At 37.7% G+C, this 132,145-nt stretch overlaps 5 protein-coding genes and 1 non-coding gene across 7 annotated transcripts; 4 read left to right on the top strand and 2 right to left on the bottom strand.

The window, feature by feature from the left end:
• The first annotated feature begins 495 nt into the window (after nucleotides 1-495).
• LOC125239531 lies at nucleotides 496-25,742 on the top strand. The gene is given in 19 exon segments (XM_048147146.1): nucleotides 496-606; nucleotides 2,089-2,191; nucleotides 5,774-5,900; nucleotides 8,859-8,963; nucleotides 9,498-9,598; nucleotides 11,548-11,681; nucleotides 12,464-12,600; nucleotides 13,283-13,375; nucleotides 13,798-13,927; nucleotides 15,117-15,192; nucleotides 16,371-16,491; nucleotides 16,830-16,920; nucleotides 18,351-18,447; nucleotides 19,895-21,552; nucleotides 21,961-22,279; nucleotides 23,000-23,185; nucleotides 23,639-23,929; nucleotides 24,950-25,435; nucleotides 25,438-25,742. Coding segments are annotated over 19 exon segments (4,527 nt in total). The 3' UTR covers nucleotides 25,599-25,742.
• Nucleotides 25,743-28,039: 2,297 nt separating this feature from the next.
• On the bottom strand, nucleotides 28,040-29,190 carry LOC125239403 (partner of xrn-2 protein 1-like). The gene is made up of 2 exons (XM_048146974.1): nucleotides 28,936-29,190; nucleotides 28,040-28,381 (listed from the first exon to the last, which is right to left on the bottom strand). Exons 1-2 carry the CDS (start codon nucleotides 29,097-29,099, stop codon nucleotides 28,234-28,236), a joined length of 312 nt encoding a protein of 103 aa, XP_048002931.1. The 5' UTR covers nucleotides 29,100-29,190; the 3' UTR covers nucleotides 28,040-28,233.
• A 101-nt stretch (nucleotides 29,191-29,291) lies between these two features.
• On the top strand, nucleotides 29,292-33,229 carry LOC125239399. The gene is made up of 2 exons (XM_048146969.1): nucleotides 29,292-29,733; nucleotides 29,809-33,229. Exon 2 carries the CDS (start codon nucleotides 29,864-29,866, stop codon nucleotides 31,430-31,432), a length of 1,569 nt encoding a protein of 522 aa, XP_048002926.1. The 5' UTR covers nucleotides 29,292-29,733; nucleotides 29,809-29,863; the 3' UTR covers nucleotides 31,433-33,229.
• A 37,520-nt stretch (nucleotides 33,230-70,749) lies between these two features.
• Nucleotides 70,750-131,537, top strand: LOC125239397 (lysosomal alpha-mannosidase-like). The gene is given in 19 exon segments (XM_048146967.1): nucleotides 70,750-70,767; nucleotides 73,512-73,619; nucleotides 77,735-77,837; nucleotides 79,048-79,129; nucleotides 79,739-79,924; nucleotides 82,220-82,277; nucleotides 82,279-82,426; nucleotides 84,445-84,581; nucleotides 89,969-90,102; nucleotides 92,137-92,229; nucleotides 93,548-93,677; nucleotides 95,981-96,059; nucleotides 98,594-98,714; nucleotides 115,379-115,472; nucleotides 120,260-120,353; nucleotides 120,928-121,362; nucleotides 125,080-125,204; nucleotides 127,009-127,131; nucleotides 130,399-131,537. Coding segments are annotated over 19 exon segments (3,354 nt in total). The 5' UTR covers nucleotides 70,750-70,764; the 3' UTR covers nucleotides 131,500-131,537.
• Trnav-cac lies at nucleotides 81,272-81,344 on the top strand. Its single transcript has one exon. It is a non-coding gene; the product is annotated as a tRNA-Val (tRNA).
• On the bottom strand, nucleotides 100,395-108,378 carry LOC125239402 (cytosolic beta-glucosidase-like). Of its 2 annotated transcripts, XM_048146973.1 has the most exons (5): nucleotides 107,736-108,378; nucleotides 106,038-106,226; nucleotides 105,111-105,219; nucleotides 103,410-103,654; nucleotides 100,395-100,701 (listed from the first exon to the last, which is right to left on the bottom strand). In XM_048146973.1, the coding sequence occupies exons 2-5, from the start codon at nucleotides 106,046-106,048 to the stop codon at nucleotides 100,548-100,550; spliced, it is 519 nt and encodes a 172-aa protein (XP_048002930.1). In that variant the 5' UTR covers nucleotides 106,049-106,226; nucleotides 107,736-108,378; the 3' UTR covers nucleotides 100,395-100,547. The 2 variants fall into 2 exon arrangements, with proteins under 2 accessions (XP_048002930.1, XP_048002929.1); XM_048146972.1 differs by lacking the exons at nucleotides 105,111-105,219; nucleotides 106,038-106,226.
• Nucleotides 131,538-132,145: the final 608 nt, after the last annotated feature.

Raw genomic sequence — 132,145 nt, 5'->3', positions numbered from 1 at the left:
CGTCGGCTGCGTTCACTTTCAGCGTTACCACTGGTCGCGTTCACACTCGATGGTCTGTCCAAACACACTACACTCACAGTGTCGTTACGTTTACGACAAAAATCAAAAAGGTAATCACGGTCTATATCCCGGTCAATATAAGTCTAATGAAAATAACCGTGAATCATTCAAAACTCTTATTGTATGAAATTACTTTGCACTCTTGTGGATAAAATGCAATTTTGCTATCCGTTTTTTAATAATCAAGCTATTACCAGTTGGGGCGGTGGAAAAATGTTCAATCCATACTAATATTATAAATGAGAAAGTGTGTGTCTGTTTGTTTGTCCGTCTTTCACGGCAAAACGGAGCGACGAATTGACGTGATTTTTTAAGTGCAGATAGTTGAGGGGATGGAGAAGTGACATAGGCTACGTTTTGTGTTTCTAACTCGAGCGAAGCCGCGGGCAAAAGCTAGTATTTGAAATATTTGAATACTTAGTGTTCAACAGCAGTATGTTGCTGTTGTTGCTGCTAGCGGCGGCGCGTGCGCAGATCGAGCCGAGCCAAGAAGATGGCATCGACGTGCTGACCACGCCCATGCATGGCGAGGCCTGCGGATACGCGGTAAGCACATTTTACATTACAATATTACAATCACAATTTGGATTTCTTTCAACCCTTTTTTGCCAAGAGTGGCACTGAAACGTGAGTAGTTTCATGTGGTCTGCCTACCTCTTTATGGGATACAGGCGTGATTATATACACCGTGTTTCACTTAACACTAAAAACCTGAAAACAGTTTGCTCAGAATCGAGAGTAGAATCGATTGAGCTATATCTTGATAGGGGTAATATTTTTATTTAGGTAAATTAGTATTATTAGTTATTTTTTACGTGCCTATTCTATTGTACTCGTAATACAACATTGTGTATATCGCATTGCTAGAGGTTGTTTACCTTTTTCAGTATTTAGGGGTATTAATACTGGCTGGTTACTTGGGCGATTATTTTATTTTAGTTTGACGTTGTTTGTTAGTTTAATCTTAATGTTTATCATAAGTCATAACAAATTGAACTCGTACCTAATTACAACCTTGTAATTTTGAATATTGGGTTTAAATTTGCTTACTGCGATTACCTGTCCAATTTGTAGTTTACTATGACAAAGCTTTAAAGTGTTATACAGTGACATCTTAGCTGTCTATTGGTAAACCTTATGTCGTTGCAGTAACGTACACAAATAAATAGTCTTATGGTTTATGATGGTAGTTAGCAATTTTATTATTTTATTGAGTGTAGAGCTAAAAGTCAAGTACTTAGAGCTGTACAGAAAATTAAAAATTCAATTTAAAAGAAAGTAACCATCAGATTAAAGATGAATACTCTAGATGAGTTTAAAAAAATAAAAATCAGTTGGGGTGTCTGAGGTTTTGAGTGATACCGGAAACACGTTGTATATGTATGTATGTAATATTGCAATACAATACAAGTACTCTTTACTGCACACCTCAAAAAATACAGCAACACACAGGAAAGCAAACACATAAACAGGTAAACAACATGTGGTCTTATCGGCAAAGAGCGATCTCATCCAGACAACCTTAAGCGGAAATTGAAAAGATTTACATTGCCAGTAGTAGGTCAAGTAGGTGTCAGTAAAATCAAAGAGAGAAACTTATCAGAAATTAAAGTACGGCCCCGTAGTCGAATGGCATTTTCTCCGACGCGAAACGAAAACGAAACGCCGCGAAAGGTAGTCTGGCTCTGTCGCGGCAATACGCAAGAGCGATAGAGATAGATATCTACTAGCGTTTCGTTTCGTGAGAGTTTCGTAATCGTTTGTGCCTTTCGGCTACGCACCCGAACAGAAAACGACGGGGTAATAACACCCAATTATAACATGAAACTTTAAAAGTTTGATGTGTCTGTCTGTCTGTGTGCTGTCTGTCTGTAGCATCATAGCTCCCGAATGGATGAATCGATTTCGATTTCGTTTTTTTGTTTGAAAGCTTGTTCTTAGCGATATTTGATGAATATCGGTCCACTATGTCTAGGGTTTTTTCAGAACTTAAATTTTGCACCTTCTCATAAGAGGTTTATTTTTCAGAGCTGCCTTCCTGTCATACCAGGCTGGCTGAATGTTCACATCGTACCACAAACGCATAGCGAACTAGGACATGGATATAACTTCCACCAACATTTTACTGGAGGTCTGTATCATCATCATTGGTCACAGCATCTTGACTAGAGATGGGCCGAATATTCGGTAAATATTCGGTATTCGGCATATTCGGCAAGTTTTTCAATGTTCGTATTCGGCCGAATAGTTCGGTTATATTGCCGAATATTTATCGAATAAACAAAGTAAATAAATAGCGTAAGTTGTTTCGTTTTTCATCGGATAATGACATCCTATTTCAGCATTCTAAGGAACCACCAAAGGGAGATAAAATGCGTTAAGATATAAGTACCTACAATAATTATCTAAAAAGTGAAAATAACGTAGTTTAAGGAACAAAAACCAAAATTTTCTTCGGCACTACATTATAGGAATAATAAGAGCCTTAGTACCCGTTACCAATCATTGAAAAGTTTTTAACTCCAAGCCAGGATTCAAAATATGGCGGAACCGAATATTCGGCCGAATGTTCGGTTCGGTAGCAGCTCAACCGAATGTTCGGCCGAATATTCGTATTCGGCAAAGTCCGTATTCGGCCCATCTCTAATCTTGACAATAGTTATTTAGTGCCAAACCGAGCAAAAAAGGCACGGCCGTACCATCCTTTTCTCGAAACAATTCAGCCGAATAGCACAACCGCTCACGAAACGAAACTCGTAGATATCTATCTCTATCGCTCTTGCGCATTGGCGCGACAGAGCCAGACTACCTTTCGCGGCGTTTCGTTTTCGTTTCGCGTCGCAGAAATGCCATTCGGTTACGGCACCAAGCCATTTACCACCCCCTGTTACTTCGTTGTGGATGAGCTAGAAGCCTGAATTGTCAGCAACCAAGCAGGCGTTGTATAAACACGGTATATTTCAAATTGCAACTAATTTGAACCTGTAGCACAGTATAATAAAGAGTACTATCGTACAGTATGGCCACTCCCGCTCCCCGCTGAAAGTGCCGCCCACCCCCTCTCGGTTACCTCACAGTTACCGCCTGTCAAAAACGCGAACAGTCTACCTGTCATATTTCACTCATACAAGCGTAGTACTCGTTCACCTACACGGGCTTAGACTGTGTGCTAGGAACGCGCCTCTTTCATATATTTGATCGCCAGTGTCCGAGGTGTGCCTGTAGTTTAAGAATTGCATATTGTATGGAACTGTGCAAGTTCGACTAAGGTACAGGGGGTCAAATCTCGACTGGGGGACTCCATTTTTTCCATGTTTTACAATGTTTGCATTATTATGTATATGGTAAGCGTGTTCTTATAATGGAGAAAATGGATTAGTTACAATAGCCACCCCAGTCGAGATTTGCCCCGCTGTACTTTTTTTTACTTTTTGTCTTAAAATTATTTTTATTTGCCAGAGGATCCACCGCTACCTAAGAACACAATCAACATGAAGAGGATCCTAGACGCCATACTTACAGAGCTGTGGAGTGATAGCAATCGCAGGTTAGTAATAAATAGATTTTATTCACGTGATACGCTCACGCAGGGGAGAAATTGGACTGTGCGAAGCATGCTTTGTTATAGATCCATTATTTATTCATTATTTCGCCCAAATGAATTGTTTAATTTTCTTTTTGTTGTTCTCTTTTTTGTCTTTTTTAGGGTTTCGTAGTCAACTAAGTAGGAACCCTTAAAGTTTCGCCATGTCTGTCTGTCCGTCCGTCCGTCCGACCGCGGATAATCTCAGTAGGTAACCATTAGCACTAGAAAGCTGAAATTTGGTACCAATATGTATATGAATCACGCCGACAAAGTGCAAAAATAAAAAGTGGAAAAAAATGTTTTATTAGGGTACCTAGGGTACCCCCTACACGTAAAGTGGGGAGTGTTTTTTTTTTTTCATTTCCACCCTAATATGTGATATATTGTTGGATAGGTATTTAAAAATGAATAGGGGTTTACTAAAACCATTTTTGATAATGCTCATATTTTCGGAAATAATCGCTCCTAAAGTAAAAAAAATGTGTCCCCCCCCTCTAACTTTTAAACCATAAGTTTAAAAAATATGAAATAAATAACTAAAGTACTTAGATATTTATAAAAACGTTCTAGAAAATTTATTTTGAACTTGATAGGATGAACAGATTTTGAAAAAAATACGGGAAACTACGGAAGCCTACACTGAGCGTGGCCCGACACGCTCCTGGCCGGTTTCTCTCTTTATTTTTTAATTTTTAAAATTAAAATACCTATAGTATAGGTGCCGGCAACGATTTCCACCCCTTGGCATTGTTATTATTTAATCGTATGGCAATAAATATTGGCATTGTTACATATTGTTATTCAGTAAGCTTATATTAAGTCACGGCGGTCACTCAGCATCATGGGGCCAACCTTGTACAACTCACTACCCTCAGATAGAACAAATTTGAAAAGTGACCACATATTTAAAAACAAACTTAAACTGCTACTCACAGAAAAGGCATACTATAGCATCGATGAATGTATATTATCTAAGTTTTAACTTCTGATTAGCAGAAACGTCTGCAATCGATGCCACTAGGCTTAGAATAAATTTAAAAGTGGAAAACACAAGGCAGACATTTTCCACTTTTAAATTTATTATCTAAGTGTTAAATTAAAATGATAAATAACCGTTAACTGTTAATTATAACTTTAATATTCTATTTTTTTAACCCTCACTATAGCGAGGAAACTACAACGCAAAAAATGCATTTATCACTGCTTCCACAGGTGGTAAATCATCTTTATTACTATATTCACCTACTTTTATCAATTTTTAAGCAGTTATTTCGACTTTATTCAAGGTCAAATCACTTTACTCACTAGTGGATAAAATGCGTTTTTACCCGCTGATATTAAAGAACAAAACACGTGTTTCCGAGTTAGTGAGGGGAAAAATATTTTTTTACCAATAAAGATCTGTATTCTGTATTCTGTATGCGGTAGGTATCTATCGTAGTAATGGTGTTAGTAATGAAATTTTTCATTTATTTCTATAGATTCACGTTATCGGACACGGCATATCTATTTCATTGGTGGAAAAATCGTCATCCAGCCGGTGAGTTAAGGCCACAGTTAAAGTGTAATGTCCATGTGATTAACTGTACAATTCGGTGGAATTTAATTAAGTCTGAATAAGGATAAGTAAGTCTTGTTTTTTTTCACACATTTGCCCAGTACTTTAGTCCATCGCTTTCATCCAATAGCCAAGATCATTTTAGATTCCATCAATTTTCAAATAGACCTTACACCTTCCATCAAAGAGGATCGAGCATTATAGAGAGTTACTGTCGAAGTAAAATGTGTAATCACAGTGCATAGACTGCCATCTCTTGACACAGGCTTAAAACCTTTGAACCTCAGTTTTGACAGTTTGGCCCATATTCTTAGCTTGAAATGTTTTAAAATGTCAAATATTAATATTAACGCCATCATCTAGCTGAGCGTACCCCAAAGGTGTAATGCCATCTAGGCCACCGTACCTTTTTCTGTATAGTACTGAGGTACGTTTTTTTCTTAGACTTTATCTGCCTATACGGAGTTATATAAGTCTTTGCCTTCCATGACACGAGCAAGGGCAATCGGCTAGGTGTACTCCTTTAACGCTAGATGTCACTACAAATAACTAATGTAATTGTGTTTCAGTCCACCGAATGATGTACCAGCTAGTCCGCTCTGGCCGCCTGACCATTGTTGGCGGCGGGCTCGGAGTCAGCGACGAAGCTTCGACCAACTACCACGCTATCATCGACCAATTTACCTACTCACTCAGGTGAGAATAATAATTCGTTATTACCTATATTTTATTACTCATCATTTCTGACACACTCTCTCTCTCTATAAGTACTCAAATAATACATAACTAAGGCGAGTCATACAGTTGATAATATGTTGTTTTAGAGCTACCATTTTTATATAAATCGTCCAGTACCTTTATACACACAGGGGAGAATAATCTGGTAAATCGCACTGAGTAAAAAACTTCAAAAGTTCAAAAACTTGTCCTAATGGTGGAATTATGGTATTTGGTATCTCCCTAATTAATCATCCAACCAAACTAGTCAACCATTAGATCAAAGAGGCCAGTATTTAGTCATAAAGAGTGGTACATATGTACTAAAGTGAGTTAAGCTAGTCCGCTCTGGCCGCCTGACCATCGTGGGCGGCGGGCTCGGGGTCAGTGACGAAGCTTCGACTAATTACCACGCAATCATCGACCAGTTTACCTACTCACTCAGGTGAGAATGATTACTCATTTCATACACTCTTTTTCTCTAATACTCAAATAATACATTTTTGTACAGGCTAGCAATCTTGAACTTAATCATAAAAAAATAAAAACCGGTCAAGTGCGAGTCGGACTCGCTCACCGAGGGTTCCGTACAAACTTTCAATAGTTGAATCATCAAAATGTTATTCATAGAACTCTACAGATTTGACTAAATCCCTCAAGACTCAATTTCCCACATAACAAGTAATATTTTAATATACAATTTTATTGTTAGACAATGTCCAAATAAAATCAAGACTATTCGACTTCAATAGTTTACGACTTACGACATGTCGCAAGGACGCTCCTGAACCGACCTCATTATATCAGGAAAAAACGCGATGTAGGAAATGAGCGTTCAACGTACAGCGACATCTATCGGCAAATTGAGTAAACTAATGCGCGCGAGCTAGTATGGAAGATGATTTTTATGGAAAATTGTTTATTGCGTGAACCGATTTTAACCATTTTGCCTCTATTTGAAAGCAGGTAATTTAATTGTTATTTTGTTAATAAATACAGGTACAATAAACACCCGCAAGGGCGTTGAAATTGAAAATGTAAATCTGAAAGGTTTTTTATAAATAAAATAAAAAGTTTTCAAGATACGTGAACGATTTTATTTTTCCTGTAATATTCATTATAATAGCCATGTTTGGTGAAAATTTCATAAATTTATGTTGGTAAACTTCGGAGATAAGGGGGGGAACGGTATTTTTTTTTACATTTTCCTTCAAAAAACATTTTTTTTCAACAACCACAAAATTTAAAAAAATGGTTTTGATATGTACAATTTGAGCTCTTTCTAACGATACCCCACTTGACCTAGTTACTTGAAATTTTCAGTTTGCCCCCCTTTCATTTTGGCCATTTTCTATCATTTATATTGATTAATTTAAAATAAATATACTTTCAACTTGTAGAAGTTCACAATGTTTATAACTATTCCAAATTTCATATCGATAGCATAAGTAGTTCTCGAGATATTTAACAATGTGACAGACGGACAGACAGACGGACAGAGTCGCACCATAAGGGTTCCTGTTGTACCTTTTTGGTACGGAACCCTAAAAACATATTTTTTATTGAAAACAACATTACATCCAACAAATACTTAAAATTATCGATGATTTACATTTGCCCGAACTAGGGAAACCCTGTGTTTCAGGCGAGAGGTACGGCAAAACAAGGTTCAAACTTAATTTAATTTAATTTTAATGTTCACTTACAAAATGTATTTATTTCAATAAGGCGAATCATATAGTTGATACATAATATAAGTCGTTTTAGAGCTACCATTTTCACATAAATCGTCAACTACTCCAATACACACAGGGGAGAATAAATCTGGTAACCTCAGTAGGAGAGTTATTTATTTAGTTAAACTTTATTACATACTAGCTTTTGCCCGCGGCTTCGCTCGCGTTAAATTCGAAAATTGCTGAATGCTCAGGCCCCGTAGCCGAATGGCATTTCTCCGACGCCAAACGAAAACGAAACGTAGTCCGGCTCTGTCGCGCCAATACGCAAGAGCGATAGGGATAGATATCTACTAGCGCTTCGTTTCGTGAGCGTTTCGTGAGCATTTGTGCCATTCGGCTACGCACCCAGTGGAGCGCAGAGCCAGGAGGATGATTGGCGACAAGAAGCTAACGGCCAAGCTACAGTCTTTGGCCCATCGGCGGAAAGTCGCTAGTCTGTCGGTGTTTTACAGGTTGCACTTCGGGGAGTGTGCTCAAGAGCTACACGAGCTTATTCCACCGTCCCCATTCTACGGACTCTTAGACGCACGGCCGGTCTCCAGCCTTACTTGGTGGATATTCCACGAATCCGCACGAAGCGCTTTGCTTCTTCTTTTCTTATGCGCACTGCCAAGGAGTGGAATTCCTTGCCGGCGGCTATATTTCCGAGCTCATATAACCCGGCAACCTTCAAATCAAGAGTGAACAGGCATCTTCTGGGCGATCTCACTCCATCGTAGGCCACGTCTTTGCCTTTGGCTAGTCTATGGTCAAGAGTAAGCCCATTTATAATTAAAAAAAAAAATGCTCCATGCAAACTTCCACCCCCTGTTTTAAGGAAGTGGGGGGTCAAAAAGAGACGAAATGTAGCCTATGTCACTCTGCATCACTTCAAGTATTTCCACTTAAAAAATCACTTCAATTCGTCGCTCCGTTTTGCCGTGAAAAACGGACAAACAAACAGACACACACACTTTCCCATTTATAATATTAGTATGGATTAAACATGTAAAATCGAAGTATATATGTATTGTCGAAAATCGCTCGACATGTTTCGCTCCGTAACGAGGAGCATTTTCATTGAGCTCGCGCGATGCCGATGGTATCCCGAGATCCCGACGCAAAGTGCGGGCCGCGCATACCTCCTATGCAGAATTCTGCATTTCTATCTGTCAATCTAATCACACAGGGACTTCCTTAACTGTATTGTCTCATACAGGAAGCTGAATTCTACTTTTCGTGCCTGCGCGCGCCCTCTGGTGGCGTGGGCGGCAGACGTGTACGGCCATTCGAGAGAGTTTACCTCGCTCATGGCACAGATGGGGTGAGTGATTCGCGATCTACAGAACCTTCCGAACGAAAATTAGGAACTGATAAGTTCAAAAATGTTTGTCCTTTCTCACAAATACATAACATAAGTCAACATGACAGAAAGAGACAAAACAATTTTTAACTAATCAGTTCAGTAACTTTTTTATTTATGAATAATTAAGGAGGTATGTCTTTGTTTCTAATCCACCAATAAAACGAAGTAAAAAATGACAGACAGACGGACAGAGCGTCGCCATAAGGGTTCCTTTTGTACCCTATTTTTGGTACGGAACCCTAATAACAGTAATAAAACGTTATTTTTTGTAAAAAAAATCAACTGGTTGGTTAACCAAACGACTGATAAACCTATGTAACAGATTTGTTAGCATAAGTACTTAGAATTAAGAGAATGACATGTAAAATATATTTTATCAATAAATGATCGTATCGTATCCTATCGATATAGACCGCGATTACCTTTTTGATTCTTATTGAGGTCCCGATATTCCATCATTTCCATTTTCATTTTTTTTACACTTTCTTGCAGATACGACGCTCTATTCATAAACCCGATCAGCTATGACGAACAGGTGGCGCGTATGGGGCGGAAATCAATGGAGTTCCTGTGGCGTGGCAGCGATGACCTTGGTAATCATCTTCTAGCTGTACGATTATGTCGAACTACCCGCTCTTGTACAGTCAAGTGGAAAAATACATACATACATACATACAATCACGCCTGTATCCCATAAAGGGGTAGGCAGAACACATGAAACTACTAAAGCTTCAGTGCCACTCTTGGCAAATAAGGGGTTGAAAGCAAACGAAACTGTGACATTGCAGTGACAGGTTGCCAGCCTCTCGCCTACGCCACAATTTAACCCATATCCAATACTACAATTTAAGAAAGGGGGTGGTGCAAAAATACGTATCGAAATAATCGTCTCATAAATATGGTACTACGCTCTTATTACACCGGCCTAAGATGCTATAGGACACATTTTTGAGTAAGATGTGTACACCCATATTTTTACACTTGACTGTACTGACTACACGCTGTGTATTGGCACCTATACCGGTGTGCCTATCGCTTCACATTTCCAAAACGATCTATCTCAAATTTGCTGCTGCACAGATTTGAACCTTACAATTATCAGGATACAGTTGCTTTTTAAACTAACTTGTTGCCTTAGCACGTGCCTAAACAGAAGCTCCCGCTCAACACAAAAGGAACAATATCTTTGTTTAGAACCGATCCTTTCAAAAAATTCATACTATACGATTTGCTCCCTAGGGATGTCAACTTGTCGACCCAACACTCACAATATTTTTTTAAATATATTTAATGGGCTTACTCTTGGCATATATCCATACTAATATTATACCTAAATGTGAAAGTGTGTGTGTCTGTTTGTTTGTCCGTCCTTCACGGCAAAACAGAGCGACTAACTGTCGTGATTTTTGAAGTGGAGATAGTTGAAGGAATTGAGAGTGACATAGCCTATATTTTGTCTCTTTCTAACGCGAGCGAAGCCGCAGGCAAAAGCTAGTTAAGAATAAGAAGATCATACCATCGCATACATTAAAACGTGACCGCCTAAGAACGCGTATACACTACACCACACATAGATGGCGCCACAAAAAAATGCCTTGTTGCCATCGATTATTTGTAGATTGGCGTTAAGTGTCACTTTCGAGCCATAAATCCATGTTAAGAGGATACGGTAGCGAAAATGCTAAAATGGAAAGGAGCCCCCCTTTCAACTTGGGAATTTTAGTTAAATATACAAGTGTTATTAACTAGATTTATCGAAAAAAAATTGTCCATTAAGAACAACTCAGTCAAAAGATATTTCAAAAAAATCTTTAAAATCGAGGTTCCGCTCTCGACTCTTTCCTCCTTCAAAACTTAATCAATCGGAACGAAATTTGAGAATCTGAATAACAATGAAATAATCTATGTCGGACCGTTTAGCTTTTTTGGTTAATTGTTACCAATCTTGAATATCACACAAAAAGGCCGTTTTTGGAAATTTTTGATTGGCTCTAGAATCTTTAAAAAGCAGAATATCAAAAAAATCAAAACGGTCCGACACAGATAAAAATAATAACAATCTGTGTTGAAAAAATCATTGCTCTATCTTCAAAAACCAGGGAGGAAATAGTCGAAAGCGTTTGTATGGAGAATTGACCCCTACAGTATCGTCTTAAAAGTGACACTTAACGCTATCTACAAGTATAATCGAAAGCTACAAGACATTTTTTCTGTGGCGCCATCTATGTGTGGTGTAGTGTATGCGCGTTCTTAGGCGGTCGCATTTTAATGTATGGGATGGATTACCTTCTTATATTTAATCTATGTTCTTGGCAACAGACTAGCCAAAGACAAAGACGTGGCCTACGATCGCGACATCTCTCGACAAGTAGTAGTACTGATAATTTACGCTAGTAGACGCGTGGATGACGCTAGATGTCACTACAAATAACTTGCATTTATTGATGTATGGAGTTAACTCTTCCCTTACTTATTCCTCTATGGTTTGTAATGACCAACTGACCACTCTTGTATCATAATGTACTTTTCACTTTTCCCACAGGTGCGTATTCGGACATGTTCACGCACAACTTGTTCGACGGGTACTGGGCGCCCCCTGGCTTCTGCTTCAGTAAACTCTGCTCAGACCCACTGCTCGTCACCTCCAGCCATCTCTTCTCCGACATACAGGACCGGGTTGGTATATCCGTATAGACGGATATAGTCTAAGAAACAAACGTACCTCAAAGCCCTAGAGAAAAAGGTACGGTGGCCTAGATGGCGTCACACCTTTGGGGAACGCTCGGCTAGATGGCGCTAATATTAATATTTGACATATTAACACATATCAAGCTAACAATATGGGCCAAATTGTCAAAACTGAGGTTCAAAAGTGTCAAGCCTGTGTCGAGAGATGTTCTCATAAAACAAGTATTTGTGTCCGATATGCCTTAATATTCATGAACTGAATATAGCTGTTTTTGGCGCAACGTATAAATTTTATCTTCTCAAAAACTCATTTTTTTGGCGTAACGTACATCTATCTCTGTTATTAATCCACTTAGTGTAATACTTATTATTTAGTGAAAAAAATCTCAAAGAGATATGAAAAATTCAAAAACAAGCACCAACATTCATAAGGAAATAAATAACAGTTATGATTTTTTTTCTCAAAAATAAATAGTTTTTTGGCTCTCCTGAAAAATCGTGTTTTGTCCCTTAGGTAAGCCCTTACCGATATATTGTTGATTCGAATGCCGAGTAACTTGTAGAATGTACTAGTTATACTTAACAAAATCAATACGTAACTTGTTGTTTGAACCAAAGAGCACGTAAGCGCTATTTTAATCAAAAAACTTGTTGAACGAACATGAAAACTGGTTGTTTTTTCTCTCAATGTACGATGGAGTGAGCTCGCCCAGAAGATGAAGTACTCGGTCTACTCCCTATTTCAACATTTAGCTCTGTTTGACCCACAGGCAGACAAGTTCATCGAAACCGTGCTGTACCGACAAGCGCCCAACTTCGAAACTCGGAATGTGATGGTCATCATGGGGCATCGGAAGGCATACTCCGACGCCAAAGTCTGGTTCACCAACATAGACAAACTTATTGGGTACGTACGGTAAAGCATAGATAAAATATGACGACCGGTCTGGCGCAGTCGGTAGTGACCCTGCCTGCTGCGCCGCGGTCCCGGGTTCGAGTCCCGGTAAGGACATTTATTTGTGTGATGAGCACAGATATTTGTTCCTGAGTCATGGATGTTTTCTATGTATATAAGTATTTATATATTATATATATCGTTGTCTGGGTACCCACAACACAAGCTTTCTTGAGCTTACCGTGGGCCTCAGTCAATCTGTGTAAGAATGTCCTTTAATAATATTTATTTATTTATTTATTTATTATTTATAAGAAGATCATACTATCCCATACATTAAAATGCGAGCGCCTAAGAACGTGCCACACACACATAGATGGCGCCACAGAAAAAATGTCTTGTAGCTTTCGATTATACTTGTAGATAGCGTTAAGTGTCACCTTTGACACAGATCTATGGCTCGAAAGTGACACTTAACGCCATCTACAAGTACCTATAATCGAAAGCTACAAGACATTTTTTGGCGCCATCTATGTGTGGTGTAGTGTATGCGCGTTCTTAGGCGGTCACATTTTAATGTATGGGATAGTATGATCTTCTTATATTTAATATATGATCGCCCCGTAAATTATTGCAGGTGATGCAATGAACACCCTGTATAGACTCGTTTTAATTATTTTATTCACTGTTTTAGCTACACAAACTGGAGAGCGAACCAGAAGCAACTGAATATAACTCTGTTCTACTCCAACCCGCCGTGTTATTTGGCCGCCGTACACGACGAAAAGTAAGTAATTTGTATTGTATTGTTTTTTTAAATAAATAAATATTATAGGACATTCTTACACAGATTGACTGAGGCCCACGGTAAGCTCAAGAAGGCTTGTGTTGTGGGTACTCAGAAAATGATATATATAATATATAAATACTTATTATACATAGAAAACAGATTGTATTATATTAGATAGAAAGCTATTGCTAATATAATCTATCACGTGCCTTCATAAACGTTGGCGAAATCATCGATGCGAGGAGGAGCCATAACACTTAAAAATTGATTGAAAATGTAGGCGGCATTTCCATAGAAAATTAAAATTTCGCGCCATTTTTGATGCCATTGTCCTACCGCTAATAAAAGTAGCTTTTTCTGTTCAAAAATACCACATTTTTCTATTTTATTTAATCATATTAAACCACATTGTGTTTCAGCCCAGAATTGGAAACGAAACAGGACGATTTCTTCCCGTACGTGCACGACAAGGACAGCTATACTGTGGGCATGTATACCTCTAGACCTACCTTCAAGTACATCATCAGAGAGGCCCACGTTTACTTACAGGTGAATAAATAACGATACAAGTGCGAAAAGTGGGAAATTAAAACATAAACTTAAATGCCAGCAACGCAGCTCCAACACTTCTGGTGCTTCGGTGATACTTCGACGCAGTTACATGCATGCATCATGATCACGGAAAACACACAAGAAATTATGAAATAAAACTATGGAAACGGGTGTCACCCGTTGACCACGGATACTGTAAAGTGTTCGAAACGTCGGGATATTTCAGATTCATACAAATCCTATAGTATATTAACCGAAGTTATACACGAAATTAGTTCAACTCGAGAATATTCAATAAAGTTAATCACGGTACTATGTTAATTGAATCCTACTATTCAATACATATAGATATTGGCCGAAGTCCAGGCTTATACATTATAGTACCTTTAATTTTCATGGTGTTTATTTTAAAAAAAGGAAGTGGTATTCGTAACCGCTATTCGATACCGGTTATGCTCTTAAATGGATCACCAGCATTAATGTTACATAGAATCCTTTGCTCGGTTCAGGGTCTAAACTTGGCTCCCTTGTTCACTATTGTCTTGCAGACTCTTTTTTCGCATATATTTGATTCGTATAGTAGTTCTTGGCAGAAGTCACGTTTGGCAGAAACACGTTACGCAGAATATGCTTTGGCATAAATCATTTCACAGATTTTTGTAATACCGAATCTTATCTTGTCATAACGTTGATGAGCATAATAGTCTTCTAGTCTAATACTACTTTCGCAGATAATATTTTTGCATAATATTTAGGCGGCATAAACTTGCAATTCGCTTAATCATAGCGAGTCGGTTGTGTTACGGATGTAAGATACCTAACACTCGTCCTCGCTTCGCTCGTCGTCGTACCTAAAGGTGCCACTGTTGGCCGGGACATTATTTCCTTTTTGATGGAGTGTCATAATTCTGCTTGTAATAGTATGCTTATATTATGCTACTTATACGATAATTATGGTTCATAAAATTATGCTAAATCAAAGTCGACCAAAGTCATGTTCTGTAAAACAATATTCTGCCAAATGTGTCGTATGCGTGGTAGTAATAATGCCAACTAAGTTTTCTGCAAAATTACCATTCGACCGAAAGTGAGAAACATGTTATGCGAAGATTGCGAAGGGTGTATCTGAGCAAAATTATTCTGCCAGATGAGGGTAACCCCCTTGTGACAAAATGTAATATTTCAGATAGCGAAGCAGATGCAAGTCACAGCCAATATGGGACCCTATGCGGACATTTTCGACAACTTCAACTGGGTTATGGGTGAGGCAGTTTAATGTATAAATATTATAGGACTTTCTATACTTTCTTACAAAGATTGACTGAGTCTCACGGTAAGCCCAAGAAGGCTTGTGGTGTGGGTAAGTATAACCAATTGTATAGTTCATCGCGACTATCGCGATGAACTACAACTCGTTCGGGCTATCATCGCGTCTCTTTTATTTATAGTTAGTTTTGGCATAATTTTACAATCAAGAATTCTCTTTGGCATAATGTATATTGGCATAATTCACCTTTCGCATAATCTGTTATGGTATAATATAGTTACGCATAATTTGTCTAGCCATATTTTTGTTTGTCCGAATATATTTCGTGCATAAAGGTTTTTCGCCGAATGGCTTTTATGCATAAATGATTTGTGCATAACATTGTTTAGTCTAGTAATACTACTAAGTATATTGATGTTGCAGTTCTAACCTATCCTAACCGAAATTCTTGACAAAATGTTTTATTTGTTGAGCTCGCAGTTCTAAAATAACCTAACCGACTCTCCTGACAGCATTTAGCATGGGTGGTTATTCTGATTTTAAGAAATATTTAATACAATTATGCCAATCAATTTTATTCATAAAAACAATCGGTGAAAACAGTATTATGGGAACTTATTTTCGGAAAAAGTAATATTCGTATTATTTTACATTACGACAAACAAGTTTTCTGCCAAATTAACATTCGTCGAAAATCGATTATGCGAAAATCGTTTCGGACAATTAAAGGTATGCCAAATAGAGGGAACCCTATCGCCGATAGCTCATCGCTTACTCGCGTTTGGTGGGACCGTGTCTGAGCAATTCTTTTTTTTTTGCCACTTTTATGAAGTGTTATATTTAAAAAAAAAATGCTATTTCTACTCAGAATTACTAGCTTTTTCAATCCTAGTAGTCAAATAAATTGTCCCATACGATTTTTTCTTATTTTGTTACCATTTTCCGTACATGTTGTATGGGGTAACAAAAGAGGAAAGTAAAAAAAATGTATGGAAATTCTGGGACACTTTTTGTCTCCCAGTGAGATTGAAAGTACTCGTGATTCTGAGTACAATTGACCTAAAATTCCCTAAAACAATAAAAAAAAATTTATTGGCAAAAAAAAAGAAATGCTCGTCTAATAAAGTCATGTGCAAGAATATTCTGTCTAAAATTAAACTCTGGTCATTGCAGGGGTGGTCCAGGACCACAGTGTGGCGTCAGGGGTGATCCGGGACCGGGTAAAGCAGTACTACACGGAAAGGATCGACGAGGCTATCACAAAATCCTTGGAGTTCGTTTCTAAAGCATTCACGTAAGTTGAGCATTTAATGAGTTTTTTTCTACTCCCGGAGTGTTATTCGTCGTTTACAGTGCATAGATCTTTAAACCCCTACAAAAAAAATCCCTAAAGCCAGCGTCTGCCAGCTTTCCGCGCATGCGCGCAGTAACGAAAAAACTGAAAACGCACTCTTTTGCTTTGTAACCATGGCAACGCATTGTTATAACGAGACTGCACGCGTGCGCGGGATGTCTTTGGGCAGCAGCACTGATAGTGCAAACCTTTTCGTCATAATTTTTAAGATAAAAACCGCCGCCTTTGGTGTTCTGGTGAAAGGTACTTGCGAATGTTGGATTATGTTTTGTTGGCAGAAAACTACGCTCAAGTCCACAGCACGTGTCGTACTTTAAATGCCAGTTCAACATATCGTCCTGTTTTGACTCACGGTTCATTAAATATAGTGTGAGTATTTATAACCCATACCTATTAACACTTACTGATATAAATAGGCTAGTTTCCTATATTTGAAAAAAAAATATGCAGTGCACGAAATAAAGCACCACATAATTAAAAGAAAACTGTAGTTCTGTTTAAACATTATTTCTATTTAATAAGTCAAAGAGAAAGATATAAAGTAAATGAATTCGTTTGAATGAAATATAAAGTAAATGAATTCATTTTTCGAATTGACCGTCACGTCACTTCTCAGTATTTCATAGTAATTCCATATTTCAAATCGTTTTGACAGTTCTTAAAAAGAAGCTGATTTGACAAAAGACCTTTACAGGGGACAGCTCAATCACATTTTTTGCCATACGAAATTAAACCTTATTACTGAAACAGAAAGTCGATCGTATCAGACTAGCGAAAACGGTCCACATGAGAGGGCATTGTTTGGGCTGGTGTCCCTCTCGCACGTGTTGCCAGTGTTAATGAGGTTCCCATATTAGTAGTATTTTTATCTGTATATTACCTGACTTTATAACTTCTTATTTTATTTTAATGTTATATTCAAACTAGGGTTTCGATATATTTCAAAAAATTTGAAAATAATTATAATGTAATTATTTTGATGCCAGTAAATCAAAGATTTGTATAATTAAAAAATACTTTCAATTGGGTGTTAGTAGATTTAGTAGTAACTTTGAAAATTGACTGGTATCCCCAATTTATGACAGTGATGACGTCACTGAATAATGTTGACATTGTCAGCAAGTGCGAGAGGGACACCAGCCCAAACAATTACCTCTCATGTGGACACACTTTTTGACCTAACTAAACAATCTAGTTTAATAATTCTAAATCTATGGATTTGACTAGTAGGAAACTAGCCTATGGTAAGCAAACCTTTTTTAGGGTTCCGTAGTCAACTAGGAACCCTTATAGTTTCGCCATGTCTATCCGTCCGTCCGTCCGCGGATAATCTCAGTAACCGTTAGCACTAGAAAGCTGAAATTTGGTACCAATATGTATATCAATCACGCCGACAAAGTGGTAAAATAAAAAGTGGAAAAAAAAAGTTTTGTTAGGGTACCCCCCCTACATGTAAAGTGGGGACTGATTTTTTTTTTCATTCCAACCCCAACGTGTGATATATTTTTAGATAGGTATTTAAAAATGAATAAGGGTTTACTAAAATTGTTTTTTGATAATATTAATATTTTCGGAAATAATCGCTCCTAAAGGAAAAAAAGTATGTCCCCCCCCTTTAACTTTTGAACCATACGTTTAAAAAATATGAAAAAAATCACATAACTAGAAGTTTATAAAGACTTTCTAGGAAAATTGTTTTGAACTTGATAGGTTCAGTAGTTTTTGAGAAAAATACGGAAAACTACGGAACCCTACACTGAGCGTGGCCCGACACGCTCTTGGCCGGTTTTTGCTTTTAGATCCAGGTATACAACCCGCTTGGTTGGGCCGTGACGACACCAGTGCGGCTGCCCATCTACCCCACTAACAGCGTATTCAAAGTCTACGACAAAGATGGTATCCTTGCATTCATTATAATAACACGGTGTATAACCCCTTGACTGTCAGTGGAGGAGGGTAAACAACGCCTCGGCGTGTTCCTACTTTTTACACGCTTTTTCATCACACCCGTACTTTAAATGTGCTATTGCACGCAGGCGGAGTGTGAGTTATAGAAAAATCGTTCTCCCAAGGGAATAATGAAATTTCTTGTACCGTACTTAACTTTTTTACATCTATTTACATATTTTTTACATTGCGAGTGTGATGAAAAACATTGTGTGTAACTCGGGGAGTATGAATATTACTAACTCGAGTCTTTAACTTTCTTCTCGTTAACAATATTCAACTTCCTCCCCTTGTTGCACAATGTACTATTATTTACTTTCACCTGTCCCGTGGTCTGTCTGTAATCAAATCTTGCAAGTTACATTTTGCACACATATGTAAATCACGTGACAATGCAATATTATGGTATCATGAAGCTGATCTGATGATGGAGCAGAAAGGTTGTCATAATAACTCTGTAATGGAACGTCGTATCCCAATCGAGTAAGGGGTTTTTAGAAACGTCTAGTAGAGCGGTAGATGACTGTTGAAAGAAAAGTATTGTGGGCGATAAAATCTAGTCTTGTGCCAAAAATGAAATAGTTGCGAAAAAATTGCTTTCTTTATGAGTACGGACTTTTTCATTCAATCAATTTAAATATTTATTCGTAATAAACTTAAAACTACACAATATGCAAAAAAAAAAAACAGTATTACTAAAACTACAAACGTATAATGGATTGATAAGTTTATCATGAAATGGTCCCGTCTCAGCATAATGCTGACCTGGAGGTCAGCGCTGATCTTCCGACGAGACCATTTGTGAGCATTCAAGCTTTTATTACTAAATTAAAACGGGACTTAATCGCGTAAAACTTACGTTTTATATTTAACCCGACGTTTCGGACATGACATTACGTCCGTGGTCACGGGTAGACTGGCTGGGAGTTGTATCAACATCTTCTAGCGATTGAAATCAGGAAACATCGTAATTTCAATCAAAATGAAGGGCAAGGGATTTCATCTTCGTGGAATCCAGTGATTAGCAAGTGTAAACGTGAGAAAACTTCCCGTCTCATACCATCGGATGTCGTGAGTGTTGTATGTAGGCAGAGTGGCAACCCTAGCGTAAAAGTGACTGATGACAATCAAGTGCGGGTAGTTCGAAAAACTCGTACAGCTAGAAGATGTTGATACAACTCCCAGCCAGTCTACCCGTGACCACGGACGTAATGTCATGTCCGAAACGTCGGGTTAAATATAAAACGTAAGTTTTACGCGATTAAGTCCCGTTTTAATTTAATAATATGAGTGAAGATCGTGTTAGTTTAAATCAATATATTCAAGCTTTTGTTTATGTTATGTTATTTAACATGACAAAAGTATCCACCTGTTCAATTAAAATAATTATTTGCAGGTGAAGAAGTAAAATCAGCGACCATAAAATTGCCAGACACAATATTAAACATTAATGATCGCGCGGACGCTGACTACGAGCTAGTTTTCATAGCGTCCAACATTCCACCTGTGGGATTCCGGTCTTATTATATAGAAGCACACTTCCATAAAGCCAGTGTACTTGTCCGAAGACACGGAGGAAAAAGCCGAGACTATGATGATGATGAAGACAAAACATTTACACCCAAGTGGAAACAGAAAGCAAAATCAAGAACAAATAAACATAAAACAAAAGGTACAAAAGCAAATAAACGAGAAAAGAAAATGATTACAACTAACACTGAATATGTAAACAATACCCAGAATATTACTAGCAACAATTTAGAGGACCTAAAAGATTCTGTTAGTAATTACATGAAGGATAGGTATCTTGTTGATGATATAGATAACGATGAAATATATAGTACTACAGAAGGAGAAACACTGCTTCCGATGCTAAAAGAATTGACTACAGAATCCGCAGTTATGCTTCCTATGCTAAGGGATTTTTTACAAAAATCTAAAGTTTTTCGTAAAGTGGATTTCGCTGAAAAAGAAAAAGCATTATTATCATCGTATGACTCGTTTGAGTCAAAATATCCTAGTACTGAGACACAGTTCGAGAGTACACATACAACTGAAGCGGATATAAAAATACCATTTAAGAAAAGCTTTACAAGGTTCAGTGATATAGTGGTGCCAGACATAAAAGTAAATATTAATCGCCCGATAAAGGGACCAATCATACAAAAACCACTACAATTAAAATCTATAGATCCTTACAGACCGTTGAATTCAACAACAGAACCAGATATAAGAGTATTTACGCCAGTCAAAAAAAGCTCAGATATAAAGATAGTAGTAGATACAGGTAAAAAAATATCAAGTAACAAAAGCATAATAAAATCTAAGGCAAAAGAGCAAGAATCTGTAGAATTTGATCAAGCTAGAACCGAAGCAGATAAACCCGAAGATTTAGCAATAGTGCCGGTTCAAGCTGCTTCATCAAAACGCACAGGTGGCTGGATTCAATGGTTTAGCACAACTGAGTCAGTATTAGTAGTGCCAGTTAGAAAAATGTGGGAAATGGTTACATCAAAACCTAAGTTGAAAGGCGAAATGGAACGTCAAGATGTGGAAGTGAAAAGTAATGAAGATATTCATATTCAAGAACATACAACTGAATCAGTAAATGTTCCAGTAGAGATTGAAATAAGACAAAAAAATAAAACACATGTTTTCAACTTAGATGTGAATAGGAATTCCGAATCAATTATAGACACTGATGTGGTAGTTGAAACAGGTGCCCAGAACGAAGACATTGAACACATCGAAAATCTCGAAAGGTTTAGAATTTACTCACAGACCACTGAAGAGCCAAACTTACCAGCTACGGGAGAGATCGCTCCGTATGAAGAGGTTGAATCAAGTACTGGCGAAGAAACTACTGATTTTACGACTGAGAAAATAGATTATACATACAGTTCCCCACGAAATATTAGATATACAGATGACGATAAAACATTGCATGTATCTCCAATTCGAACTAAGAGTAACACTTTTGACACATCGACAGTTGATTCTAATGAAAAATATTTCAAAGTAGATGATGGAAGCCGATTGTTTATTGGAAACAAGGTATTACATACACTTCTGCACCGATAGCATGGTCGCGCGATAAAACATCAGGCCGTCCTATGCGCACTTTGTAAGTGCGATAGGGACGACCTGATGTTTTATCATTTATCGCGCGACCATGCTTGCCTTCCTGGATTTTTCATATTGTTATTCTGAATATATTATTGCATCATCATTTTTACAAAATACACTGCGTGTCAACCATACATTCAACTTTCAAGACTTTTTCCCTGATTTTCATTTTTTTCGTATCAGTACTTAATGTTCCTTCTTGTTGTAGGTTTTCTCTCCTGTTCCCGATTTCAACAAACTCTCTCTATTCTTACACTTTACGTTAATAATTCTTCTCTTCTTAGATCTTCCTCTCTTTTCTTTGACATCTATTCTTAATTTTTTTCTTTATTTCAGTACGTCCGCGTAAACCTTAACGAAAAACGCCGCGTCTCCAGCATTTTTCTCCGGAACGGTGTCCGAATGAACCTTGAGATCCTCATGTTCCACTACGTCTCTGATGACCCCTCCAAATTCGACATCAGGACTTCACCGAGGAGAGACATCAAACCACCTGGCGCCTACATCTTCAGGCCTATAGACCCTTATATTGTTAGATCGGAGAATAACTATGATGTCGACATTGTCAAGACAGATATTGTTGAGGAAATGCGTATTACTTATAGCAATTGGACGTCTCTGCAGCTGAGGTTGTATGTGGACAGTCCAGTTATTGGTAAGCTTACTTAAAACAGCTAATGTCTCCGCGATCACAGTATAATAAAGAGTACTATCGTAGAGTATGTCCAAACCCGCTCCCCGCTGAAAGTGCCGCCCACCCCCTCTGTTACCTCACAGTTACCGCCTGTCAAAAACGCGCAGTCGACCTGTCATATCTCATACAAGCATAGTACGCGTTCACCTGCACGAGCTTAGAAAGTGTGCTAGGAACGCGCCTCTTTCATATATTTGATCGCCAGTGTCCGAGATGTGCCGCGATCCAAAGAGGACCTTTGCCTCCAAAACAAGAACACGCCACTTATCCAGATCCTAGAGTGTCCGGCTTGTTAGCTGACGCAGATTTACTATTATAAGTCTCCCAAGCGGCATCTGGGCCGACCCGCCGGGCGGATACCAGTTGGTCTTCCCAGATACGCTCTCTTAGCAGGCTGATCCTCTCCCATTCTTAGTACTAAAAGTCCTTCCTTCAGTTTGTTTTTTTACCTACCTATTAAACGATGAATTAAAGTTGTTGCGAGTAGCTGCTTGATGAAAGATCTCCGATCAAAACACCGTGCTCTCGCCAGTCTCGCCTCCGCCACACTTTAACCCATAACCCAGTTTTCTACGACACCCACGGGAAGAAAGGGGGTGGTGAAATTCTTAACCCGTCCCCACACGGAGCACCCGGGGGATTAACAATTTAATAAACTTAATATACGATTTCCATCAACAGAACTCCACTGGCTGGTCGGTCCGATTCCGACAGAGGACGGTCTGGGCAAGGACGTGTTCATCCGATACAAGACCGATTTGGACCACGACGGGGCGTTCTACACGGACTCCAACGGACGACAGACCATCAAGAGGATCAGGGGGGCGAGGGCCACATATAGTCCTGTAGAAATGGACCCCATCACAGGTACACCGGTATTCCCTAAGTATCCACTTTTCTATGCTATTAGTATGCACTTTTTTTTTTATACCACGTCGGTGGCAAACAGGTATACGGATATACCGTCAAAGAGGAATAAATAAGGGAAGAGTTGTAACTCCATACATCAGTAAATGCAAGTTATTTGTAGTGACATCTAGCGTCAAATAGCGTAAATTATCAGTACCACTACTCGGCAACTAGGTGCCAACAGTGTCGCGTCTGTCAAAAATGTAATATTAAAACAGTTTACAACTTATATTACAAGCAGAAGGAATTGAAAACAGAGTGCCGATTAATACTATTGCAATATTAGCTAAAAATTGTTGAGCATTAGACTAAGAGAGTAACGTGGTCAATATGTATGGTCATGACTCATGATGACCACAATGACCTTCCTGGAACCGCGAATAGACGCTCAGGTATAATTTCTGTTCCCAGGTAACTTATACCCCGTGACGTCTCGCATCCACATCGAAGACTTGAACAAGAACATCCGTTTCTCGGTATACAACGACCGGTGCCAAGCTGGCGGAGCCTTGTTAGACGGTGCTATTGACCTGATGCTGCATCGCAGGATCCTCACCGACGATATAGGTATCCAGAGACTAGAGATGGATACCGGATATTCGCCGGATACTACGCTAATATCCGGTATCCGGCCGGATACTACGCTCCGCTACAATCCGGTATCCGGACACATTTTTCTATCAGGCCGGATACCGGATAATCGCCGAATACTACGCTAATATCCGGTATCTAGTAAGTTACTATCCGGTATGCGGACACATTTGCATGCATTTGTAATTTAATGTTTCTAATCTAGTATTTATAATAATTGTTTAATTGCATTAGTGAGTTACGTGACATTGTAAATTTTTAGAATACTTAAGCACTGTCTTGTGAGCATTTTGGGATCACCTGTAAGCCCGCAAGAGTTGATATTAAATCGATAAATCGCAGGATCCTTACCGACGATATAGGTATCTAGAGAGTAGAGATGCAACGGATAATGGTTTGGCCGGATACCGGATATTCACCGGATACTACGCTAATATCCAGTATCCGGCCGGACACTGGTAGCCGGCCACATTTTACTATCCGGCCGGATACCGGATCATCATCACCATCATTCTCTTGCCCTTATCCCAGTCACTTGGGGTCGGCGCAGCATGTCTTTCTCTTCCATACATCTCTATCACTCGTCATCTCATCATACCGGATAGTGACCGGATATCCGTTGCATCTCTAAGAGACTAGCAGAAGAACATTCGTTTCTCGGTGTACAAATGATTGGTAATAACTCTGCAACTAGGCGATATCCAGAAAAGTTTACATGACATTATAGAGGTAGTCTCCAAATGTGATCAGGAATACACTGTCAAAATCTTTCGGATTATTCAGGCGCACGGTGTATGTAGTTTTTAATATATATAAAAGGAAGACTGGCTACACGCTGAGGGTGCAACAGCTGCAGTCGCGTCACTACGTGCACTTCAGTTCGTTCGTTGTGCGCGTGCCGCAGCCGCTGCAGGACACCATCGCGAGCGCAGACTTCTGGCCGAAAGGTGTGGTTTTTCGGCGGTTCCGGGGCAACCTGCCAAATCCCACACCGGGGCAAACGACGCAACGGAGCCACGCTGAGACGTCATCGCCCAAATCAATTGTTTAATTTTTCTCTTTTTTTTTTACCTAAGTTTCATGACGCATTGGTTTTACTGTAATGTCATGTAAACATGTTTTTACTAATAAATAAAATAAATAATATAAACAATATCTTCCCAGGTTTCGGAGCATACTTAAACGAGACAGAATACGACGAGCCGATCCGCGCAATCGGAACTCACTACCTCTACCTCTCCAAGGCTCACAGAAACAAAATATTCGAAAAGAAACTAGTCAAAGAAATAAACTTCGCTCCCCGCGTATTAACATCCAGCCATCTCATGTATTCTGACGACTTACGGAAACAGTTTTATGATAGTAAAAACGAATTTAGCGCGCTAAAAGAAAAATTACCACTTGGAATTCATCTTTTAAGTCTAGAAAGGATAACTGCCGATGAGATGTTAGTACGATTCGAAAATTACTTAGAAACAGGAGATGCTACAAGCGACGGAGTTAGATATGTAAGGTTACGAGACCTTTTTAAAGATATAAAGGTTGTTTGGTTAAAGGAAACTTTGTTAGCTGGTAATATTTATAAAGAGCAGTGGCGACCGACGCAATGGAGAAAGAAAATAAGTTTTATAGAAGATTTAATGAGCATTATGGTAGTATTAATCAGAGCTTTGAAGAAGAAAGATTGGAATTACCTGATGAGTTGGGCGGGAGGGGTGTGAGACTGGCTCCGCAGCAAATCAGAACGTTTATTGTTAAGTATAAATACACTAGAGGTTAAGATTTGTAGAGCCAATGCGATCAAAAATAGCAAAGTGGATCGAGTATTAAAGAGAGTTACTGTCAAAGTAAAATTTGTAATCACAGTGCATAGACTGCCATCTCTCGACACAAGCTTAAAACTTTTGAACCTCAGTTTTGACAATTTGGCTCATATTGTTAGCTTGATATGTGTTAAAATGTCAAATATTAATATTAGCGACATCCAGCCAAGCGTCCCGCTAACGCCGTGTCTTGCGTGGGCGACGGTCGCGCGACCGTCGCCTTCGCGTCTAATACTTCCATATCGATAAGGTTTGATTTCGTATGCGTCGCATCGCCGTCGCGCGACCATCGCGCGACCGTCGCCCACGCAAGCCACGGCGTAAGGTGTAACGCCATCTAGAACACCGTACCTTTTTCTCTAGGGCTTTGAGGTACGTTTTTTTCTTAGACTTTATCCGTCTATACGGAGTTGCATATGTCTTTGTAAATAGTAAGTAAATGGCCTGGCGTCCACGTGGAATTGAGACGCGTCGAATCGCTCTCCATACATACATACATACAATCACGCCCGTATCCCATAATGGGGTAAGCAGAGCACGTGAAACTACTAAAGTTTCAGTGCCACTCTTGGCAAATAAGGGGTTGAAAGAAAACGAAAATTATGACATTGCAGTGACAGGTTGCCAGCCTCTCGCCTACGCCACAATTTGACCCAAATCCCACAGTCGACTTCTACGACACCCACGGGAAGAAAGGGGTGGTGAAATTCTTAACCCGTCACCACACGGGACCATCTCGCTCCATTCGCTCTCCATACATTTACTTATCAACGGTGAATTCGATTCGTCGCGTCGCTAATGGACGCAGGAGATTCGACTCAGTGAGCCTAAATAGTGGCTGCCAGGATTATAAAAAAGAATTTTTGTGATTCAATTCGGCGAGTCTAAAGTGTTCAGTCAACCAATTGGAACCCTAGGCCACTCTATAACATACAACCATGTCAAAATGACAAGCAGTAGAGATTTCTTACAATGTGATTTATAACGTCACTATGACATAGTTCCACAGTGGCCTAGTGGTTCCAATTGGTAGACTATACACCAGTCTTTATAGTATAATTGTTACGTGTTATAATGATAGGTGACTTTGGGCGGACAAATGTGGGTTCGAGTCCCTTGTTGGCCAGAGTTGTTGGTGTTTTCATTGAATGTGAATTTACTTTTTTTATGGGATAGGAGGCAAACGAGCAGACAGGTCGCCTGATGGTAAGCGATCACTGCCGCCCATGGACACCCGAAACACCAGAAGTGTTGTAGGTGCGTTGCCGACCTTTAAGATGGGTGTACGCTCTTTTCTTGAAGGTTTGAAGGTAGTATCGGTCCGGAAATACCGCTGGCGACAATTCATTCCACAGTTTAGCTGCGAGAGGCAGGAAAACCGACATAATAATTATATTACTAATGATGATGATGAAACAATAAAATATAGCTAGTTTTGTCAAGTTTGTAATTTTTTAAACTAAGTTATTGTTGTACATGTTTATAGGTATACTTTAGTATAAGTCATTAAAAAAATTTGATAAAATATTTTGTTTTATTTATGTTCTTACATATTTATCTGCCTTAAAATGTAAAATATCTGATAATTTTAGAACAAAACGGGACTTAATCGCGTAAACACTTACGGGTCTACCCGTGACCACGAACATAATGTGATGTTCGAAACGTCGGGCCAAATATAAATGTAAGTGTTTACGCGACTAAGTCCCGTTTTGTTCTAAAATTATGAGTGCAAATCGTGTTAGTCTAAATCAATATATGTAATGTAAAATATCTGTTCATTGAAGCAGATTATTGTAGCCTCCAGAAAGGCTGATAAGACAATTTTGTTTCTTAGCTTATTATAGATAACATGGAGGTAGGATATGATGATTCGCCCTAATTGACAACATTTCAAATTTTTGAGTACTACTTTATTGTTTGGTTTGATAGAACTCAATAATAAAAGATACACGTATTTTTTTGTTTTTCCAAAAAACTGCTATTTCAATGCGAAAATCACTTTTTATTACTACTTCGAGCAGAAAGAGCGTAAGTTACAAACGTCAAGAATCAACTAGATGACGTCACATGTGTTGTTTCATACAACTGAGAAAACGACAAAATCATTCCTAAAAAAAGTTCTAACCTTGTTTAAGTCAGCTTAAACAGTCCGATATGTCTGACTGTCGAGTGTCACTGTCGACCAATATTGGATAACTACAAGCCATAGACTAAGCCATGAAATTTTAATATCTTTGCTCCGAACGGTGATAAGTGTCACTGTCAAACTCCAGTGTCATCCCAACTGGAAGATTTTTTGGTTATAGTGGCAGCTCTGAATCAGCTATGTGACGTCACTTGCCCTTTAAACTATTTTTTAAGAATTAAAAAAAAATTATAATATATTATAATAGTGCGATAGGGACGGCCTGCTATTTTATCGTCTATCGCGCGACCATGCTTCCCGTGCAGGCGTATATGTATCTCGAAATGGTTTTCGATTTAGGGACATTGAAAATTTTGAAACGTTGTCAATTTGTATAAGCATACAAGCTAATTTTGCCAAAGTAACAATGTGGTACTTTTTACCTGAAAACAACCAACTAATATTTATTTAAAAGTTCTCTTAGCTTTCTGTTCGGCAGCGCTGCTGGCCTGCACAAACGTCCGCTTTAGCTTGTTCTTACGACTGTCTCTGTAGTTGGACGCCACCTTCTCTGACAACTTGGCTATCCTCTTCATGGTCTCTGGAGGGTATCTGATGAAAAAAGAAACATGACAAGCTTATATACAACTTTCCTTGTTAGTTTTGGGTCAAAAAGTAGAAGCTAAATTTGACCCACTTCCCGGTTTCCGATTGAGCTGAAATTTTTGCAAACATATGAAAATCACATGACAATGGAATATTATGGTATTGTGGAGCTGATCTGATGATGCTGAGCTGCTGAGCTGAGCAGGTGGTCATAGGAACTCAATTATGAAACGTCGTATCGTATCCCCATCGAGTAAGGGGTTTTTAAAAACGCCTCGGAAAGCAGCAGATGACTGTTGAAAGAAAGGAACAGTCGGCGATAAAAGTTTGTTCCAAAAATGATTTTTTTACAAAAAAACTTATCTTCGTTTTAACTACTTAATCTAAGTCAAGTTCTTCGGAACGTCATACATAACAGTTATAATGATTTTAATTGTTGTAACATGCTTTACCGACAGTGCCAAAAATAGTTAAAAATTTACCTTAAAAGCCTGAATTTTGCATTATCACGACAATATAACTATCTCTATGGAAATAAACAGACGATCAAACAAAAATACCTGCATCCGAGGAACTCGATATTGGTAAACAGCTGCGCCAGCGTGACCAGCTCATCTTCTCCAAAATCGTCTTTGTGTTCGATCATGAAATTCCGCCGCACCGTCCATTGCTCGTCTGATTCGTGCTCGGTTCGGAGCGAGTCAATGTCGGATGTGGGTTTCATAGTGGTCAAAACTACTTAATTATGAGTAAAATATAGAATTTTGTTTTGTTTGGTTCAGCCTATTCAAGTGTTCAGATTGTTCAGAAGCACAAGACAAGACATGAAATGAAACGTCAGAAGTAGTCAAAAGTCAAAAATGGGGTCATTGGCACTTGACAGCTGTGAATGTTTAAGTAGACCAATATATTTCAAGAAAAGTGGAAGGTTTTCTTGAGGAAATCATATTGTTCTTATTAAATAAATCAGGATTAATTTACATGAAATTAATTTAAAATCGAAATTACAGTAAGTCTTATATTTTCATTAAATCAAAAGTATGTAACTGCTACTCAAACCCTCGTCAAATATTGATGTGTGATGTACTTTGCTACCCGTACGAAATAAGAAGTCGCTCAATCATTGCCCTATTTAAATTTACTCTGCTTAATATGACTACTACTAGCGCCAAAAGGGATGACGTAGTAGTTTTCAATTTGGTCGCGCAGTATACCATTTGTTGTCAATCTAGAATCTTTGTCGCAGTTTTATATTTTCGATTTCGCAGGTATTCTGAAATAAAACATAGTATATTCTTTGTTATAATGACGTGATGCATTTAATTACTCTTTGTTACTCGCTGGAGGATTGAAAAAAGGTAATGATCGTTCAATAATTATCGTTTACATTTCTCTTTGTTCGTGTAGCTAAATGAAAATATTTTTGTCACCAGCTGATTGGTACGAGGGGAGTATTTTTCTGCGATTGGAGCCTTAGATGAGACAAAAATGGCGTTTTCTCTCAGGAAGATGCTTTCTAACATCAATTATTTCGGGAAACCAGGCGACACTGGGTTCGAGGAGGCCAAACGAGGAGAAAAACATTTTGGCGAAACATCAGAAAGCATAGAATTCGAGAGAACAGAGCCAGATTCTACATCCAGGTATGCGACAAGCCTTAAATTACCCGAATCAGTAAAAAACTTTGCTGCTAAGAAGTCTTCTCTTTCTGATACTGATATTTTACACATCCCTGAGACACCAGTTTCTAAGAAAGCTAAAAGAAAATGTAAGAAATTAAAGGTTGATGTAGACGCAAGAATCAGCGATAGTCCCGAAAATTCAGATGACACCCCTAGCGAGAACACACCGAAACATGTCCATTTGGAGGTCCAGAGCGCTGATATATTCAAAGATTTTGATTTTAATAAGTCATTTGATTTTGGGTTGTCTGATGATGATTCGGATAATAATGCTGATATTCAGTCCCTCTCAGACCATTCGGACTCTGATGGTTCTATAACATCACGGGAGAAAGTCAAGATGTGTCGTAAAGTTCAGCCAATCCAGGAAGAGCACTTGGTACGTTCCACTAGCCTTGAGTCTTTTGGCGACGTAGAATTGGACAAGAACGAAGAAGAGCGGATCTCTCTCCTCCTCAACTATCAGAACAAATTAGAGAAAATTGACTGTTTCATGAAAAAGCTTTTGTCTGATTTCCAATTTAATATTGAAGTTTCTAAAATATTCCATTGCCGATCTCTTGTGCCAACCGTACCAGGGGGTGAAGTGAAACAGCCTAAGATGCTAGATGCTGCATTTGTGGACAGCCGCGCCCCAAGCCCTTCAGAACCGTGGAATGTCATTGTCGAAAAAGAAGATGTTGTTACAAAGCAAAAATTTAAAAAGCAGCTCATGTCTGTGAAACATACTATAGATGAATTTGTCAATTGTTATTTAAATGAATCAAAAGAAAGAAAACCTTTCACAACCAAGCTGAGGAGTAAGAAGAAAATGCGGCACTTTGATTTTCCAGATCTGCGTGAAGCCATGATCAATTTGTTTGGTACAGAAGAACAGACGACAGATCTGTGTGACTCCAAATGTATCTGTAACTGTCACTCTCAGTCTGAAGCCGACTCCGGCTTGACCTCTAAATCGGATGACAGATCTCTATCAAATCAATCTATAACATCATCAATCGGTAACTTCAGCTTAGATTCATCCACCTTAACAGCTTACTCTGAATCTCTGGATCAAATTGTCAGCTATTGCAGCTTCCAAGACACAAGCCTTTACAGCGACTTGCTTCAAACACCGGCCATTGAACGTATCACTTTCTATGTTCAAGTCCACAGTGTTCAGCTCAAAAGTGAAGCGTGCAACCAAGAGTTTGAAAGCAAGAACGTTATAAAATTCTACTGCCCGACTTGTAAAATCACTGAAACTGACGAGAACAGCCTGCTCCGACACATTTTAAGCCAAACACATTGTGAGAAGATACATTTCCAATACAAAACGGCTTATATAAAAAGTGTGTGGCTGCTGGCAAAGAAATACAGCCAAGTACAGTGCTGAACCCGATGACTATGTACCGGGATGATAACAAGATTGTCTGCTTCGGAGATGCTGTGTACGCTTGCTCTCTCTGCTTCGAGAATCGTATCGCTGGCGAATCCATCCTGATGGCACACATTTTAGAGCACGAGCATATTGAGCGACGAGAAAAGTTAAATGAAATCATAGAGTAAGTGCATGATTTTTTTTTATTATCTTAAAGAGCATGTGTGAATATACTACTCAATACTTGTGCGTTCAATCAATTTTTTTTTTTTTTTATAAACTGGCCAGTGATTGACCTTAATCGCACCTGATGGAAAGTGACGAGAAGGCCGAAGTTGTAGCTCACTGGTTCAGTAATAGCCTATTCACTCTTGACTTAAGAACTTCTTAATAAGAAGTCACCTGATTAGCTCACATTTGATTACATTTACACAAAAATACACACATACTCTTTAAAATTGCAATGTATTGTAAATCTGCCAAGAAAGTAGCTATGTGAACTCTAAATTCGTAATAAATTTAGACTTGCATACATTTCATTGACAGAATTGGCTTTGCAATAACTGTCAAAATGTAATTTGACAGTTCAGTGCAATGTTGTTTATTATTTATGCTATTTCTGTCCTTTTATTTAAAATTAAACACTAACATGATTAATTAATTAATATATTGGGCTTCCGTTTAATCAAAGTACATTTTTACTAAATTTAGGGACAGAAATATTATTTATTTATTTTTTATAATTTACTCTGAACTCTTAAAATCAATTCTACTTTCCTAGACTCATTGGTTACCATATTTACATTTTTACACGAAAATAACAATAACTTTATGTATATAAAATAGATCTAGCTCAACTATTTTCTTCAATTCAAGTTATCTTTTATTATATCTTTCTATTTATCGTCTTTTTTATGAGGAAAAAAGCTATCAATGCCATATTGTTGTTGATATAAGTATAAAGTTGATTTTGTTTAAGTTTGCTGACCAAATCCGCTAGATGCCGCTACTGCCAATGCCTACCACGCTCATCAACTTCCTGGTCTTATTCTGACTTTTCTATTTCTAAAGACATCAGTTACACCATATTTTTTAAATATTTTTTTTTATTTAAATCGTCAGAAGTGAAAAAAATCGCAAGATAAAATTACCTTTACTTTCCTACATTTACTAAACTTAAGAAAGATAAATTTTCTTCTCTTTTTTTTTATTTCCCAAAAAATCTTTCCGGCACTAGCGGCATCTATCGGAAGGCGCAAACAACTAGGTGCTCACTGCCGAAACTCGAGTTTAATGTGTTCATGATATTTCCCGCCCATTTTACTGAGATTTAGAGAAATTAAGGCCAATGGATAAATTAGTTCCGACTCTTTCGTTTTCTTATGAGTCTTTGTAGACATCTAGCTAAGATATTGTCTGCTGTTTAATAAATTGCATTGAAAAACATTATATATGTATGTGGAATTCCATTAAATATTGGGCAACGCGCTTCTCCATACAAACGTAGTTTCCATGTCTCCGAAAAAATTTGATATGATTATGACGAATATTTTTACTCAACTTATTCATTATAGTTTTAACTAGTTGTACACTTTTTTGTACAACTAATAAAATCAAAACAGTAAAATAACACTTATCCTCTGTTAGATTTCCGCCTAACTGAAAAACAAGCACCCTTCCTTTACATTTAAAATTAACCAAATGAAAAAATGATTCAATTGAACTACTTTTAAATTTAAATAGATATCATACACGAAAGAAAAATGACAAGGCCCACTGGTGGCCGAGCCGGGAATCGAACCCGGGTCTTCAGCTTACGCGGCTAACGTCTTCACCACTAGACCACCCGCCCGCGCCGCGCGAATTTATAATTTATATATAACCTTCCGGGGGGGGGGGGGGGGGCATTTTAGGGAAATGGGGGGGGGGCATTTTAGGGAAATGGGGGGTCAGAAAAAGACAAAAAGTAGCATATGTCACTCTCCATCCCTTCCGCTAACTCCACTTAAATATCAGGTCAATTCGTCGCTCCGTTTTGCTGAAAGACGGACAAACATACAGACACACATACTTTCCCATTTATAATATTAGTATGGATATCTAAGCTACATTGTCTAGGTGAAGTCATAAGAAAACGAATCTGCCCTAATTTATTTTCAAAACAGGGTTGACAAAAGACTTACCACCTTTTGAAGTTTTTTGTTCGTAATCTAAGCTTTTTTTTAGCACTATTGTGTTAGCTAGAGTAAGCATAAGCACTAATAGAGTAGCATAAGTAGCCTATAGATGAAAAAGCATAATTCAAAATTCGAAAAAAAAAGTTTTTTTTAAGTATTTTGTAGTATGTGATTCTCAAATAGGCGAGAGAATGGCTTAATTCATGTACCACGTGTTCATATTGAAAATATTGAAATTTAGTTCTTACTGTTTTATTTTTAGAAAAAAAAACTGGTTTTTTAGTAGTAAATATTTTTTAAATCTCACGACTCGTCGCTGGATAATGTTTTACATTTTTAGAATTTATTTTTTACTATATATTTTACAAATTACAACAGATAAATTATACTTTTTAGCGTCGTATATACCTTAATTTTAATTGATTTTATTGAAACAATGAATTAAGCCACCGATGTAAAATGTCAAACTGTTAATAAATATGATCTCAATCCTGTAGATAATCCACCCAACCCAGAAGACTGATTATTTTGATGCCACTGTTGAAAATTTGAGGTAGTAAGTCAAAAATTTAGTAAAAAATTACAAATTAACGTTTTAACAAAAATACTGTTGTCCTATGAAAAAAAAATAGAGAATTTATACATGGTTGTGCATTTAAAAGTAGATTGTCCGTTGTTTTACGAAATTTTTGACTTATTTCAAAACTGTCTCTTCTCCGCCTGTGTACTATAAGGTAATATACAATGTGTATGGTAGAATTAGATATGGTTATTGTAATTTTAAGATATACTAACGCTATTAAAAAAAAAGTTAATCTAATTAAATAGGGAAAGAAGTTATAAATTGGATCCCGTTCTATTTATGTAAACAATAATATAGCTCAATTTCTGTTATGTTTCAAAAATGCCGATAAAGGTTTGTTTTTGATGACTTGAAAGTTCCATATTTATAAACTCGTGATAAACAAAAAAGCACACAAGATATTATTCAAATTATACAAAAAACAATTTTGCAATAATTTTATCTAAGTATTTTTGACTTGTGATTGGTTTTAAGTATTTACTAAATCTAATATATCGTCACTACTTTTAAAAAAACTTGTATCTTCGGCTGTCAATGAAAAGAAAATTGTAGTAAGTATGTATGGAATGCATATAGACTTACTGCGTTTTAACTTTGAGGAGCAGCGTGAGATACGAGTGTTTTTAAAAGTAGTGACGATATCCGTCACCTAAGTCTGAAAATTTTAGTAGGTACATACACGGCAGTAGGAGTAGGTTAAAATGTTCGCGACCAAGTCTTATAATCAAAACAATAATTACTCACACACGAGTCACTTTAGCATAATTATATAACTATTTATTAAGAAATGCCATATTCTCAAATTCTTTAATGGTAAAAGTCAATTCTCACATAAAATAGAAGCGAAATTCATTAAAACGATGCACAAGACATTCCAAGAATATGTATTTAAAGTAATCGTTTAAAAAAAAAAAAAAAATATATATTAAACACTGTACGCTTATGTATGCATGTTTGCTAACATTATTTAAGAGGGCATTTAAAATATAAATGTTTCCAAAGATGGGATCATCTGTATTGTAGAAATAGCATTAAAATAATACCTAATCTGATTTAAATTAATAGCTGCCCAAAATCAATTATAAAGTATGTGTTTATAAATTAAATTTCACATTATTACTCTTTTTTTTTTACAATGAAATCATGCCGCTTTTATTTTTAATATTCTGTTATGATTCGTTTTGAAAATGTTAAAAACATTTTATTTGTTACTGTTTTTTTTTTTTTTTGGATATTTTCTATATTTATTTCTTGTCTACAAAAAGAGTAAGATATGTCATTTATTGCATTCCCAGATAACCCAAAGCTATATTCGTATTGATCCAGACGGCTAACAGTTGAATACATAATGGTAGACAAGATAGTGGCCAAATCATATTAAACTTATTCAATATTTACTTTTATTACTTTCTATATACCACTTCATATTGCAGTCACAGAATAATCTTAACGAACACAAATAACCTTTTTTTTATTTCTTATTAAATTACAACACAGAATATATAATAGTACAAGTACAGAAGGCTCACTCCTTTGATGTTCACAAAACGCCGCCATTCTAAATTCTTACCTACATTAACAAACGGACCGCACGCGTGCAGACGACATTGAATTTCTATTGCGCCGCGCGAAGGTCGTCGCCACTGAATGGGCCGCGAACTCGCGGCCGCCGGCATGTACTTGTAGCGCGGCGAAAGGATCGCGGAGTGAGCCGCCCCTGATTACAATAAACCACTTTTTTCTATAAACAATGACGAAATTTAAAATAATACTTAGGCTTCAAATCTGATGAAAAATTGCGTTATTAATTAACAAGTAATGCTAAATTACGAGTACTGACAATATTCGGCGTGCCCTATATTTTATTATCATTATGCATACTGGATCAATGAGTGTCAAGCTTTATTGTAAATACCACTTTAGGTGTTCCAGACATCCACATGGTGTTCAAAATTCAAATAGGATTCGGTGCCTTTCAGTCTAGCCCTGTCGATTGCCTTATTGATTTAAAAAAAAAATTTGAAAAAAAAACCCTACAGAGTGGACCGATTTTCATCAATCATAGCTAAGAACGCTCCTGACTAAAACAAAAAAAAGATACTAAATCTAAATCTGTTCATCCGTTCGGGAGCTATAATGCCACAGACAGATACACACACTGACAGACAGACACGTCAAATTTATAACACCCCGTCGTTTTTGCGTCGGGAATTAAAAATGTCTGCCCACATAAAGCCAGTCTGTCAACTTTTTTCCCATCTATTCTATTATTCCATGAGAGATACTTATGGGTCATAAGTTGTGCTATCTAATTGGACTACTTGGTTAATAGCTTTGCGAAAGCCGTGCTAGTCTGGTCTAACAAGTTCAAGCAATCCGATTTGTATCTAAAAATAATAAAGTTATTCGCGGTTTAGAATCTCAAAAAAAAAATGCTACTACGAATTTTTTTTTGATGTTTGCAGTTGCACTGAATACAACAACATTTTCCTTTAATATAAAAAGTTACAAAAATGTTAACCACGAGTTAAGTCTAGGTACTAATTTTTTAATAATATTTTAGAGGTTTATTATGATTTGTATAGTCACCGGCATAAATAAGTGATTATTTCTGTACCTCGTCGCTTTAAATTGTTTGACAATTTCGTATGACATTTCAAACAAGACGTTAATGTGACATGGTATAAAAATCATTACTTATTTATGCCGGTGACTGTATCTACGGTTACATTTCACTTATACACTGGTATACGAAAATGGTATTTCTATATTTAAATAAACATCTACAAATACAACGCAATTAGTGATTAAAAAAAGTTTTCGTAATGTAGGATTTGGGCATAGCTTTTTAGTACCTAATTATTACATTAATATAAAAAATAATCACTAATGTAAGTTGGTATTATACCATATAATAAGTAACTTTGGCATAATTATAGTTAATCGTACTAAGTATAAGAGCATTAACGGGCAATTTTAAATTAGTCAGAATATATTATGTAAGATTCTCGAAATTGTTCACAATTGTCATGGTCACATACTGAGACTAAAATAAACCAACTACTTCTAAGGTTGCTAAAAAACTCTGTGATTTTTAATGTTGATATCCAAATTGTTGTTATAATAGTTTTTAAAAATACTAAAAGAAAGGTCGTATAGTATTGGAGATATCTATTCCATTTAGATTTATTTTTTATATGTTTAAGAAAGTTAATAGAATTTTGTCTTTGAAATAAAAATCTGCATTAAGAGTACAAAATTCATAAGTAAACTTTTCATATTATTGTGGCTTATACAAGATGATCTGGTTTTAGTGGCATGTTGGAAAAATATTTACAGATTTAAAACAATAAAAATGGCTTATATATCTCTGGTACTATCCGCCCTAAAACGGTACCGTAGAAAGATGCAACCGAACTTTGACTAAGCTTATTTCCAATTTGACTTTACTAATCTTTTTTCTTAAAGGTTGTATTTTTCCACGGCACCGTCTGGCCGATTCGGTACCATATCTGTGATCTCCAAAGTCGTGTTCATATCATGTAACGGACGTTATAAGCATTGACACAACCTTACGAGTTTTATGTACTAGTTATTTCTCTTCTATTTTTAAAATCTTGTAAAATTAAGAACGCTCATATTAATTCCTTGTTTTAGATCAAACAGATTTTTCTCATTATTTCCAAGTACTAACAAAATGGTGCTAATGTAGCAAGGAACTGTTAAATAAACAAAAGCTAGAAAAAACTGAACAATTTTTTCTATGATTTGTTTTTCGTATATAACGTCTATTTCGGTTTAAACAATGAGTAAACTGCTAATATTGAGTTACATTAGGATGATTTTGTCAAATTGTACGAAACACGAAAAATAATTTTCCCACGCAAAACTTTGATTATAAATTTATTTTCCGGTTTATTATTTAAGTACCTACTTGCATAATTACATTTTGAGGTCTATCATTATCTACTAATATCTTTCTACACATAATATTGTTTAGTTTGTGTCAATGCTTGCAACGACCCACTGTTGGTTATTTTTTGACTGTTATCATTTTCGTGAGACACCGGTTTTCGACTGATTAAACGTGTGAGGTTTGGAATTTGGCGTTTTATTACACCCTTCAATCGTTGCTAAGTTAGCTTAGTCCAGACGGGACGACTAAATGCCCCGAAAAGTACTAAATTCACAAAAGTATCTTGAGTTTGCATCTCCGCTTATTACTTAAGTACATTACGATACAAGTGCGGAAAAGAGGAAATTCGACACGAGTGGAGATAAATTAAAACATGACCGAAGGAGTGTTTTAAATCGAAACGAGTCAAGTTACGAATATCGTTTTCGCACGTGTATCGTACAATATATTTCCAGAACAGATGGCCCTCTGAAGTTTAGCCTAACAAGAAATGAAACACTTTCCGAACTAGTTCGGGCAAAAAGCACCTCTTGTACCGAAAGATTTATTTCTGGCAGTAAGCCTTCAGTTCAGCCCCTCACCTTTAAGACACCATACTGACACCTACTCGTAATTGTTGGGTAAGGTATGACTCATTGACTACTAATTAAAACAGACAATTGTTCGTAGACATTTATTAGCCAACAATCAACATTTCCAAAAATACAAGTTTACAATTTTGACACATTAAGGTTAACATTAAAGACATCCTACACAGATACAATTTTATTGAGAAATTCTATAGAGTAAATGGACAACAACATAGAACATGTATAGATTAATGTAAAGGATTACAGTATATACAATATACTATGCCATACACAGCCGAACAAAATACCCTTCTTTCTTAAAACCCTGACAGTCCCATTACTCATTGTAATATCACATTCATTAATTATACAATACATAATATATGTGCTTTCATAACATTTTCGGCGTGCTTTGAATACAATACTGTTTAGTTAACATTTGATCATGTTTATACACATTTAGTCATCATTACATAACAATAACATACATTTTAGTATTTTAATTAACATATAAATAGTTTACTTTAATTTTCGTCACTTAAATCGTAGAGAAATAAGTATAAAGTAGGTAAGGAAAGAATTATAGTTATAACTCCATACATCAGTAAATGCATGTCATTTGTAGTGACATCTAGTGTCAATCACGCGTCAAATAGCGTAAATTATCAGTACCACTACTCGACACTAGGTGCCAACAGTGTGGCGGCTGTCAAAAATGTAATATTAAAACAGTTTACAACTTATATTACAAGCAGAAGGAATTGAAAACAGAGTACTGACTACTGATTAATACTATTGTAATATTAGCTAAAAATTGTTGACCATTACACTTTTTGTTAGTCGTGACATCTATTGACAAGTAGCAGTACTGATAATTTACGCTAGTTGACGCTAGATGTATGTATGAGTTACAATAAATTAAACATCTTTTCTGCCTTGTGAAACATATTTTTGTGACTAAATTACCCCATCTTCATAGTACATAAATATAGCAAAAACACAGCACATATACATTTGTAACACAAGTAAATACATTGGTATAAAGATAGCTAGGTAGAAACTTTCTGATAGTATTTTATAAAGAGTTTTTTAATAACAGTTCAATATTGAATTCAACCATCTTTTATTATTTCCTTTATTCATTGACTGTCTATATTTATAACTTTTTTTAAACTTATTTACATATATTTTGAAAGAATTTACAGGTGTTATTAGTATAAAAAAAAACTTAGAATAAAAACTAACCTAAAACGAAGTACAAAACTAAAACTAATACTTACCTAAAAATAAAATTATATGAAAATAATTTTTAAATACAATAATGAATAAATTAATTGCCTATTATTACAGTAAGTATATAATTACATGTATTTCTATTACTTTTAAAATGTTTTATAATGATGTGTAGTTAGGTATGTATAGTATAACATGCTTATAGTGCTTATGTACCTAGTAAAGTCAAAAATTGTATTCAAATTTTTATATGATGTAATTTATATAAATCTTTAATTCAACTATTACGTATATTGATATTATTGATTACTTATACAGATTATTATATGTAGGAATAGGTATATTTAGCAAAATTCTGAATAATTTAAAAACTATGTAAGGTTTTTTTGTTATTTTTGTATATTTTTCACAACAGTTTCATGAAGTATAATACTGTAAAGTCAACATCTATTATTTAAATATTAATACGAATCTTATGTATTATTTGAATGTTAGTATATTTTAAAATACCACACAAATAATTTTTTTTTTTTAATAGTCATACCAAGGAACTTAATAGTGTAGTGTAGTCTCAAATTAAAAATGATATTGAAATAAGATGGTCTTACCTTAAAAAATAATATTTTTTTTTTTTATGGACTTGAGGGCGGTGTTAATTAAATTTTGCTCCAGGGATAATTATTGAAAATTCTATATAGAGTGTGCTGCCTAACCAATAATGCATAAAAACTTTTTGTTGAAAGATTACAGTTCAGTAATAGTTCTTATTTTTAAAATTTTTAGCATAATATTGGTATTCTAAAAATTTGTTGGCTCAAGGATATTTTTTTAACAATAGGTACTTAGTTACTCTTATTATAACCATTATTGGCACACATAATACCACGTCTTATACCCAATATGTTTAACAGAAAGCAACCATTTTGCTCTATTTTTACTCAAAAAAGTCAAATAGGTGATGGATTTTTTTTAGTTATAAAAAAAGGTTATATACCAAAAATTTTAGCACTGCAGCTTTAACACCTTCAATGATAAATTAGTTACCTTGAGCAAATCAATTTATAGTCATATAAAAATGTATAAATATCACCAATTCACCATCAGTCCATCACCATTCAATTCATTCCTAATTTAGGAAGTAAATACCAAAAGCTGGCATAAAATCCTGTTGTTTTTTGCTTAAAATTTAGATTTTATTAAAAGCTCATAAGGGTAAAATATAAGTATGGATTTTGACATTTAAGTATCAGAATTCTGTGATAAAAAATTATGCCCTCCCATGGTCTAAAGATTTTAGCAAAAATTTTCCTCCAAAATTTTAAAAAGACTGATGATTACAACCTTTATCTTCCGAAGAACTTGCATCTTAAAACTCGGTCCAGTGCTTCATGCGTCGAGCATTCCACACCCACTCCCTGTATCAGGTGGGGTTTGGTGCCAGGGCTGCTTCGTTCAGAGCAGCCATAGCATCCCCCAGCACTGCCAAGCATGGCCGCTTGAACGGAGAACGGTGCATATCAATCAGGCGCTCCATCATCCGTATATCAAAGCTTGACTGACCATGGCTGATAGAGTGTAAGTACGCAAGCAACAGTCTTCCGTAATTCCAATCGGATAAGCAATGTGTCGAATGCTGGATAAGACTGTTATAAATATAGTGCTGTAATCTATCCGTTTTCTCCGCTCCTTTATAAGCAGATGTTATCGAAATGAGGTTATGGATAAACTCCTCAGGCGACAGTTCAAGCTCCATAACCGTTGACAGGAACTCATATTTACCCGCTTCATCCAACGTTAAGACAAAGTCGTTTATCATAGTGTTTGATATTTCCAAGTCACGCAATAATATGAGCATTAAAGAGCGGAACGACAACGGATGAGTCTTGTTGGCCTTAACCATGATATCGAGGGAGAACCAAGAATATGCCCGCTTTAGATAAATGGGGAAAAAGTTGCAGAAGAAACTGTCAAGTTCGAGCAATTTTAAGTTTTTTGTTTCGAATATGTGTTTGCAAATTCTCTCAACGATGTGACCGGGTAAGCGTTGAGCAAGGATTTTGAACAAGGTGATGTTTTTCGTTCCCTCTTCGAGCATATAATCGAACCGGGCTATAGGTTCAGCTTCAACTGTCTCGCAGAAAGCGTCTGTTGGGTCTACCTGCTTTGTTTTCTCGGCTTCCGCCTCCGCAGCTTCCCTCTTATCCCTGTTGTTAGCCGAAGCCACCAGCAGACTATACAAGCTTTGACCAAAATCGGTCGTACATTCTTCTTTAAACTCCGCTAACCACTTGTTACGTTTCTCGCGTTCCTCCGGCGTTAGTCGCTTCTTTATGGTTCTTACGAGGGTTTGTGAGGCCGGACAGAATCTCCAGCCGCCCGACATTTTGCCGGTCTGTTTATTTTTAGATCGATTATTGATTTTATTTAAAGGTCAAGCAAAACAACAACACTGCATCGCGATCAATACAACTTCGTCCAACTTCAGCACTATCGGAATATATCAGAAATTGAATCTTGATTCTTCAAGCGAATTTACAGAATACTCATTATACTTCCATACATACGCACAATGCAAAGACATATTTATTCTTATCATCGTAAAGTTGAATATGATTTCAGTTTGATTGACATTTTCGTTTTCACTTGACGAGTTGGGACCTTGCTTGAATGTAATCCTGAATGCATTGACATTGACAGATCTCTAAATGTTGCCATAGCAAAAATTATTTGTCATCCATTGAGGGTGCATGTTAGTTTGTCATTCGTTTACGTATTTATTTACGTACCATTAATTCACAAGAATAAACAATCGCTGTTTCCTGGTCTGATGCTGGAATTCTGCTGCTAAAGTAAGTGTTATTTATCTCATATTTACAATTAAAACGTAGGCATATTCTGCCGGGTGGGAGAGGGTAATTTTCCAATTTGTTGTTGTTGAACACTTATTACTACTCTGGTATGATATAACATGTTTAGAAAACACGGATAACGTGTATATATAAAGCTTAGTTTGTCACAAAAATTACTATAAGTATAACCACAGAATTGTTAGTATTGCTTAGATCCATGATTTAGGGCCGGATCATCAAACGTCAGCGTCAGCGTATAGCTTAGACCGCTTAGACTATTAGCCGCAAAAAATTGAACGTTTTAAAATTTTATAATTTTAAGTTAGTATTTTATGCAAAAAACTAGTATTATACATATAGAGAAAACAGATTTATTTAAATTAAAAACCGGCCAAGAGCGTGTCGGGCCACGCTCAGTGTAGGGTTCCGTAGTTTTTCGTATTTTTCTCAAAAACTACTAAACCCATCAAGTTCAAAATAATTTTCCTAGAAAGTCTTTATAAAGTTCTACTTTTGTGATTTTTTTCATATTTTTTAAACATATGGTTCAAAAGTTAGAGGGGGGGACGCACTTTTTTTTCCTTTAGGAGCGATTATTTCCGAAAATATTAATATTATCACAAAACGATCTTAGTAAACCCTTATTCATTTTTAAATACCTATCCAACAATATATCACATGTTGAGGTTGGAATTAAAAAAAATATCAGCCCCCACTTTACATGTAGGGGGGGTACCCTAATAAAACATTTTTTTCCATTTTTTATTTTTGCACTTTGTTGGCGTGATTGATATACATATTGGTACCAAATTTCAGCTTTCTAGTGCTAACGGTTACTGAGATTATCCGCGGACGGACGGACGGACGGACGGACGGACGGACAGACAGACATGGCGAAACTATAAGGGTTCCTAGTTGACTACGGAACCCTAAAAAGACTTGGAAAGGCTAAACAGTAAGTAAATTATATTTTTCACCACATCAACTGGTACAGGCTCTCTTGGTTATTCGAAAACGAATAGCAAAATTGTACTTTATCCACAAGAGTGCAAAGTAATTTCATACAAAGTTGATGTCTTAAGTTGAATATTAGATTTTACCATTAAATGATGCGAGTTTTGAATGATTCACGGTTATTTTCATTAGATTTATATTGACCGGGATATAGACCGTGATTACCTTTTTGATTTTGGTCGAGCTTCCGGTGTTTCGACGCAGTTGCATGCATCATGATCACGGATGATTTTAAAACATAAATATGTAATGACTTGATGGATTTGGTTTAGATTGATGTTTTAAAGTTATTTTATTCGTGTTGATGTAGTGAAAAATTTTGTGTTTCACTCTATGGCAAAATTTGTTTTTTAACTTAAGGGACTCTCACTCGCTACTCTCACGTTTCAATATTGGAATCTTTCGCTTTCTCGGGTGTCAATATTTGCACGTGCAGTTAAACCGACGACCGGTCTGGCTCAGTCAGTACGTCGGTAGTGACCCTGGCTGCTAAGCCGCGGTCCTGGGTTCGAATCCCGGTAAGGGCATTTATTTGTGTGATGAACACAGATATTTGTTCCTGAGTCATGGATGTTTTCTATGTATATAAGTATGTATTTATCTATTTAAGTATGTATATCGTCGCTTCGCTTAGCACCCATAGTACAAGCTTTGCCTAGTTTGGGGCTAAGTTGATCTGTGTAAGGTGTCCCCAATATTTATTTATTTATTTTAAACATCTACTTTGCCCCCTTGTAAAACAAATAACTATTAACATTTATGATCTACAATCAACATTTAAACGGGAATTCTACTAGCGGGCTATGGGCATCGAGTTAAAATTTGTATGAAGTTAGAAATTACTTTGCACTCTTGTGGATAAATGCAACTTTGACATTCGTTTTTGATGTATCAAGCGAGCCTTTACCAGTTAGTGAGGTGAAAAAATGTGCCGAATTTTGAGAGATAAAATTATTTTAAGTTAAGGATATACAGGGTGGTCCAAACCATGGCGTCAAGAAATTTTCTATACATTCCTCACATCATGGGCTATCAGGTCTATATATACCCCATGTATGTTAGCCGATTTTTTGTAGCTTTCGAGTTACGAATTTATGAACTGTTTTTCCTTAAAATAATATTTAAAAAAACTTGTTGAGTTTTTTTACTAGTTTCTTTTTGCATAATCATCACTACAAACGAAACATTTACTGAAAAAAAATCACAATCCTCACTTTGATGCAAGTCGGAAAAAATCCTAACTTCAAAGTTTTACGTTCATAAAAGTATCACTTTTTTGCTTTGTAAAATTACCGAAAATTATTCGGATAGGTGGTATTTTCTTATTTAAGTACAAAATTTAAGTTTGATACATTTTGAACGTAATCGGTGTTTTTTTTATCCGACTTGTATCGAAGGAAGGACGCAGATTTTTTTTTTCAGTAAATGCGCCGTTTGTAGCCATGATTTTACAAAAAGAAAGTAGTAAAAAAATCATCAGTTTTTTTTAATAAATTAATTCCTTCACTCAAGGATTTCTCAAGGAAGAAAATTTCAAAAATGTGTGTCTTGAAATGGGATTTATTCTGATAGCCCATGATGTGAGGAATCTAAAAAAAATTTTGACGTCAAGGTTTGGAGTTGGACCACCCTGTATTATTGGCCGGTACTGTAAGTAGTAAATCGATGGTTTAGTTAAAGACACAGTTAAAGTTAAACTGTACTGAGATAGAATCCGGTCCACAATACCAGGCTAACAGATCTAGGATTACAGAGAATCGGAGCGCAAAAACTTGCCCCGGGACTCGCATCCTGGCCCGTAGGCAAGTAGCCGATCGCTAGCGATCCGAAGCGAACAAAATTCAAACTTCAAATCATTTATTTGTTAAACATAGATATACAACAATGCCAAAGAGCCATGGAGCGCAGTATGCTAGGAGTAAAACGGATTGACAGAATCCGTAACTCTACGCTGCGCTCTAAAACAGGCATTACTGATGTTGGAGTTAAGACCGCCAAGCTGAAATGGGACTGGGCCGGCCATGTCTGTCGCATGCATCCACAGAGGTGGGCAAAAATTGCCACCTAGGCGGAGATGGCGGGATGACCTGGACGCATATCTTAGCGACTGGCCGGAGATTGCTCAAGACCGTGACGGATGGAGATCCATGGGGGAGGCCTTTGCCCAGCAGTGGGACACCATGTAGGCTATTAATAAATAATACAACAATGAATGAATGATATACAACATAGATATACAGGAATGAGTATATTAGGGGAAGTTTGAAAGTTGCGCCTATAACGGAAAAGATGAGGAGTGGCAGGTTGGCGTGGTACGGCCATGTAATGAGGAGGGATGAATGTCATATAGGCAAAAGAATATTGGAGATGAAGGTTGATGGATGGAGAGGGAGGGGTAAACCCAAACAACGCTGGATGGATTGTGTGAAAGAGGATATGAGGAAGAAAGATGTGAGTGTTGAGATGACGAAAGATAGAGGAGAATGGAAGAGGAAGACGTGTTGTACCGACCCCACATAACGTGGGATAAGGGTAGGAGGAAGAAGAGAGATATACAACAAACAGTCGGTCTTAAAGTATAATACAACGACCGTCTGACCGACAGACCGTCTGACTGATATTGATTTTTAACTACACTGAGACTATAGCGCGTGCCGTGGAGACGGGAGCTAGCCGCCGTGAATAATAGAAACAAAGGCTTTTGTTTAACAGATTACGGCAAAAGCCAAAAAACCATCTCAGAAAATTCATACTATACGTACTTTGTGAACGTAAGTACTTTACTTAAGTAGGTATGTAGCTTATTAAAAAAAAAGTTACTGAACTGATTAGGTTTTTTGATGGAATCACCCGATCGGGAAAGTGTCTTTGCTTATACGGAAGAGCGATGGAGTTGCGCATCGTAAGCGATTGACTACTTGCCTACGGGCCTTAGCCGTTAGTAACTTGTGCGTAGAATTTATGGCGTTTTTTATTGCACTGACCTGTACATCGGAATCAATTGGTGGTGAACAAGCATACATGCAGCCTGATAGTATGCAGTTTTCGTAGCCTCTGGACCTGGAAAGTGACATTAGCGTTGACTTTATGTAAAGGGTAGGTTGGTCACTTGGCCAGACTTCTCTATTTAATTCAAATAGTAGGTAGGTATTATCAAGAATGATTTATATAGGACTAGCTTTTGCCAGCGGCTTCGCTCGCGTTAGAAAGAGACAAGTAACCTATTTCACTCTCGATCTCTTCAACTATCTCCACTTAAAAAATCACGTCAATTCGTCGCTCCGTTTTGCCGTGAAAGACGGACAAACAAACAGACACACACACTTTCCCATTTATAATATTAGAATGGATCTTCAAACTAAGAGTCGTACCTAATATTTTTAGCGCCACCTATTAAACACTATCATAACTACACTGATGACGCCTACAAATTTATTTTGTTTCAAAATATGTATTGACGTGATATTCATCATTCTCTTGCCCTTATCCCAGTCACTTGGGGTCGGCGCAGCATGTCTTTCTCTTCCATACATCTCTGTCACGGGTGTGTAATGATTGGTATAACTTTTTTTGGTATAGAAACATTTGATATAACAACATTTGATATATATTTAAAGGATATAATCACTCATTTGACATAATTAACATTTGGTATAACCACAAAATATCTAATTTTATTTTGTATAATTATTATTTCGTATAACATTTACTTATAATAACCGTTATATGGTATAACTATCTATTGATATATGACTAGTATAGTATAAATTGCAAACAGTAAAATATTTCTTGAATTAATTTTATTCTTTTTTGAAGGGATCACAGTTCTAACCTAACCTAACCTTTTTTTCTGATAGCAGTACATATGTTTAAGGGTCACAGTTCAAACCTAACCTAACCTATTTTTCTGGTAGCAGCACATTGTGTGTAGGGGAGTCACAGTTCTAACCCAATCTACTTTTCTGGTAAGTGATGGATCTAATTTATTGTACATTATTTTTATTCTACTGTGCTCTAGAAAGAGTTTGTGTTATACCATTTATTTATTATAGGAAATAAGCATTATACTCAAAGTATGTTAGAATAAATGTTATTCGAAAAAATGATCATTATATCAAATGAGAATTATACAATTTGTTAGTATATTATTTGTTGTTATATGATTCAACAATTATATCAAATGATCATTATAACGACTAAAAATATATCAAAAAAAGTTATATCGATCGATACGCACCCCTCTGTCACTCGTCATCTCATCATTAACTTGTTTTAGTTCCATATCATGTCTCACACAGTCCATCCACCTCTTCTTCGGTTTTCCCCTCCCGTTACTTCCACCACCTTCCACATTCATTCGTAATACCTTTCTCGTCACATGCCTTTCATCCCTCCGCATTACATGTCCATACCATGCTAGTCGATTCGCTCTTACTTTTTCAACAATCGGTGCTACTTTCAGGCTTCCTCTGATATACTCATTCTTTATCTTATCCATTCTTGTCACGCCACACATCCATCTTAACATTCTCATCTCTGCCACGTGCAATCTCTTTTCATCCGTCACCTTGATTGACGTGATAAGTATTATGATATTAAAATAAAGAAGCACGTCATTTATTCTTATCAAAAAAAACACGCAAAAATATTTGGGGAAAATATGATTTTGGCCACTTCCAAGCTGCGAAACATCTAGTCTTAAGCCTACAAGGCGGCTACCTAATGATTCTCCGACAATTTTTTAGCCGATTATTGATTCGCCGACAACGATTCGCCGAATGCCATTTCGCAGAATAATCAAACTATCGCTGTCACTTTTCGTCGACTAACGTTACGTAGAATCTTAGTTCGCATACAGTTCAGTTCGCTTCTGTGCAAATTTGCCGAATAATTATTGGACATTTTTCATTTAGCAAATTAATATTTTCGTTTAGGCCACGTTTAGTCGAATAACATTTCGCATTTTATACATCGTTAAAATATCTTCGAATAAAGTACACTTTTGTTGACTATAGAAAAATAAATAAATATAATATTTTAGGAATTTCTTCCACGGTACGGTATCACATTTGGAATTCTCGAATTTTGTAAGGTACAGCGGGACAATTGCGACTGGGGGCAATTTTTGTCATGTTTTAACCCTTTATAGGGCACCGGTCTCAAAAAAGACCACCCTGTATGACTATCTTTTTGTATTTTTTTCTTGTAGAGAATTTTTAGTACTACAGGATGGCGATGAGGTTTGAACTCACGATTTTTTTGGTCTTTCCCGTTAAAGGGTTAAACTATTAACTTGACCTCCATAATATATCCACTGAAAACTTCCATATGGTGATTATATAATAGTGGACAGACACTCTATTTAATAGGGCAAATAATGTGAAACATGGAAATAAATCGAGTAGATGAAAATTGTCCCCCAGTCGTAATTGTCCCGCTGTACCTAACACATATTATTTAAAATCACGTATGGATCGGACAGAACGGTCCTCAAACAAGTAGGCAGGAATTAGTTTTTCACCTCACCCATTCGAAAAGGGTACTTTTCTTCCCTGCTATGAGGGATCAAAGTGACCCTTTTCTGTTCAAGGGCATATTTTGTAGGTAGATATATTAAATATTTGTTTCTACAAAAAAATATACAGGGTGCCCGGTAATTAATGGACAACCTTTTATCCACCAAGAGGGCACCTTATACTGGTCCAGAAAATCGACTTTAAGGTTTAGTAAAAGTCGCCTGGTTTTCGAGATTTTCACACTTTTTAAAATTTCAATGGATATTAATGGACAACCTTTTAACCACCAAGAGGGCACCTTATACTGGTCCAGAAAATCGACATTAAGGTTTAGTAAAAGTCGCCTGGTTTTCGAGATTTTCACACTTTTTAAAATTTTAGGTAGTATTAAAATTTTAAAAGTGTGAAAATATCGAAAACCAGACGACAGGCCTTTTAACCACCAAGAGGGCACCTAGCTTATACTGGTCCAGAAAATCGACATTAAGGTTTAGTAAAAGTCGCCTGGTTTTCGAGATTTTCACAATTTTTAAAATTTTAATACTACCTAAAATTTTAAAAAGTGTGAAAATCTCGAAAACTATGCGACTTTTACTAAACCTTAAAGTCGATTTTCTGGACCAGTATAAGGTGCCCTCTTGGTGGTTAAAAGGTTGTCCATTAATTACCGGGCACCCGGTATAGTAGATTGTGCTACAATTACAACGGAGCAAAATTACATATTTACAGCGAGGGCGTAAATTAAATCCTGAGCGTAGTGAGACAGTCAAGTGTTAAGTTAATACTATCAACGCTCATGGTGGAATCATTTTGCTACAATGTTACACATACTGCTTTTCAAATGTGTAAAAATTTGGTAAGTTGAAAACAACAATACATAACTTACTAAAATTAATCATTAGAATCAGAATATGTTGATTAATATAAGTAAATAGTTGAAATAAATGTGAGTTACTCTTAATAAACATTCTAACAACTACGAGTAGATTTTAGAATCCGCAGAACAGTTTGTACGCAAGTTCCGGCCAACTCACCTAAAAAAAAAATATCAAATGATCACTCGACCTATAGTGTTTCGTCCAATTTTTTGTAGCCAATTTTTACAATTACTAAATGATTATTCGACGAAAAGTAAATCGGCGTATCAATTTTCTGCTTATTGACTCCGTTTACGAATGAATATTATGCGAAATGAGATTCTTCCAATCGTTATTCGACCAAAAAAGGTGTCGGCGTACCGAAAATCGTCGTATTTTTTTCGGAATATCAATCGGTTACCCTACAAGGCCCATACCGTCCCGGTATTATATTGTCCTTGGTACTATGCTCTAAGTATGCACAAGGCACAATCTAAATTGAAATGAATAATTGCTAATGTGTTTGAACTTTGATAAGTTTATCAATTTATTGTTAAAGTTGTTAAATTAATTAGTTACTAGTTTACATAAATACATCGTTATTTTTATATTTATAAATTAGTAATAAATAACCTAACCATAAATTATACATTTTGAAAAAAAAAATCTAATTTATGGGTTGAAAAAAAAAATGGAAATTTTGAAAAAAAAAACCGGACAATCGACATAGGCATATGGCTAAGTACCATCACCTAAGAACATTCTCAACTAATTCAACTTTCAAACATCATCATCCTCCTTGCATTATCCCGGCATTCGCCACGGCTCATGGGAGCCTGGGGTCCGCTTTGACAACTAATCCCAAGGTTTGGCGTAAGCACTAGTTTCGAAAGAAATTAAACTTTCAAACAAATAAAAACTAAATTTAAATCGGTTCATCCGTTCGGGAGCTACGATGCCACAGAGAGACAGACGTCGTTTTTGCTATAGGTGTTAAAAACTCGCCTTAAACCGCGACTATAGATAATTATCTATGCTATAGGTGACCTACCACCACGTATGTTATTTTTCCCCTCACTAGCTCGGAAACACGTGTTTTGTCCTAAAGGACAAAACACGTGTTTCCGAGCTAGTGAGGGGAAAAATATTATATATAAGGTATTAAAATACCAGCGGGTAAAAACTCATTTTATCCACTAGTGGGTAAAGTAATTTGACCTTGAATAAAGTCAAATTAACTGCTTTAACATTGATAAAAGTAGGTGAATCTAGTAATAAAGATGATTTACCACCTGTGGAACTACTGGAAGCAGTGATAAACGCATTTTTTGCGTTGTAGTTTCCTCGCTATAGTGAGGGGAAAAGTTTTGTGTTACACTCGGGTGCAAATGTATTTTTTACTTCTCGTGTGTTAAAAAACTCGCAAGTTCAGGATTCTATTTTCGAACCACTCGCTTTGCTCGTGGTTCAACTATAGAATCCTTTCACTTGCTCGTTTTTCAATTCCACACTCGGCGTTAAAATACAACTTTGCCCCCTTGTATAACAAATAACTAATGTTCATGCTGTGAAACAAGTAGGATAAAACCGTCGGTGAAAATGTGAGGCATTTTTTTACCGAATGGCGTTTCTCCGACGCGAAACGAAAACGAAACGCCGCGGAAGGTAGTCTGGCTCTGTCGCGCCAATACGCAAGAGCGATAGAAATAGATATCTACGAGCGTTTCGTTTCGTGAGCGTTTGTGCCATTCGGCTACGCACCCAGACGACCAGGGGCCCATTTCTCGAAAGGTACAAGCCTTGTATTACAAGTGCGCGATCTGTCAAATCGTATGGGTTGTCATGGAAACACACTTGTAATACAAGGCTTGTACCTTTCGAGAAACGGGCCACAGGGGCCACAGGGGCCCATTTCTCGAAAGGTACAAGCCTTGTATTACAAGTGTGTTTCCATGACAACCCATACGATTTGACAGTTTGCGCACTTGTAATACAAGGCTTGTACCTTTCGAGAAACGGGCCCCTGACCAGACGACCGGTCTGGCCTAGCGCGTAGTGACCCTGCCTGCTACGCCGCGGTCCCGGGTTCGAATCCCGGTAAGGGCATTTATTTGTGTGATGAGCATAGATATTTGTTCCTGAGTCATGGATGTTTTCTATGTACATATTTAAGTTTTTGTATATTATATATATCATTGTCTGAGTACCCGCAACACAAACCTTCTTGAGCTTACCGTGGGACTCGGTCAATCTGTGTAAGAATGTCCTAATATTTATTTATTTATTTAGATTGCCTACAGAGTCGTGAGTTTTTAACGGGCTAAAACGAAGGACGCTGGTTCGAATCCAGCTTTGGACACCCTTTAGCACAACTTGCCTTGTCGCGCGCGAGTCTATACATCAAGCGCGACTTCAAGTGTGAACTCGCGCGCGACAAGGCAAGTTGTGCTAGAGGGGCTGGAGTCCTTGGTAATTTTTTCTTTGTATATGATATTTATTTCAGTTTATTTGTAACCCCCGACGCAAAAACGACGGGGTGTTATAAGTTTGACGTGTCTGTCTGTGTGTGTATCTAAAAACCGGCCAAGAGCGTGTCGGGCCACGCTTAGTGTAGGGTTCCGTAGTTATCTGTATTTTTCTCAAAAACTACTGAACCTATCAAGTTCAAAACAATTTTCCTAGAAAGTCTTTATAAAGTTCTACTTTTGTAATTTTTTTCATATTTTTTAAACATATGGTTCAAAAGTTAGAGGGGGGGGACGCACTTTTTTTCCTTTGGGAGCGATTATTTCCGAAAATGTTAATATTATCAAAAAACGACCTGAGTAAACCCTTATTAATTTTTAAATACCTATCCAACAATATATCACACGTTAGGGTTGGAATGAAAAAAATATCAGCCCCCACTTTACATGTCGGGGGGGTACCCTAATAAAACATTTTTTTCCATTTTTTATTTTTGCACTTTGTTGGCGTGATTGATATACATATTGGTACCAAATTTCAGCTTTCTAGTGCTAATGGTTACTGAGATTATCCGCGGACGGACACACAGACATGGCGAAACTATAAGGGTTCCTAGTTGACTACGGAACCCTAAAAATGAATAAGGGTTTACTAAGATTGTTTTTTGATAATATTAATATTTTCGGAAATAATCGCTCCTAAAGGAAAAAAAAGTGCGCCCCCCCCCTCTAACTTTTGAACCATATGTTTGAAAAATATGAAAAATATGAAAAAAAAAAAAAAGAAGCGAATGCCGGCTCAGTGGAAGCGGAGGTCGCAATGGAACACTCAAACTCGGAAGCAGCTCAAGCAGCCACAAACCTCACACAAACTGCTTTTAATTAGTTTAGTATTGGATTCGCATGTTTGCATTGTTTACTTAAACGTATACATCTGTGCACACATTGATAATTTATTCAACACAAATGTTCCCTTTGTCTCATTTAAATCATGTCACACACAAAACTCTACACTCACATACCTAGTAAAAAAACTAAACCCGACATTCTCAAATTCTAGCAACAGTCTGACCTCTCGTAAAATAATGACAAACTATAATAATAAACTCAAATATTGTAAATGAGATTGATAAGACGCTTGCAATTGAATGTCGGGTTCATACTAGTTTGGAAACCTGCAAAGAATCTCTACATGACTCTCACAATTTCAAATTGCTTGCCTTCAATATTCGTAGCATCTATCAAAATTTTAACTCTTTCCTCGTGGGTTTACAGCGGCTTGACCTAAACTTAGATGCCATAATTTTAACAGAATGCTGGTTAGGAGCGGGAACGCAACCCGGACAGATTCCTGGCTATTGCTCGTACGCTACAAAAAATAATCTTAATCGCGCTGGCGGAGTTGTAGCTTACATCCGGGAAAATTGGAATGCAACTGTTACAGAACCCTTTTTTCAGGAAGGAGAATGTCTGCTTATCAAGCTATCGGAAACTATCACAATTATAGGGCTATACCGCTCTCCCTCATTTGCACAAACAACTAAGTTCCTTTTTCATCTTAGTAACGTACTCAGCACAGTCGACAAGAACTCATCTATTGTCATCGCCGGTGATATCAATATAAATATTTTAAATACTCTCGATCACCAAACCAACGACTACCTTTGTTTTATGGCCGAATCTGGTTTGCGGCCAGCGATTACTAAACCTACCAGGCATGATTCTTGCCTTGACCACATATTTGTTAAGACAAAATCAAATGATTTAATGGGGTTAGTTTGTCATACAAGCATAACAGACCACTATATGGTAATCTTTAGTATGGCAACAAATAGAAATATTAACAAGAACTCGAATCGATATATGTTAAAAACAGACTTTGGTGGCGTAAACTCAGACCTTCAACATGAGGACTGGTCTGCAGTAATAAAACAAAATAACCCTGATTTGGCCGCGGCTGAATTCAACAACGTGTTAAACACAGTAATAGATAAACACACCTCCAAAGTACGAGTAAGCAGGAAAAGATTCAACCTAAAACCCTGGATAACTCCCGGCCTCATTAGGTGTCAAAAGCATCGCGACCGACTGCACCTAGAATTAAAAAAATCACCCTAATGACCCTATGCGAATGTTGATATATAAAAGGTACAGAAACTTCTTATCAAAGCTACAACGTAATTTAAAAAATCAATACGAGAGATCGCAACTTGATAAAAACAAAAATAATCCCAAAGGTCTATGGAAAGCTATTAAAAACATTGCAGAGTACCCAAGGACTCAGTCCAAAGCTATGGAATTAACTAACATAAAAGCAACGCCGGGTGAGTCTTTGGATGTCTGTAATGAATACTTTGCAAATATAGGTAAAAATCTGGCCAATGATTTACTACAGCACATGAACAAAACAGAATCGGCACTTCTATCTAGTTTGCGTGTAATGCCCTCAGGTTCACACACATTTTTCTTGCATCCCACAGATGAACAAGAGGTATGTAAACTGATAAATCTCTTGCACAATGATAGCGCGCCTGGCTACGACAACTTAAGGCCTGCGTTGATAAAAGCAATTAAACCTTTTATACTCAAACCTCTAACCTTTATATTTAATCTAAGTCTTGTGACCGGAATATTTCCGGGCATATGGAAAAGGGCGGTGGTAATTCCTTTGCACAAAAATGGCCCTAAAAATCTACCTGAAAACTTCCGGCCAATATCCCTCTTACCGATTTTTTCTAAGCTGTTGGAAAAAATTGTCAACCGTCGCCTAATTAACTATCTAGACCGTTTCTCTCTTCTGTCGAACCTCCAGTTTGGCTTTCGACGTGGAAAATCGACAGAGGGAGCTGTAGATCTTTTAACCAGGAAAGTTACTGAAGCTCTAGACAAGGGTCAGAAGTGTGTCGGCGTTTTTCTTGACCTAGCTAAAGCGTTCGATACCGTGTCGGTACCGATACTATTGAGGAAACTGGAGCACTATGGTATTCGGGGGCTACCGCTTCAATGGTTCTGTAGTTATCTTGCAGACAGGTATCAGAATGTTCGGGTCGGTGACTGCTCTAGTAAAAGGTTGCCAACGGTCTTTGGAGTGCCCCAAGGAAGTGTCTTGGGCCCAACACTATTTTTCATTTATATCAACGATATTTTCTCTGTTAGTGCTCCTATAGATAAATTAATTTGTTACGCTGATGACACAGCTGCTATATTTTGCGGCAATTCGTGGGCTGATACCATGCGCAAAGCTGGAGAGGGTATGAATGCAATAAAGATTTGGCTAGATAATAATTTACTATCCCTAAATACTCAAAAATCTAAATTTATCTGCTTCCACAAAACTAAGGCCTCTGAACCCATTCAAGAAATGATACTCCGCATTAATTGCTCAAGTAACTCGAATTCCACAAAATCAACTGAATCAATTAGCCGTGCAGAGTCTGTCCGTTACCTGGGCGTGGACATCGACCAACACTTCTCATTTAAGGCGCATGCAGCATCTCTATCCCAACGAGTCAGGAAGCTTGCGTATGTGATGAGGCTAATTCGTAATTGTGCTGACGATAGGGTTCTAAGATTAATATACATCACATTGTGTCAGTCTATACTGGGGTACTGTATATCGGTATGGGGGGGCGCAGGTACTTCGATGATGCTGAATATAGAGAGGGCACAAAGATCTGTTTTGAAAACATTATATAAAAAGCCCTTTCAATTTCCAACCGACCAACTGCTGACACAAACTAGATCTCTCTCAGTCCGTCAATTGTATATCTATAGGGTAGGGACAATAATGCATCGTAACACGATATCCTCCTCCGGCTTTGCAAAGCTCATTAATAAAAGGACTTTTCGCGTTCCACGAAATAAAACGGCAACGGCATATGCACGTCGCTTTCCTCAATTCCTCCATCCATATGTGTACAATCAAATAATAAAATTTCTTAAAACACAGAACCTAAAAGTTAAGGAATTTCAGACTGCTCTTCGAAGGTGGTTAGCTTCTCTCTCTTATAAGGAAACGGAGGAGGTATTGAAACCTTTGCAGTGAAACACACACACACACACACACACACACACACACACACACACACACACACACACACACACACACACACACACACACACACACACACACACACACACACACACACACACAAGTGATAGAGACCATCAAGCTGAAAGTCGGTGAGCAAGAAATCACATCACAACCTTATATACGATATCTGGGAGTGATGCTTGATGCCCGACTTAATTTCAAGCAGCAAGTTGTACACGTAAGTGCCAAAGCGGCAACAGTGAGAGCTAGCCTAGCACGATTGATGCCGAACGTCGGAGGCCCAAAGCAGAGCAGAAGATTATTGCTGTCTTCAGTGGTAACTTCAGTGCTGACATATGGCATATCCATCTGGTCTGACGCCCTCGAGTCACAAGAATCGTGGAGAAAAGCAGGACCAGTGTATCGACTGAGTGCCCTACGAGTGGCTAGCGCCTTTCGCACAATATCTGAGGAAGCAGTGTGCGTCATTTCCGGAACTCTGCCTCTCAGAATCCTGGCTGAGGAACGACGGACCCTTTACCATCGAAAGAGGTCAACCACACTGAGCGCTGAGGAGCTCGGAGTAGAAGAACGGCAGAACAGCATAAGACGATGGCAGCTCCAATGGGATGCCGCAGAGAAGGGTAGATGGACGCATCGTCTCATTCCAAAGATCGACGTTTGGCTGAACCGGAATCACGGCGAGGTCAACTACTATCTTACACAAATGTTGTCAGGACACGGCTGCTTTCGTGAATACCTTCATCGTTTCAAGCACGATAACTCGCCTGAGTGCCCCTCTTGTCCAGGATTCATGGAAGATGCTGAGCACGTTTTTTTCAAGTGTCCACGATTTGATAGACATCGTGACAATGTAGACAAAATCCTGAAGCGGAAAATTCAACCAGATTCACTAATAGAAGCAATGTTGTCATCAGAAGCTGCTTGGGACGCAACCAACATTTTCGCCATGGAAGTCCTTATAGAGTTGCGATCCATAGAGAGAATAAGAGCCAAAGAAGTAGAAGAGAACAAAGAAGCACCTTAGCTACGAGAAGGAAGAGCAGCAGCTATATCCTCCCCCCATGAAGTAATGCCTAGCGGCGGATACCGTGGGGTATCAGAGGCCGGAGGTTAGCGGAGGTTTTAGTCGGTATTAAAAATTGGAGTCCGACATACGCAGGCAAACCTGATCATACGTAAACGTATTTCCTTCGCTATAGAAAAAAAAAAAAAAAAAAACCACACACACACACACACACACACAGGCAGACGCACACGCACACACACACGCACACACACACACGTATTTGTTTGCATGTATGTCAATTTCTGCATGTGATAGTTAAATTAGTTTACTATTCCCACTTATAGCCTCGTAGGGCCCAATGTACATTACAATGTACATAGTATTGCAATCTAATTTGAACCTTCCATGAACGGAATAAAGTAAAATTTCCATTGTTATACTGATTTTTGAAACAAACGAAAATCTTACCAATTTATTTATAGAATAAGGTTCAAATTCAAAATGGGAAAACTATGGCGGGCCTTACGAGGATATATTGAACTTAAACAAGAATTGTAAATACTGTGTTGTATTATTAGCACCACCTTGTTGGTAATTCTGTCTGCTCTTACTGCCTCATCTTAGTCCTCACGACAGGCTTGACCTAGTGTGAAGACTACTGTTAAACTAAGAAACATATTGTAATGTATGTACCCAAACCCACTTATGTAAATCTTGCTTGCTCCAATTGTTAATAAAGAAATTGTTGTTGTTGTTGTTGTTGTAAATCACAAAAGTAGAACTTTATAAAGACTTTCTAGGAAAATTGTTTTGAACTTTATAGGTTCAGTAGTTTTTGAGAACAATACGGAAAACTACGGAAACCTACATTGAGCGTGGCCCGACACGTTCTTGGCCGGTTTTTTTTGCTTTGTACTTTCATCGCTATAGTGAGGGGAAAAGTTTTGTGTTACACTCGGGTGCAATAGTACATTACATCAGAGGCCGGGAAAATGAGGATTTCCGGCCAAGTGGGTATATACGGCCGAGCGAGCGTGCGAGCGAGGCCGGATAGGGATACGAGGCCGGGAATCCGTTTTCACGCCGAGGCATGTATAGTGCTTTTCTCAAACATACAATGAAATAAAATAAAAATGCTCTAAAGGACAATATTTTATAAAAAAAAGTTACTTTGCAGGCCTAGGCCTGAAAAATAATATGAAATCCCTTTACAGTCCTCTCGAGTTGTTGCGCCCAAAAAGCGATACTTCCCAGCCCATTTTAAGGAACGTAAAGACAATATTTCATTGCATGTTTGAGAAAATGTATTTTACTTCTCGTGTGTTAAAAAACTCGCAAGTTCAGCATTCTATTCTCGAACCACTCGCTTCGCTCGTGATTCAACTATAGGATCCTTTCACTTGCTCATTTTTCAATTCCACACTCGGCGCTAAAATACAACTTTGCACCGTTGTATAACAATCTTATACTTTTAAACGAGCAATTCTTGTATATTTATTTATTTATATATTTATTTACACTGACGATCTCGGAAACCGCTCTAACGATTTCGCAGAAATTTGTTATGTGGGGGTTTTTGGGGGTGAAAAATCGGTCTAACTTATCCTTAGGTCCCGGAAAACGCGAATTTTCGAGTTTTCATGCGTTTTTCTTCGCGCGCCATCTCGTGTGCAGTAGTTGTACTGTTAAGACAGAATTCTTTCGGTCGATGTAAGTACTATTTATTGCAAACACTAGATGGCGACACAGGTCAAGGCTAAAACGAATAGAAAATACACTATTTGAGTTTTTGTGGCGAAATGCGCGCCATCTCGTGTGGAGTAGTTGTGTTGTTAAGGCTGAGAATTCTTTCGCTCGATGTAGGTACTATTCATTTTTGAACTAGATGGCGACACATGTCAAAGATACGAAACAGAACCGAGCGAAGCTCGGTTGCCCAGATATTAACTATTAACACAAGCTAATATACATTCAATATGTCTCTTAACACCTTGTATACTTACGGCCCAGCCACGACATTGGTCTAAGCGCGACAGCGGTGAGCGGCAGCCATACGTGCGAATGATGTCCCATCGCTGTATCTCGCTCCAATGTATGGCCGCCGCTCACCGCTGTCGCGCTTAGACCAATGTCGTGGCTGAGCCGTTAGTTTGGCTAGGCCTGAGCCTATAATTGCATACAAGAATTTCTCGTTCAAAGACATAAAATGTAGATAAACAAAACAACTATTATAACAGCTAATAGAAGGAAAATAGGTATAAAATAGATATTGAGGTATAAATTCGCCATACAGGGTGTAAAACTGTAAAACTAATACGGGAGAATCTCTTAACGGTGGTGAGTAACTATAGGACAATTAGGACATAAGAAATGTAATTAGATAACTTTTACTTTAAATTGAAATAAAATAAAAAATTCCAAACAAAATAATTCGGCCCACAATGCAAACACACTCGTGTTTAATTTTGTTATTGACTGTCAACGCAACCATGTTATGTTGTGTAGTTTAACTTTAAAAACTTAAAAAAAAAACATTATGGGGTGAAAATTATAAGTAACTCAAAAATACCTCATAATTAATGATAACTTGACTAGTTTTTCCTCTCAATTCGCTCAAAGGTTTACTGGAACAGGTCCCTTATAGGGATAAGTTCGCCTTTGTACACCATAACTATACTGTATTTCTATGTCCTTACTTGTCTTATGTACAATAAAGTGTTTACTGTTTACATACATACATACATACTTGATAACACCAATTAATTCCATGCCCGGTTTAATTTATCGCCCGTATTAGATTTACACACTGTATATCTAAGTACCTAAATATTTTCCTTATTATGACTTTGCAACTTGTACTTAATTATTATTGTTTTATCACTTTTACGGGCAATAAACTGTGGCATATATTGTAACACTTATATTCTGTCAAACAAGTCTGTCAGTAAATAAGAACTAAGAAAACTATAGGTATCCTTTTCTCTAGCACCCTAAAGAAAAGGATGCATATAGTTTTCTTTGTTCTTATTTACTGACAGACTTGGTCGACAGACTATAACTACAGTAAATACGTGAAATGCCTTGAATGCCTTGATATTATTATTTATGTAAACACGCGTCGTTTCTGTTACTATTTCTTGGCAATTTCTACACAGGTAAGTACATACAGTTATTTAACCATTAAAAAAAGGAGGGTACAGTCACCGGCATAAAGAAGTGATAATTTTTGTACCTTTACCTTGTCGCTGTTAATCGTTTAACAATTTCGTAGTAAGTATGAAATTTCAGACACGACGTTAATATGACAAGGTAAAGAAATCTTTTTTCCCCTTACTGGCTCGGAAACACGTGTTTTGTCCTTTAATACCAGCGGGTAAAAACGCATTTTGTCCACTAGTGGGTAAAGTCATTTGACCTTGAATAGAGGCAAATTTTCTGCTTTAAAATTGATAAAAGTGGGTAAATCTAGTAATGAAGATGTTTTACCACCTGTGGAACTACTGGAAGCAGTGATTAAGGCGTTTTTTGCGTTGTAGTTTCCTCGCTATAGTGAGGGGAAAAGTTTTGTGTTACACACGAGTGCAAATGTATTTTACTTCTCGTGTGTTGAAAAACTCGCAAGCTCAGGATTTTATTCTCGAACCACTCGCTTCGCTCGTGGTTCAACTATAGAATCCTTTCGCTTGCTCGTTTTTCAATTCCACACTCGGCGTTAAAATACAACTTTGCACTCTTGTATAACAAATAACTATTTTAACCGCCGCCTCAAATATCTCAAAGGAAGGTGGTTCTCAATTCGTCTGTATGTTTTTTTAATTTCTATTTTTTTATGTTTGTTCCACGATATCTCCGTCGTTACGACCGATTTTGAAAAATATTTTTTTGATTGAACGTATATGCATACAGATTGGTCCCATTTTTCTCAGAACCCAGTTCTGGTGGTGGGATCCTGGAGAAATCGAGGGAACTCCTTAGGGTTTGAGATCCGGATATCCGGATATCCGAATTATCCGGATATCCGTTGAATTTGAGATCCAAATCCGAGGTCTCATAGGATCCGGATAAAACGGATAATACGGATCCGTTAAATATGGGTATCTATTCACGCCAGAAAGAATTTTCGAATGAAATTTATGAATTATTTCCTGTATTTTTAACCCCCGCCCCCGACGCAAAAACGAAGGGGTGTTATAAGTTTGACGTGTCTGTCTGTCTGTCTGTCCGTCTGTCTGTCTGTCTGTCTGTCTGTTTGTCTGTGTGTGTGTCTGTCTGTGGCATCGTAGCTCCCAAACGGATGAACCGATTTAGGTTTAGTTTTTTTTGTCTGAAAGCTGAGTTAGTCGGGAGTGTTCTTAGCCATGTTTCATGAAAATCGGTCCACTATGTCGCGGTCGGGGGTTTTTTCAAAATTTTAATTTTGTCGCCTAAAATGTTTATTCACATTTATTTAATTCGAATACTCCAGAATATCAAGCTACTTAGGTTAGGTTTGGTACAATACGCCATGCGATGCGATGAATCCATAAAACGATATGTTATCAAACTAAATAAAATGAACAGTAAACCATTGTTTTTAAAACTGCTTTCGTTTCTAACTGGATGCATCCCACACCCACAGGAATAACGATAAATTATTAATTTTCTATAAAGCAGAAACGATTGCCATGGATGTTTTTAAGCTTAATGATGAATTAGAGATCATGGAAGTAATTAATATAATTATAAACGTAATTATTTCATAAGCTGAATCCAGATCCAATTTTTTTTGTATTTAATAAGATGGGAGGCATACTAGCAGACAGGTCGCCTGATGGTAAGCGATCACTCTCGCCTATGGACACCCAAAACACCAAAAGGATTGGAGGTGCGCTGCCAGCCTTAGAGCTTCACTGAAAAGCGACTGGCAAATATCAAATGACATTTTGCACATAATTTCAGAAAAACAATTGAAAATGGAACATGATAACGAAATATGTACATACATAAATACACTCACGCCTGTATCCCATAAAGGCGTGAGTGTGTGTAACACATGAAACTACTAAAGCTTCAGTGCCACTCTTGGCAAATAAGGGGTTGAAAGAAAACGAAACTGTGACATTGCAGTGACAGGTTGCCAGCCTCTCGCCCACGCCACAATTTAACCCATATCCTGTAGAGTCCCATCACTAGGGTGATGGGGACATCACTATTTTGACATTTTTGACAGATAGAATTGGTCTATGAAAATGGAGGATCTTGTTATGGTTAGATTCATAAGTTAAATCTGAAATAATCGGAATAAATGTAAACAATAAAGGTTTATGAATAAAGACAAATACTGATTCAAACAGAGTGTTTTACATTGGCGACGAGATGTCACAGTGTTTCAATACTTTCAATGATTAGATAAGAATTGAAGCACTTCGAAAACACGCGCACGCGATTTTATTATGTTTCAAGATTATGCTGGAGGGTCCTCGGGGCCGAAATTCGATCCCTACGAAAATGCAGGTACGATTCCGGAGAGATGGCGGTTATGGAAGAGAAATTTCCAGTACTACATAGACAGCCAAGTGGGGCTGAATGATCGCCAAAAAGTGGCGAGATTGCTACATCAGGCAGGAACGGAGGTTCAGGAAATTTACGAGAATATACAAGATGAAGAGGTTAATGGCAGTACCGAATACGAGAAATGTTTAGCGATATTTATTTTCATAAGCGAATTCACGACCGATATTCGCTACGTAAGTGGAAAGGAAAACGCGGTAGCGGACGCACTTTCGCGTATCGATGCCATTACCTGCCCAACGCCGATCGACTTCAAAGAATTAGCCGCATCGCAAGAAAGAGACAGAAGCATTCAGTGCTTGCAGCAACAAGAAAACATATCACTGAAGAAAATCAAGATTCCTGGAACAGACTGCACTATATACTGCGAATCCACCACAGGCAACGATCGCCCATACCTACCTGTGGATTACCGACGCACTATATTTGACTATATACACAACGTCAGTCATCCTGGCACTCGCACCACACGCAAGATGATTACAAGCAAATACTTCGGCCTTCAATGAACTCAGACATTGGAACATGGGCAAAAGCATGCATCGCCTGTCAACGAGCAAAGATACAGCAACACACTACAAGTGCTTTATCGACGTTCAAACCGACAGCCCGTTTCGAACACCTGCATTGTGACATCGTCGGTCCAATGCCCACAACGTCAGACGGATACCGCTACTGCCTAACCATCATTGATCGTGCAACTCGATGGCCCGAAGCGAGCCCGTTAAAAGAAGTCACCGCTGAAGAAGTCGCCAAGGCCGTCTACGAAGGATGGATATATCAAGATTCGGATGTCCTACTACAATAACAACGGATCAAGGTAGACAGTTCGAGAGCAGAATATTCGCACACCTATCACAGCTACTAGGTATCGAAAAGACGCGCACAACGCCGTACCATCCGATTTGCAACGGTGTCATCGAACGCTGGCATCGAACAATGAAGACAGCATTAAAAGCTAGACTCTTATCCACTAAAAGTTGGATTAACGAGCTACCTACAGTGCTGCTAGGTGTCCGTGCAGCGCTCCGCGACGATACATGTGTGAGCGCAGCACAACTTACATATGGATGCAACATCCGTCTACCCGGTGAGTTTCTAACCAACACAACAAGCAATGACGTCATAATGGACAATTCCTACGTCGAACAACTGAGAGAAACCATTCAAAAACTGAAACCTGTACCGAGTCAACCACACAGCAACAAACGGTCTATCTTCATTCACCGCGATCTGACTACGTGTGACTACGTGTTTGTTCGAGTCGACGCAGTTAGGAAGCCACTGCAAGCACCATACGACCAGGGCCGGATTAAGGGTAGAGCGAGTGGAGCGGCCGCTCTAGGCGCCGAATGGTAAGGGGGCGCCAAAATCGTCATTGCGTGGGCGCACACATAGCCCAAAATGGCGAGAGGAGCCGGAAATGAATTTTATTCAGATATTGAAAATCTAGATTTGTGATTGTGATTCAGATTATCTGCAAAGTTGCACCACAATGCCACCATGTACAACATTATAAGGTGGGACAAGCTTTGCTCTTCTGCAGTTCTGCAATTAGAGTCGAACTTCTCGACTTTTCAATGTCTGTCCAAGTTGGCCATTGTTGCAATTTGCTTTTCTCTCCCATGCCCTGCCTTGGCCCTGAACTAAAGCTCAAATCCGACTGTTATCAGTTATTGGTTTCTTGGTCTGCCAGAGCTTGGTCTTTGGCCTCTTTTGTTTCATCACAGCCATTTGTTCTTGTTCTAGTGAATTCTTCAATGAGCACGCCGCACAGGAAAGCATTAACCCGTACGTTTGTCCTCTGAAAGACAGGGACTTTTATAGAATCAAGCCCCCCTCCCATAAATAATAGGAAAAATTTTCGCGCTCGCTCCGCTCGCGCTTACAACTTCTATCGATACACAGGCATGTAATATTTTAGTTGCCTAGTCAAATGGTTGTGACGTTTCAGATGGACACAGCGAATCTATGAGCATTTTGGCATCGAACCCTCCCAAAAAGGTTAAAGGGGCGCCAAAGCTATATCTCGCTCTACCCTGATCGAGTGCGCGGGCCGGCGCTGCATACGACGGTCCCTACAAAGTACTGAAACGAACCGACAAGGTTTTCACTATTCAGTTACCGACACGCGAAACAAAAATATCAATAGATCGTCTGAAGCCTGCATACATTATAAACGAAAATGCAGAAGCCAACCCGGTGCAGATCCAACGCTCTGTAACCAAGCGCAGATTTACACCGACGTCGCCATCACCGACTCCTCAGACGCCGCAAACGCCGACACCGACACCGACGCCGACGCCAATTCCAAGGCCGTCGAAACCACTACCGGTATACAAGGAGGATACCTGCAACATCGTCTAAAAATACCTCCGCATCATCAGATTCGGGACAACCAAGGATAACCCGCAGCGGACGCATCACTCGTCCACCCGTACGCTTCGCTGAGGAGGGAGCCATGTAGCCGACGTGTCCGTCCACTACAATATTTTTAGATTATAAATATAGAATAATTTAGTAATAAATAAATTAAACATTCAGGTAAATAAGCAACAGTTAGGTTAGCAAGTTGGACCCGTACACGGTCATTTATTGTATAGCCATAAAGTTACATTTATTTTATTGCGTAATCCACGACCGCTACGGTCGTCTATTGTTTACCCGTTAGGTTCCTGTAAAGTATTGTTTTAGTTTATTAGGGTTCATCTCTGTGTTGCACCGCTCTGTCCAATAATGCCGGCAGAGTCAAAGGAGTATTGTTTGTTTTATTATAGTGTAATATTGTGTAATTTGTAGTTGCGTGGGAAACTTTTGGTACCGTAACTTCTTCCCGTTATTTGGAGAAGTGGGGATGTAAAGTTTAACAAAAATGATAGAGGATACGGTCCCAGTCCCAGTCTTCACTCGCTCACTCACTGACTCGTCGTCATTCGTTGTTCCGACACACGCGTTTGCTCAGTCAATATCTCTGTATAGTACTGTTACGCTAGTTGAGCCAAACCGTGTTGCTCCTAGCCGCGCTACTGTGAATAAACGATTTACAACTCTATAAGATATCTTCTTAGGGAATATACCTATCGCTACTCAGCATCTATAACCCTAAACAAGGAATTAACGTAGGAAAACCAAGATCTACATTTTCCCTTTATTTTAAAAATATAATTTGAAATATACAGTAGAGTCCGGTTATAACGACGCCCAAGGGACCGCTGATATTACGTCGTACAAAAAAAAATTCATTTCGGTTTAAAGATATATCATTTTTTAGTATGCGTGCTTGCTCATCACCGGCAAATTACTGTCGTATTACGTAATAATAAATAGTCGCATTCCTTGAACCTCGATTTACGTAATTAATATGACAATCTATTTTTTTATTAAGTAAAATTAGTTTATACGCAATCGAAAAATAAAAAGTGGGTTCTATTTAGCTCATAAGATTAGACTGGAGGCGAACAAATTGTTAAAATTATTAAAACCAATGCTCCAAAAAGTCACATGGCCACAATCTCATCTTACAAGACAGGGGGCCGTGATTGGGGCGGAAATAGCTTTGTTTCCTCAATTTACTAGTAAAAACGTTGTCGCTCGTCGTTGTAACCGGACTTGACGGACGGATTTTGCGTAAAATTACGTCGTAAAACGCGGTTGGTCGTTAAAACCGGAGTCGTAATAAACGGATGTACTTTCACAATATCACATATGTATGAAAACCAAACAAATACCTGTGCTTCCGTTATTCGGTTATTGTAAGCGGTTGGACGTTAGGTATATGCGGAGTCGTAATACTAACCGGACTCTACTGTATAAAATGTATATTTGAGTGGACTCGGGACTATTGTTTAATCTTTTAATTTAGTTAGATTATAAAGTCATGATTACACTATGACTTCTTTAAGAAATTCAGTGCGGGTGCGTAATGTTGTCAATGAAAAGTAATACATAAATCTTTATTGTTACAAAACATTGAAGAATTACGTACTTTTGACCCTTTTTTATGCCTAATTTGGTCATTTTGGGAAATAAATATAGTTTCGGTTATTAACCGGTTAGAGACTTTTAAAACCGGTTTTTAACCGAGGCCAAAAAGTCTCGGTTAACCGGTTTTTCGGTTAACGTACCGGTTAACCGGTTTGCATACCCTATCGCAAACGTAATCTTCAAGCAAGCAAACAACGATCGTCTTAGAGCACATTGATTGTAAGAGACCGCCGACCGATTATCCGTATCCCTCTAACGATACCCATATTATCCGTATCCGTATCGCTATCGCTATCCCTATCCCTATCCCTATCCCTATCCCTATCCCTATCCGTTATCAAGATGTTCAATGATTTCTTATCAAGTGCTAAAATATAAAGTTTCATGGTTTTATCTTTTAAAATTAAGAAATCCCATACAAACTTTCAACCTCTTTTTCAACCCCTTCATCCCTTTTTTTCGAAATAAAAATAGCCTATGTTCTGTCTCAGGGTCTAAAGATTGTCTGTTCCAAATTTCATCAAAATCGGTTGCGTGGTTTAAGCGGGAAAGCGTAATAGACAGACCACAGAACTAGATTTAGATAGAAGAAACAAGTTCATCTATTTGTATGGCGGCCGAGCGTGTCAGATTTTGTACTGAAGTTGTTACTAGCCTGTGTTTTTAAATATGTCTCAGGCCTCTAAGTGTTCATAATTTTTGTGTTGTTGTAATTAAATATCACGTAACGAGGCATTTTTAATGTTTTTATTGACTTCAACTTACAAAATCTGACGCACGAAAGCTGCAAGCTGCGATTAAAGACGGACAACTCAGTGGATTTCACTGAGTTCATTTGACACGCTAAGTAGATACGTTTGCTTGATCTATGGTATATATGACATCTGTGAGACAGACAGACAGAGTTACTTTCGCATTTATAATATTAGTATGGATAGTATGGATGCTGTACTGTACAATGGGAGTGACAATAATTGTGTCGCTTAACTTCAAGCTCTGGTAAATCCATTCTGCTTTTTTTGTATAATCATCCTTAAAACCGAATCGATTTACGCGAGTTTGAAGTCAAACGACACAATTGTATGTTAAAAGTTCGTATAAAAAGTTAATGAAGCAATAATAGACTATATTTATGTCGTTTTGCGAGTTTAAATTATTTTTTTTTCAGTAACAGCAGCTTTTTGACTTGACGAAACCCCTATAAAAAGTGACCTTTTCAACACGGATCCGTTTTATCCGAAATATCCGGTTCCGGAAAATCTTAAGATCCGAAATATCCGGATCCGAAAAATCGGCGGATCTTGCAAACCCTAGAACTCCTCAAATCTGAAAGGCATACATATGGTGATTTTTGTGTTTTTAAAGGAACAGCATGCATTTACGTACGGAACAGTGACATTTGGTGCAGTGTAACTCCTGATGATGGTCAGAATGGAACTCCTCAAATCTGAACGGCACACTTATAGTGACTTTGGTATTTTTATAAGAACAGCATGCACTTACGTCCAGAACAGTAACATTTGGTGCAGTGGAACTGCTGATGATGGTCAGAACGGAACTCCTCAAATCTGAACGGCACACTTATAGTGACTTTGGTATTTTTATAAGAATACCATGCACTTACGTCCAGAACAGTGACATTTGGTGCAGTGGAACTGCTGATGAAGAGTGAGCCGCCCCTGGTTAGAGTTCCGTTCTGATAATCATTCTCATCTGTAAGTAAGTATGTACTTCAGAATCATCCAAATTTCAAAATTGGTTCAGAAATGACGGAGATATCGAATAACAAACATTAAAAAATATACAGACGAATTGATAACATAATCCAACATTTGAAAGTATTTATCACCAGAACCCCAAAGGAAGGCGGTTTTTTTTTTCTTAAAAACCGGCCAAGAGCGTGTCGGGCCACGCTCAGTGTAGGGTTCCGTAGTTTTCTGTATTTTTCTCAAAAACTACTAAACCTATCAAGTTCAAAATAATTTTCCTAGAAAGTCTTTATAAAGTTCTACTTTTGTGATTTTTTTCATATTTTTTAAACATATGGTTCAAAAGTTAGAGGGGGGGGACGCACTTTTTTTTCCTTTAGAAGCGATTATTTCCGAAAATATTAATATTATCAAAAAACGATCTTAGTAAACCCTTATTAATTTTTAAATACCTATCCAACAATATATCACACGTTGGGGTTGGAATGAAAAAAAATAACAACCCCCACTTTACATGTAGGGGGGGTACCCTAATAAAACATTTTTTTCCATTTTTTATTTTTGCACTTTGTCGGCGTGATTGATATACATATTGGTACCAAATTTCAGCTTTCTAGTGCTAACGGTTACTGAGATTATCCGCGGACGGACGGACGGACGGCCGGACAGACAGACATGGCGAAACTATAAGCAGCGCCGGCCCGCGCACTCGATCAGGGTAGAGCGAGATATAGCTTTGGCGCCCCTTTAACCTTTTTGGGAGGGTTCGATGCCAAAATGCTCATAGATTCGCTGTGTCCATCTGAAACGTCACAACCATTTGACTAGGCAACTAAAATATTACATGCCTGTGTATCGATAGAAGTTGTAAGCGCGAGCGGAGCGAGCGCGAAAATTTTTCCTATTATTTATGGGAGGGGGGCTTGATTCTATAAAAGTCCCTGTCTTTCAGAGGACAAACGTACGGGTTAATGCTTTCCTGTGCGGCGTGCTCATTGAAGAGTTCACTAGAACAAGAACAAATGGCTGTGATGAAACAAAAGAGGCCAAAGACCAAGCTCTGGCAGACCAAGAAACCAATAACTGATAACAGTCGGATTTGAGCTTTAGTTCAGGGCCAAGGCAGGGCATGGGAGAGAAAAGCAAATTGCAACAATGGCCAACTTGGACAGACATTGAAAAGTCGAGAAGTTCGACTCTAATTGCAGAACTGCAGAAGAGCAAAGCTTGTCCCACCTTATAATGTTGTACATGGTGGCATTGTGGTGCAACTTTGCAGATAATCTGAATCACAATCACGAATCTAGATTTTCAATATCTGAATAAAATTCATTTCCGGCTCCTCTCGCCATTTTGGGCTATGTGTGCGCCCACGCAATGACGATTTTGGCGCCCCCTTACCATTCGGCGCCTAGAGCGGCCGCTCCACTCGCTCTATCCTTAATCCGGCCCTGACTATAAAGGTTCCTAGTTGACTACGGAACCCTAAATAATGGCCCACCTACTTATCAAATAATCTAGACAAGGATAATTTCGAAACATCAAGAATTCAAGTAGGTTAAGCTTCGGTAGATATCAGCTTGTTTAAATATTTGCAACATCCGATAGATATGCTTTAGATTTATCGATAAAATGAAAAACATGTTGCATAAATATGTATGTCAATGGTTTTGTAACATCAGTAGGAGATAGGGCTCGTCTGAAGAACTGTATTTAAGGTCAGTGCGGGCAAGACCGGCATAGTTTATTTGAAATAAAGTTTGAGTGGATAAAACTCTATAATTAATCTAGTCTGGCGTAATGCGCATGGTCCTATGGGGTAGCAAATATTTTACAAAGCTTTTATAATCTTTTGGCGAAATATGGTAATTTTAAGTGATAAAAATCACATTTTTTAAGGCTCGGCGGGTTGACTGTCCCCCCGGGGTGAGCACGGGAAGACCGTCTAGTGCTTGTTGTCCCGTAATTTCATATGAGACTAGGTTCCAAAACCATGATCATTGTTATTTTACGTAATAGCAGGGCAGAATGTGCTAGATAATTAATAAAATAACGTTGAAATTTTAAACATAGAATCATTTTTCCATTTATAAGGCAAGACCGGCATATGTTCCGTAGATGGGGTTCATAACCTTTTCTTTTCAGGTCCAATTTAGTCACGATATTACAGGCTCATATAAATCCAACTACTGTTTTGTTTTTGAAACTTGGTTATTAAGTAAAGGTAATAGGATATTAGGTACGTGAAATAGTTTGGTAACATTTCTTAGCAATGTCCCAGACATTATCAAATATGTTTTTTGGAATCTGATATTACTGACTATCACTTTGACCCAAAAGTTTCAAAATTAATAAACAATCTGGAATCTGACATTGCTGACTGTCACTTCGACGCAAAAGTCGTAATAGGTGTCGTCAGATAGGTTTTCGGGGGTACTGATTCCAAAATTAATGACTAATTTGAAATCTGACATTGCTGACCTTTGACACAAAAGTCGTCTGGTGTGTCGTCAAATAAGTTTGCGGGGGTGCTGATTCCTAAATTAATGATCAATTTAGAATTTGATATAGTTGACTGTCACATTGAATTAAAAGTTTTCATGGGTGTCATCAAACAGTTTTTTTGGCTGTAATGGTTATTGGAATGAGCACCCCCGAGAACCTGTTTGACCACACCCATGACCACTTTTGTGTCAAAGTGACAGTCAGCAATGTCAATTAAGGGTCGGGTAGCCGTAAAATAGTCGGTCAAAACCGTTTTATGGGTACCTATACGGTCCCTGTTGGGTAATGCTGATTATAAAAATAATGACCAACTTGAAACCCTACTCTCTTTTGAAATATTTGTCGCCGCATTTTGCACACTCTACGTAACAAAAATAATAAAAAACCGGCCAAGAGCGTGTCGGGCCACGCTCAGTGTAGGGTTCCGTAGTTTTCCGTATTTTTCTCAAAAACTACTGAACCTACCAAGTTCAAAATAATTTTCCTAGAAAGTCTTTATAAAGTTCTACATTTGTCATTTTTTTCATATTTTTTAAACATATGGTTCAAAAGTTAGAGGGGGGGGGACGCACTTTTTTTTACTTTAGGAGCGATTATTTCCGAAAATATTAATATTATCAAAAAATGATCTTAGTAAACCCTTATTCATTTTTAAATACCTATCCAACAATATATCACACGTTGGGGTTAGAATGAAAAAAAATATTAGCCCCCCCCCACTTTACATGTAGGGGGGGTACCCTAATAAAACATTTTTTTCCATTTTTTATTTTTGCGCTTTGTTGGCGTGATTGATATACATATTGGTACCAAATTTCAGCTTTCTAGTGCTTACGGTTACTGAGATTATCCGCGGACGGACGGACGGACGGACGGACGGACGGACGGACAGACAGACATGGCGAAACTATAAGGGTTCCTAGTTGACTACGGAACCCTAAAAACGGGTAGAACTTATGATAATTCTACCAACATAAATATGATAATTAATAATGCAGTGTAGGCTTACTTCTGTTCATCTCTCATCATTCTTCATAACCATGTCACATATATTTTATTTTTACTTAATACTTTCGAATGATTTTAGTAACACCATACGAATCATTACCATAACTGTATTTCGAAGTTAAAATAAAAAACGGTACAACTACCATAAGCCAAAAACGTACTTATATATTGATATCGTTTACACTCGACTTATTTCCAATAAAGCCTAAAAAAGGTTGGCAACTCCTTGTTTATCGTATCGGCGGTCTTGCCTTTCTCTTTTATGCCGGACTTTCTGAGTAGGCACAATTTCTAAGTTACATATTTCAGAACATAAGACTAGAAATTGAGCGCGTTTTGAGTAGATTAATAGTACTAGTCAGAAAGAACGGTTATTAAATGACTACGTTACATATAAAATATACAAATATTCCGACTGCTTCTATTTTATTTTAATTTTTTGCGGAACCATGTTGAACTCGGTGTTCGAGCTCGAAACACAAATCAAGATTATTGTTAACTAGTGTTCGTCCTAGGGATATGTATTGAAGACCAATGGCTTGAGGATGAAAAACTGGTATACCTTCGGAGGTGTGAGAGGCGTAGATATATAAACACAAAAGTTATAGTCAATAGACGGTATTTCCGGGTAGACGGTCTTCCCCACACTGACCTTAATAGAAAAAAAAAGTTTAGTCTATTTGTCTAGGGGCGTAGCGTGTCACATGTTGTAAGGCCGATAGTCCACTATCATAGAAATATGATCAATTGATCATAGGCAACATAGTTATCCTTTTTCTTCACGTTGGTGAAAAAAGGAGGCCTATAGACCTATGATCATATTTGTATGATAGACATAATATGACAGTGGACTTTCGGCCTAAGTAGGAAATACTCCTAATGTATTGTATATGAGTATTTGTATATTATATATATCGTTGTCTGAGTACCCACAACACAAGCCTTCTTGAGCTTACCATGGGACGCAGTCAATCTGTGTAATAATGTCCTATAATATTTTTTTTTAAATTTGCCGCATTTCCTTAACCTGATTTTCAATATAAATTTTTAACTTTTTAATAGCTTATTTTATTTACCTATTTTTTTTTATTTACAGGCTATGCGGAGTTGTATGCTCTTATTGGCAGTAGTCGGTCTGGCGACTACTGTGCCTACGCCCTTAGACCAGATCACACCGAGAGCAGGCGAGCGCTGCGGTTACGATGTAAGTAAATGTTGACCGTAGTCAGGTGACTACTGACTACGCCCTTAGATCAGACTTCTACCAGGTCAACGCTGCGGCTGCGATGTAAGTACTATGTGATGTTGTCAATGTTGGCCGTAGTCAGGTGACTACTGACTACGCTCTTAAACCAGATCCACCGAGTGCAGACGAGCGTTGCGGCTACGATGTAAGTACCTACTGTTGTCAATGTTGGCCGTAGTCAGGTGACTACTGACTACGTCCTTAGACGATCACACCGAGAGCAGGCGAGTGCTGCGGTTACGATGTAAGTATACGTTCTGCCCAGGGACGCTTATAAGAGGGGACGGGGGGGAATTCGACGACCGGTCTGGCTCAGTCGGTAGTGACACTGCCTGCTAAGCTGCGGTCCTGGGTTCAAATCCCGGGTAAGGGCATTTATTGATGAGCACAGATATTTGTTCCTGAGTCATGGATGTTTTCTATGTATTTATCTATGTATATAAGTATGTATATCGTCGCTTAGCACCCATAGTACAAGCTTTGCTTAGTTTGGGGCTAAGTTGATCTGTGTAAGGTGTCCCCAATATAAAAAAACCGGCCAAGTGCGAGTCGGGCTCGCGCACAAAGGGTTCCGTAGCAGCAAATATAATAAACCAATAACTTAACCAAAATTACAGTTAAATCAACCTATCTCAAAAACTATAAGAGATACTTTGATCAAACCAAAAATCGTTGAAAGAGTTAATTAGCATGCATCACCTCTATTTTTTTTAGAATTTTATACCCCGTAGTTATAAAAATAGAGGGGGGGGACATACTTTTTACGACTTTGAGAGCTGATATCTCAAAAACCGTTCACTTTAAGAAAAATGTTTTTTAGAAAACTTTATATCATTTTAAAAGACCTTTCCATTGATACCCCACACGGGTATGTACATCGAAAAAAAATTTTCATCCCTCAGTTACATGTATGGGGGCCCCACCCCCAATTCTTTTTTTACTATTTAGTGTCATAATTTTGTAGCGGTTCATACAACACATATTCCCATCAAATTTCATCACTGTAGTACTTATAGTTTCCGAGTAAATCGGCTGTGACAGACGGACAGACGGACAGACGGACAGACGGACAGACGGACATGACGAAACTATAAGGGTTCCGTTTTTGCCATTTTGGCTACGGAACCCTAAAAATCAGATTTTTTTATATATTTCTTTTTAAATTAAACTGAGCTGTCACCGCATACAGAATAACAGCGTCCTCTTGACTTGACAATATATAGTCAAAGACATATATAACTCCGTATAGACGGATAAATTCTAAGAAAAAAACGTACCTCAAGGCCCTGGAGAAAAACCTTTGGGGAACGCTCGGCTAGATGGCGCTAATATTAATATTCGACATTTTAACACATATCAAGCTAACAAAATGGGCCAAATTTGTCAAAACTGAGGTTCAAAAGTTTTAAGCTTGTGTCGAGAGATGGCAGTCTATGCACTTTGATGACAGATTTTACTTTGATAGTAACTCTCTGTAATACTCAATCCTCTTTGATATAGTCATATATTTCTGATCAGGGTTTACTAACATTAATTATGTTGTATAATTAGAAATCTATACTAGATATATGACCACGAATGATGCTATATCATTGCGCGGACAGATAACAGTGTCAAAGGTCACTCAACTCTGATAAGGACTGTCAACAAAGAGTTAAAGTGCGTTGGCTTTGTGGTTTATTAAGGGCGATGTGGCTGGTCAGTTCCGTATTTATAATTTGACGGTTTATCATTAATAGTTATTTGTTATACAAGGGGGCAAAGTTGTATTTTAACGCCGAGTGTGGAATTGAAAAACGAGCAAGTGAAAGGATTCTATAGTTGAACCACGAGCGAAGCGAGTGGTTCGAGAATAGAATCCTGAACTTGCGAGTTTTTTAACACACGAGAAGTAAAATACATTTGCACCCGAGTGTAACACAAAACCTTTCCCCTCACTATAGCGAGGAAACAGGTGGTAAATCATCTTTATTACTAGATTCACCTACTTTTATCAATTTTAAAGCAGTTAATTTGACTTTATTCAAGGTAAAATTACTTTACCCACTAGTGGATAAAATGCGTTTTTACCCGCTGGTATTAAAGGACAAAACACGTTTCCGAGCTGGTGAGGGGAAAATAAAATTAAAAACTGACTTAGGCACTAGTCCCATCAAAAGCGAGCCTGCCGGAATCTCTAGAATCAGCGGATTTGGCTGTGCGTTGATATGTCAGTCAGTTAGTTTCTTCTTTTATATATTTAGATAAATAAAGTCTAAGAAAAACGTAATATCAGCTGCAAAAGTGCATGGAGAAATTATGAATGAATTTATTCACCATGCACTTTTGCAGCTAGGGTTTCTGCTCGAGAGTCTCGAACTCGAGACTTCTCGAGAATTTCGGCTTCATTCGAGACGAGAAAAAAATGACAGGTACTCGAGACGTCTCGAGTCCCGAATGTAAAGTACGACCTGAAGTGAAATGCAACTTTTTACCTTCTGCCCGGTCTCATCGCCAGGCGGTGGGGACGGTGTCGAACGGCGGCCATAAATTATAACGAGATAAAGTGATCTAACCTCTCATTCCAACGTAAGCTGGCAGCGACTTTGGCTAGTTTTGACAGCCTCGTGTTATTTAAAAGCAATTCGTCATTACGAAAAAGTCAGCGCGTTTATGTATCTTGGGTCATTGATAATCTGCGAAGAGTGCTATGGCTAACTTCGACAAGATTTGGAAGAACAGAGGAATCCGACGTCAAAATAAAGTGCGATTATTTCGATCTCTTGTCTTCTCGATAATCTCGATATTTATGTATGGTGCCGGAACTTGGACCCTGAAAAGTTTTGATGTAGCTAAGATTGACGCTATTGAGATGTGGTGCTGGCGAAGACTGCTACGAGTATAACTTGAAAAGCTAGAAGAACTAACAAACATCTCTATTTTACATGAACTGAATATCACCACACGGCTCTCCAAAATATGCCAAGAGCGACCCTCAGATTTTTCGGACACATTATGAGAGCACCAATGCATAATATGGCGAATTAATGGTAAACATTCTTGGGGTGGGGCTCGTAAGAGATGGTCTGACTGTGTGAAGAAATCGTGTGGCGACAGCGTATACTGTGCAGTCCACATGGTTTATGACCGCGTTCAATGGAGACACGCTACTTGTGGTCGCGATCCTCGGCAATGAGGAAACGAGGAAGAAGAAGAAGTTATTTTAAACGTTTAATTTCAATGACATTATGATTTAATACATGACATTTTAATTTACTTAAACCGTGCACAGGCGGGGAAGTTAAAGGATTAGGTATTATTTTCAAGACTATAATTGTAGTTTTCTTGTTAAAATTTGATTTATGTTTATTTCAAAGAGAATTTTTATTGCTCTTACGCATTTTTTATAATAGTGTGGTGCAATAAAAACTACTAATCATATTGTTGTTTATTCTTTTATCAAAATTTTACCATTTATAAAAAAAAGACTCGAGACTCGAGAAGACTCGAGACTTTGGGCTCGAGATTTCTCGAAACTCGAGACTTCTAATAGGTCGAGAAATCAGAAACCCTATTTGCAGCTAATAGTACCTAGGAACAAAAAGGTACGGTGGCCTAGATGGCGCTAGTATTAATATTTGAAATTCTGACACATATAGATATCAACTGTATCAAGTAATAATATTGGCCGAATTGTCGGAAACGGAGGTTCAAAAGTTTTGATCCTATCCTATGTCAAGAGATGGCAGTCTATGCACTGTGACTACACATTTTACTTTGACAGCAACTCTTTATTTACTCGAACCCCTTTTACTGACTGAGTATAGGTCTTTGTGAAAACGTACCCCCCAATATTTATTTTTAACCCCCGACGCAAAAACGACGGGGTGTTACAGTTTGACGTGTCTGACTGTGTGTGTGTGTGTGTGTGTGTGTGTGTGTGTGTGTGTGTGTGTGTGTGTGTGTGTGTGTGTGTCTGTGTGTCTGTCTGTCTGTCTGTCTGTTTGTCTGTGTGTGTGTGTCTGTCTGTGGCATCGTACGTAGCTCCCGAACGGATGAACCGATTTGGATTTTTTTTTATATTTTCTTTTCAGAGTTGTACCGACGCGGAGCCAGGGGTTCTCAACGTGCATATAGTAGCTCATACTCACGACGATGTGGGTTGGCTGAAGACCCTCGACCAATATTACTACGGAAGTGAGTTCCACGTGCCTATACCAGTCTTTAAAAAGGCAGAAGAATTAAAAATAGTACATTACGATACAAGTGCGTAAAAAAGGAAGGATTAAAACACGAGTTACGAAATTCCTTTTCGCACGTGTATCGTACGACGTTTTTCAGTACAGATGGCTCCAAAGTTTCGACCTGGCATACAATGAACCACTTCTCGCACTAGTGCGTAATAAAAGCACCAACTGTACTGAAAATAGTCTTTCGAAAACATAGAGGAATAAGTAAGAGAAGAGTTGTACTCCAGACATCAGTAAATGCGAGTTATTTGTAGTGACATCTAGCGTCAATCACGCGTCAACTAGCGTAAATTATCGGTACTGCTACTTGTCAATAGATGTCGCGACGAACGCAGTCTAATGCTCAACAATTTTAGCTAATATTACAATTCTTTCGTAATACCTAATACCATTCTGGTCTTATGACTTACTGATAAATGCTCTCTTGATTCTTCAAAACCAGGCAGTCAAGCATGGCTCGTGATAAATGATAAAACATCAGGCCGTCCCTATCGCACTCGCCTATTTGTAAGTGCAATAGGGACGGCCGGATGTTTTATCATTTATCGCGCGACCATACTTGCCTGCCTAATAGCGAAGTTGCATTTTATCCACAAGAGTGCAAAGTAATTTCATACAAATTTTAACTTGATGACCTAAGCTAGCTGGGGCCGATTTCTCAAAACTGAAAGTTACAAGTTACAAGCGGGAGTCTCTTTCCAACTTGTAATATTAGACATTGACAACCACTTGTAAATTGTAACTTGTAGCACAGTATAATAAAGAGTACTATCGTACAGTATGGCCACTCCCGCTCCCCGCTAAAAGTGCCGCCCACCCCCTCTCGGTTACCTCACAGATACCGCCTGTCAAAACGCGAACAGTCGACCTGTCATATCTCACTCATACAAGCATGGTACGCGTTCACCTACACGAGCTTAGACTGTGTGGTAGGAACGCGCCTCTTTCATATATTTGATCGCCAGTGTCCGAGGTGTGCTTGTAGCTTCGAGAAACAGGCCCCTGGTTATCATTATTGAATAAATTGATGGATTTGATTTAGTTTGATGTTTTATAGTTAGTATTTTATTCCTGTTGGTGTGGTGAACAATTTGTGCTTTGAAACCCTCGCAACGCTCAAGTTTGCCCCCTTGTACAAATAACTATTTACATTGCAGGTCGAAATAATATCCAGAAAGCTTGTGTCAAGTGTATCCTAAACTCCGTCATCAAAGAATTATGGGAAGACCCCAAAAGAAAGTGAGTTAACAACATACCTATGTAAGGTACAGTGGGACAAATCTCGACTGGGGGACAATTGTAACTGATCCATTTTTAGGGTTCCGTAGTCAACTAGGAACCCTTATAGTTGCGCTATGTCTGTCTGTCCGTCCGTCCGTCCGTCTGCGGATAATGTCGGTGACCGTTAGCACTAGAAAGCTGAAATTTGGTACCAATATGTATATCAATCACGCCAGTGGGGAGTGATTTTTTTTTCATTGCAATCCTAACGTGTGATATAGGGTTTATTAAAATCGTTTTTTGATAATATTCATATTTTCGGAAATAATCGCTCCTAAAGGAAAAAAAAGTGTGCCCCCCCTTAACTTTTGAACCATATGGTTAAAAATATAAAAAAAAATCACAAATGTAGAACTTTATAAAGACTTTCTAGGAAAATTATTTTGAACTTGATAGGTTCAGTAGTTTTTGAGAAAAATACGGAAAACTACGGAACCCTACACTGAGCGTGGCCCGACACGCTCTTGGCTGGTTTTTTTCATTATTAATTTATTTATACATAAGCTAACAGTAGTGTACCTACTATATTTTAAACGACTTTATGCAGTAAACTAATTTAACTTGCAGGTTCATTTACGTAGAAACAGCGTTCTTCTGGAAATGGTGGATGGCGCAACCCGACTCTGTGAAGTCCCAGGTTCACACCCTGGTGAGGCAGGGCCGGCTTCAGTTCGTGGGTGGAGCTTGGAGCATGAACGATGAAGCCGCGAGCCACTATCAGAGCACCGTTGACCAGTTTACTTGGGGGCTGCAGTGAGTATTAACAAACACATACACGGTGTAACATAAAGAAACCGAATAATTTTAATAACGTATTCCTCATAATATTACATACATACATACATACAATCACGCCTGTGTCCCATGAAGGGGTAGGCAGAGCACATGAAACTACTCAGGTTTCAGTGCCACTCTTGGCAAATAAGGGGTTGAAAGAAAACCAAATTGTGACATTGCAGTGACAGGTGGCCAGCCTCTCGCCTACACCACAATTTAACCCATATCCCACAGTCGCCTTCATAATATTAGAAGAGTAAAATGTAATATACTTTTCTGGATATCGCCTACTTTCAGAGTTATAAACATTTAGAAAAATAACAATTACTTATTAGTTATCGGACATAATCTAACTATCCTCGTTGATAGATACCAAAAAATAACTAGTGACTCGTTGCAAAAAAGGATTTTTTTAGAAAAAACTTGCAAATTTTTTATTTTAAGTGCCTTTTTTACAAACAATATTTAATTTTTATATGAAAATACATCCAAAACAAGTAAGAAATACACAAAAAAAATTTTTTTTTTGCCAAGATTTGCTTAACGTCATGTATAATTTTTTTCCTTTGTTTTGCCCTCAGAAATGCGTAGTTAAAAATTACACCGTGTATATAAAACACACATAGACAAATATTATATAATCTTAGAAAAAAACCTTCCTCGGAACTATCAAGAAACATGTACAGATGTAGTGCGAAAAGATTTGCCTTTTTTTTTTTTAATACTACGTCGGTGGCAAACAAGTATACGGCCCGCCTGATGTAAAGCGGTCACCGTAACCTATGGACGCCTGCAACTCAAACAGTGTCACATGCGCGTTGCCACCCCATTAGAAACTTGTACATTCCCTTTTGCTGTGTTAAGTACACAGCAAAAAGGAGTGCACAAGCTCCAAGGAGGGTTCGGGTTGCCGACGACTCAAAGGACAATAAACGGAACAAGTTAGTTCCGTAAGTCCTCCCGTCATCAGCACACCGCACCCCCGTTGAGCTCTGGCAGCCTTACTCACCGACAGGAACACAACACTATGAGTAGGGTCTAGTGCTATTTGGCTGTGGTCTTCTGTAAGGCGGAGGTACTACCCCAGTTGGGCTCTGCTCTAGATTCGAGCGAGACGATATCCGCTGTGCTGTGCCTTCGTATTGTTACGGAAACGTACGAACGTGTCATGCTATTTCAGTCAGTCTCAGTACAAGATGTACTGACATTGACTGAACTAGCATGACAAATACGAACGTTTCCGGAAAATGCGAAGGAAACCCTTTTCGCAGTACATCTGCGACATGTAACGACCTAATCAACAATTTCGACAGTATGTCATATGTTTCCGTAGTGTAGCGGTTATCACGTGTGCTTCACACGCACAAGGCCCCCGGTTCGATCCCGGGCGGAAACAGGTGATTTTTTTTTACTTTTTTTTATCTGCTTTTAGGGTTTTTTTTCATGCTCCATACATTTTTTACTTTTTTTTATCTGTTTTTAGTGGTTTTTTCATGCTCCAGACATTTTTTATCTGTTTTTTATGCATGCCAAGTTTTTTTAGAGCAAAAAGTGACAAATTACTGTTATCAAAACATAACTTTGCCTCATTTATTTGACCTTATTTCAAAGTTATAGGGAATTTTATTAGGAAATAGGATTAATATAGACTTTATTTTTATTTTTAATGTCCTTTTTTAATCTGTTAGTTTTTCCTTATTTTCTTTTTTCCATACTCATTTCTTTTGCAAATAGACCGCGAGCCCGTTAAAAAAATTTTAAGTTTCACCTGGGAGGTCGTGGATTGTTCGTGGCTCGGGGACTAAAATACCTACACTTTTTCTTAATCTTATTTTGGATGTTATTTCTACACAAAATTACTGTAGCTTTTTCAATTTTAATACATTTTGGTTTTCCATACATTTTGTATGGGGCAACAAAAGAGGAAAGTAACAAAAATGTATGGAAATTCTGGGACACTTTTTATCTCCTATTGAGATAGAGCGTGCTCGTGATTTTGAGTACAATTGACCTAATCATCCCCTAAAAATATAGAAAAATGGCAAAAAGAGGCTCGAAATACGTATTAAATTACTTAAATTTAATTAGCCGCCAAGTGGAGGCCTCAAATTAAGCGCGGACGTGGCAGGCCCAGACGGAGATGGCAGAACGACCTTGATACCTTCATGATGAATTGCACATCAACGGGAGCTCTGGAAATCACGGGGAGCGGCCTTTGCCCAGGGGTGGGATACATAAACAGGCTATTAAAAAAATACGTTTTACTTTCAGAAAACTTAAAGACACCTTCGGTGACTGCGGGCGACCCCGCGTCGGCTGGCAGATCGATCCCCTTCGGGCATTCCCGCGAGTTCGCCGCGAACCTGGCGTCCATGGGCTATGACGGGCTCTTCCTCGGCCGTATCGATTATCAGGACAAGTCGCATAGGCTTAAGGAGAAGACTATGGAGGTTTTGTGGCGAGGGAGCGATGATCTTGGTAAGAATTTTAACCTTTTTTCCATCGTCGGTTTACTTTTTTATATATATACATAGCTGGGCATTAACTCGTTAATCCGTTAATCGTTAATTAACGAAGTTAACATTTCGATTAACGGATTAACTTTTAAGTTAACTTAAAAAAATGTTAACGGACTCGTTAACTTCCGTTAAATTTCTCCGAGACCGTTAATCGTTAATCTAGTAGGGCACAGGCGCCATCTGCGCTGCAAAAAACACGTTCTGAACGCTACTATAAAAGCCCGAAGTACGGCAAATCCTATGATTTGCCGGTAAATCCTAGGTTTTACCGATGTCTATCGCTAAAAGCCCGAAATATTACCTAAAAAAGTATTTTTCACGTGGATTTGCTTTTACTAACGTTGATTAGGTGAATCCTAAGCTTTACCATGGCGACTGTTGTAGTGATAGGGCAGCAAATTCGAGCCCTAATTTACGACCACATTCGCTTCCCTAGCCTCTACCACCCAAAGTGCCACAACAATCCCGTCACCGCCAGCATCTCTCCTGACACAGCTCTTGGCAGTAGCTCAGGCGAGCACTGCCTTCCACGTGCAGCCTAGAGTTCAATAGGCTAGCTGTACTTCGGCCTTTTACAGAAATATAATACGTTATAGTGGATACTGATACAACTAAATATTTACAGCAAAGTTCTTTTTTTTTCACGTGTTAACGGATTAACGATTAACTTTAACTTACGTTAAATTTGTCGAAATGTATCGCTTTAACGATTAACGAAGTTAACTTTTTTAGTAACGGATTAGCGATTAACGAAGTTAACTATTTGATTAACGGTGCCCAGCTATGTATATATATATATATATATGCTACGTCGGTGGCAAACAAGCGTAATGTCCGCCTGACAGAAAGCGGTCGCCGTAACCTATGGACGCCTGCAACTCAAGGGGTGTCACATGCGCGTTGCCGACCCATTAGAAACTTGTACACTTCTTTTTTGAAGAACGCCATAACTAGTTCATGGGGAATACCTCAGCAGTTACTCCTAGTAAGTTTTAGCAAAGAGGATCAAGTATTATAGAGAGTTACTGTCAAAGTTAAATAAATATGTAATCACAGTGTATAGACTGCCATCTCTCGACACAGGCTTAAAACTTTTAAACCTCAGTTTTGACAATTTGGCCCATATTCATAGCTTGATATGTGTTAAAATGTCAAATATTAATATTAGCGCCATCTAGCCATATTGAACATGTAAACTCGGGTCACTCACGTAAAAATAGTCGAAAATCCCCCGAACCCTTCTTGGAACTTAAGTACACTCCTCTTTTCTGTGTAGGTACTTTACATAACAAAAGGGAGTGTACAAGTTTCTAATGGGTTGGAAACACGCATGTGACACTCCTTGAGTTGCAGGCGTCCATAGATTACGGTAACCGCTTTCCATCAGGCAGACCGTGTGCTTGTTTGCCACCGACGTAGTATATTAAAAAAAAATCGCTCGACATGTTTCGCTCTGTAAGGAAAAGCATTTTCACTGAGCACGATGGTATCCCGACGCAGTCTGTGGGCTGCAGCTCTCCGCGCTCGATATTCGACTATTTGTGAGTGTGCACGGGAAAACGCCCCACTTTGTCGATTGCTACAAAGCCGCTCTGTCAGTTTATTCATATAAAGATACAAGTAAATCTCCCCTTAATGGTAACCGACAAAGTGGGGCGTTTTACTAAAAACACTCACATTTTACGTGAGTGACCAGATTTTACATGTTTATAGTATTAAGTGACGACCGGTCTGGCGCAGTCGGTAGTAACCCTGCCTGCTACGCCGCGGTCCTGGGTTCGAATCCGGGCATTTATTTGTGTGATGAGCACAGATATTTGTTCCTGAGTCATGGATGTTTTCTATGTACATATACATATATCATTGCTGAGTACCCACAACTCGAGCCTTCTTGAGCTTACCGTGGGCCTTAGTCAATCTGTGTAAGAATGTCCTATAATATTTATTATTAAAATCTACGTTTATACCTTGTTTCAGGCAAGTCCTCAGACATCTTCACAGGCGTGTTATACAACACATACTCTCCGCCGCCGGGATTCTGTTTCGACGTGTTATGCGACGACGAGCCTATTATTGACGACGTCTCCTCGCCTATGTACAACGTTGACGCTAAGGTATTGCTTATCTTCTTACATAGGCACACAGGCTCCGTAGGCACTGGTCTCACCAAAAGAGAGAAAGCTATTGGCGATAATGGCGATATAATAGAACCAAAGATAGTTACTCCCGTTTTAATAAAAGGGACGCGATAGGCCTGATTCGTAACGGATTTGTCAAATTCAGAGTGCTTTTTCTTGTATAATTTCTAGCTTACTTTATATATACATTACACCATTCAAATTGCCAGATTCACAAAATTATTATGTTAGAATCATGTTTAAAAGCAATTCTCAACTAACTAGATAGATAAAATTAAAGTGATCGCTGAAAATAATTCGGCGACAAATTGCTGTCAAAAACTTGATTCCTGTTGACGAAACTTGCATTTAAATCATTTTCAACACTACCAGGCAACCAACATTATACCTTATCTGAAAGGCAATTTCTTTACGATTCCTATGAAACAATGATAATGTAGATGAGTCTCCAAATATCCACTTTACTAGGAATTCAGTCGATGCACTGTCCGTTAGTAAGCATTTAAAGCAAAGTAACCACTTTTCGATAAAAAATCTACAACAAAAACTGCTGAACGAAGCTGTTCGCAGATTTTATTTAATAATATGATCTTTCAACTTTATTCTGACAATAGCTGGATATCATCCACCACAGCTATGAAGCCAGCAGCCTGCTAAAGCCAACGCTCTTCAAATCGGGTAAAAAACTTAATTTAACGAAGTCTCATAGTATTCACCTATTAACCGGAATAGGATGGAGTGTCTAAGAAATTCATTCATTTAAATGACACCAACCATAAGCCACCAAAATATTTAAAAAAAGATAGACCTTGATAGGACTAAAACTAAGAATGTGTCGAAAAACACTGTCGGATGTACGATGGAGGGCATACAACAAAACTTACAACATGAGCGAGGAGAAATGGAGAATGATGAATTTACTAATAAATAATAAATTTTAAATACATTTTAAACACATTATAGAAAAACATACTTTGATTCGGCCGGCTCTGGTACCGTTAAAACAGTTTTGAATTTGACAAATCCGTTACGAGTCAGGCCTTACTATGAGCGAGTTATTAAAAATGCAAATTCTACTCAGAATCACTAACTTTTTCAATCCTAGTAGTTAAAAAAATTGTCCCAAACGATTTTTTCTTATTTTTTTATCATTTACCGTACATGTTGTGTGGGGTAACAAAAGAGGAAAGTAACAAAAATGTATGGAAATTCTGGGACACTTTCTCTCCCAGTGAGATTGAAAGTACTCGTGATTCTGAGTACAATTGAGCTAAAACTCCCTCCAAAAATCAAAATAAAAAAAATGGCAAAAAAAAGAAATGCTCATACACGGGAGCGACTATAATTCATACTAATATTATAAATGGGAAAGTGTGTGTCTGTTTGTCCGTCTTTCACGGCAAAACGGAGCGACGAATCGACGTGATTTTTTAGGTGGAGATAGTTGAAGGGATGGAGATCAGTGACATAGGCTACTTTTTGTCACTTTCTAACGCGAGCGAAGCCGCGGGTAAAAGCTAGTATTTTATACAGACAGACATTTATCGCTGATAGCTCATAGTTTACTCGCTATTAGTGGGACCTGTAGGCCTAGCACATCATCAAATCATTGCCATACGAATACCTATGTCGCCGCGAGATAGATGACGTTAGACTTACATTGACCGGGATATAGACCGTGATTACCTCTTTGATTTTTGTCGAGCTCCCGATATTTCGACGCAGTTGCATGCATCATGATCACGGAAAACTGACGAAGGCGGGTGGATGTCAAAGTTGCGTAGACAGCGGGCGATCTACCCTCCTTCGCGCGCGTCGGCTGCGTTCACTTTCAGCGTTACCACTGGTCGCATTCACACTCGATGGTCTGTCCAAACACACTACACTCACAGTGTCACTACGTTTGTTCAATTCAGACTTCACCGTCTCAGATAATAACCGTAGATGACACGTCTTCTTCTAACTGCATTAATGTATTAATGGGTAGTCTATCTCGCGGCGACATACTCTCGCGACAATCATGTGCTAACCCTGCAGTGCCTTACGTATTTAAAACTGTTGCGGCACGTTTTTATCCGAAGGTCGCGGGTTCAAACCCCGGCTCGTACAATGAGTTTTTCAGGACTTAAGCGAAATCTCAATTCATATTTTCCAGCTACTTTTCGGTGAAGGAAAACATTGTGAGGAAACCGGACTAACTAAGCGCTCTCGCGCGCGATACAATATTCGAGGTCGTGCTAGACAATAGGTGTATAGAATACTTAATAACTTTCAAGTTTGTTTTTCGTCTAGTTTTGTCAGTGTAAATGTAAGTACTTTGAGTCCCTGAGCCAAGCGCGGATCCAGCTTCGTGCCCAGGGGGGGTCACGTATAAAGGCCCGGGGCCCCAGGGGGGGGGGGTCACGTGGTCTATTTGTATGGCCAACTTAGGCTCCAGGGGGGGGTCATGACCCCCATGACCCCCCCCCCTGGATCCGCGCATGCCCTGAGCAAAAATCATGCAATCCACACAAAAACATAGGGACATTATACAGAGTGGGGCCTGCAACAAAGGCGAAGAATTGAATTCTAGGCTATTCTCCTTATACTAATCAACATTTGTTCGGCGACTTTTAAAAATAACTTGTATTTGGATTTTTATCACCGGTGAAAGTTTTTTCTAAGAGGTAATGTATTGCGAATTCTGTTAAGTCTAAAGTGTGACAGACAACGTCAATGACAACAATAATGGCGTACATTGAAGCTAATATTTATTTTGTATGAAAAATTAAAAATTTAAAGACTTCATAATTTTTAAAAGTCACTGAACAAATGTTGATCAGTATAAGGAGAATAGCCTACAGTTCAATTCTTCGCCTTTGTTACAGGCCCCACTCTGTATATCGTCCGCCTCTTTCAAACATTGTTCAGTTTATACCACACCATGTTATAACTTCTAACATTTATAACAGCCCACCACTATTTTTTTTATTGCACCATACTGTATATTTCTCAGGTAAAAACATATCCAGAGAATTTGCAACAATACTTAAGATATTCTATGGTTTTTAAAAGGCTTATTATTTTATTATACACGCTAGATTATTAAACTTGCGTCGTGCATTATGTAAGTTGAAGAAGAAATCGCGTCGTTACCGTGTCGCTTGCAGGTGTCAACGTTTCTCGAGACAGTCGCTAACATGTCGAGAACTTACCGAACCTGAAAGTTGACAATATGTAGATTGTCGCTATTATGTCCGTATTGTGTCGCGACCATGTCACTTGCAGGTGTCAACGTTTCTCGAGACAGTCGCTAACATGTCGAGAACTTACCGAACCTGAAAGTTGACAATATGTAGATTGTCGCTATTATGTCCGTATCGTGTCGCGACCATGTCACTTGCAGGTGTCAACGTTTCTCAAGATAGCCGCTATTACATGTAGACTGTCACTATCATGTCCGACTTGTGTCGCGACCATGCCGCTATCATGTACGTTTTGTGTCGCGACCATGTCGCTTGCAGGTGTCGACGTTTCTCGAGATAGCCGCAAACATGTCGAAGGCTTACCGTACGAACAACATCCTGGTTACAATGGGAGAGGACTTCAACTATTTGAACGCGGCGCTCTGGTTTGACAACCTTGACAAGCTTATACAGTGAGTTTGCACGCTGATTATACGCTAGCTTTTGCCTGTGTTCGTCTATGTGGCATTAGTATTTTCGATAGCATGTGAAAAATTAAAGGGGCTTCGTCGACTTAGGGTTCCCCAGCCAAAAGTCGCTCGTTAGTGTAAAGCTGACACGTCTTCGTCGCTGAACGCATGGCGTACGCATGTTTATACTATCGAGCGATTTTTGGTCGGACGTAGCCGATTCCGTGTAGATATGTGTTGAGGAGACCCTTAACAGTTTCAGTAGGCCTAGCACATGATGGCCGCGGGAGTATGTCGCCGCGAGATAGATGCCACGTCTTCTTCTAACTGTATTAATGACATAAGGACGGGTAGTCTATCTCGCGGCGACATACTCCCGCGGCCATCATGTGCTAGGCCTACAGTTAAGCATGCTGCTTGATAAATCACGGTTTTATATTTTAAAGCTTACAAATACACCACGTTTTTAATTCCGTTAACTTTAAGGGAAGATTCATTACATCAAATACAATTAACTTATCTAAGAAACTAGCGTCTTAACTCTTGCGGTTATCGAGTTATTAAAAAATATAAAAATAATTGCTGAACTCGTGTGTCACAGCCTTTACCAATTCCTAATGTTATTTGTTTTGATATGTGCCGTCAATCACTTGACACTAACTTGAATGTTATTCTTAAGGGTCTCTCACACTAATAAATCCATTTATTATGTATGGAAATGATGATTTTTTTTGTGAATTTAACTAAAAGTGATATACAGGGTGGTTCCTGATAATAAAAAAACACGGTGTATATTACAACAGTATTACCTACATGAAATTCAGGTGACCTACGAATTAGAGTTTTTTTTTTTTTCATATTACTTATAGAGGTATTGTAATATTTTCACACTATTTGCTAGATTGCTCAGGGACAAAAAGTACATACCATAAAAAATCTTTGGACAACAATCTGAAATATGCAAACTTGATATAGGAATTCAATAATCTTGCAAAAGTTTTAATCCTGCGTCGAGAGATGGCAGTCTATTCAATGTGACTACACATTTTACTTTGACAGCAACTCTTTATACAGCGTGTGTATTACATATGGGCGCATATCTTAATAACGATTAGTATCGGACCTAAGAAGCCCAACTACGTGGTTTTTTTAATAGATGATTTTTTTATACATAATAATTCAGCACGCAATGTATTAAGTCCACATCAGTTAGCGTACTTACCTAATCGTCATTACGACATGACGTTTATGTCATGTCAAATTAAGTTGAACAGCGTACATTGCGGCTTGTTCAGATTTAAAAATTAATTACTCTTGATTAATAACATCTTTCTAACAAAATTATTATCTTTATGGATTCCACACGCTGTAAATTCGATCCTATTTGATCATAATATCTGTGCTCATCACACAAATAAATGCCCTTACCAGGATTCGAACCCAGGACCGCGGCTCACATTATAAGTCCGTATGGATTCCACACGCTGTATCTATACTCATATTTAAAATTAGTCAAATTTAAAGCTAGTCTGGGTAGCCAGTCTGCTCCGAGACCACGGGGACAATGCCGTCCTTGAAACGTCGGAGGTTAGTGTTTAAAACATAGTAATACGCGATTTAGTCCCGTTTGCAATTTGAAATATGTGTAAAAATCGTGATAGTTTAAATAAAATCAGTGTTTCGCTGTATACTCGATCCTATTTGATCATAATATACTATTTTCCGCTAGGTTTATGCATTTCTGGAGTACGTGCTAACGCAATCAGCGTACTATAGAACCAACAACGTGCTAGTGACTATGGGAGGAGACTTTACGTTCATGGATGCCTTTATGTGGTTCGATAATCTGGACAAACTTATCAAGTGAGTTGTTTAGTCAATACGTACATACGTACACGCCTGTTTCCCAGAGGGGTAGGCAAATATCACGGATTGCCATTTGTTATGATCCTGACAAACCACTTTCGCTTCACGCACTTTCATAACGTTCTTCAATGTATAGAATTTTTAGGGTTCCGTAGTCAACTAGGAACCCTTATAGTTTCGCCATGTCTGTCTGTCCGTCCGTCCGTCCGTCCGTCCGTCCGTCCGTCCGCGGATAATCTCAGTAACCGTTAGCACTAGAAAGCTGAAATTTAGTACCAATATGTATATCAATCACGCCAACAAAGTGCAAAAATAAAAAATGGAAAAAAATGTTTTATTAGGGTACCCCCCCCTACATGTAAAGTGGGGGCTGATATTCATTCCAACCCCAACGTGTGATATATGAGGTCCTAATTTATTAGTTGCAGATATTTTAACACATGATACTTTACATTAAAATAATTAACTTTAAATATAAATTAAGAAATCTTTTCATGTAACTTTTTTGATTTCATTTTCCTAACAAAAAAATTCATTATAATTTCGTCTAAAAAAAATCATCATGTGCATTATGACATGTCACAATAACACTGTCTGTCATGTCAACAATTGTTTGTTGTAAATGTCGTAAAGGTTCGGCGGGAAAACTGCACATGTCATTGAAGTGGCCAGTTACAGTTAAGTGGTACGTAAAAGAGGTACTAGAATCTGTTCAATGAGTTTTCATTTAATAATCACATAAACAGGGTGTTTTTACGTAGCAAATTTGTTTTTCCGTTTTCTCCAAAAAAACATCGTAAAAGCTATAATGTTTCACGGTTTAATATACTCCAGAGACCGAGTACTATCAGCTGTAAAAATATCTGCATCTAATAAATTAGGACCTTATATTGTTGGATAGGTATTTAAAAATAAATAAGGGTTTACTAAGATCGTTTTTTGATAATATTAATATTTTCGGAAATAATCGCTCCTAAAGGGAAAAAAGTGCGCCATATGTTTAAAAAATATGAAAAAAATCCCCCCTCTAACTTTTGAACCATATGTTTAAAAAAAATATGAAAAAAATCACAAAAGTAGAACTTTATAAAGACTTTCTGGGAAAATTATTTTGAACTTGATAGGTTCAGCAGTTTTTGAGAAAAATTTCGACCCTCGCTTTCGTGATCCGATGGCCGAGTGGTTTTACAAGCATCCGTCCGGTTAACGGAGTACGCTGGTTCGATTCCAGCTCGGAACACTTGGAGGCCTTGGTCACTTTTTCTTTGTATATGACATACTACTAATTAAGTAAAATAAGTATTCCATTTTCACCCTTTCCATATACCTACATTTTAGAATGACCGTTGACCCTTTCCATATGGTGATTTCGACCCTGAAACCCCACTATTTTTGTTACAATTAACCCTTATTAAAATGGTAAAGAGGTATGCACTTTTTGTTCAAACTCAGAGATGATTAGGACACCTGATTTCTTGTCCGTAGCTAAGCAATTTTACTATGAATTCAATGCATGTTTTTATAAACTTATAACATAACTAACATAAACTTATACTGCTCACTATTGCTGCTTTGCATGTTGCACGTTTCCATAACAGTTCTATAGATCTAAAGCCACCCAAGTATTAAGTATAATGAATTTTAAAAAGAAACATTGTTCATATTATAGTGTGAGTCCATATTTTTCTTCTAATTATGTGGTGCTTTATTTCGTGCGCTGCATAAAATATTTTATTTTAAGTATAGGAAACTAGCCTAGGAAATTGTGTGTTTTTCTTAAGACTGTTACAATCTACCCCTGTTTCTACTCACCTCGCCCCTATATGACACTATAATCCATATTAATATTATAAATGGGAAAGTGTGTGTGTCTGTTTGTTTGTCCGTCTTTCACGGCAAAACGGAGCGACGAATTGACGTGATTTTTAAGTGGAGATAGTTGAAGGGATGGAGAGTGACATAGGCTACTTTTTGTCTCTTTCTAACGCGAGCGAAGCCGCGGGCAAAAGCTAGTAATCAATGTATTCACAGATACGCCAACCAGAAATCAGCGAAGGAGAACCTGAAGGTTAAACTGTTCTACTCGACACCTACTTGCTATCTGAAGGCTGTGAAGGATGCCAAGTAAGTTGCAAATATTGACTACTAATATTATTTACTACTTTACTAGCCTAAGCCCTCCTACGTGTATACATACAACACGGCCGTGAGTGTGATCGAATTTTTAAGAGCAAGTTTGGCCTGGCTAGCCACATAAAAGCTCACAAGAGGGAAAGCTCTTGACTGCTGAGGTCACCGTCATGGAAATCGATGTGGAGGATTATATATATATTTACATTATTTACTACCACTAGTCAGCAGTTCTCGAAAAGTTTGTACAAAAATTAAGGAAAAAGTTAAATTAATTCCTATTTTGTTACCAAGATTTTGTTGATGAATTGAGATTTTATTAAGTTTTATTTCGTCATTAAGGTTCTTTAGTATCTATATTTTCTTAATTATAACAATTAACCTGTATATATCTTACGAAAGTCGACTTATATTACTAAATGTTGGTAACAAAATAGGATCAATTAAAATTTGCTGACGTGGCTATGTACAAAGTTGCCAGGAACTGATCTATAGTAATATAGTTAGTAGCCTAGTTACCTCGAAAAACTAAATCTAAATTCCCCTATCTCTTTTTGATGTCTCATGTGTAACCAGCATTTGCTGCCGACATTTTAGTCTGACTACGTAACAACTAACCTTTAAAATCATAACTAGCTCAAAACTAGCTGTCAAACCTGCCAGCTATATGAATAATAATGTCGTCAAAAAAAAAAGGTTACTTTGCAAGGCCAAGGCCTGAAAAGTAGTATGATATGCCTTTTCAGGCCTCTCGAGGGTAATTCCATGTAACAGAGTAATGTTTTAAGTGACCAGTTATTTGTTTCTTTATTAATGGTGCAAATTCATCTAGCTATCAATGTCTCCTAAATAAACACCTCGTATGCGGCCTGTCGCCTGTCAATATTGATCATTGAAAATATGACCTTGACATTTAAAACAATAGATTAAAATTCCCACGCACGGATCCGTGTCTAAGCATACGAAGGGTTAACAAACATTCAATGAAGCGGTCACTTACATTACAGTTGGAATTGTCCCCGAGTTGTTGCGTCCAAAAAAGAGAAACTTACAAGTCCATTATTAGGACGTAAAGACAATATTTCATTGCATGTTTGAGAAAAAAATATTTTACATGACGCAAACGCCAAACGAAAACGAAACGCCGCGCCATTTAGTCTGGCTCTATCGCGCCAATACGCACGAGCGATAGATATAGATATCTACGAGCGTTTCGTTTCGTGAGCGTTTCTTGAGCGTTTGTGCCATTCGGCTACGCACCCTGTATCTAACTGCTTTCGTCGGATTCACCTTATACTCAATTTTTTTGCAGCCCAAGCCTTCCCATCAAGCAGGATGACTTTTTCCCCTACGCATCAGATTCTACAGCTTACTGGACTGGCTACTTCACCTCCCGCCCTACAACTAAACGGATGGAGAGGGAGACGAACAACTATCTACAGGTATCTCTCTCTTTAGCAAGTATCTTTCTCGGAAATAACAAAAATAAAAAACTACCATAATGCAACCGAATTGATAACCTTCTCCCTTTGAAATTTGAAGGTAGGTTAAAAATGCATAACAAATGGCGAACAATTCCCGGAAAATTGCCAAATTCCGTAAAATCTGATAGTTCTCCCTTCACTAGACTAGGTACAGTCAACCAATTGGAACCCTAGGCCTTTGGGAAACGCTTTGGTGAACGCATCCGAGTATCTATTTATAACGCTATACTTAAGCATTGTAACCTTAAAGACTGCACCATGGGAGAAACCAAAAAACTCTTAACTAAATTCCTACTTACGCTTACATACGCCGAGACAGAAGACATCCTAGCTAATGTACTTTAATTTTAGTTTTTTTTACCCAACAATAATGTTCCTTACCTTTTAGTTTTTTACTTGTACTTTATTATAAGTTTGTAATATTTATATTAAGATACTGGATCTGAACTAGCTCTATAACCTTAACTGTAACTGGTTCCCCGCGATACAGGCGTAGCCTAGTGCGGAGACCCCTGGTAATTTTTGTTGTGTACTATTTTGATAATAAACATATTCTTATTCTTATTCTTAATACTTACAACAATGTCAAAATGACAAGTAGTAAGAGATTTATAACGTCACTACGATATAGTTCTACAGTGGTTTAGGGTTCCAATTCCAATTGGTTGACAGTCTCCTCTAGAGTCATCGCCTCTAGATAACTACGGCCAGATCCACCATCAAATGAAATCTGGTGTTTCGGGTGTCCATGGGCGGCGGTGATCGCTTACCATCAGGCGACCTGTCTGCTCGTTTGCCTCCTATCCCATAAAAAAAAGATAACTAATTATCTGCAGGTACCTATCTCTTTATCCTAAGCTAATCCAATCCGATAAAAGTGCCACATTCATAGTTTAAATCGATGGCCACATTCCATAAAATCCAGTTTCGGTCAGTTTATTATTTATTTATTTATTGTTCAGAACACATACAGTCATATAGTCAATACTTTAAAAAAAACTTGTATCTTCATCTGTCAATGAAAAGAAAATTGTAGTAAGTATGTATGGAATGCATATAGACTTACTGCGTTTTAACTTTGAGGAACAGCGTGAGATACGAGATTTTTTCAAAGTAGTGACGATATATCAAAAATACATAGGTAGTAAACATGTATAAGGGATAAAAGACCTGGAGGTTCATAAATGTTTTAAAAAGTAAGGTATACATCAAAAACATGCAAATGCGTCTTTGCGAGAAGAAAAACATATGATAAATTTACTTTAACAACAAAAGTTTAGATCTAATAAGGACTGTATCGTTAAGTATAAGGACAAAACAAACCTCGTCTAAATGTTGACATGTGCATAATTTTGTATTATTATGTTCCGAGAGTATGATCTTAAGGTATTGGTAAGTACTATTTGATATAAGAAGGTCTGATATTTTTTTTATTTTAGGGACTTTATGGTACTTTCATTAAGGTCTAGCAAATAAATTTCGGACAACCCCTATCTGGCTTAATTTGAGAATATTTCAATGACTCTTTGTACGATTTCAACAAACAAAGGTTAATATGCTGCCAAAATATATTCTTTAAAGAGTCCTTTTCATGGTTTTTCCAATTGGGTACTTGTAGAATAAATGCGGCGAATTTATATAATTTAAAAAAACGCAATTTTGAGCAACGTTCCGGATTGCCGTAATTTTTTGATGTTAGCAGGATGAGAGAAACAGATAAAAAAATTAGCCATAGGCCAAAGTCTAATTGACATTCATGGTGTTTGAACAGTGCTTAAACCAGATCGATATAAACAATGTATGATAGTCAAATTCGACATCAAAGTTGGAGTTAGAGTAAGCACCATGCCACATTCTCTAAATGGCCGCCATACACAGATCCTGAACTATATTTTTTTTAAATAACAGTGGCTAGACTATGTCCAGATATTCTGCTTTGTGGATCATGTGTCGTTGAGGTTCGCACCATACAATTTTTTTTCGCAATCGTATCGTCTTTTACGCACTTTGTGAATTTTCTAGTAGCATTTGTCCGGAATCGTAATTGGTACTCGGGAGGATTAAGTCAATACTGTCTAAACCATATGCTTTACGTCGAGTTTCGAGGACAAAATGTGTACCTTATTATGTGCCTGATTAAGCCCATGGCTTGTTATAAGAAAAAAATATAATAGCAAATAAATACGGCTACTCAAAGTTGTCTTCATACTTAACGATACAGTCTTTATGTCCTTTAATTCTGTATCTTATGATTATTTCAGACTTTCAAAATGCTGCAAGTTCTAACGAATCTTCCCCAATCCAACATGTTCATTCTAAATGAGTTGAAGAGCGCTATGGGTAAGTACCTACAATATAGTTTTGACCTCTAGCGTAGACTAAATATAAGAAGGTCATACCACCCCCTACATTAAAATGCGACCGCCTAAGAACGCGCATACACTACACCACACATAGATGACCTTATTGCTGTCATGATAATTGCTTTTTAACTACTCTGAGACTTTAGCACGTGCTGTGGAAACGGGAGCTAGCCACCGTGAATAATAGAAACAAAGGCCTTTGTTTAACAGATTACGGCAAAAGCGAAACGTTCATCTCAGAAAATTCATACTATACCTACCTACCCGCTAGCAGTTGCCTCGAGGTAACAAGTGGCCGAGGGGCGCCACGCGGCCGCCTGTGTAGTCGCGTGGCACGTACCTACCGTTCTTTTGAGTTTTACGTAGTAACTTATTAGTATGTAGTAGTTAAATAAAGCGGAGGTATTTATCGTTTTGCAGGCAAGTGAAGGATCTGTTACGTTAGTAAATTATTAATAATCTAAGCTGTGACTTGGATCGTAATGTATTATTTCTCAAACATGCAATGAAATATTGTAATGAAATATTGATTTAAATAGTAAAGTCGTGATGAAATATTGTCTTTACGTTCCTTAAAATGGGCTGGGAAGTATCGCTTTTTGGGCGCAACAACTCGAGAGGACTGTAAAGGGATTTCATATTATTTTTTAGGCCTAGGCCTGCAAAGTAACTTTTTTTTATAAAATATTGTCCTTTAGAGCATTTTTTATTTATTTCATTGTATGTTTGAGAAAAGCACTATACATGCCTCGGCGTGAAAACGGATTCCCGGCCTCGTATCCCTATCCCGATATACCCACTTGGCCGGAAATCCTCATTTTCCCGGCCTCTGATGTAATGTACTATTGTGCCTCTACTCAGGAACGAACTTAGGACTCGACCGAGTCATCAAAACCTATTAATATGCGACGCTGAAAGAAAACTGTCCCAACTTGTCCTTCTCTGTTTGATACATATCCTCAAATTGTCTTATTAATTTCATCATCCTCCTTGCGTTATCCCGGCATTTGCCACGGCTCATGGGAGCCTGGGGTCCGCTTTGACAACTAATCCCAAGATTTGGCGTAGGCACTAGTTTTTGCGAAAGCGACTGCCATCTGATCTTTCAACCCAAAGGGTAAACTAGACCTTATTGGAATTAGTCCGGTTTCCTCACGATGTTTTCCTTCACCGAAAAGCGACTGGTAAATATGAAATGACATTTCGCACATAAATTCCGAAAAACTCATTGGTGCGAGCCGGGGTTCGAACCTGCTACCTTCGGAACGAAAGTCGCACGTATTTGCCGCTAGGCCACCAGCGCTTTTATAAATAAATTGTCTTATTAATTTATGGAAAAAAATTCGCGCTACGCCCGTGTTTGTATTTTTATTATGTATGCCCATTTGACCCGAACCCCCTTTTGGACTTTCCGTATCTACGTGCTTACCTCTACCATAGAGGAATTAGGCAAGGAGAGAGTTGTAACTCCATACATCAGTAAATGCGAGTTATTTGTAGTGACATCTAGCGTCAAACACTAACCATTACTCAACGCTAGGTGTCAACAGTGTCTCGTCTGCCAAAAATTAATATTAAAACAGTTTACAACTTATATTACAAGCAGAAGGAATCGAAAACAGAATGCTGATTAATACTATTGTAATGTTATCTAAAAATTGTTGAGCATTAGACTCTTCGTAAGTCGCGACAGCTATTGATAAGTAGCAGTACTGATATTTTACGTTGTTTGACGCGTGATTGACGTTAGATGTCACTTGTATTGAGTTACAACTCTCTTCTTGTTTAATCCTCTGTGCCTCTACTGATATTACATGTGGGGGACTCCAAGCTCTCGGTAATTGTGTCATATGCTTGAAAATTTCGACCCTTGCTTTCGTGTACCGATGGCCAAGTGAGGAATGTCGAGATCCGACGCCGCGCCAAGGTGCGGGACGTGGGTGACGTCATTTCCAAACTCAAATGGAATTGGGCGGGGCATGTTGCCAGGCAGAGTGATGGCAGGTGGACCAAAATGTTGACCGAATGGTGGCCGCTTTCGGATGTAAGAAGCGCCTGGCATCCGTTGGCTCGTTGGGTGGACGACATCCGAAAAACTGCGGGGCACTTCTGGATGAGATTAGCCCAGGACCGGGATGAGTAGCGTACACGAAGGGAGGCCTATGCTCAGCAGTGGGCGATGGCTGAAATGATGATGAAGATGACCGATGGCCGTGTGGTTGAGGTATCCGTCCGGTTAACGGAGTACGCTGGTTCGAATCCAGCTTGGAACACTTGGAGGCATTGGTAATTTTTTCTTTGTATATGACATTATTTAATGACTTATATTGACCGGGATATAGACCGTGATTACTTTTTTCCGTGATCATGATGCATGCAACTGCGTCGAAATATTGGGAGCTCGACAAAAATCAATAAGGTAATCACGGTCTATATCCCGGTCAATATAAGTCTAATGAAAATAACCGTGAATCATTCAAAACTCTTATTTATTTAATGATTGTTTTCCAGGTATGATGCAACATCACGACGCCATAACGGGCACAGAGAAGCAACACGTGACACACGACTACGAGCGTATCGTGTCGCGGGCTGTAGACGACGCTTATATCATCGGGAACCAGGCTTTCACGTAAGTGTACTCTTAGTTGACCAAGATCCCGTCTGGCGGGCACTCTGTAAACTTTACTCAGGTGCCGGAAAACCCGCAGGGTGGGTTTTCGACATACACGCGGCCGGTTATAAATTACCACCGGATTCTGACGTAGTGGGCCAGTTTTGGTCTAGTAGTGAATGTGTCAAGTTAGTTTTGACACAGAATATTTAAAAGTACTAGCTTTTTCCGCTGCTCCCGCGTATCAATCTTATTGAAATGTTGAACTTTGGACCCCCATTTCAAACCCTTAGGATGTGAATTTTGAAAAATCTTTTCTTAGTGCTCCTCTACACCTTATGATTAACCTGCGTGCCAAATTTGGAGTCTCTAGGACCAGCGGTTTCGGCTTTGCGTTGATATGTCAGTTAGTCAGTTTCTTCGTTTATAGACAAGTACAGAAGGCTCACAGTCAATGACCTATCAACGGACTGCATGCGACATTGAGTTCTATTGCGCTATGAAAAGGTCGTCAAACTTTATGGGCCGCGAACTAGCGGCCGTCGGCTTTTGATGTATTTTTAGTCGTTATAACGGTCATTTGATATAATTATTGAATCCTATAATAACAAATAATATACGAACAAATTGTATAATTCTTATTTAATATAATGATCATTTTTTCGAATAACCGAATATTGTATAACATACTTTGAGTATAATGCTTATTTCCTATAATAAATAATTTGGTAAAGCACAGTTACAGTCGTGTGTAAAGCACAGTTAGAATAATTTTTTTTTACAATAAATTAGATCCATCATTTACAAGAAAAGTGGAGTAGGTTAAAACTGTGACCCCTACACACAACACGCTGGTACCAGAAAAATAGGTTAGGTTAGAACTATGACCCTTAAACATATGTACTGCTATCAGAAAAGTAGGTTAGGTTAGGTTAGAACTGTGATCCCTTCAAAAAAGAATAAAAGTAATTTATTATATGTTTTATACAGTTTGCTAGTTATATTGTACTAGTCGGATATCAATACATAGTTATACCATATAAGTGTACCACCTGTGGAACTACTGGAAGCAGGGATAATAGTTATTTGTTATACAAGGGGGCAAAGTTGTATTTTAACGCCGAGTGTGGAATTGAAAAACGAGCAAGTGAAAGGATTCTATAGTTGAACCACGAGCGAAGCGAGTGGTTCGAGAATAGAATCCTGAACTTGCGAGTTTTTTAACACACGAGAAGTAAAATACATTTGCACCCGAGTGTAACACAAAACTTTTCCCCTCACTAAAGCGAGGAAACTACAATGCAAAAAATGCGTTTATCACTGCTTCCAGTAGTTCCACAGGTGGTAAATCATCTTTATTGCTAGATTCACCTACTTTTATCAATTTTAAAGTAGTTAATTTGACTTTATTCAAGGTCAAATTACTTTACCCACTAGTGGATAAAATGCGTTTTTACCCGCTGGTATTAAAGGACAAAACACGTGTTTCCGAGCTAGTGAGGGGAAAACGCATTTTTTGCGTTGTAGTTTCCTCGCCATAGTGAGGGGAAATTATTTTTAACCCCCACGCAAAAACGACGGGGTGTTATAAGTTTGACGTGTCTGTCTGTCTGTCTGTTTGTCAGTCTGTCTGTGTGTGTGTCTGTCTGCGGCATCGTAGCTTCCGAACGGATGAACCGATTTAGATTTTTTTTTGTGTGAAAGCTGAGTTAGTCAGGAGTGTTCTTAGCCATGTTTCATGAAAATCGGTCTACTACGTCGCGGTCGGGGGTTTTTTCAAAATTGTAATTTTGTGGTTATTATTAACATATCATCTTATATATCGAATATTATGAGTTACTCCAACCAAGTTTAAAAAACAGTTGTATTACAATACGGGTCGGGGTCGTATCTTGCGTCTATCATCCCAGTGCGTATGATCTCCTTATAAACTAGCGCCGATTTGCGAGCGGTCGCTTTTCTGTGAGGGTTCTCGAAATCCACTTGGTAAAGGCCGAATTTGTACCTGAAACATTATAGATGTTATTGTTAATTTCAACATTTTTTTTATTATTATAAATGGGCTTACTCTTGGCCACAGACTAGCCAAAGGCAAAGACGTGGCCTACGATGGAGTGAGCTCGCCCAGAAGATGCCTGTTCACTCTTGATTTGTGAGTGTGCACGGGAAACGTCCCACTTTGTCGATTGCTAGAAAGCCGCTTTGTTAGTTTATTCGTACACCCTGTTTTTATTGAATTCCGTTAACTTTAGATCTTCTTTAGATCAAATACCATTAATTTCTCTAAGAAACAAGCATCTCAACTTTTACGGTTATAGACTTAGACTTATTAAAGAAAAGATAATTACGGAACACGTGTGTGACAGCCTTTACCAATTCCTAATGTTATTACTACTACTTACTAAATAATTTTTTTTTTGACATTTAGAATTTATTCTAGAAGTTTTTAGACTAGTACTTTTTATACAATTTAGATTGATATAATTTTATTAATTCAATGTAGTTTTAAATAGTTATTTGTTTTACAACGGGGCAAAGTTTTTGTTTAACCACACGTGCCAATATTGATACCCGAGCAAGCGTAAGATTCCAATATTGAACCGCGAGCGTAGCGAGTGGTTCAAAAAGTGGAATCTTAGCGTTGCGAGGGTTTCAAGGCACATAGGTTAAACAAACTTTGCCACCGAGTGAAACACAAAATTTTTCACCACACCAGCACGAACAAAATATTGACTATAAAACATCAAACTAAATCATCAATTTAAAATTTGTATGAAATTATTTTGCGCTCTTGTGGATAAAATGCAATTTTGCTATCCGTTTTCGAATAGCAAAATTGATCTTTACCAGTTGGTGTGGTAAAAACAATATTGTTTTCATCACATTTGCTGTTTAAAGGTATCATTGCGTCTACGTGTACTGAAGCATAATGTACTATTTTATTCCCAAGGGAATAATGGATTTAGTTTTAAAAATTAATACAATCCGTACAATGCTTCAGGCAAAGGAGATGTTTAAATCTGCCAAGGATTTTTATTGCACAACCAAAATTTTACTATTAAGCTATAAAATATATTATACGGTATGATTAATGCATTTTATTTATGTTTTACAATTATTTCAGTGTGTTTTGCATTTATTTCGTAAAATTTAACTCAGATAAATTGTTATAATTTACAATCTGACAATATGCTCTCTACTCGCGCTTGACCGCGTGCGTACGCGAGGCACCCACCGTTGCCTAGCAACGGAGAGTACAACAGATCGAAATATTTAAATGAGAAATAAGTACAATTTTAGTTCAATTATATGATTTATATGCTTTTTTGGACGTTGCATTTAATTTATATGCAGTATTTTCGTGTTTGTTTTCGTTCAAAAAGTGTTTGTTGTCAAAACAATGGATTTAATATGAATAATCTGATGTAGATCAAGATACATTACCTACTGGTCGCAACGCCGCCGGTTGAAGGTTTTGCCTTATGACTATTTCCTCTGTATTTTTCTCTCAAATGTGATGAAAAACATTGTGTGTAACTCGGGGAGTATGAATATTACTAACTCGAGTCTTTAAATCGCTCCGGCAAGCATTGAACTACTATGTACTACGTACTAGAAATGACAACTCGAACATATTCTGTGCGCCGACCGGCAGCGGCGGCAGCGCGAGGCGCATGCGCGTGAAGCGAACCGTGTCATAGAGTAAGACTTGACCACCTAGACGCGACACTTTTAGTGTAGACCTTTGTTTTATACTTTGTGTGTGAAATACTAAGTAGTTTACTTTTAGCACTATTATACATTGTGTTATATTTAATTTCTACTCAGTGAAATAAAAATAAGTAATTGTTTTTTTCATAAATTTTAATTTTCTTTGAATAAAATTAGTTTTGTAAGTTTCTGTCACTCAGAATAATAATCGCGCCATTCACGTTGTTTTACCTCCCTTAAACATCGGTTGCATTAAATACTATTTCAGTTTTGGTGTCACTATTTTTCGTCAATAATGAGAATTATAATTCAAAATCATGCTTATTGTATAATATTTTCGACTAAAATTCGTATTAGAACCGTATAATATTCAAAACTATAAATTGAAATAAATATTTTTATATTATATATTGAAAACAGAATATGATCACAATTATTATACCTTATTACCTACATGTCATGTCTGCGCGATTCATCTATGATTCCAGTTGTCAAAATGGCGGCCATAGCATCGCGTTTAAGGAGCCCGTCCCTTCATTATAATAATTACTTAAATTAAGTTAGATCAAAATAGCTTGTCTACTAACCGATGAAATGTGACACCGTCACTTTTATTAGATTTTCTCGTATGGCTTCAACAGTATCTTATAGCACAGGAAGGCATTTTTTCATTTTATTTGTGTGCAGTCAGAGACAACCTCCTCCCACCACGCGCAGAGACTGACTGAGGCAACATAAGTCCACTGGACTTATGTTCGTGGCGCAAACTTTTGTTCGCCGTGTCTTCTCTAGTACATTATACCTCAATGCCGGCAAGCCGTCGCGATTTAACTTACACTCGTTAGTAATATTCAACTTCCTCCCCTTGTTGCACAATGTACTATTATTGCACCAATAAATTTCTCTGATATTTAGACTAAGATGAATATTGTACATTTTTGACCATTGCTCCGTATTTAAAGAAATAATATTTTGATTGATTGATTGATAATAAATACTTACCCATACCCGCTGGCCCATTCAAAGCTATCCATCAGTGACCAAAAGAAGTACCCAATACAATTAACACCATCAGCTCTCGCGTCCAACAATGCGTTCAAGTAATTCCTCATATAATCAACCTTCTTCTCATCACCAAGGTCTTCGGCTGGTGATAGGGGGAACCCACTCTCAGTGATGACGATGATTGGGTTGTTGTAGGTGTCCTTAAGGTATAGGAGTAGGGAGTGGAATCCTGGGGCGTAGTCCTGAGAATGAAAGTTACAGGTTAATAAAATAAATGGGTGAATCAATTCTTTCTTGTCTGTTATTGCCATGGTTACGGTCTCCCGAGTCACGCTAATTTTATTAACCCCCGACGCAAAAACGAAGGGGTGTTATAAGTTTGACGTGTCTGTCTGTCTGTCTGTCCGTCTGTCTGTCTGTCTGTCTGTCTGTCTGTCTGTCTGCCTGTCTGTCTGTCTGTCTGTGTGTGTGTTTGTCTGTGGCATCGTAGCTCCCGAACGGATGAACCGATTTGGATTTAGTTTTTTTTGTCTGAAAGCTGAGTATGTCGGGGGTGTTCTTAGCCATGTTTCATGAAAATCGGTCTATTACTATGTCGCGGTCGGGGGCTTTTTCAGATTTTTTATTTTGTGGTTAGGTTATTTCAAGCTTTAATTCAACTTGCCTTGTTAAGTATGTTAGTTTGGGTCAAAACGTAGAAGCTAAATTTGACCCACTTCCCGGTTTCCGATTGAGCTGAAATTTTTGCAAACATATGTAAATCACGTGACAATGCAATATTATGGTATCATGGAGCTGATCTGATGATGGAGCAGAAAGGTGGTCATAGGAACTCTGTTATGAAACGTATCCCAATCGAGTAAGGGGTTTTTTAGAAACGTTTCGGAGAGCAGTAGATGACTGTTGAAAGAAAGGTACAGTCGGCGATAAAAGCTCGAGCCAAAAATATTTTTTTTGCAAAAAAACTTATTTATGAGATACTAGCTTTTGCCCGCGGCTTCGCTCGTGTTAGAAAGAGACAAAAAGTAGCCTATGTCACTTTCCATGCCTTAAACTATCTCCACTTAAAAACTCACGTCAATTCGTCGCTCCGTTTTGCCGTGAAAGACGAACAAACCAACAGACACATACACTTTCCCATGTATAATATTAGTGTGGATAATAGGCTTGTGTCGTTCACGAACTATGAACTGTTAGGAATAAAATCCCATCAATGACCGAAATGAACTGAATCTTTCCGTGGTCTGAGAATAGGTCTTTGCTCATTTAGTTCAGTATAGGATCGGCGAGCGCGAGCAGTTTGGATCGAGAACGAATGTGTGACCGAGAGCGAGAGCTATTTAGCAGAGCAACAAAAAAAAGTCAAGTTTTCATATTAAACTTCGGTTACTTACAACCTTTCGGCCCGGAATGTTACTATCTATGGACTATTCGTATCATTTTGACACTATTCGGTCCCATTCGTTCTGATCTTTCCGACCGCAGTGGTCGCTGGTCTGGCTGAACTAAATGAGCAAAAGACCTAAAAGAGCGAACTAGTTCGTGGGAGCGATTGAACGAGATCGGAGCGTTCCGATCAACGAACGAAACGGCACAAGCCTAGTGGATAAGAGGCAAACGACTACATGGATCGCCTGATAAGCCACCGGCCGTGTCTACATCAGACGGGTTGTAAGTGCGTTGCCGGCTTCCACTTACTCTCATCATGTCCAACGAGCTGGCAGGCCACGAGTCATCCATGTATTGGCCGATGCCGACGTCATCATAGAAAGACGGAGATTCATACATTCCTGTCACTGACTCGTTTCTGTAATTTAGAAATGCTTTGTTGTATGTCTAGGTACATGCATAGAGGAATGTAAGGGAAGAGTTGTAACTCTATACATCAGTAAATGCAAGTTATTTGTAGTGACATCTAGCGTCTTCACGCATCAAATCTGCTGTAAATTTATGGGGTGCACTTTATTTTAATTATTCTATTGTATTCTAATAATTAACCAATAATCTATAATCGTAGCCTAGTTTGCAGGTGGTATAGCGACATCTAGCTAAAAATGTGGACATCAAAAAATACTTAAACATTTTACGACAACAAGTCATTACCCAGTTTGCGGGGGTAACAGTGACATCTAGCGAACAACTTGCACTTCTTCAACCTAGCGTTGAACCTTGCTCTCTTGTAATTATTTTTCACGCCCTCTATCGTTGAGTTTCCTAAACATATCTAAGTACATCGGATTTACTATTTCCTTTGACTGAAAACACGCTGCGATTACTACTTATAAATTGTAACCCCGAGAAATGGGCCACTGGCAAAGACATATGTAATTCCGTATAGACAGATAAATTCTAAGAACAAAACGTACCTCAAACAGAAAAAGGTACGGTGGCCTAGATGGCGATACACCTTTGGGGTACGCTCGGCTAGATGGCGCTATATTTAAATTTGACATTTTAACACATATCAAGCTAAGGATATGGTCCAAATTGTCAAAACTGAGGTTCAAAAGTTTTAAGCTTGTGCCGAGAGATGGCTGTCTGTTCACTGTGATTACACATTTTACTTTGACAGTAACTCTCTATAATACTCAATCCTCTTTGGCACTGAAAGCAGGAGCAAGTTACCTGTACACCATCACGCTGCTATAATGATTAATGCCAACGAAATCATAAGTTCCATTTATATATTCCTTCTCCTCTGTACTGAAAGGTCGGAGTCTCGACTTGTGTCCTGACGGCGCTGGCAGCCGCCACGCGGTCTGTCAGACGTTGAGGGTAGTCTCCCTTGAAAACTGGGTCTAGGTATTGTCCGATCTAAAATAAACACCATGTTTAGGCACTGAGGATCGATTTTTGAATTTTGAACGCACGAATTCGCCGTTCGAAAGTCTGTGGAAAACGACGTACCTAATGCTATTTTTGAAAAAGGACGGCTAGTAATTCTAAAAGTAGTGATATTAGACCACTCGTTTTCGATTCTGTTAGTAGAATTGAAATCGGTAGCAGTCGAGATATTGTTGAACGGATTTCACGAAATCGAATGGCCAAGGTTCAAAAATCGGCCCCCTGGGTACACCTCGGACACTGGTGATCAAATATACGAAAGAGGCGCATTCTTAGCACACAGTTTAAGCTCGTGTAGGTGAACGCGTATTATGCTTGTTATGAGTGAAATATGACAGGTAAACTGTTCGCGTTTTTGACAGGCGGTAACTATGAAGTAACCGAGAGGGAGTGGGCGGCACTTTCAGCGGGGAGCGGGAGTGGCCATACTGTACGATAGTACTCACTATTACTAGTTACAATTACAAGTGGTTGTCAATGTCTAATATGACAAGTTGGAAAGAGACTTCCGATTGTAACTTGTAACTTTTAGTTTTGAGAAATGGGCCCCTGGGGCCCGTTTCTCGAAAGGTACAAGCCTTGTATTACAAGTGCGCGAACTGTCAAATCGTATGGGTTGTCATGGAAACACACTTGTAATACAAGGCTTGTACTTTTCGAGAAACGGGCCACTGGTGCCAGCCGAAGCGATTAAGTGATGAGCTCTCGGCAATAGAAACAAACAAAAGGTCCTACGTGAGCTATTTAGGTACCTAAGTATTCGCGGGTTCGAACCCCGGCTCGCACCAATGAGTTTTTCGGAATTTACGTGCGAAATGTCATTTGATATTTTCCAGTCGCTGTTCGGTGAAGGAAAACATCGTGAGGAAACCGGACTAATTCCAATTAGGTCTAGTTACCCTTCGGGTTGGAAGGTCAGATGGCAGTCGCTTTCGTAAAAACTAGTGCCTACGCCAAATCTTGGGATTAGTTGTCAAAGCGGACCCCAGGCTCCCATGAGCCGTGGCAAATGCCGGGATAACGCAAGGAGGATTATGATGATATGATATATACCGTTGTCTGAGTACCCACAACACAAGCTTTTTTGAGCTTACCGTGGGCCTCAGTCAATCTGTGTAAGAATATCCTATAATATTTATCTATCTGTCTATTTTTTGCAAAGAATTGCCAATTTATATAGCCACCCCGTCATGAGTTATCTCACCATCTAAATAAATAGGTTACACTGAGAGAAATTTGCATTGTGAATTTAACAAGTTCGACTTGTTGCGGTTTATCCGTTTGAATCAGCCAAACGTATGTTTAAAACAATATGTGTCAGGTTGTTTTTATAAAATCGACTTGTTGATTCAAATATATTGCCGATTCAAATGACAAGTAGCTTGTTGTTTGAACCAAAGAGCACGTAGGCGCTATTTTAACCAAAAAACTTGTTGAACGAACATGAAAACTGGTTGTATTTTCTCTCAGTGTACTTACATATGAAGCCAAATAATCCTTCACAGCTTCTTCATCTTCTTCCGACTTACTAGCAGCTATCGGCCATTGAGCATCCACAACCAACCCCACTTCCCCCCTGAAACCTGAACTCCTCATCATAAATACGCCAAGCTTTAGCATGCCCCAGCAGAAGATTCCTCCCACACTCATAGAATCCTTTCCCAGGCGATTTTATCAAAGGAGGATGCGTCCCTAGTCCGTAGCTGAAAAACAATGTATAAAAGGTTCGTTTATCGTTATCCAATGCTTTACTTTATCGCCGAACGCAAGAAAAGCTATTCTTGCGTAATCTCCGAATTTATCTGCTGTGTTTTTGTGTAACCAGCCGCCCTTTTTAGCGAAAGAAACTGGTAAATCCCAATGGTATAAAGTTACAAGTGGTATTATATCATTTTGTAACAATAAGTCTATGAATTTTCGATAATGAGCGATCCCCCGTGGGTTTATCCTATTGGTAGTTCCATCTGGAAGGATTCTAGTCCAGGATAGGGAGAATCTGTAGCTTTTGATGCCTAGATGTTTTAGCATTTGGATGTCTCGATGGAAGCGGCGGTAGGAATCGGTGGAGATGTCCCCATTGGTGCAATCTTCCACTATGTCGGGCTGTTTGTGGAGGTAGTAGTCCCATGTCGATTGGCCTTTACCTGTGTAAACACTGTAAATATTAGTAAAAAACCTTGGTATTCTATTTTCAATTCCTTCTGCTTGTAATATAAAGTTGTCAACTGTTCTAATATTACATTTTTGGCAGACGGGACACTGTTAACACCTCGTATCGGGTACTGATAATTCTCGCTATTTGACGAGTGATTGTCGCTAGATGTCACTGTAACTATGCCTATCTACTTATACAAATAACTCGCATTTACTGATGTATGGAGTTACAACTCTTCCCTTACTTATTCCTCTATAATCTGTAGTAGGGTTGCAAAAAAAAAACGATTTTTTTTCTGGCTTGAAAAAAAAAACATTAAAAAAACCGTGAAAAAACAGTTTTGTTTGAGTATGTTTTGTTTCAAAAGGTCGAAATATCAAAATTTGCAGAACAGTTAAAACTTTTATACGGTATTTAAGACTTTATGTTAACTATTAAACAAATTTAATTCAATAACTTTAATTTCTGGTTTTATAAAACTAATACTACACAATCTTTAGTTAGTACGAATAGTTATCGCTATTTGCTGTTGGCAACACCACCGCCTCTCCACGCTCCACGCCACATCGGGGATTCCCCAATAAATGTTTGTATACTGAATGTTTATCGATTTAAAATGTACGTTCTTGTTATTGAAATGTTACAAATGAAAAACCGTTACTGTTGTATTAATTGATCATCTGAAATAAAAACATATTTAGAAAAAAAAACCATGGTGCTTGGTATTTTTCCATGTTTTCTTTTTCTGTAGTGAAAATTAGGTAAACTGTAGTCTCACCATCAACGTTCCAGCTCCCTTCGACCTGGTAGGCAGAACTAGCCACTCCAAATAAAAACTCCTTAGGAAACTTCTTTATCGCGATGCCATCGACTGATGAAGCACTTTAATCAAAAAGTTTAGTTACGATGAGTCCAGCCTACGCCAAATCTTGGGATTAGTTGTCAAAGCGGACCCCAGGCTCTCTTAACTCATAGTTCGGATGGACGGACGGATGGTTTTCCGTGATGCATGTAACCGCGTTGAAAATAAATATCGGGAGCTCGATAAAAATCAAAATGGTCAATTCGCGTCAAGAGAAACATGAGTCACGATTTTATGGCATGTTCCTTTCCCAATATATGCATTGTAGTTCAAATAAACACCCGATGAAGTCGTGACTCACGTTACTTTTACCAAAGACCTATATAACTTCGTATAGACAGATAAAGTCTAGGAAAAAAACGTACCTCAGTACCATACAGAAAAAGGTACGGTGGCCTAGAAGGCATTACACCTTTGGGGTACGCTCAGCTAGATGGAACTAATATTAATATTTGACATTTTAAAACATATCGAGCTGAATATTGGCCAAATTGTCAAAACTGAGGTTCAAAAGTTTTAAGCCTGTGTCGAGAGATGGCAGTATATGCACTGTTATTACACATTTTACTTTGACAGTAACTCTCTTTAATACTCGATCCTCTTTGCTTTTACGTAGATTCACCCAAAAAGTTAATCACGGTCTATGTATATGGTCAATAGGGTACCTTAAGGTTTCGGACCTCAAGAGGAAACAGAAAATTTTTAGCGCCATGATATTTTTCTCGTTATTTTATCAATAAAATTTTAAAATCACTATTATTAATGCGAATGAATAACAACCGTGTTAAATTTTATGTCATAAACGTGGTCGTTTAGTAAAAACTATTGTCACGATAGAAACTATTATAAATAAAATATATTTTAATAAAAATACTTACACAAATATTAGCACTGTCCATAACCACATACTGTCTCTTGCACTTTTAAGAACTGAAAATATTTACAAATAAAAAAAACACCTAATAATGTATCCACTGAGTGGAAAATAAACAGAGGTACAATCACTTGGAAACTAACTTTATGACTCGATGATTTCCTCATGTTCGAACCCACACATTCACACATCGAGAGTGAACAGTAAGCTGTAAGAATCTAGTAAGTCACTTGACTATAAGGTTTTAGGGTTCCGTAGGCAAAAGGGCAAAAATGGTAACCTTATAATTTCGACGTGGCCATCTGTTTGTTTGTTACAACCATTTTTATAGCCTATTTTGTTTAAGTACTTCCTCTTATGTAAAGAAGCTATTATAGATTTTTAATCTTCAGGCAAATCAAGATCTTATGACTTTATTTACAACAATTAGACTGTGACAGACTGACAGACGGACAGACAGACGCACGAGTGGTCCGACAAGGCTTGTTTTTTTCCTTTGTAGGTATGGAACTAATGGAACCCTAAAAACTATCGAGTTTTTTATAGCCTCAAACTTGACAGTATTTGTTTAATTTTTTAAATTTTAAATAAAAGTTCAAAATCGTTTTTTTTGTATACTGATCGGCGATTGACCCTAGTCACACTGATGGAAAGTGACGACAGAGTCTAAGATGGAGCTCACCGATTCAGTAATAGTCTTCACTCTTGCTTTAAAGAGACCGCTGTCGTGTTTTTAGGGAACACTAGGGTTGTAAATAGAAAAAAAACCAAATGTTTTTTTTTCAGAATTATGAAAAAAAAACATGAAAAAAAACCGAGCACCTATATGTTTTTTTTTTTCAGATGAACAAATAATACGACAATAACGGTTTTTCGTGAGTTGTAACGTGTTTCAATAACAATAACGTACATTTTAATTCAGTATACAAACGTTTATTGGGGAATCCCCGATGCGGCGTGTAGCGTGGAGAGGCGGTGGTGTTGCCAACAGTAAATAGTGATAACTACAAACTACAGATTTCGTAAATGTTACTTTTATAAGACCAGAAATTAAAGTTATTTGATTAAATTCGTTTAATAGTTAACATTAAGTCTAAAAAACCGTATAAAAGTATTAACTACTTGCAAATTTTGAGATTTCGTACTTTAGAAAAAAACATACTCCAGAAAAAAAACAGTTTTTTTTCACGGTTTTTTTTCATGTTTTTTTTTCAAGCCAGAAAAAACCGTTTTTTTACAACCCTAAGGAACACCGATGGTGGGAGAGTTTGTTTTGGAATATATACACGAATTTGATGAGAGCTACTGCTCTGACCAACTTTCAACTCTGTGGTTCAATTAACTACAGAAGATAAAACCTGAAAATGCCTACATTAATACCTCTTATCATTTTTATGGTCTAATTAGATTCATTACACGAATTAATTTACATAAAATTGATGGCTACGAAGAATTCGGTGCGAGAGCTTTTTCAGTTTCAGTTCAGCTCTCTTTAAAACATACCATTGTAAAAATATTGACTAAAGCCTGGCCAAAAATATATGACTAAGAGGGCGCAGAAACATATGACTATGCCTATATGACTATATGGACTATGGGCGTTGTTATTCTGATACACAGTAAAAATTGTGTAGAAACTTTGAAGATAAATTTCAGCAGTTCTCGAAAAGTTTGTACAAAAATTAAGGAAAAAGTTAAATTTGTTTTTATTAGTCCTATTTTGTTACCAATTTTTTTTTGATGAATTGAGATTTTGATAAGTTTTATTTCGTGATTAAGGTTCTCTAGTATCTATATTTTCTTAATTATAACAATTAACCTGTAAATATCTTGTGAAAGTCAACTTATATTACTAAGTGTTGGTAAAAATCACAGTTTTCGTTTTCTTTCAACCCCTTATTTGCCAAGAGTGGCACTGAAGCTTTAGTAGTTTCATGTGTTCTGCCTACCCCTTTATGGGATACAGGCGTGATTGTATGTACGTATGTGTTGGTAAAAAAATAGGATCAATTAAAATTTGCTGACGTGGCTATGTACAAAGTTGCCCGGAACTGTTCATTTAAGGATTTATTGCCTAAAATGTAGAATAAAAACTTTCTACATAAAATAAAAAAATCTACTTTTGTCTGGAGGGCCGTCCGACTTATGCGACGTGCATGCTTCTGCCCTATTTACATACATACATAGGTACATACAATCACGCCTGTATCCCATAAAGGGGTAGGCAGAGCACATGAAACTACTAAAGCTTCAGTGCCACTCTTGGCAAATAAGGGGTTGAAGAAAACGAAACTGTGACATTGCAGTGACAGGTTGCCAGCCTCTCACCTACGCCACAATTTAACCCAAATCCCACAGTCGCCTTCTACGACACCCACGGGAAGAAAGGGGGTGGTGAAATTCTTAACCCATCACCACACAGGCCCTATTTTATCGCGTATTTTTTGAACCAGTTTATTCAAATCAAAATACGATAGCTAATAAAATATGCTCTTAAACGGACTTCGACCATATTTTGACTTAGTGAAAAAAAAAACACCTACGGACACTTTATGGAAAAAAAATCACTTTGATTACTACTATTAACTACGAATAACTCACAATATTTAGCAATACTAAACACTTATTTATATTATTTGTATCCTTTGCTTGTCTTGACTTTTGCTTCAAGATTTTACACTTCAAACGATAAGTCGATGTTTCATGCTTCAGGTTTTTCTATACAGAGTGGGGCCTGTAACAAACGCGAAGAATTGAACTGTAGGCTATTCTCCTTATACTGATCAACATTTGTTCAGTGACTTTTAAAAATTATGAAGTCTTTAAATTTTTAATTTTTCATACAAAATCAATATAGATAGATAGATAGATAGATAAAAGCTTTATTTGAATGCTGCAATAACACACAATTACAAATGCAACACAGAACAACAAAAAGAGAAGAAGAAAAAAAACATACAATTGACTTAAAATTACGTACACAACATTTAAAAAAATGCTTCCCAACACTGTGTGCATTGCAGCAAAAACAAAAGGGTTCCGACTCAGCTATACGCTTCACCCTTTCGAGTGAGGCACTGATATTCTGCCGGCACCCAGATCACGTTACAGTTAAATAAATAAAGAAATGTGTATAAATGAAGAAATAGGTTAAGCTAATTTTAAAGTAAGGTGAGAAAACAATTTATGATTATAAATATAATTATATACATTGCTGTGAAATGAAATACAAATTAAAGTGGAAATAATACATACATATACAATTAATGACCAACAAGAATATAGAAAATGTGTAAGTAATACTTGTGTTATAAAGTGTTATAAAGTGCGCAAACGTGCCGTTAAGAATGTACCGTAAAAATAATTATATCCTAAAATCCGCGACCAAAAATCCGTATGGTATCCCTGTTTTTTGTTTCTCCAGTAATATCTTTTTAAATTGCAATTTGAAAGATTTCTTACTTTTTAGTTGTCTTACAGGTGGAGGGATATCATTCCAGCATTTGGTCGCGAGATATCGGAAACAACCAGTAAATGCGACTGTTCTGTGTGGATACATTTCCAAAAGGCAACATCGAGTTGACCTAGTACCATGGCGGTTATGAAAAGTTGATGTGGATACTTTGGAAAAGAGATATTCCGGTGATTTATTATTTAAAACGCCAAAAAGGAGACATGCAAGATGGAGATGTCTCCGAGAAGACATATTGAGAATGGACGATTTGTTCAGATACGGAGATATATTATGGCTTCTTGGAGGTATTGAATAAATAAATCTATAACAAGCATTTTGTACTCTCTGTATCAAGCGGCGAGTCTTTTGTTGCAAGCGTGGTCCATAGACGATATCACCGTAATTTAATTTGGATAGAACCAGCGATTCACACAAAATCATGCGATATTAGCTTCAATGTACGCCATTATTGTTGTCATTGACGTTGTCTGTCACACTTTAGACTTAACAGAATTCGCAATACATTACCTCTTAGAAAAAACTTTCAAGGGTGATAAAAATCAAAATACAAGTTATTTATAAAAGTCGCCGAACAAATGTTGATTAGTATAAGGAGAATAGCCTAGAGTTCAATTCTTCGCCTTTGTTACAGGCCCCACTCTGTATAAAACGCAAAGATAACAATTAAGAACCCACTTATAGTAACGATTACGACAATTAAGTGTTACATTGTATGTTTTAACCAAAGACCTTTACAGGGGACAGCTCAATCACATTTTTTGCCATACGAAATTAAACCTTATTACTGAAACAGAAAGTCGATCGTATCAGACTAGCGAAAACGGTCCACATGAGAGGGCATTGTTTGGGCTGGTGTCCCTCTCGCACGTGTTGCCAGTGTTAATGAGGTTCCCATATTAGTAGTATTTTTATCTGTATATTACCTGACTTTATAATATCTGTATATTACCTGACTTTATAACTTCTTATTTTATTTTAATGTTATATTCAAACTAGGGTTTCGATATATTTCAAAAAAATTGCAAATAATTATAATGTAATTATTTTGATGCCAGTAAATCAAAGATTTGTATAATTAAAAAATACTTTCAATTGGGTGTTAGTAGATTTAGTAGTAACTTTGAAAATTGACTGGTATCCCCAATTTATGACAGTGATGACGTCACTGAATAATGTTGACATTGTCAGCAAGTGCGAGAGGGACACCAGCCCAAACAATTACCTCTCATGTGGACACACTTTTTGACCTAACTAAACAATCTAGTTTAATAATTCTAAATCTATGGTTTTAACCCGACGATCTGTCAGACAACCTAAAAGTAGGTTAAGGTGGCAAAGTGCGTCTAGCAGGCAAGTGCGTCTAACACAAAATATCTCGAAAACTACCTACTTCGGTTAGCGCGGTCTTCTTCGTACGTGTTTTAATTTATCGCCGCTCCTTACGAATTTACTTTCCGCACTTAAATCGTAATGACGACCGGTCTGGCTCAGTCGGTACCCTGCCTGCTAAGCCGCGGTTCTGGGTTCGAATCCCGGTAAGGGCATTTATTTGTGAAATGAGCACAGATATTTGTTCCGGCGTCATGGATGTTTTCTAATATGTATACAAGTATGTATTTGTCTATTTAAGTATATATGTATATCGTCGCTTAGCACCCATAGTACAAGCTTTGGGGCTAAGTCGATCTGTGTAAGGTGTCACCAATATTGTTTTTAATATACTATTTCTAAAAACTTGCATTTGTAATGTTTACAGTAAACTGCTCCAATCAGAGACGAGTCTAGTCTACGAACGATGCGAGTTCAACCAATCGCAGTGCGGTGTCACTGAGCGCAGCAAAGCTTTTATCGTAAGTAGAATCTGTATATAAGCATAAATTAAATATAACAAGATCATACACCATCTCATACATTAAAATGCGACCGCCTAAGACCGCGCTTACACTCCACCACACATAGATGGCGCCACAAAAAAAATGTCTTGTAGCTTTCGATTATACTTGTAGATGGCGTTAAGTGTCACTTTTGACATAGATTTACGGCTCGGAATTGACACTTAATGCCAATCTACAAATAATCGGTGGCAACAAGGCATTTTTTGTGGCGCCATCTATGTGTGGTGGAGTGTAAGCGCGTTCGTAGGCGGTCGCATTTTAATGTATGGGATGGTATGATCTTGTTATATTTAATTTATGATATAAGTATCAAAATCGAGTATTATAAAGAATTACTGTCAAAGTAAAATGTGTAATTACAGTGCATAGACTGCCATCTCTCGACACAGGCTTAAAACTTTTGAACATCCGTTTTGACAATTTGGCCCATATTCTTAGCTTGATATGTGTTAAAATGTCAAATATTAATATTAGCGCCATCTAGCCGAGCCCATACAACCATTTCAGTCGCAAAATCTTCAAATCAGTAACTAACTGTCAAATGTGACATAACGCGTGGTAACGTCGTGCAAACAATGCGACCGTATTGATACAATAACAAAATGTAGTCGTCGTGTGCACTCGTTACGGTAACAAAATGTGTACGAATTTGTGGCTGTCAATGTCACTGTCAGAATGACTTTTAACGACACTTTATTAGTCGACGTTTGCACACATAACGGTAACAACATGTGGACGAATTTGTGGCTGTCATTGTCACTGTCAGAACGGTTTCTGACAGTGACATTGACAGAATTTGTACACACATGTGTAGGTCTGATTACCGAACTGCTCCTAAACCACTGTATCCGCAAATGACAATCTGAAATACGAAGGTTTCTCAAACTGTCTTGTGAAGTTGTGGACTGGTTGCTTTGAATCATTTAAATATGAGCGAATTAAATAATAATAAACGACGACGACCATTTAAGCACTCTTCGACATTTTATAGAAATATGGGAAAGTTAAGAAAAGTGCAGAATGATAATACAAATACATAAGCACTTTATAGTTACTTAATGTATTAAATATATAATTTTTAATTCTTATTGATAAAAATGAAGTGTAGTGTTGCTTTACACAATAAAAGTAGGAATCAAATGAAATAGAGTATTTACTGTGATATTAATAGAATTTCTGTTGCGCAATGATAGTTTTTTTCAGTACAGATGCTGCTTTTTTTAACGCAGTAGTGCGAGAAAATCAAGCAATGATTCATTTCTTGTCTGGTCGAAACTCTTAGCTTAGATTTAGGTACTGAAAATCGTCGTACGATACACGTGCGAAAAGGACATTCACAACTCGTGTCGATTTAAAACACTCCCTTCGTTCGTGTATTAATTTATCGCTACTCGTATCGATTTTCCTCTTTTCCGCACTCGTATCTACAAGTATTTTGTTTGGGTTACAAAAAAAACACATTATTTACTCTACTACGTTTTATTTATGTCTCTTTAACATTGCAAATTTATAGACACTTATCTATACAAAAATCTTGACAAAAGAAGTCCAGATTGCTGAAATTAATGTTGATAGTAATATTAATGACGACTACTTCAACAAGTGTCAATTGTGAAATGCCGCAAAATACTAGTAGCTCTATAGAAGACCATAATAATATGATCCCCGATCCTTTACAACCCAGCAGCTCGGTACGCACGTTACAATTTTTTTTAATCTTCTTTAGTGAGGGCAACTAAGTACGACGGCATATTTAATTGTTTATAAAGTTTGAGGATACCTGGAAAAAATTAATACAGGAAGCCATTTTGAAAATATAATAAATATTCACTGATTTCGGTCACGCGTGTACGCTGCGACCATTTTGCGACCGTTTGTCGACCGTTTGGTGACCGTTTGGCGACTGTTTTTTACATGGAATATTACCGTCTTAATCCATATTTTAACAACTTTATTGGTTTTCTGGGCATTATTTTTATTATTTCAGTATAGTATATGCACCGGAGCACTAAAACTTCACCAATCAATATACATAACACGCAAACACCGAGTAGTCAATAATATTATTACTGGTTAAACTGAGTTAAATTGATGGCGCGTTGATAAATTTAGACTTTTTTTATGAAATCACTCGAGCAATTTAATTGGCCATGGTAATTAGCCCACATTATATTACAAATGCAAACAATATTTATCTTTAACAAATTCTTACGCCATTACATTTTAATGTCAAATGATTTTATTTCTTTTTTACTTTGACGTCTCTGACAGTCGCCATTTGAAAAGAATGAAATGAACGAATGATTTTGGGAAAGTAGTCGCCAAACGGTAACAATGTGTGCACGCGTAGTGCACACTTCTGTCACTTCTGTGACCATTTGTGCCTGTTACCAATCGTCCCCATTTGGGTCGCCGCGACTAAACGTCGACCGTACTGCGACTAAACATTGAGACCCGAAGACCTGTGTGTACACAAAATAGGAGGATTTGCGTAGGAACGGCGACCGATTATGGTTATATGGGAGCCACAGACCAATACAACAAGACGGCCCTTACAGGGCGACTCGCGGTCACCAAGCATACGACAAATCAGGTGTATAAAAGTTTGAACGCGTTCGACACCGATCAGTAGCGCCCAAGTATACGACCCGCTAACAGTGTTCGTGTCCGCTCGGTAAAAAATCTTAAATAATTAAATTTGGTTGCAAACAATGGTCTCTTGCAGCACAAAGTGGTGTGGCAAGTCTTCTAACACTTCCACATATAAAAAAGATGGAATAACATTCCACAGTTAAGTCAAAATAATTATTTTGTTGAATATTGTTTATTATTCGCGGAGTTCATTTATACTGGTCAATATGGTTGTACTGAGCGGCACCGAGGCGCGTCCATCCCTTTTTGCCTAGTTAACAATGCGATATGCTATCCCTTTCACGTAAACGACTAGGGATGGGGCCATGTTAGTTTATCTGTTGCGGGAACTTCTTACTACCGTTCGTACCATGTGCTACCATTTTATGAAATATAAAAGAAAGCAGATTTGTAATTGAGTATAATTATCTAGAATCTGTAGAGTCTGTAGTGTTATTTAGTTGATTGATTAGTTTAGAATATTTAGTTGGTAATTTAACTTAGTAAACGTAAGTAAAAATGCACAGTTTAGTTATTAGTTACTAGAATGATTTTTATTGAGGTGCTATCACAATCATCATCCTCCTTGCTCTGGCTCATGGCTCATGGGAGCCTGGGGTCCGCTTTGGAAACTAATCCCAAGAGTTGGCACTAGTTTTATGAAAGCGACTGCCATCTGACCTTCCAACCCGAAGGGTAACTAGGCCTTATTGGAATTGAGGTCAACAACTCAACATCATAATCAGATATGAAATTTAATCTATGGCCACGTTTCTGGTCCATCAGCAGATCAGCTCCATGATACCATAATATTGCATCGTCATATGATTTACACAATTATGTGTGCAAAATTTCAGCTCAATCGGTTAAAAATATCTGCTTTAAAAGTAGCATGATTTCACCCGAATATACTAACATTGCAAGTTAAATAAAAGCTTGCAAAAACGCCTAACTTGCGCATTTCTTACCATTACTTGTAGAAATAATACTTTATAACTAAAGAAATATAAATAAGTAAGAAAAACTGCTATAATATTATAATTTGTTGCATAACAAATTCACCACAGTACTGGCACCGGTACCATTGTCTATAATAGACATGTCCCATTCCCATCCCTACGGATAATCGTAGAGGCGCGCCATTATTTGAAACGACCAATGGCAGCACCTTGCGCTCCCCCCTCACCCCGCAAGGATTGGTGATTTGCGTCTCGAACAATATCGCTTGCATTAGGCTTCTAGTGGGGTGTTCTGTGAGCCGAGCGTACCCCAAAGGTGTATCGCCATCTAGCTCACCGTACCTTTTTCTGTATGGTTTTGAGGTACGTTTTTTTCTTAGACTTTATCGGTCTATACGGAGTTAGATAAGTCTTTGATAAGTATGTATAAAGTCGACTATGGGATATGGGTTCAATAGGCTACTAGACCCTTTTTAAAGTCTGTCTTATATGATTAAGCACTGTCTAATTAACTAAAATATTACTATATTTTATTATGACTTAAAAACAGCAGAAAATATTTTTAAAGTATACTTTTACGTAATCAGGCAGAAACAACACCGTCATGTTAATCTGATTATCTGTGCATCAGGTTATTCTACTCAAAAACAACATTTTCAGTGATTGTTTTGACATGAAGAAGGTTCCTATTCGATGACGTCACTACATCGCTGACATCGATTTCTGGTGCCAAAATAAAAAATACACACATTTTTAGTCGAAAATACGTACTTTATACTTACCCAAAATCTATAAATATTGGTTTTTTATGTCAAATAAGTTTTTAAGTAGTCACACTACTATATATAAATTGGCTGGCCGAGCTTTACAAATAGTGCGATAGGGACAGCCTGCTATTTTATCGTCTATCGCGCGACCATGCTTCCCGTGCAGCACCAGTGGGCCTTGTCGTTTTTTCTTTCGTGTATGATATCAATTTCAATTTATAATATGGGCCAAATTGTCAAAAGTGAGGTTCAAAAGTTTTAAGCCTGTGTCGAGAGATGGCAGTGCCATACACTGCGATTACACATTTTACTTCGACAGTAACTCTCTATAATACTCGATCCTCTTTGACCATACTCTAACGGGTGTACTCATTCACTTTATCAGGTGACAGTGTTCAACAACCAGGTCTTGCCAAGAGGCTACACTTATGTAGAACTGCCCGTCATTGGCACAGGATACTCCGTTTATGACGAAACTGGTAAGTTGTGTGTAAGGAATTAAAATACATAATACAGCCAAGTATAAAAATATATGTGTACTTAAGTTACTCATATATCGTCACTACTTTTAAAACAACTTGTATCTTTGTCTGGCAATGAAAAAAAAATTGTAGTAAGTATGTATGGAATGCATATAGACTTACTGCGTTTTAACTTTGAGAAGCAGCGTGAGATACGAGATTTTTTAAAAGTAGTGACGCTATGCTCCATTCCATACAACCCTTATGTCACTCTCCATCCCATCAACTCGCGTCAATTTGTCGCTCCGTTTTGCCGTGAAAGACAAACAAACAGACACACACACTTTTCTAGTTATACTATTAGTCCATACTAATATTATAAATGGAAAAATGTGTGTGTCTGTTTGTTTGCCCGTCTTTCACGGCAAGACGAGCGAATTGACGTGATTTTTTAAGTGGAGATAGTTGAGATGGAGAATAACATAGGTTACTATTTGTCTCTTTCTAACGCGAGCGAAGCCGCAGGCAAAAGCTGGTGGATTATATATTTAAGTACTTAACGGTATTTAATTGTATCCAAAATTATTTCCAGGAACCAAAATATTCGGCCTAGTTCAAAAACTTTTATACGAATACTTTTTAATCCCAACGAGACAGTCCAACGCTACCCACGTTCTAATGTTCGTCGTCAAAAACTTGCCTGGACTCGGTTACAAAAACTTCTACGTCAAAAAAGATAGCAAAGAAAAGAGAGACACTAAGAAAAGATATGATTATTATTCTAACATAAATGATTATTGGAAAGACATTAAAGACAAAATTGAAGTTGATATAAAGAATGTTGAATCTGAAACATTGGTTTCCAAAGCAGATGTTTTCGAAAAGATACCAGTTAGAGATACGTTGAATGTGGAAGAGCATGATTATGATAAGGATATCAATTGGGACGTGTTGAAGGATGGGAATGGGAATACTGAAGAGGAGATCCAGGGTATACTTAAGGAGGCCAGCAAGAAACTTGTCGAAGGTGAGTTAAAGTTTATGACGACCGTTCTATAGCATATAGATTAGATTAGATTTCATTTATTCACAAGAATATACAGGGTGTAACAAAAATGGTGGTGATCCGTTTAAGGGCGTATTCAGTATCGTATTCTCATCAGGAAAAAGTAGGATAAAAATTTTTTTCGCAAAAAATTTTTTTATCTTTGTATGGAGATTCGACCGATTCGCGCGGCCCGGCTCATACAAAAGTGAAAATTTTTTTAGCGAAAAAAAAATTTTCTTCTACTTTTTCCTGATAAGAATACGATACTGAGTACGCCCTTAATCGGATCACCACCATTTTTGTTACACTCTGTATGGTACATAAAATGTTACAAATGAAGATACAGAGCCTAATACATTCGGCCGATAGGCATGTGAAAATTGGTGTATGCATAGCCTGCTTATTCTAGTGCATGCATATATTACAATTGATACTTATATAGTTATTTGTTTTACAAGGGGGCAAAGTAGTTGTTTAACCGCACATGCCAATGTTGATACCCGAGCAAGCGAAAGATTCCAATATTGAACCGCGAGCGTAGCGAGTGGTTCAAAAAGTGGAATCTTGAGCGTTGCGAGGGTTTCAAGGCACGAAGGTTAAAAAAACTTTGCCACCGAGTGAAACACAAAATTTATCACCACACCAACACGAACAAAATACTAACTATAAAACATCAATTTAAATCAAATCCATCAATTTATTCAATATTTATGATTCAAAATTATCATTTATAGGTAAATTCTACCAGCCAGCTTAAGACATCAGGTTAAAATTTGTATGAAATTACTTTGCACTCTTGTGGATAAAATGCAATTTTGCTATCTGTTTTCGAATAGCAAAGTAAGCCTTTAACAGTTGGTGTGGTGAAAATTATTATGTCATTCCGTCATATTAATTAAATAGCAGTTTCTTTGTCTTAGTATTACCTACATTATTCATCATCATTATCATAGATGGTAACACTTTCGCAACTAAAACCCGCCTAATAGGCACTCCTGAATTTGCCGGGTTGTCGCCATAGAAGCGGGCGGATATACTTCGATAACGTCCGGTTTCTGACGTAGTGCTCCATTTTTGTCTGGTAGTGAATGTGTTAATATTGTGGAGAGACGATTATTAACTAACTTAACCACAAAATTAAAATTTTGAAAAAACCCCCGACCGCGACATAGTAGACCGATTTTCATGAAACATGGCTAAGAACACTGATCCCGACTAACTCAGCTTTCAGAAAAAAACGCAATCTAAATCGGTTCATCCGTTCGGGTGCTACGATGGCACAGACAGACACACACACACAGACAGACAGACAGACAGATTGAAAATGGCAGAAGGTAAAGATAGCTTCTATTAATAGGTTACTGGCAGAATGTCTCCTCTTTTTAACCCCCGCCCATACAACCATTTCAGTCGCAAAATCTTCAAATCAGTAACTAACTGTCAAATGTGACATAACGCGTGGTAACGTCGTGCAAACAATGCGACCGTATTGTTACAATAACAAAGTGTAGTCGTCGTGTGCACTCGTTACGGTAACAAAATGTGTACGAATTTGTGGCTGTCAATGTCACTGTCAGAATGACTTTTAACGACACTTTATTAGTCGACGTTTGCACACATAACGGTAACAACATGTGGACGAATTTGTGGCTGTCATTGTCACTGTTAGAACGGTTTCTGACAGTGACATTGACAGAATTTGTACACACATGTGTAGGTCTGGTTACCGAACTGCTCCTAAACCACTGTATCCGCAAATGACAATCTGAAATACGAAGGTTTCTCAAACTGTTTTGTGAAGTTGTGGACTGGTTGCTTTGAATCATTTAAATATGAGCGAATTAAATAATAATAAACGACGACGACCATTTAAGCACTCTAGTTGACTACGGAACCCTAAAAATGGCCCACGTACGCGTTAAAAGATTTTTCAGACAGAATGATAAACGGAGAGTCGTTTAGGTAAAATTTAACGAAATGTGACATTTGACGATTTTAATTTTTTACATAGCATATCAACTCCAAAAATATTGCCGGCTATAAAAACGTCCTGTACAAAGGTTGACAAGCGGCTACTAAAAGTATTACGTACTTAATTAAAATAATGCATGACATTTACCTTTCTTCATCTTCGGTATCCTCAAATGAAGCGTATAATGCTTCTATTCTTCGGCCTTCAGCAAAATTTGTTATTGCGGTGGCCTTGACTAGGCACCGCAATTGGACCCAGTCATTGGAGGGCTTTTCTTCCGCCCTCCTCAACCGGTCCAATTCATTCGGCTTTCTGTTCTTGGGCCACAATAAAATTTTATCCTTTACAATCCAGCAGCTCGGCACGCACGTAACAAATTTTTTTAAATCTTCCTCAGTGAGGACAACTGAGTACGGCATACTTAATGTTAATAAAGTTTGAGGATACCTGGAAAAAATGAATACAAGAATCCATCTTGAAAATCTTATAAATATTCACTGCTTTCGGTCACGCGTGTACGCTGCGACCATTTTGCGACCGTTTTGGTGACCGTTTGGCGACTGTTTTTTACATAGAATATTACCCAGTCTTAATCCATATTTTAACAACTTTGTTGGTTTTCTAGGCATTATTTTTATTATTTCAGTATAGTATATACACCACAGCACTAGAACTTCACCAATCAAATAGTTATAAACACAAACACCGAGTAGTCAATAATATTATTGCTGGTTAAACTGAGGTAAATTGATGGCGCGTTGATAAATTTAGACTTATTTTATGAAATAACTCGAGCAATTTAATTGGCCATGGTAATTAGCCCACATTATACATAATAGAAATGCAAACAATATTTACCTTTAACAAATTCTTACGCCATTACATTTTAATGTCAAATGATTTTATTTCTTTTTCACTTTGACGTCTCTGACAGTCGCCATTTAAAAAGAATGAAATGAACGAATGATTTCGGGAAAATGGTCGCCAAACGGTAACAATGTGTGCACGCGTAGTGCACACTTTCTGTCACTTCTGTGACCATTTGTGCCTGTTACCAATCGTCCCCATTTGGGTCGCCGCGACTAAACGTCGACCGTACTGCGACTAAACATTGAGACCCGAAGACCTGTGTGTACACAAAATAGGAGGATTTGCGTAGGAACGGCGACCGATTATGGTTATATGGGCGAAGCAAAAACGACGGGTTGTTATAAGTTTGACGTGTCTGTCTGTCTGTGGCATCGTAGCTCCCGAACGAATGAACCGAATGAGTTTTTTTTATTTGAAAGCTGAATTAGTCGGGAGTGTTTTTAGATGTTTTTGATGGAAATCGGTCGACTATGTCAGTTTTTTTTTTTTTTTTCAAAATAAAAATTTTGTATTTCGGCATAGATTAAATATAACAAGATCATACCATCCCATACATTAAAATGTGACCGCCTAAGACCGCGCTTACACTCCACCACACATAGATGGCGCCACAAAAAATGTCTTGTAGCTTTCGATTATACTTGTAGATGGCGTTAAGTGTCACTTTTGACATAGATTTACGGCTCGGAGTTGACACTTAATGCCAATCTACAAATAATCGGTGGCAACAAGGCATTTTTTGTGGCGCCATCTATGTGTGGTGGAGTGTAAGCGCGTTCGTAGGCGGTCGCATTTTAATGTATGGAATGGTATGATCTTGTTATATTTAATTTATGATTTCGTGTATCTTCCAGATATGGCGCGAGTCAGCAAAGACAGTAAGACTGTCTTCCCAAAGATGAGTGAGGATGAGATGCGTATGCTATCGGATGAACCGATGGTTGTGGAAGCCTCTAAAGACATCGTGCTTGAGAACGAAGTAAGTCGTCATCATCATCATTTGACGACCACGATTCACGATTTCACATCACGATTTGGATGACCGGTCTGGCGCAGTCGGTAGTGACCCTGCCTGCTACGCCGCGGTCCCGGGTTCGAATCCCGGTAAGGGCATTTATTTGTGTGATGAGCACAGATATTTGTTCCTGAGTCATGGATGTTTTCTATGTATATAAGTATTTATATATTATATATATCGTTGTCTGAGTTCCCATAACACAAGCCTTCTTGAGCTCACCGTGGGCCTCAGTTAATCTGTGTAAGAATGTCCTATAATATTTATTTATTTATTTATTATTTATTTCAGCCTTCAGTAGGTTTTCCAAAATAAATCTCGAAAATCGAATTTCTCCTGATCTGGACGTGTTTGGGCTCATTCTTCTCAGAATCATGAACTGATTTTTTTAATTTTTTTTTTTTATTTATTGAAAACAAAGATTACAGTTATACAGTTTCTAGTTTTTTCGCCAAACTTACGTTTAACGGCGAAATGAAGCACTCATTTTCAAAGTTAGTACCTTAAATTATATTAAACTAGCGACCCGCCCCGGCTTCGCACGGGTACTATACCTACATGTAAACCTTCCTCTAAAATTACTCTATCTATTAAAAAAAACCGAGACATAGGGACAGAGAAAGCGACTTTGTTTTATACTATGTAGTGAAGACTTATTCTAGTGTTAATAGATAATAATATCTTATCAATTACTAATGGCGCTTTTCATTAACGCTTTAAAAACCTGAATAAGCCAAAAATTCGATCCCGACGATAAAAAAATGTTTTCCATATTTTCCACACAAAATTCGAGTTTCCAATACGTCACGCTCGTAGTAAGTTCATACTAAAATCGTGACGTGAAGGAAAAAAAATATGCGGACACTTTTTTTATTGTCAGGATTGAATCAGCTCGTGATTCCGAGAAGAATGAGTATTTTTGCGTGTTTTGCGTGTTCTTATTTTTCAAACGACATATTTATTTCTTTTAATATCATGATGTCAATACACATAATATTGAAATAGTTATTTGTTATACAAGGGGGCAAAGTTGTTTTTTAACGCCGAGTGTGGAATTGAAAAACGAGCAAGTGAAAGGAGTCTATAGTTGAACCACGAGCGAAGCGAGTGGTTCGAGAATAGAATCCTAAACTTGCGAGTTTTTTAACACACGAGAAGTAAAATACATTTGCACCCGAGTGTAACACAAAACTTTTCCCCTCACTATAGCGAGGAAACTACAACGCAAAAAATGCATTTATCACTGCTTCCAGTAGTTCCACAGGTGGTAAATAAATCATCTTTATTACTAGATTCACCTACTTTTATCAACTTTAAAGCAGTTAATTTGACTTTATTCAAGGTCAAATTACTTTACCCACTAGTGGATAAAATGCGTTTTTACCCGCTGGTATTAAAGGACAAAACACGTGTTTCCGAGCTAGTGAGGGGAAAAAAAATGTAGGCATCATCAGTGTAGTTATGATAGTATTTAATAGGTGGCGCTAAAAAATTGAGGTACGATTCTTAGTATAAAGATTGTAAATCAATACTAATCCATACTAATATTATAAACGGGAAAGTGTGTATGTCTGTTTGTTTGTCCGTCTTTCACGGCAAAATGGAGCGTCGAATTGACGTGATTTTTTAAGTGGAGATAGTTGAAGGAATGGAGAGTGACATAGGCTACTTTTTGTCTCTTCCTGACGCGAGCGAAGCCGCGGGCTAAAGCTAGTCCTATATAAATAATCCTTGATTCTAACTAAATTGAATATTTTTTATATTTCAGTACACCTCGCTAGCCATCGATAAGGACAGCAGTTGGATGACGTACACTTCCAAACGCGACGGGACAACGCTACACATTCGACTTACATGCGGCTACTATATCGGCTGCGAGGGAGACAATAGGGTATAGATTGACAATATCTGGGCGACCGTTCTGTTTCGTATCCTTGACCTGTGTCGCCATCTAGTCTTTGCAATAAATAGTACTTACATCGACCGAAAGAATTCTGTCTTAACAGTACAACTACTGCACACGAGATGGCGCGCGAAGAAAAACGCATGAAAACTCGAAAATTCGCGTTTTCCGGGACCTAAGGATAAGTTAGATCGATTTTTCACCCCCGAAAACCCCCACATAACAAATTTTAGCGAAATCGTTAGAGCGGTTTCCGAGATTGTCGGTATATATAAATAAATAAATAAATAAATATACAAGAATTGCTCGTTTAAAAGTATAAGATACATACACTTGGTAGCCTAGCGGTAAGTGCGTGCGACTTTCGTTCGGAGGTCGCGGGTTTGAACCCCAGCTCGTACAGTCACGGACTTACATGACTATAAATTATTGTTGTATTTCCTTGACATATTTATCCTTTCACATGTAATCCCTCGGTTTATTTATTTTATAATCTTGCAATGTCCATTGAATTTATAATCATTCCACTGCACTTCTTTTTGTTTAATGCATGTTAGATATTAAGAAATATAATGCCAATTAGCACGTAAGGTTTAACCGTTAGTGTTGTGTGCAATAGATATATAAATTGAATTGAAATTAAATTGTTGATCATGGGTCGTTGGGTCGGTATCAAAACGACTGGTTTCTCAAAACGACCAGAACCACATAAAGACTTGATCGCAAAACGACCACATCTGCAAAAAGCCTTTATCTCGTAATGACTTTCTAGTAAAATGACCACAAAGCATAAAGTCTGAATATCAAAACGGCTTACTATCAAAATTACCTGTTCGCAAAAAGACCACCTCTTAGAAGTTATAGATCTTAAAATGCCTTAATAGCAAAATAACTAATCATAAATCATAAATCATAAATCATTTAACTAGATCTTAAAACAACTTCCTAGTGAAACGACTACAATTTATGGTATCAAAACGACTAGTTATCAGAATAGCAAAAAATATCCATCCATATGTACTATTAAATAAATACTTATCTTACTTCGTGAGCAGGGTCACCACCTCTAGGTCTAGGCTGTGGGAACTAATATCAAAATATAACTTTGAATGAAAAAGGCGATCTAAACAATTTTTTTTCTTTTAATTGCTGGTTTTTCTAAACTTGGACAATAAAACGCATATTTATTTCAGATAAAAAAAAACTTTATTATAACTTAAATTGCATAATAACAGGAAAAACATAAAATTGTAGTACTTCCTGAACGTAACTAGTACAGATATTTAAATTTAACTTGATCTGAAATGTTTTGGGGAATATGGAAACAAGTTATGTCTCCTGGATTAAGTGAGTTGAGCTCATTTTTGAATTTTCGGTCAAAAATAATATCTTTATTTGCGGTTTGTCGTATTTAAGTAGTATAGATTTCCGTCAACTGAGGGATTGGTACTCGGCTTCCTTTTTTAGAGTCTCCATAAACATGATTAGCGTGGGTTTCTGCTGGAACCTTGCAATGTCGTGTCTGTGCCATGATAGGTAGGTACTTGGATTATGTTTTAGGTATCTGCTAGGTAGAGTTTTTGCAGGAAGAGAAAAGCGAGAAGGGGACATTTTTTAAGTTTCATAAATGCAAAGACCTTTACAGGGGACAGCTCAATCACATTTTTTGCCATACGAAATTAAACCTTATTACTGAAACAGAAAGTCGATCGTATCAGACTAGCGAAAACGGTCCACATGAGAGGGCATTGTTTGGGCTGGTGTCCCTCTCGCACGTGTTGCCAGTTTTAATGAGGTTCCCATATTAGTAGTATTTTTATCTGTATATTACCTGACTTTATAACTTCTTATTTTATTTTAATGTTATATTCAAACTAGGGTTTCGATATATTTCAAAAAAATTGAAAATAATTATAATGTAATTATTTTGATGCCAGTAAATCAAAGATTTGTATAATTAAAAAATACTTTCAATTGGGTGTTAGTAGATTTAGTAGTAACTTTGAAAATTGACTGGTATCCCCAATTTATGACAGTGATGACGTCACTGAATAATGTTGACATTGTCAGTAAGTGCGAGAGGGACACCAGCCCAAACAATTACCTCTCATTTGGACACACTTTTTGACCTAACTAAACAATCTAGTTTAATAATTCTAAATCTATGCATAAATGATGGTAAACAGCAGTCACTTTCATAGAACGTGTAGAAATAAAATCTTGGGATAAGGTGCCAAAGCGGATTCCAGGCTCTTTTATAATGTTGAAACACGAGACGTACCTATTTATTACGATGGTATGATTTCATGCTATTTTACTAACAAGACTAATTGCTACCATGCCATTCTGAGATTAAGTTCATTTGCGATCTAGTTATTTTGCTATTAGGGCATTTTAAGATCTATACCTTCTACGAGGTGGTCTTTTTGCGAACAAGTAATTTTGATAGTAAGCCGTTCTGATATTCAGACTTTATGCTTTGTGGTCGTTTTACTAGAAAGTCATTACGAGATAAAGGCTTTTTGCAGATGTGGTCGTTTTGCGATCAAGTCTTTATGTGGTTCTGGTCGTTTTGAGAATCCAGTCGTTTTGATACCGACCTGGGTCGTTTTGTACTGGATAGCTTAACTATGCTTAACTATGAGATGTCCAGTATACAATGAGCTAGTAGTGGACCAACAAATTAAATTCCGTGACCGTACCAATGAGTTCTTCGGAACTTATGTGCGAAATGTCATTTGATATTTGCCAGTCGCTTTTCGGTGAAGGAAAACATCGTGAGGAAACCGGACTAATTCCAATAAGGCCTAGTTTACCCTTCGGGTTGGAAGGTCAGATGGCAGTCGCTTTCGTAAAACTAGTGCCTACACCAAATCTTGGAATTAGTTGTCAAAGCGGACCCTAGGGGGATGATTCACTCACACCTGTATCAAAAGGGGTAGACAGAGCTCATGAAACTGATACATGAAATAAATAGAACATTAGAAGTTGAAATCCGGAAAACTATTCATACTAAATAAGAATGGAACCGATTGGCATTTAAATTTATGTGAAAATAAAATATCATTTCATAGAAATTGTATGGGAAACATTTTTTTCAATTTGTGTAATTATAAATCGAAGGAAGGGCTTCTTAGACCATTTTTGAGTGGCAGCACGGGATCTGGTAGCTGCCTTTACTGACCCGCTATCAAAATACAAGGTAAATTCTTAACCCATCACACACTTTTTAATATAAAAACTTTGTTTTCCCAGGCACCAGCTAACCGCTCATCAGGCGCTTACATCTTCCGTCCCAACATGACTTCCTCACCCAACCTCCACACGTTCAAAAACTTCGCGATCACCAACATCGTCCAAACAGAAATACAACAAGTCCAACTGCAATACGATAATTCCGTCTCTCTCAAAATCAGTTTACAATATGACGAAGTATACCTCAACACTATTGTAAATCTAAATGAAGGCAAAGAATATGTCCTAAGAATTGAAACAGATTTGAAAACTAACGGCGTTTTTTACACTGACTCAAATGGTAGACAGATGCTGAAAAGAATCAGAAACAGTCGCCCGCAATGGAATGTTACTCTAGCTGAACCCATCCCTGGAAACTATTACCCAATAGTTAATGAGATTTATATAGAAGATGAAGAAGTAAGGTTAGTAGCTAACGTAGACAGGGCGAGAGGCGGCGCGTCACTTAAAGATGGCTGGTTTGAAATTATGCAACATAGGAGACTTAAACATGACGACGCTTTCGGCGTAGGAGAAGCGCTAAACGAAACTGCAGGAGGTAAAGGCTTATACAGCATTGATACTGTAATGCTGCAAGTCGTTCGTAAAACGAAAAAGGAAAACTTTATAGATGCTGCGCAGAAAAGTCTTGCTTTCTTCTCTGAACCACAAATATTCGTAGCGGAAGCGCCATTTAATTTAGACAAATTTAAAACTATGAAAAATGAATATAGTTTTCTTAAGACAGATCTTCCGAAAGGCGTTCATTTGTTAACTTTGGAACCGTGGAAAGACAAGATTTTAATTCGTTTTGAAAACTATTTCGATAAGGAATTATCTCCTGATTTTATTTCTGTAGATTTGAGTAAAGTTTTTAATACTATTGAGATTAAATCGATTAAAGAAACAACTTTAGCTGCTAATATGTGGTTATCCGATTTTAAACAATGGGATTGGAATACCGATGAAGAGTTTTCAGAAAGTTTTAATAAAGAGTATGGTAATGAAGATGTGTATAGAGCCAAAGAGCGGAAGACGTATGATGATGATGGACTGACTATAAAACTGAGGGCCAAAGAAATTAGAACCTTTGTGGCAGAGTATGAGATGAAAAAGTTATAATTTGTTAGTCAAATTATGTAGAATAAAGTTTTGTTTAGTGAAATGTTGTTTATTTTCGCATGCCTTTTCCCCTCATTATTTGTATTAGACTTCTATTAGATCGTGATTAACTTCTGGATTTTTGTCGAGCTCCCGATATTTCGACTCGGTTGCTTTTCATGATCACGGAAAATATATGTCTATGTCTAATGAAAATAACCGTGAATCATTCATAACTCTCACTGCCTATACTTCATGTCCATTTTCTATCATGTATCGGCAATAGAAAAAATCCTGGCGCCTGTAATATGGGATATGGATCCTTCAGACTTAACTCTATTCTCTTTGATGTAGGTAATGATATATGTTCAAAATTAAATAAAAACACCTGTTTAAAAATGAATCCTTATATTTCTTAAGCACTTACTCTAACGTACAAATGACACAAATGTGATACATGTAGTACAAATATAAATATTTACATGAAGTAGAAAAAACAAAAATATAGCTCTACAGATTTTATCCGAAACTAAATATTCTTCTTTTTAATTTTTTTTTTAATAAATGCTAAAGAATTGATACTGTAGAACATTTTTTCTTTGAAATTCAAAGCAATGAATAATTTTTTTTTCTGTTATAGGTTTTAAATCATTCGCTATTCATTAGA

Source organism: Leguminivora glycinivorella, chromosome 25 (assembly GCF_023078275.1).
Source record: "Leguminivora glycinivorella isolate SPB_JAAS2020 chromosome 25, LegGlyc_1.1, whole genome shotgun sequence".
Lineage (NCBI taxonomy): Eukaryota > Metazoa > Arthropoda > Insecta > Lepidoptera > Tortricidae > Leguminivora > Leguminivora glycinivorella.
The sequence above is the reverse complement of the archived record's forward strand: the minus strand, read 5'-3'. Positions and strand labels throughout refer to the sequence as shown.

Coding starts and splice junctions, on each gene's coding strand:
- LOC125239399 (XM_048146969.1), top strand. CDS start 29,864: ATGGCGTTTTCTCTCAGGAAGATGCTTTCTAACATCAATTATTTCGGG.
- LOC125239402 (XM_048146972.1), bottom strand. CDS start 107,906: ATGAGTGTGGGAGGAATCTTCTGCTGGGGCATGCTAAAGCTTGGCGTA. Junction 103,655..107,735: donor AGGATTATTTGGCTTCATAT/GTAAGTACACTG, acceptor TTTCATTCTCAG/GACTACGCCCCAGGATTCCA. Junction 100,702..103,409: donor GAATGGGCCAGCGGGTATGG/GTAAGTATTTAT, acceptor ATAATGTTTCAG/GTACAAATTCGGCCTTTACC.
- LOC125239403 (XM_048146974.1), bottom strand. CDS start 29,099: ATGAAACCCACATCCGACATTGACTCGCTCCGAACCGAGCACGAATCA. Junction 28,382..28,935: donor ATCGAGTTCCTCGGATGCAG/GTATTTTTGTTT, acceptor TTTTTTCATCAG/ATACCCTCCAGAGACCATGA.